General features: G+C 47.3%; 1 protein-coding gene across 1 annotated transcript; it reads left to right on the top strand.

Annotated features, from left to right (window-relative positions):
- Positions 1-51,825: 51,825 nt before the first annotated feature.
- Positions 51,826-110,291, top strand: TPRG1 (tumor protein p63 regulated 1). Its single transcript, XM_054983878.1, has 6 exons — positions 51,826-51,934; positions 61,493-61,709; positions 64,779-64,870; positions 67,112-67,288; positions 95,181-95,334; positions 106,782-110,291. Exons 2-6 carry the CDS (start codon positions 61,509-61,511, stop codon positions 106,974-106,976), a joined length of 819 nt encoding a protein of 272 aa, XP_054839853.1. The 5' UTR covers positions 51,826-51,934; positions 61,493-61,508; the 3' UTR covers positions 106,977-110,291.
- The last annotated feature ends 33,888 nt before the right edge of the window (positions 110,292-144,179 follow it).

Genomic DNA, 144,179 nt, shown 5'->3' with positions numbered 1-144,179 from the left:
GCTCCTCCGGCGCCAGGGGCAGCCGGCCAAGCGAGCGGCAGTGAGGGAGGGCCCGGCTGGGGTCCCGCGGACCTGCGCTGCCCCTCCCCCACCTGGATGAGGTTCCAAGGGCAGCAAGAGGCAAGCTTGTGGGTTGCCACCTCCAGGTGGGGAAATTCTGGGGGATGGGGGGGGTGGCACCTGGATAGGGTGGCCATGGAGTCCACCCTCCAAAGCATCCCTTTACTCCAGGGGAAGGGATCTCTGTCAGCTGGAGACCAGTTGTAATTCCAGGAGATCTCCAGCCACCACCTTGAGGTTGGGAAGTAGGGTGGCCAGCTCCAGGTGGGGAAATTCTGGGGGGGGGCACCTGGATAGGGTGGCCATGGAGTTCACCCTCCAAAGCAGCCCTTTACTCCAGGGGAAGTAACCTCTGTCAGCTGGAGGCCTTCTTTTGGATTTAAGAAGAGGATGGAGAAAGCTTTATTTTTTAAAAAAAACAGTGACTGAGAGAGATCTGCCGTTTTTCTGTTAAAGCAGGCAATAAAATCTTATGAGTTTGGAACTGGGATTTTTAGCGGGGTGTTTTGGAAAGGGTCACGCTGCAAGGCTGGACTCAGGAGCTCGAGAGATTTGGGAGCACGACTTGAGACTCTGGTCTGTACACAAACAGAGGCCACAACATGTTTTTTATAATACTGTATACACAACACTGCCCCTCCAAGGTCACTGTGACCCAGACTCGAGGCAAGAATCCACCGTGTCTTCCTGCCCTGAATGAGCGATGGAAACAAACTTTCCCCCAGCAGCCAAACCGCTCTCCAATCAAGCAAACAAGACCTCTGTAGAGACACCCTGAAAGCTCTTCTTTGACTCGCAGCGCCACTGAAATGGCCGCTGCAGCCCTTGGAAAGAAGCAATTTCAGGCCAATGGGTGGGTCTGGGACACGGTGGAGCCGCTCGGCAGAGCTGACAACCTCTCATTTGAGGCTGAACTCCCAGGATATGTTTCATTAAGGTCATCCTGGACTCCAAAATCTTCCGTTTGCAGCCACAACCCAGCCATTCTCTCTCCAAATATTTCTGCTTTGGGAAGGCTTTGCCCGAGTATTAAACTTTGCTTGTAGAGTAGCATCGGCCAAAGGCTGGCCAGGATTGATATCTGAAATCCAGCACACGTACCACAAACCCCATGGTTTGTTCCCTCACAAATCCACTCCTTGACTTTTGTCCTGATTCTCTGTTTCCCTTGCTTCTCCACTCCCTTGTTATGCTAACATCACAGTGGCCCTGTGAGATATCTGCTTTACTCTCCTCTCTGATCCAACCAACTATTGACTTCATGCAGAGAATCTGTGTTAGTTGTGCATCTGCTTAGCCTGGCAGTTTACCCATGAGCAGTTAGAATATTTGCGAACATTCCATAACACTATGGGCCAAGCTACACATGACGAATGACACTTGAACGGCTAGTGTATTTCTCCCTGTTCACTTGCCCTCCACTCAATCCACTTGCCGTTCAAGTGTCATTCATCATGTGTAGCTTGGCCCTACTAAAGCTTAGGCAATGATTAAGAGGGGCTCACAATGGCCATTTCGGTTATTTGGTACACACATTTAATAACATACTGCATGCAAAACCTCTGTCTACTGAGTATCCCATAGATTGCACTTTTCATATGCAAAATGGGATCGTGTCTGACTGTACTGACTGAACTCCAGGCTTACTCTCTCCACCAATATATTTTTTAAATCCTTAGCCTTCTTACCTCTCACTCGTCTGTCAATACTGACTCTACATACTGGCCCACAAGTGTAACATCGCTCGCTCACAGCACAATGCTTATACTACCATATGGAGCGCCTGCACCACCAATCACAGCCAGCACCCTCAATCATAGTGTGCGACAGTTTTTGTGCCTTTGTGTTTTTCCTTGCTCCATCCAGCAAGCAGATCAGGAAGAGATTAATGGATCCCCCAAATCAAATTGGAAATCAGGGACGGAGGTCGCTTTTGTATTGGGATTTCTAGGCTCATTCCCACATTTTGCATACAAACCCTGCCCTGACCCTCAGGGCTAATTCTCTTTAGTGGGAACTAAATCAGTAGGAAGCAACACTGGCACATCCTCCTGAGGAATTACGTTGCTACAGGTCAGTTTTTGCTTGTTTCTGAGCCACAACGCGGCAGAAAACACTCACGCAAAACCCACTTCAGTACACAGCTTCACCCTAAAGATTTCTGCTGCAGCAGGAAGGAGAACTAAAGAACATACAGGTGTTCTCTTCCAGACGTTGCTGTGCCGAAAGTATGAACAGTGCAGGTACCACATGGCCAGGGCTGCCAGCCAAAGGGTGGAAGTACAGACAGCTCCAATGGGTAGTTTTGCATATCCCACCGTAATCCTGCTGGTTCACTGACTTCCTCAACCTGGGCACTAGGTTGCTGGGGGAGGCTATTTATTGTTGTTGTTGTTGTTGTTAATAATATAATAACATTCTTTTTTGTACTGTCGTTCAGGACAACTTAATGCTACACTTGATAAAAATGTTTGTTATTATTATCCTCACAACAATCACCCTGTGAGGTAGGTTGAGCAGAGAGAGCTCTGAGAGAGTTGTGACTGACCCAAGGTCACCCAGCTGGCTTCAAGCGGAAGAGTAGAGAATCAAACCTGGCTCTCCAGATTAGAGTCCTGCCGCTCTTAACCAGTACATCAAACTGGCTCTCGTTGTTGTTGTTGTTGTGAGTTCACCCTTCTCACTGAGATCCAAGGTGGATTACACAATGTGAGTGAAAATACAATATAATGAATAGCTAGTGTCAGGTCCAGTGTATATCTAAACTGTACTGACTCCATTTTCTAATGCTTCTAGTGTTTAAGTGCTTTCTTCCCAGGTGCACCAGTTCCCAGGCAGCATTCCCACCGGAGGCGACTGTTTTGTCTAACACCGTTCCACCAAGCATTGGCCTTGAAGGAGAGCAGCTTCCCAGGACTGAGAGATGTTGTTTTGAGAACTGTGGGGGGAGGCAAATCCAGATGGGTATTGTTACTTTGTACCTCATGCTTTGCCCTTCATTGGTAACAATGACTGTGTACCATCCTGAGTCTCCTATTCAGGACAGTGGACTATAATGGACCTTTTCTGCAGTAAAGTTTCCTTGTTCAATCAATGGACTCCTGTTTGCTTTTGAAAGGGAACCTGTAGGAAGAGCCTTATCTAGCCACAAGCTGACATTTTGTTACCAATCATGCCTGAGTCGGGCCCAGCGGAATCCAAGGTAGTCCCGGACAGGGATCCTTTGTTTGATCCGTATGCGTCCCCCGACAGTCAAACAGTGCAACCCCAAGAATCTCATGTGCCAGCCGGGGCTGGAGCTTCGACGTCTACACCGCCTCTCATCGACCTCAGCAGTGAAGGGACAAGGCCGACGGCTACCGCTCTCCCCTTGATCTCGCTACCCACCCCGTCGGAGTGGGGAGCCAGACCCCGAGAAACGCGAGAGCGCAGGGCCGGAGGGCTTCATCCAAGAGTTTCGATGGACGGACGCCGAAGCCTAGAGACTGTCCCTGAGCTGGATAGCAGCCAACCGTGGCTGTTTTGGAACAGGACGGCTGAACAGACGGACGGGAACACATCTCGCCGCGGCGCCCTGAGTTGGGATTATTCGGAACTTGCCCCATGGAAAGAGCCAACGGAAGTTCCTGAACATAGTTGGGTGCAAATGCAAAGTCGCACCCATGCTGTAGATTCCGGCATCTCGGCAGTGACGGGCCTAGCCAAAGGAATTCTAGCAGCGAGATCACGAGTCGATCAAGGAGATCCTCCGCCTTGGGGGCCGTTTTCCCCGGTGAGTACAACCGAAGGAGGTTCCGTGATGGGGCAACCGGGTCCTAGCCGAATGCAACAGTTGGAAGCTAGGCTGATTGATATGGAGGAAAGTTTGGCTCATGCCATTCACCTAATCTCAGCGATGGGGGCAGGGGAGAGAATCTCACCTGAAGAAATGGCGGTACAAATCGCCACCCTCCAAAGTGTCATGTCCTATCCAGTGGAGGACGCCCCGCAGCAGCCGCTGCCTTCGGGAGAGGAGGAATACTATCCTGGAGAACCGGGAGAGTCGCCCGCGGAACTCCCTAGAAAAGACGAAACCCCGCCGCACGGGGATACTCCAGCTGAGGTACCTGGAGAGACTCCGACGGAAACCCCTAAATCGGACGGGGATCCATCTCCCAAGGAGACTCCAGCGGAGGAGCCTAGAGAGGAGGAAGAAGGGCCAACCCGTCCAACCGAAACGACGGTGATACCCCCTCCCGCTTCTCCAACGACAGTTCGGCCGGATCAGACGGAAGAGCCTCCGGCCCCTTCTGAGGAGGAATTACCGCAACGACCGCTAGAAGTGGTTCCCATTCAACAAACCCCGAGCGCCCCGACGCCACAAGACCAGCCTTTGCGTCCCAGAGACACGACGCCGAGAGGGGCAAGCCCGCGCGGCCCACCACCCATCAGGCCTTCGCCGCTGCGGCCCCTTCCGCTTCGACCGCAACTAACTCCTTCGCAGCAACCGATACGTTTGCCACTTGAGCAGCCCGTAATACCACCTCCAAACCAACCGGTGGGGCCTATACCACTACGACCCCACCAACCCGTCCCTCAGCGGCCGGTCATTACTCAGCCGCACCGGCCACCTCCACCTCAACCGCTACTGCCAGCACCTCCTGTATTGCCACCACCAGCCCGACCGAGATTGCAGCCGCCTGTCCGACCACGACTGCAGCCACCGGCCCAGCCGAGAGCACCACCGCCAGCCCAGCCGAGGCCGCCACCCCCGGCTCAACCGGCGATGCCGCCGCCAGCGCAACCAGCACCGCTACCACAACCGGGTCCCCCCATACCTCAAGTGCCATTGATGCTTCCGACGGACTTCTACCCAGCACCGGCTCCGAGGCAAGACCTCCCGATGGGTTGGGTGAAACTGGAAGCTACTTTTGATGGGGATCCCTCCAAACTGGGATTTTTCCTAGTGCAAGTCGTGCAATTCTTCAACCGGTGGGGACACCTCTTCGGCAGCGAGGCCAGTCAAATTGAACATCTCGGCTCCCGCTTACAAGGCAAAGCAGCGGACTGGTATGTAGGACTATACAATATCGGGGCCCCGGAACTTAATACTCTCCAGGGGTTGGTGGATGCTATTCGAGCGCAATATGAAGACCCCTTAGAGGAAACCAGGGCCCGAACAGAATTGCAAGCCATTAAACAGGGCAGCATGTCGGCGAGAGACTATATCACGAAATTCCGACAATTGGCCGCCAAATGCCCTAGGTGTGAGGAGTCCACCAAAATCATTCTGTTCAAGCAAGGACTAAACCCGAGACTTTTGGACAGAGCCCTCATGCAGGACAATCCCCCTACGTTGTTAGGTTGGATCCAACTTGCATGCGAAGTTGAGAATCGCATTTTGGAAGTCCGTTTGGTTGAACAACAACAACAAACGGGACAAAGAAGACCCTTGACTTTACAGAAGGGAGGACGGGGAGCTGGGTACGCCACCCGTGGAGCGAGAGATGCTAGATGGCAACAAGGGCTGTGTTTGCAATGCGGACAAGCCGGTCACTTTGCAGCACAATGCCCCTACCGGCCTGTGCAAAGACCTCCGCTTCAACTACGGCGCCCAACCCTTGCTCCATTTCCTACTCTCCAATGCCCAATTCCCGCGCCACGTGCGAACAGAGGCCGCGGCGCTTCCCAAAGGCCCGCCTCAGAGAGAGGACTGGAAGCGGAAGAAGTTATGGAATACGACCCCGCTTCCCCAAACGCAGAAGTCAATCCAGAAAGCCCCCAGTCGGGAAACGAGATGGATCTGTCGTAAGAGGGCCCAAACGACAGATCCGCCCCAAGCCCGTCCCTGCACGGAACCGGCCGCCTGGGTCCATCTTATTCATGCCAGTAACTCTAATCAACCCAGAGAGAAAAATGCACATCCGAGTGCAAGCCCTTATCGACTCGGGCTGTTCGAGAGACATCATCGCCCCAGCTCTAGTCAATGGACTAGTCTTACCAACTCGGGAATTACAAAATCCAGTAATCTTTGAACAAATGGATGGCACCAATATGAACCCTGTTACCACTGAGACCATCCCAGTGATCACAGGCATGGGACAACATTGGGAAAAGAGGTCTTTTGTCATCAGCTCCACTGCCAAATACCCGTTAATTCTAGGCAGCAAGTGGCTATGTGATCACAATCCCTACATAGACTGGGCACAAGGATGTATCACCTTCAGTCATGCCAACTGCAAAAATCACCGTTGGAACCAAAACTGGGGCAATGACCCAACTCATACTGAAAAGGCCCTTCTTACTCAAGAAGAAATCAACCAAATACCCGAACCGTATTGGCCTTTTCTAAACGCTTTTTCCGAGGAGGAAGCTGATACTCTACCCCCGCACCGACGAACGGACTGTGCGGTGGAAATTTTACCCGGAGCCTCACTGCCCAAAGGACGACTCTATCCCATGAGTCTCCATGAACGAGAAGAGCTCCGGAAATTCATCGACACCAACCTCCAACGAGGGTTCATCCGCCCAGCCAACAGCCCCCACGCCGCTCCGGTTCTCTTCGTGAAAAAGAAGGATGGGGGACTACGACTGTGCACGGACTTTCGAGGACTTAATGCAGTGTCCACCAGCAACGCCTATCCTATACCACTCATCCGAGACCTTCTCAACGTCGTGGCCCAAGGTAAGATCTTTACAAAATTAGACTTAAAAGATGCTTACTTCCACGTCCGTATCAAGGCAGGGGATGAGTGGAAAACCGCATTTAATACGCCCCTCGGACAATATGAATACCTAGTTATGCCTTTTGGATTGACGGGAGCCCCGTCTGTATTTATGTCCATGATAAACGAAGTTCTGCACGAATTTCTGTACAAAGGGGTGGTGGTGTACCTTGATGATGTCTTAATTTATTCAGACACAGAGGAAGAACATATTCAAATGGTACAAAAGGTCCTGGCCACCTTGATGAATAATAAATTACCCATCAAGTTGTCCAAATGTGAATTCCATAAAACCGAACTCACTTACCTTGGGTATTGCATCTCCCAAGAGGGTTTAAAAATGGATCCAACCAAAATACAAGCGATTCAAGAATGGCAAACACCCACCACCCGTAAAGAACTACAATCCTTCCTGGGTTTTGCCAACTTCTATAGAGACTTTATAGCAAATTTCGCCCAAATCACGCTCCCCTTAACAGAATTGTTGAAAACAAAAGATAAAGGGGACCAAGCTAAAAAACCCTCCTCCAAACTACAATGGACCTCCGATTGCCAAACTGCTTTCGAATGCCTGAAAAAGCAATTTGTAACGGAACCCATCCTCTCCCACCCCAACGAACAGTCCCCTTTCGTAGTGCAAGTCGACGCCAGCGATACGGCAATAGGGGGAGTTTTACTGCAGAAGGGGGAGGATGGAAAGTTGCGGCCTTGTGCGTTCTTGTCTAGAAAATTTTCGGAGGCGGAAAGGAATTGGAATGTGTGGGAGAAGGAGGCTTTTGCAGTAAAAGCAGCCCTTACTAATTGGAGACATTGGCTGGAGGGGGCGCGATACCCCTTCGAGGTTTGGACAGATCATAAAAATCTGGAGGCCCTCCGAAGCCCACGCAGACTGAATGCCAAGCAATTGCGATGGGCGGAATTCTTTTCCAAATTCAACTTCACTCTAAATTATCTCCCGGGCAAGACTAACTTTTTGGCGGATGCCCTATCGCGCATGCCCCAACACAGGAGCAAACGGGAGGAGACTGTCGACACGGTCTTCTCGCCTACGCAACTTGGGGGCGTGGTGACTACTCGCAGTCGAGCCAAACAGCCCCTCCCGGCCAACCAGGAGTGGAAATCGAAACTTAAAACTGAGGTGGAAAAGGAGGGGAATAAGGCTCCGCGAAACAAACTGGTCCAATCCCCACAGGGGGATTGGCTAGCTGGGAGCAAGTTTTATGTCCCAGACAGCCTCCGGCTGGAGGTTTTGCAGCGCTGTCATGATGCTCCCACTGCTGGTCATTATGGGTATCTGAAAACATTGCATCTAATCCAAAGGCAGTTCTGGTGGCCGGGCATGCGCAAAGACATTTCCCAATATGTTAGTTCCTGCCCCGTTTGCCTCAGCGCCAAAACCAGAAAAGGAAAACCTCCGGGTCTCCTGCAACCATTGGAAACACCCAACAGACCTTGGGAAATAATATCTATGGACTTTATCACTGATCTACCTGTTTCAAAAGGACATAATTGCATTTTAGTCGTGGTAGATCTGTTCTCCAAACAAGCTCATTTTATTCCCTGTACTGCTATACCCACCGCTCGAAAACTAGCAGATTTATTTTTAAAACACATCGTAAAATTACATTCTTTTCCGTCCAAGGTGATTTCGGATCGCGGCGGACAGTTCGTTGCCAACTTCTGGCGGGAGCTTTTGAGAATGTTGAATATTGAGCAAGGCATCAGCTCAAGCCACCACCCACAAACCGACGGACAATCCGAAAAAACAAACCAGATACTAGAACAGTTTCTTCGTTGCTACATTAATTTCCAACAAGATAATTGGGTAGACCTTCTCCCTCTGGCCGAATTCTCATATAACAACAGTGTACACGCTTCAACTGGAGAGGCCCCTTTCAAAATTGTCTATGGAGCTCACTTCAATCCCTTCCCGTTGGACGCTCCCCCTCTCCATTCCTCTAATTTGCCAGATGTATCTTCGTGGTGGGGGGAGGCGGCGCAACAATGGACTCTTATTAAGAAACATCTTGAAAAAGCCAAACTGGATTACAAAAAATACGCAGATCGCCATCGTGTGGCCGAATGGGATTTACAACCTGGAGATCATGTGTATATTTCCACAAAGAACCTGAAACTAGCTCAGACAAGCCGCAAACTCGCTCTGAAATTCCTGGGACCTTTCCCTGTGCGCAAAATAATAAATAAAGTGACTGTTGCTGTAACTTTGCCCAAGAACTTACGCCACGTACACGATACGTTCCATGTCAGTCTTTTAAAAAGAGCTCCTACCGATAACAAGTGGCACATCAAAGCTCCACCCATTCCAACTTTGATTGACGACCAAATACACTATGAGGTGCAACAAATTTTGGACTCTAAACTCAAACGAAATCAGCTTTTTTACCTCATTAGATGGAAGGACTTTGATTCTGGGTACGATGAGTGGGTGAACTCTGTACATGTTCATGCTCCTAGATTAACCAAAGCTTTTCATACTCGCTACCCATATAAACCAGGGGGGGATCTGTTTTAAGGGGGGCAGAATGTCAGGTCCAGTGTATATCTAAACTGTACTGACTCCATTTTCTAATGCTTCTAGTGTTTAAGTGCTTTCTTCCCAGGTGCACCAGTTCCCAGGCAGCATTCCCACCGGAGGCGACTGTTTTGTCTAACACCGTTCCACCAAGCATTGGCCTTGAAGGAGAGCAGCTTCCCAGGACTGAGAGATGTTGTTTTGAGAACTGTGGGGGGAGGCAAATCCAGATGGGTATTGTTACTTTGTACCTCATGCTTTGCCCTTCATTGGTAACAATGACTGTGTACCATCCTGAGTCTCCTATTCAGGACAGTGGACTATAATGGACCTTTTCTGCAGTAAAGTTTCCTTGTTCAATCAATGGACTCCTGTTTGCTTTTGAAAGGGAACCTGTAGGAAGAGCCTTATCTAGCCACAAGCTGACAGCTAGGACATTCACTGAGCCGAGCGCAGAGATGAAATCTTTTGGAAACAAAGCGTAACTCATTTACATTGCATGTTTAGCTGCGTGGAAACTCCATAGAAGGTGTGTCTGCATCTCAGATACTGGGCTTTCAGGTAGCCTAATCTTGGCCCACCTGTGACCCAAGGGCCTTATAGATGGCGATGCCTGCTGGTGGTGGAGCCTTTCCTCTCCCTGTCTGAGCTGCTGATTCAAGGAATTTTAGAACATTTCAGCTGCACACCTCTGGTTAAGCGCTTTGGGACTAGACATGGGCACGAACAGCATTACGAATGGGGGGAAAACCCACGAACAGCCCGTTCGTCTATTCACAAACAAGCCATTTGTGAGGCTCCATTCTAAACGAACAAGTGGTCATTGCAAGCTTCGTTCATTGTCTTCGTCAGCCATGCGTCAAGCCAGACAGTCTGGGGCCTTTCAATCCATAGGAACTCCTTCTGGCTTGCCTTCTGGCTTTAACCCTTCAAAGTATTTCCAGCAGAGAGTCCCGTTTTTGCCACTGTGAAGAGAAAATGACAACAAAGGGGGAGACCCATGCATCATGCCTTTCCCAGGGTGCAATCTCTCTGAAACTTGGGGGGGCGGTCTTTGGAGGACAGTGAGGACTATGTCCACTGCAAATTTGGTGGGTATTGGACATTGGGAAGGTCAGTTTGTAACCCCTCAAAGTAGCTGCTTTCCAACAGGCAGTTCCGTTTTTGCCACTGTGAAAAGAAAATGAAAGCAAAGGGAGGGCCCATGGATCATGCCTTTCCCAGGGTGCAATCTCTCTGAAACTTGGGGAGTCTTTGGAGGACAGTGCAGACTATGTCCCCTACAAATTTGGTGGGTATTGGACATTGCGAAGGTCAGTTTGTGGGGTTTTTAAAGGGCCCTACCCCTTGCACGTGGCAGGAAAGGGCCCTTTAAACTGTCAGCTGGCAGGCGCCAGGGGAGAATTCCCCCTGCCGCCTGCCAGCTGATAGTTTAAAGAGATCTTTAACGGGCCACGAACAATGAACAACGAACATGTTCGTGAACAGGGTCATGTTCAATGGTTGCTGTGGATTTTCCGGGCTGTCATGTTCATTACTGTTCGTTGGTCATGGATGGCAATGAACAACGAACAGCTTGTTCGGGTTTTTTCCCCATTTGTGCCCATGTCTATTTGGGACACTCCAAGCACCACCACCATCTCCACCACCACCAGTGTTCTCCTGGTATCTGTGAGCTTTTTCCACCAGATCCTGTACAGCATCCGCCTAGAGGGTCGTCGTGACCCACAAATGTGTCACAGCTCCATCCCAGGCAGGCTGCAACAGTGGTGCTGTGGCTATTTTCTTCTTCTTCTTCAGAAATACTTTTTGAAAAGTAAAGCCACCAAGGGAGAGGAGCAACAAGAGAGAAGATTTAGGCAGGAAGTCGTGCTACGGCTTATAAAAAGCGACAAGTGGGAAGGGGTTGGCACTGCGTTTAGAAAGGTGACACACACTTTTATGTTGAATTCCCAGGCAGTTTTAAGAGTCATTGATTTCAATGGATGAATTACATGTGAGCTAAACACCATGCCATTCGACAAGGTGCTTAATTTGAGATGGAAGATGCCCAACTTATTTTATGCGGTCTGGGCAAAGAGAACAGAAGCAAGAACTGCTGAACTTGCACACGGGCTTTGGTCTCGGGTCACCCTGTCCTTCATCCTGTTGCCGAATGGCCCCTGTCTTCTTTTCAAGAGCTTCTTTAGAGCAAATCTTTCTGCCCAGGTCCAAACAAGAGAAACTCCTTTGGCCCTTTCAGGTTGGCATGGGTAAAGCCAAGCTGAGGCTGAAGCGACTTCAGGGATGGCATTCTCAGAACAGCAGATGGCAGACAGAAATGGGCTCCATGGAAGAGTTCTATGGCACCGTTCCCACCAGCCTTGCCCAGGTGAAACAATATGGGAATTTCTAAGAGGTTGAATGCCTCTTCTCCTGTAAAGGTTCATATCTAATAGGACTGCAAGGGCTACCTTCATGTTTCTGGGTGCAATTCAAGGCCTTGCATGGAGTCCTTCAAGGATTTTCATTGGCAAAGCCACCTCTCCCAATATAGGTATGTCTGTTGCACAACTCCTGTGTTCCTCAGAGGAGGGTCTGCTGAAGACATATATATATATATATATATATATATATATATATATATATATATATATATATATATATATATATATATATATATAGGTCTGATCATTGTCTGCTTGGCCCAGAGCTTATTCTACAGCAACACCCATACTGTGGTTCCTGGGAAGGCCTTTCGCCACCACTGTAAGCCAAAATTATTTACTTAATTGTCAAATGAGTTGTTGTTCCGATGGCTCTGCTGCATCAGTGGTCTTCATCTCATGGGACCCTCAGGTGTCTTGCAAAGCTATATCTGCTGGGAATCTCCTGGAAATATGACTGATCTCCAGTCTACAGAGATCAGTTCCCCTGGAAGAAATGGCAGCTCTGTAGGGTGAACTATATGGCATTAAACTCCACTGAGGTCCTCCTTAAACCCTGCTCTCCCCAGGACCCATCCCCATGGAAGCAGTCAGCCCGCCTCCACCATTTTAACAGCAGTTTTTATATGGCTGCTTGTGATATTAACAGTGTACAGGCCTCTGGAGTTTAAAATGGCTACTGTATTGCCACCAGAGAGCCTCTAACAGTTGTTACATCCCACCCGGGAGAACACAGCATGAATGGAATGCCGCATTGGAATGCGGAGTGATTGAGAAGCGATTGGCTTTACTATCCATCCCAGCCCCCAAGGAGTCCAGTGCAACAAAGGTCTCGCAGAGTCATCCCCACTTAACACATTCCTTTCCCTTCTTCCGTGATGAGATCTCCTGTCCATGACTGAAGAGCTAATCAAATGACATTCATAAGTATAGACAGTCGTTCCTGGGAGAGAACAGTCCCTCGCTAAAAGTACTTAACTTAGCTCCGGTGGACTTCATCAAACTGTACTTTTTGTGCAGCGCTAGAACTAGTTTTACATTGGTATTCACACACCTCGGCAGCTGCCGATCAAGGTACTCAAGCCTTTTATCTAACCCAGGAACTAACTGTTGGACCCTTTGTTTTGACTGCTAGGTGGGTTCTCCCACCTCAGGGCACATTTTACCTATAAAGGTAGGCCCTGGCCCCATTCAAATCATGCAAGCCTTCTGGCTTCTCTCTTAGGGTCACTTCCCTAAGCCTCTTGCTCTCTTGGCCGAGGATGCTGGCGTCCGAAGCTACTCTCTTCCTCCATGGACTGGACCCCCTTCTCCAGGATAGGCAGATATATTTACTCCCTCTCTCTATTCCCAGTTTCTGGCTACATTTCCTAGGACTCTGTGTGTGTGTAATTATTTTCCCCAGTAATTTGTGTGTATGTGCATGCCATCTTGTTCTTTAATAAAAGTTATTGTTTGACTTTAAGAACCAGCCTAGTTTGCTATTTCAGAAGGGACCTGGTATACACCGGTGATTGACCCCAGTTACCAGCCTCTCGTATAGCTATCCTCCTTGCGTGCTTATTCCCCTACAAATCATTTATTGCAAGGAGACCACTTCCGGTAACACCCAAATCTCCAGGAATTTTCCAACCTGGAGTTGGCAATCTTATTACAAACCCCTATAGAGGTGCCATTCTTTCACTGCCCTTAGGGAACTGGTTGGTACTACACACGTTCAGAGCAGAAGGGCACCCCTTCTCCTAACTCCCTTCATACAGATACTACTAGCAGAAGTAAGAGAGACGACTATGTGGAGAGACGATGCCTCCGCATATCTGTAGCTCTGTGGGTCCCATGTATGGAAGAGATGAAAACTATTGTAATACAGGATCTCTGACTGAAGTCTTAGAAGTGTGTCATTCAATTGTTTCGTTTGATGGTCTTGTTTCATTTGGTCGCTTGATGATTCTCTTCCTGGTGTGATTATTGTTTTATTATGTCACAATTGTAACTTGCCTGCAACCCCCTGAGGAGAAAGGCTGCCTGAAAGTGCCGTACATAAAAAATACCAAAGACTCTTTCCTGCCTTCAGTCCACTGGATTAATTTACTTGTCAACAGCTTATCAGCATAGACTTCAGGAGGGTCTGTGATTAAACAAATTATGAATCCCCACAAACAACATTGATTATTGATGTTGTTCTTGTTATTTATGTCATTTATAGTCCTCCTTTCTCACTGAGACTCAAGGCGGATTACATAGTATGAGATTAGAACAGTCAATATCAAAGACACTTCAATAAACAATGCTATAGGGTAAATAAATGCAAGTTTACAAAGACATAACTTTAGCAAAAATCCAATACAGAGTTGAAGAAATGGTGAAATAGAGCACAAGCAATTCTAGGACTGACATTAGACAACATAGAACTATCCACTAGTGTCACACTCAGGGCCGGCAGGCCTATTGAGGCCAGGTAGGCGGTGGCCGCAGGTGCGGGGTGCCGGAGGGAGCGCCAGAGGAGGCGCGGCGGGCAGGAGCGCGCGCCACAAAGCACCAGCCTCCTATCCCTCCCACCCCACGCCACTGCCACCGCCAGCACAAGCCCCCAGCCAGGCACAGCCACCGCGGGCAGGCATCTGCAGCGGCACAGGCAACCGAGCGGAAGAGCTCAGAGGCCGCCCGCCGCAGCAATCAGGCCGGCAGCGGCGCGTGCGCTCCCGTGATAACGTCACGTGTGACGTCATCACGCAGGCCGGTGCGCGCGCGTGCTCGTGCGCGCATGGAGGTGCCCGGCCAGCCAGCCACGAGCGAGGTAAACCCTTGCGCCGCCCCTGGTCACACTTAAAAGCACAGGTAGAACATAGGAGCACATACTTAAGGCAACAGATAGGATGCAAGGCAACGTAGTGGTGAAATCAATGGTCCGTAACTCATCACTGAAGTATTTCTTTTAGATCATCTCCCTACAATACAGCCCTCCAATCTCGGTAAAAAGCCAATTTAAATAATTCAGTTTTGCATCATTTGCAGAAGGCCAGGAGAGTGGGGGCAATTGTAAAAATGGCGCAAGGGATGCAGTGCACATTTGGTGCATATATTAAGAGGCACGTGCGTTAGAGCCCAGGTGCACCCACCCTCTGCTCAGATTTGCAGGCCCAGGCAGGACAGCTGAAGCTGGAAGCGTTCTGGTACATCCGTACCCTCTCCAGGAACCTCTAGATTCTCCCCTAGAGTTAAAATAGAGGCTGCATTGCTTGAGTCTGAGAGACGGAAGGGGCCTCACGAACCATTTAATCCAGCCCCAAGCCAGAGCAGGTCCAACAGACAGCTGCCCAACCAGTGCATGAAGACCACCCGAGAGCGACAATCAATCCACAGAGAACTGCTGGCATCGTCAAACAGCTCTTATCATTAGGAAGTTTCTCGTAATCACTGAACTCCGCCTTCATAGCTTAAGCCCATTGGCTGTAGCCCTCTGGAACAACGGAGGACAAATCAGTGCCCTCTTTCAGGTGAGTCTGACCTTAAGAACATCAGAAGAGGTCTGCTGGGTCAGACCAGGTGGTGGCTGGAGATGTCCCAGAAGGACCTCCCTCCCTGTGTTCCTCTGCAGCAACTTCGCTCATCTGAACAGGGTCTCCTGCAGGTGCCAGCCAGCACATGGGTGACATCAACAACAGACCATACACAGGCTTTCTTTGTGGTGGCCCCTACCCTGTGGAATGGCCTACCTGATGAGGTCAGGAGAGCCCCCACTCTCCTTGTCTTTCTGCAAACGATGCAAAACCAAATTAATCAAAAAGGCAGGGAGAGGGTCTCAGATGCTTCGATAATGGGTCAGGGACCATAGACTTCACCACTATGTTGTCTTACGTACTATCTGTTGCTTTAAATACGTGCTCCTATGTCAGCCCTAGAATTGCTTATGTTCTATTCCAGCATTTCTCCAACTCTGTATTGGATTCTTGCTAAAGATGTGTCTTTGTAAACTTGTATTTATTTACCCTATGGCATTGTTTATGAAATTGTCCTTGATACTGACTGTACTAATCTCACACTGTGTCATCTGTCTTGAGTCTCAGTGAGAAAGGCGGACTACAAATGACAGAAATAAATAAAAAATAAATAAATTGATCTCCAGACAACAGAGATCAGTTCCCCTGGAGAAAATGGCTCCTCTGGAAAGTGAACTCTATAGTATCATACCCTGCTAAGGTCTCTCCCCTCCCCTCCCTGAACCCCACCTTCTCCACGTTCCACCCCCCAAATCTCCAGGAATTTCACAACCTGGAGCTGGCAATCCTAGACCAAGGGATTTGCAGTCTCTGAACGTGGAGGTTCCCTTTAGCCGTCATGGCTAGCTGTTGACGGACTTCTCTGTTATGAATCTGTCGAAATCTCTCTGCTCATGGCCGTCACCGCCTGGAAGCAGGGGCAGTCGGAGGATGTGTGAAATGAATCTTCATTTTACGGCGTTGTTCCAGCCTCTCAAAATGGAGACAGCCTGCTGGCTTGCTTGGGCCACACTTTTGATTCCTGGCAAGCCACACGCCTGTTTATTCCCTCCGCGAGCGCCTTCGCTTTTCGTAGGACACAAGGCCCAATTTTTTTTTCTTCCCCTTTTCCTTCTCCCCTCTCCTTGCTGAGATTTTTTGGCGGCCCACAGTACCAGCGTTACCTCAAGTAACCTCTTGCAAAGAGCCATGAATTTTTGAAGAGGGCCCTATTACAACATGCCAGGGCTTTTAAACTAAAAAAAAAAAAAAAAAAACGTTGCCGGAAAGCTGCGCCGAAGCTGTGTGCTTTGCTGCCACTGCAACGTTCTGGGAGAAGAGAAAAGTAGGTCATGGTGTCACTTGAGGCAGCCGCATATGAACGCAGTCCCAGCAAGTGGAGCGCAAAATATGCCAGGTTTGAGATGATCGATGGCTGGCTCTGTGGGATAAACAGACAACGAGAGAGACCGGGTCGGGAGCAAAGCAAGAACGTCTCTGGCCAAATGCACCGAGTCCAACTCAGCCCTGGGCCAGCAAAACTTTTCATCAAGCTATTAGCCACATTCTCAGTCCTGGCTGAGAATTATTTTTTATTTTTTAAGAGTTGCATAAGCTTCATAATTGTGGCGCCCTCTGCTGGCTCAAAGCTGAGCTGAACAAAGGTTACAAGAATTATTCAGATTAAACTAGAGTTGCCATCAACATGTTGTGTAAAATGCCAACTTTGAAGCGAAAACAGGACTTCCTTGCAGACGAAATATCTGAAGAATATCTGAGCAAAGCTAAAGCAGTCTCAATGAGTTGCAAAATTTCTCAAGGGGGAGCAAGGAACACGCTTTACACCTGCAAGGTTATTCCGTATTTTGCCGAACATGAAATTTGGAGTGAAAATTGGTAGGGAAGGCTCTCACAGGAGACATTTGAGGAGCTTCTGGGGAATCCATTTTCCATAAAGTTGGCATCGTTTTTGAGGCAGGCATGTGAGGTGTGTGCGTGTCACGGTCCAACATTATCACCAGATGTTGGATGAAGTGAAATTTAGTACAAGTTTGATTTCATTCACTGGCAAAAGATCTGATAAATTCCGAGCATAGCAAAAATAATTTTGTCGTTGGGAGGGGGCGCTACTTGTTCTTTGGTTCACTTTCAAAAATCCCTTTTTCCTTTCTTGAAGGGAAATAATTTGGGAATTGCAAACATTTCAGCAAACAGGCTCAGTAGGCGAACGTACCGTGTTCGACAGCCATGTCCGACTCATGAACTGTTGTGCCGATGACCTCGCCTCCCTGCTGTCCGTCTTGAACAGCTGCTGTAGTGGAAACACAACGGCTGTGGTGTTTTTTCCACTGCATTTCCTTTGGTGGTGACTCTGGTGAGCCATTTTTGCAACTGTGCAGCAGGTGAAACCAGTTCTCCCCCAGGGTCATCATGAACGGTCAAGTCCAGGACTTAAATGACACAGGGCTGACTACGACACCTAGAAAGGTCTATGAAAATGTGTGGGTAGATCGACGGAAAAGATAGAATAAAGATGTTTAAAGAGAAGTGGACAATTAAGAACATATATAAGCAAGTTCTATACAGATATATGATGTGATTAGTGACTATATGATTTAAAATATAGTAATTTATTTTTTTGGAGGTCTTTCGTTTATAGGTCGCCATAAATTGGAGGTGACTTGATGGCCCATAACATGCACACAGTTTATTTTTATGGGGTGGGGTGTGTGGGGGGGTATGATTTAGAAGATTGTGTTTCTGGAAAATGTATGACTTAGATGGTTGTAGAAGTTGTGTGGTTTAGATGATTGTACGATTGTAACTTATGTCTTATGCTTGTGAGTTTATTAACTGAAATAAAGTTTTTAAAACAAGTTTAATAAGTCTTTATTTCAGAAAAAGAAAATGTGTGGGTGTGCCATAACCTAGACAATAGTGCCAACGCTAAACAAACAAAACAAACTCTACCGTTTTAATTTATAATCACTGGCTGACTGATTAACAGTACTTGTAATTTCCCCAAACCGGAGAAGTGGGAAGAAGAGAGTGACTGACCCAAAGTCATGTAGGGGTTGCCAAACTTCAACCAGGGCTTGGCGAGCTCCTAAAATTCCAACTGATCTCCAGAAAGGGTTGCAAAGTCCCCTGGGGGCCAAACTGTAGGGTGCGGTGGTGTTGGGGGTCTGGGGTGTGACAGATACTTACCCAGCACACATGCTCCTGTGCACTCCTGCAACGCTGGAAAATATTTTCGGCATACTGTGGAAGCAATCGGTTGCACTGTGGACCGTCTCTGTAAAAACCAGCCCCAAACTATGTTCAGTGATATCGTTTTCCAGCAACTCCTCGGACCTGCCTTTTCCTACCATCCAGGAGAGCGGTGGTGGAGAGGGGTAGAGGCTAGCAGTGGCTGGTGATCCCCCATTATGGCACGGTATCTGGCAAGCCTGTCTTCAGACCACAATGGTAAACTCCCCAGGAGGACATGCCAGTGTTAGTGGGTATGTAAGTAGTTGTCCTCGGCCTGTGCCATATTTAGTAACTGTTTGATAGCTGCTTGTGATATAAAAATCACAGGTTCCCTGGATTAATACAGCCTGACCTGCATCAGGGGGAATTCCAGCCGTCTGGGCAGCGAGTGTTGCTGAGTCTCGCCTGGAAGATCAAGCATGAATAGGACATTCATGCAAATACCAAGTGACTGCGGTGATTGCATTTACCACCTTCCCAGCTACGGCCATGACCTGTGATAAGACAGGGTCTCACTGAGTCACCCCTCTTAGCACATTCCGATACCCTCCTTTTGTGATGAAATCCCCACCCCAAGATCAAGGAGCAATCAATTAGCATTGATAAGTTTATAATTTGTTCCTAGGAAGATGCCGTCCTTATCTAAATTCATCAACTCAGCTCCAGAAAGATTCATTAGCAATCTGCCCCTTTGTGAGGCAGCAGGAGAGACTGCATTTCCTTTCACACACCCTGGCAGGAAGGAATCAAAGTAATCAAATCTTTGTAATTCCCAGGAACTGACCTTTAGGGTCTTTGTTCCAATGGCTGGGGAGGCTCCCCAGCCCCAGGACATGTTTTCCCCTATAAGAACCAGGGTTCTTGCCCCATTCAAACTGTGCACACCTTCTGGATCCAGGTGCTGCTCCCTTAGGGTCACTTTCCCTAAGACTCTCTCCCTCTCCTGGCCGAAAATGCTGGAAGTTTGAAGTTCTTCCTCCGTGGACTACTCTGCTCTTTGGATAGGTAATTATTGCCCTGAAATCCCTCAAATCTGTTCCACTTTCACCATTGTTTTTCCTAGGCATCTTGTGTGTTTGCAAACAATCTCTTGTGTGTGTGTGGGGGGGGGGGGCTTTTCCTCTTCAATAAAGATACTGTTTCATTCAAGATCACTGGTCTTGTTTGCCTCCTTGAGGAAGAGACCTTGTAAACAGTGGTGGAGTTATCCCGTTCTTGCCCCTCTCACACAGCCTTCCTCCTTGCTGCTAATTCCGCTACTTACTCACAAGGAGGACCATTCTCAGTAACAGACTGTAGTGAACCTCATCTCTGTTGAGTTCCATCCTGTCCCCAAATTCCACCCTCTCCAGTCTCCATCCTCATATCTCCAGAGATTTCCCAACCCAGAATTGGAAACCCTAATTCCAGAGGCCACATTGCCATTGCAACCTGGTGTTTATCCCTGGGGCCTAAAGCACTGTTGCCCTTAGGTTGTGAACTCTGTTACAGAGTTTAGGTGAAAGAGGAAAGAAAGGGGGAGTTGGCCCTTAGGAGGAATGTTCTGCAAAACTTGCAGCAAGAACTGGGATTTGCAGTAGGATAAGAGCACTACTGTAAACTGAACTCAATTGCTGTTGGCTCTCCTTTGCCTTTGTTGGGAACTTTGGTTCTTTCTTGCTGCACCTTAAGGCAAGCCAGTGGTAGTGATCAGTAGGGTGGGCAAAGGCAAGAGACTTTTGCTTTTTGGGGAGGGTGGGCAGAGGAACCTGGCCAGAGTAGCGACAAGAGTACTGGAATCCATTTGTTCAGGCTAGAGTTATATCAGTCCTCTGGTGGGAGCAGAGGATCCCCTGCTCCCAGCCTCCAGTTCCCACCACCTCTCACCTGGCTGGCAGGGGGAAAGGTGTGGGAATGGGCTTAGAAACCCCGCAGCTGGCTCTCGTGTGCTCTGGAGCTCTTGCTTGCCATGCTGGGCATCATATAATTCCCAGCGTGATGTGGAAGCGACAGGTTGTGCGCAGGGCTGATTTGATAAAAATCAGCCCTCAGTCTAGTGTTTGGGGTTAACTTTACCAAATCAGCCTCACGTGCAACCCATCGCTTCTGCATCGTGCTGGGAATGGCATCATTCCTACTGCGACAAGGAAGTGCTCCGGAGCACACACTTGCTGCACATGCAAGGTAAGTCCCCCCAGTGTGCCCCCCAGAACCCCCCCCTCCATCCTCCACTCACTTTTAAGCCCAGGGGACCTGGCAAGCCTAGTTGAGGCCAAATTGGTTTACATTAAGATGAACCAAGTTGTGGGGTTTTTATTACACAAGTGAGGTTAGAAGAGAAAGACGAACGCTGTCCCTTCCTCAGCTTTCCGAGGAGGACAAACCAGAACATTAAAATTACAGCGAGGTCAGGAATCTGTTAATTCTTTGCTCTTTACTGCCCTGGTACCATCCTTTGATGCATAGATTGCTAATCTCAGGACTTCCTCTTTGTGACACCATCTTCTTCCTCTCTTTGTCACAGCCTCACCATCTTGCACCAAGGATGCTGGACTCATCCTGCAATCCAGTACAACCCTTAGACTAGACTAGACTAGATGACTAGACTAGACTAGATGGGCGGGTGGGCGGACAGACGGACAGACAGATGTCCTGAACTGGATGGCTCAGGTGAATCTCATCTCATCAGATCTCAGAAGCTAAGCAGGGTCAGCCTTGGTTGGTACATGGATGGGAGATCTCCAATGAAGACCAGGGTTGCAGAGGCAGCCAATGGCAAACCACCTCTGTTAGTCTCTTGCCATGAAAACCCCACCAGGGGTCATCATAAGTCAACTCTGAGTGTAAGTTTATTATTTTCTCTCTCACACACACTATCCTGCAAACAGTGCAGCTCTGATAATACATGACTCTGCTAAGACGAGGTTGGTGTAGTGGTTAAGAGCGCAAGACTCTAATCTGGAGAGCCGGGTTTGATTCCCCACTCCTCCACTTGAAGCCAGCTGGGTGACCTTGGGTCAGTCACAGCTCTCTCAGAGCTCTCTCAGCCCCACCCACCTCACAGGGTGATTATTGTTGTGGGGATAATAATGACATACTTTGTAAACCACTCTGAGTGGGCGTTAAGTTGTCCTGAAGGGCAGTATATAAATTGAATGTTGTTGTTGTTGTTGTTGTTGTTGTTGTTGTTGTTGTTGTTGTTGTTGTTGTTGTTGTTAAAGCCTACAATCTAAAATCTGAGACAAGGAAGATGAGAGGGGAGAGAAGAGGGAGGTGGGGAAACAAGAGGAAGAGTGCATTTTCATTCTAATGACATGTACATGGGCTTAATTCCTGTAGAGGGGAGGAACTAAGGGGTTGTCCAAAATTTTCAAGCTTTTTCTGGGTTCTGCCTCTTCAGGAAAACAGCCTAACATGCAGGAAACGCTTTGCACCCCATCTGAAAGAAGATGAGGAAGAAACAACTCCTTATTCAGGAAGGCATTGCAGAGCCTTGGGCCCACTGCGGTAAAGGCCCTGCTCTTCACAAGTTCTTACCTCTTCAAACAGGACTTGACCGGCTGAATTTCCCATTAGCAACTGGTATGGCGAAAAGTGTCCTGTCCCTTTAATAGAGGCTGAATGTGTGGAAATGGACCATTGAAGCTTTTTGTGGCGTGGAGGTAAGCATGATGCATAGTTGTTAGAGCATAGTTGTTAGAGTGTCAGACCCAGGTTCGAATCCCCTCTCTGCCATAGAAGCTAGCTGGGTGACATTGGGACAGTCACACATTCAGCTTAACCTCACAGCGTTGGTCTGAGGGTATAATGGAAGAGAGAGGAGAAAGACGTAAGCTGCTTTGGGTCTCCCTGTTGGGGAGAGAGGTGGGGTATATGGCCTATGGGTGAGGTGAGTGGCCTCTTATTTTTGGTCTCCTTGCTTTGCCTCTGCTGTGTGGACTCTCTGGCAGTTTCCCCTCCTACCTATAAGTGAGTTTTTATTTACAGTTGCTGCATTAATTGATTTGACACCATCTTTGGGGTTTTAATTGATTTGTTTTTTAGATTGTTTTCATTCTGTTTTATATGATACTAGCTTGATACCCGTGCTTCGCTACCATATTTAACTACTTTAAATCCAGTTATAATACTTGTGGGTATGTAACATTTTTTGTTTGTTTGTTTGTTTGTTTGTTTGTTTGTTTGTTTGTTTGTTTGTTTGTTTGTTTGTTTGTTTGTTTGTTTGTTTGTTTGTTTGTTTGTTTGTTTGTTTGTTTGTTTGTTTGTTTGTTTGTTTGTTTGTTTGTTTGTTTGTTTGTTTGTTTGTTTGTTTGTTGTTGGGAGTTGGTTTTGTAGTATAATAGTATAGTACCTGAGCTTCACAAAAGTGTTTGAATAAAGCAACCCTAGTGAAGTTTTAGGGGAAGACTGGAAGGTGCATTTGACCCCAGACACATTCAAGGACTCCCAATAGCAACTGCAGACTGTTTAGAATGTGGGAGGTGAGGATGAGTCTGGGCTCTTTAATTTTGGGGCTGGCTCCTAGGTGCAAAGAAAATTTGTCAAGGCCTCTACGATCTCACTACATAAAAATGTAAGCGCGTTCCAGACGACTCACCATTTATCCCTGCACAGGTGCGCTCACAGGGATAAAAAGTGAGTCGGCCAACATGGACCTCCGGAGGTTCCACGGCTGCTGCAGGTGGAGGCAATGGGAGAGCAGCTAGAAAGAGCCTTTTGTTGAGGTGGGCAAGGTGGAGCTCCCTCAGGAGCTGCAGCCATCCCTGCCCCGTGCAGTTTGCTGCCCCTCCCACTGGAGGCCGCACTGAGCCCGCCTGGCTCTGGCCAGCCGCTACAGGTCAGCCCCCTGGGCGGGGTGCAAACTCGACTCACCGCTTGGGAGGAAGGTGGCAGCAACCCCAGGGCCGCCCCATCAGGAGAGAGCCAGACTCTGATGCTGCAAGAGCAATGGGGACGAGGAGGGCAGAGCTGGGATTGACTTTGCCGGGGATATTCAACCAATGGGAGTAAAGAGTGCCAATTGCATCAGCCGTTGCTAGGCAGATCTCACCTGGGCTGAAGAGGGAAAATCAGGGACAGGACAACATTCACAGCAGAGTTACACAACCCACTTCCGCACCTGCCTGCTCCCCGCCCCAAACTTTTGCAACCACCCTGCAGATGAATCAGTACCCTTGCTTTCAACTATTCAAGGTCAGTGAGGGAGCATGCAAGCTCCCAGGCGGCACAGAGCTCTTCTGCAGACAACGCTGAGCTCAGGCAGGTAGGGTTGCCAATCTCGAGGTGGGGGGCATAGATTTCCCAGATGTACAACTGTTATTGCCAGAAAACTGAGATCAAACTGCCCCCCCCCAATAAATTGGCCTGTTTATGAGGTTGCCAGTCTCCAGGTGGAGCCTGGAGAACTCCCAGAATTGCAACTGATCTCCAGATGACAGAGATCAGTTCCCCTGGGGAGGAAATGGCTGCTTTGGAGGGTGGGCTCTGTGGCATTATAACCACTGAGGTCCCTCCCCTCCCCAAATTGCACTCTCCCTAGGATCAATCCCCAAATCTCCAGGAATTCCTCAAGCTGGAGCTGGCAACCTTATCAGAGTCGGAGGAAGGCGAGTGGGAGCTCGAGGAGCAGCAGCCTTCCCGCTGGCTTCTGCTAGAGGCCGACGGGCATTGCCAGCGCCGGCGAAGAGGCCGCAAGAGCCGGGGGGAGCTCTCCCGCACCCTCGGCTGCCATGCTTCAGTGCAGCATCTGGGGCTGCGGCTTAGCCTTTCAAAGCCGCCTCACCCTTGGCACATGAGGAACTAGAGGTGGAACTGTGCTCCAATGGTGCTCCGACCACTAAAGAGATGAGGTGCGGCGCAGCCCGTCTTGCCAGCAAAAGCTTGCGTAATGCTCAGTGGACACGCAGGCTGAGGGGTGAGCACAGGGGCAGCGCCCAAGCATGAGCTGTCATGCAGGGCCTGATCGAGGAGGGGGCAGGGGGGTAGTCTGTCCCCGGCGCCACCAGAGAGGGGGTGCCGGGAGCAGCTGCCAGCTGCCAGAGGGCGCAGGCAGCAGTGTGGGCAGCCTCGCAGCCCCCCCGCGCTGCCTTTCGCCTGTCCCGCAGGACAGGGGGCGGCCGGCTTGCCACGCACCCCGTGTCCTGCAGGGCAGGCAAAAGGCAGCGTGGGGGGCTGTGGGGCCGCCTGCGCCATTCGTCTGCCCCGCAGGACAGGGGGTGGCTGGCAAGCCGTCTGCCCCCTGTCCTGTGGGGCAGGCGAAAGCAGCGCGGGGGGCTGCAAGGCCGCCCGTGCCATTCGCCTGTGGGGAGGCGAATGATGCAGGCGGCTTCCCAGCCCCGCACGCTGCCTCCATTCCGCCCTGTGTGATGACATCACCGAAGTGACATCATCATGCAGCGCAGGGAGTGTGCGCGTGCTACACGCGCGCGCGAGGTGGCCTGCCAAGGGTTGCCCCGGGCATGGGCAACCCTAGATCCGGTGCTGCTGTCATGGCAGCCAAGCACAACCAAGCTGTGCACAGAGCATGTACGGAAAGTTAAGTGGTGAAATAATAATATGAAACGTGTTTGGAGGGTAGTTGTCTTGGTGCAAGAGGACGGCCGGATTCGAGTCTGGTGGCACTTTGGAGACCAGCAAGATTTTCAGGGTTTGATCTTGGCGCCCTGGTATGAAACGTGCCTCTCGGATGACGTGAGCTTTGACTCAGGAAAACCTGTACCCTAAAAAGTTTTGTTAGTCTTTAAGGTGCTACTGGACTCAAATTTTGTTCACTAATATGAAAGTAATAGGAAGTAGGATTTAAAACAAAATTCCCTACATTTCCAGTACACATTGAACACAAGATGTTTTCTAGCAAGTCAAGCCATTACAGTCCATCAAAGCCCGTCCTTATACCATTGTGGGGTTCTGTCAGAGCAGACCAATGTCCAACTTCACGGGCTTTACACGGGGGTGACTGGCCCCTCTGGAGGTAGTCAGACCCGGTGCAGAATTAGGGGGCAGCAGGGGCGTCTCATGGCAGGGTGTGGTTTCGCTCTCCCAGCTCCTTCAGCCCTAGACACATTGTGAGTAGCTGTATAATCCTACCATATAAAAGCCAAGCCGTATTGGTGACAACTCAGTTCTTGTCCTAGTGCACCTGCGCGCGTGCACCAGGATAAAAACTGAGTCATCAGCAACATGTCCTCCAGAGGCCATGGTGGCGGGAAGGCTAGGCGAGGTGGGGCATCCCTTCATAGGCCACGGTGGTGGGAAGGCCAGGCACGGCAGCGTGTCCCTCCAGAGGCCACAGTGGCAGCAGGGAGGCCCAGCACGGTGCACCCCTTCCAACCGTTTGCTAGACTCAGTTGCATTTTTTTCATGCAACGGGCTTTGTTGCTACAACTTGCTAGTGAGATAAGTTATCGGTGTATATTTAATCATTTGTAAGTCATCTCAAGAGCCAGATGGCAGAAAGGCAGTGAAGGCATTCTAAAAATAGCAGAACAAAATCTATGCCTGTGTATGTTGCCTTGCGTTGTAAATGATCCCGTACTCCTCCCCCAATTCTTTGTGCTTTTTGAAAGGTCTCTGTCTGCCTTCATTTACTTATTTTGCAGGGGAGAAAAGAGGGGTCTTGGAAGCAGGGACCTGCCCAAAAGGGGGCAGCCCTGAGATTCCTGGCAGAGTTTCCAGCCCCTTTCTTGCCCTCCGTCTTATTTATTTTATTTATATTTATTTATATCATTTATAGTCCACCTTACTCACTGAGACTCAAGGCGGATTACATAGCATGAGATTAGTACAATCAGTAGCAAGGACATTTCCATACAGTGTCAAGGACATTTCCATAAACGATACCATAAGATAAATAAATACAAGTTTACAAAGACATTGCATTAGGAAGGATCCAAGACAGAGTTCAAGAATTGCTGAAACAGAACATAATCAACTCTAGGACTGACATTAGACAACATGAAGCGCAGGTCCCTACGACACTGCCCTCCTATGTGAGTAAAAAGCCTTTTTGAATAATTCGGTTTTGCACTGTTTGTGGAAAGCCAGGAGAGTAGCCCCGATTTATGAATGAAAACCACATTGTTACTAGTAGACAGCGCTCACCTCTATCAGACCACAGGTGCATGACATTTCCTGCTTCCCTTAAGCCTGAGCTCTTAAAAACAATTTGTCGAAACATGCATAGAGAGAGAGAGAGAGAGAGAAAGTAAGAGAGCCAAGCTAGAAGTGACGAATGACACTTGAATGGCAAGTGAACAGACTCACGTGTATTCTTTACCGTTCACTTGCGCTCCACTTGTGCTCCACTTGAACATGTAGTGAACAGGGAGGAATACACGCGAGTCTGTTCACTTGCCATTCCAATGTCATTCGTAGCTTGGCTCTCATTTGGCATCTGAGAGGAAAGGCCAGCAGTGGGCTTGATGGGCAAATTCCTGGAAAGTCACCCCATCCCCCCCAACTCCCGCCAGTTGCCAGAGGGGATCTGCCATGTGGGAGGGGTAGAAGCAGGGTTTGGGGTTGGGCTAGATGGTCTGTATGGCCCCTTCCAACTCTATGATTCTATGATAAGCACACCCTGGCCATTTCCACACACGTTGAATAATGCACTTTCAATGCACGTTCGCAATCCTTTGGACGTGGATTTTTTGTTCCACACATGGAAAATCAGTTTAAAATGTTCACTAAAGAGTATTGAAAGTGGATTATCCAATGTGTGTGGAAGCAGCCCCTGTGTATCTGTTAGAAGGATTCAGCGCTGTCCCTTTCCTTAGGTTTCAGAGGGGGACAAACCAAAGTGTTAGAAAGATAGAGGGGTCAGGGCGCTCTGTTTACTGTTTACTGCTCTGACTGTCCTTTGATATGTAGATTGCTATTCCCAGGATTTCCTCCTGACTTCCTCCCTCTCACTTCTTCTCTTTCTGGCATTGTTCCAGGCAACACCTCTCTCCTTCTCCTCCCTCCATCGTGGCAGCATGGATGCAGGGCTTGTCCTGCCATCCATGCCCATCCTTAGACTAGATAGGTAGTTAGGCTCTATCTCTCCTCCTTTCCTATCAGAGTATGGAGTTCCTACAATAAAGAACTCTCATTTCTTTTCTAAATATAAAGCAAGTGTATGATTTATTATTTTCTCACCTGCACATACCCCAGACAGCAAAACGAGCTCACAACCACCTATAATCACGTTTCCTATGCCACATGATAGAGTCTGCTAACGGCCCAAACATAGAATCCTTTAATTAGGTTTCTGGGGCCTACATAATGATTTATTTGTCAGTACTTGCAAGATGTAGCCTCCCTAGGGAATGCTGTCAACACTTGCAATGTGTATGAATCCTGGTGTTGAGTACTCCTTAGCAAGCGGCTGCTGACCTGTTTGAATTGACAGTGTTTTCCCACATGCACAATTTTGAAAAACCCTGATCCATACATGTTAAGCAGGTATTCATGTTGTTGAGTGCTTGCCCAAACCTGCCTGGTGACTGGCCAGCATCTAATCATTGCTATGGAACATGGTAATTTTCACGGGTGTGAAATTTTCAGCATCCCTACTGGGAAATGTAGGAAAATGTGTGAGGGTCTTTGGTCTGTCTAATGGCAGAGTATTTGAGCTGTGCTCCGTTGGAAAAAACACTCCTCAGTGCTTGAAATTTGGTGGCTGATGGCCGCAGAGCAGTGGCAACTTTGTGGAACACGCATTTCTGTATTTATGCTAATTTATTCCAGAGATTTATTGCCATCCTTTCTATTTCTGGGAATTCCAAAGACCGGCAATTTAAACCAATGTAAAATCAAAACAACGTGGACAGGAAGCAACCAAGCAAGCAATGTAACAAACACATCTTTAGTTTGCGCAAGATGGAAAATAAAGTTGGTACCCAGCTTACCTCTGGGAGGAGAGGCGTTTCACAGCCTAGGGTTACAACAAAGAAATGTGGCAACAAAGAAATGTAGCAGGGCTGAATGTCACTGTGCAGGTGTGATGGTCGCAGGGGGATTTTTAATTTACTTCATTTGCACCCCACTTTTCTTTCCAACGGGGACTCAAAGTGTCTTCAATATTCTGCCCTTCATCCTTACAACAACCTTGTGAGGTAGGGTTAGGCTGAGAGTGTGTGATTGGCCGAAGGTCACCCAGCAAGCGTCCATGGCAGAGAAGGATTCGAACTTGGGTCTCCCAGATCCTAGTCCGATGCTCTAACCACTACACCACATTGTGGTTTCTTTGCTGGCTTCAGGGAGGTGGATCAGCCTGGAAGGGAAACGGGGTGGGGATATGGGTGTGGACTTGGAGGTCAGGGGGGGGGCTACAGCTGGGCATCTTGTTCTCCTCCCCCAAAGAAGCCCTCCCCACAGACAAGTTAACACTCCCTAATGGCAGAAGCCATCTCCCCCCCCCACCCCGGCATTTCCACCCCCTGAATTCATTGGTTGCTTACAGGAACCACAATGAGGGCTGCCTGGCTGGAAGCATGAATGGGCTCAGATTTTCCGTGCTGCCTCTTGCTCTTTCTAAACGCTGAATGAAATGCCAGCCCTCTGGTGAGCTGAGCTCGCTAAATTAGGTAGTGGCAGCAGAGAGACTAATTTATGACATTGTCCCCGAGGCAGCAACCCAGAACACACACAAAGTAATAAGATCTCCAGAGAAACAGCCACTTATTCCCCCCCCCTCCCTCCCTGCCCGTGGAGCTGCCAGGAATCAAAGGCTTTGACAATAGGATCGACACCAAATATACAAAACTGCAGGACAGACCCACACACACACACACCGAAGATCCCAAAAACATGAAAGGGAAGAAGGCTTGCTTTTGCACTGGTACTTTCCTGCTAGGCTAGATTCTGGGATTTGGAAGGAGGGAAAGAAAGCACCGAATAACAGCTAAAAATAAAGAGGACTTTTTTGTAAGCACGCTATAGAAAAGAAGTCGTCCCTTCAGCTGAGCCTGCACAGTTCGTGTCTGGGGATGATTTAATTCGGCTCACCCAAATGGATTTAGAAGTTCGACATTCGCCTTTCTTGTTTGCAAAGTGGCACCAGGGGCCTGGGGAGGGGCCGTGACTCAGTGGCAGAGAGTCTGTTTAGCATGCAGAAGGGCCCAGGTTCAGACCCCCGGCATCTCCTGTTAAGAATCAGGTGACGAAAGACACACACACACCGAAATCCTGGAGAGATGCTGCTAGACTGAGTAGACCATGCTGACTTCAATGGACCGAGGGTCTAACTCAGTATTGGAGGGGGGAAAGAGGAAATGATTTGTAGAAGTGGATACAGGGGGAAGTGTTGGAAGATAAAGTTGCAGAGTGGCAATTGCACAGTAGAATCAAAAGACAGACTGCTGTGGGTTTAAAGGTAAAGGTAGTCCCCTGTGCAAGCACCGAGTCATTACTGAACCATGGAGGGATGACGCAGATTTGTTACAGGGTGGTTTGCCATTGTCTTCCCCAGTCATCTACACTTTACCCCCACGAAACTAGGTACTCATTTTACCGATCTTGGAAGGATGGAAGGCTGAGTCAACCTCGAGCTGGCTACCTGAACCTGGCTTCCACCGGGATCGAACTCAGGTCGTGAGCAGAGCTTTGGCTGCAGTACTGCCGCTTACCCCTCTGTGCCACGGGGCTATTCTGCGGGTTTAGCGCTAGAAAAATACTTCTACTACATATCAGGGGAAAGGGTACATTTGGTGAAAAAATAAAGAATAGTTGTCTCTCCACATCTTGATGGTTGCTACGTCTCAAAACTTCCAAGACACTGACCAAAGACTGGCTGAAGACTCCATTCGTTCGGTTTGCCATGAGCTTGCCTCTGAATCCGAGGCCTTCCCTCAACGGGCTGACCAGGAAGCCCGTGATGGTGAAGCTGAAGTGGGAAATGGACTACAAGGGCGACCTCGTCTCCGTCGACGGCTACATGAACATGCAGCTTGCAAATAGAGAAGAATATATTGATGGCGCATTATCTTGACACCTTGGTGAAGTTCTGATAAGGTGTATTAATGTCCTTTACATAAAGAGTGTGGAAGAGGAGGAAGAGAGCCAGTTTGGTGTAGTGGTTAAGAGCATGGGACTCAAATCTGGAGAGCCAGGTTTGATTCCCCACTCCTCCGCTTGAAGCCAGCTGGGTGACCTTGGGCTAGTCACAGCTCCTTCAGAACTCTCTCAGCCCCACCCACCTCACAGGGTGTTTTGTTGTGGGGATAATAATGACATACTTTGTAAACCACTCTGAGTGGGCATTAAGTTGTCCTGAAGGGCGGTATATAAATCGAATGTTGTTGTTGTTGTTGTTGTTGTTCTTCTTCTTCTTCTTCTTCTTCTTATTATTATTATTATTATTAAGATGGAGAAATGATAGAATAAAGTTTTTTTGAAAAATAAAAGAGCAATAAAATCTTAGTATATGTTGCTAGCTAATTGCCCCCCAATAAACTGGCCCATCTAATAGACAATCCTGGATTCCTTCATTAAGACGAAAGACTCCCCTTTCTATGGCAGGAACGTTTACTCAAGGCCTGTCCTATGCTAACTAGCTATCTAACTAAACAAACAGAATAACAATTTAACTCTTTCATGACTGAAACTTGCAAAAATCCCAACAGAAAGTGAGCCCCCCCCCCTCACACACGCAAGGCCTTGCGGGTTCCTTCCCCTGAAACTGAGCCTGGCCTAACAATGCCCAACTGTGTCATACATTTTCCAGACAGACGTTGGGGAGGGTGAGGCGAGAAGCTGGAGACGGAAGCAGATAAAGTCGGATGGCTGCTCGGGGTTGGGTGGGATCCCTCTAAAGAGTCATACTCCAGAGAGACTGCCGGTTTTTCCTCTGCACTCAAAACCCAAAAGCCCATTTAAATGTATAGACATTTCTTTCCCAGAGATCCAACTTTGCAGACCTCCTGAATTTTTAACTCCACCTAACCAGTCTCTGCACGATCCATTAGCAGTGCCAAAGAGTCCCCACATCCTTCGGAGCACCGTGGCGTTCATGTCTGCAGCCATCAGAAAGAGAGTCTGGCATTATGAAAAGCCTGCTATCATGACAGCAGGACCCGTGATCCCTGGATTATGGCTTTTCCAGGTCGATTTCTTCCATGCTCATGGAACATTCATCCCTGGCTTGCTCTGTTCCTTGCTGACGAAACCACCCGTGTGGATTCTCCAAAAAGGCGGCATTCCTTTGATCGCCACTTGGAATAACCCCTGAACTGTGTCTGCACAGCAGCAGAGTTAATCTCATCAAATATAGATGAGGAAGGGCTGGAGAAGCACGGGGCAGACCCAATTGTGGTCTTAGCCTGTGCTGGGGGGGGGGGCTGGGAGGGGATCTATGACCGTCCAGCTGTCCCATGCAATGCCTACCACTCTCTGCCTTAGAGAGGAGGGCAGGTGTTAATAAGTCACTGGAAGAGGACAGCAACGTGGTCCACGGGGAGAGGGAGAGGGACTGAGGCTTCTCTTCCTCCTGACGCATGGAAAGCGTTGAGACCCAGTGGGCCAGAAGGGGCAGAGTGAGTGTGGCAAAGCAATGCCTCACCCTGGCACAATAATCGTCAAAGAGGAACCTACTCGAAAGAGTAACTCAGCAAGGTGTGAAACACACGAGTAGGAAAAAACAGTCTCAGAATATATCAAAAATAATATAATGGAGCACCAACTCTCTATAACAGTCAAGAAAACCAACCACAATCAAATATGAATTATTTGCACAATCAATCCCCATTGGAAAACGTGCACCTATACAGACAGTATACCGAGTTCGGAAAGGAAGACATCCCACAGGTAAGTCCATCCAACAGGTAAGTCCTAAATTGTCCGAAGGACTGAGGTGAGTCAATGAAGTCAAATGGTAAAGTATTCTTTCCGGTGGAGCTGTACCCAAAGGGCTAATCAAAAAGTAGCCCAAAATGCCCGACAGGCAGTGCTGGCTGAATTCTGCTGTTTCGTGAAAGCCACGTCATCGGGGCGACATAAATCCACCTTATACTTTGAAAGAACCAACACTAATGTATAATAACTGTATCTGTATTTATGTAGTTTATGTAGATCTGTGTTGTTTGGAAACCAGTTGCAATTCTGGGAAATCTCCAGGCCCCATGTGGAGGTTAGCAACTCTACTACCTATCTAAAGGACGGTGAGTTTGGGGCTAGGGAATTGTACCAGTATTTATATGTCTGGCAGCAAAATGTCGCAGTGGATTTCTGGGAAACTGAAAGAACGAACGCCCAATTGGCAACTGCAGACTCAGGGCCAAGCTACAAGTGACGAATGACACTTGAACGGCAAGTGTATTTCTCCCTGTTCACTTGCCCTCCACTCAATCCACTTGCCGTTCAAGTGTCATTTGTCACTTGTAGCTTGGCCCTAACTCAGCGAACTCTTCTGGATATTTGAGTAACGGGAGCGGGGGGACCAGAGCTGGGAATCCTCACGTATGTATTTACTTGAAATCTTTTTCATCTTCCTCTCTATGGCTCAAGGTCACCTGTGACTTATTAAAATGCACAATTAAGCCATTAAATGAAATCAATGTACTTGCTCAAAAACTTATCAATACAATTTCTCCTCGCAGCAGCGTGTTCCCAAAATCGAATTATGCACCAGCACTTTCCCAGATGTCTTCTCACGCAGCGGGCTTTCCTTGCAGTCCTGTGGGTGACTTTGTCCTTGCGGAAATTCTCCCGTGTACTTGCAGAACACCGGCGGATTCCTTCAGCGGCCCCACCTGTGCAATAAAGAAAGCCTCCCCCATTTGTCTTGATGATGGCTTCTCTCCTTATGAATCACTTGGCAAGCAGTCCGCAGCTCCTTTGTTGCCTGGCGTCACATCTGTCTTATGTCACCTCTATTGATTGTGGCAGCTCCGACCAACGGTACATGCCGTGTTTGGGCTGCCGATGCGCTTCTATCCCTCTGTTACTTTAGATGCCCTGGCAATTTGCCCTGTGGAGGTGGTGTAGACAGATCAAGTTGATTTTCAGTGTTTCTGAGAACATGACAACAGCTAGCTCAGTTTGGTGCAAACAGCTACCTGGGGATGGTCCTGCATGTCGAGGGAAGTCCTGCTCTAGAGTAAACAGCATGCATTGGTTTATTTATGTGTGGGCTGCTTTACGCATTATGCTTCTTTAGCTGTGCATCAAAACCAGGACTCGTTTTGAGGAGGAATGCAGTTCTCCCAAGAGGTCATGTGTCAGGTGGCCCCGCCCACCTGATTTTTGGCCATTTTGGGCCCGTTTCAGCCCAGATCAGGCCTCTGACGGGTGGTGGGTCACTCTCCTGCTCAGCAGCGGCCCGATCCTGACCATTTGGGGGCCCTTTGGGGCCATTTTCAGCCTCTTTTTACCATTTTGGGCCTGAATGGCCAGGATTGGGTCCAAAACAGCCAGGATAGGTGATGTCAGGGGGTGGGGCATATGTAAACCAGTTATGCTAATGACACACTTCTGAGGATGCCATATGCTAATGAGCTGTGCTAATGAGTTCTGCGAATGAGTTCCTGCAGCTCTTTTTCCATGAAACGACCCCTGATCGAAACCGTCACGTGCCCTCCTTTGCAATCCCATCAGCTGCCTGTAAGGTGAGCACCTGGTGGCCAACTTGGGTTTGCTGCTGGATAATGTGTGAAGCAGCCCAACGTTCAACTTCACCTCTGTTTTGTCTATTCCTTTTATTTTTAAAATAAGAAATGTAACAGCTAAAGATCGTTCTCTAATGGGTGCTGCCATTTTAAAATGTGGGGCCAATCTGTTGCACAGGCATGCCGCTTTATGGCTGCTTTGGCCCCAAACTGTTTTATTTATTTTATTTAAAACATGTTTGCTCTACTTATTCTCCCAAATAGGGCCCCCCAGGCAGACCATTGTACAGTAGGAATGATTTGAACACAAATTCACCAGAATACAAATGCTGAGAACTCAGGTAACGTGCTAAGTCTAGGGTTGCGAGATGGAAGACCTCCTGGCCAGCAGTCTTTGTTGCCCACCACTGCTCTCAGCGGCATGAGCATGATGGCACTTCCCAGGAAAACCCAGATGCGATGTCACATCACTCTAGGAGTCACTGAAAACTCTATGGTTTTACCATAGAGTTTCCAACAATTCCTAGAGCTAAGGGACATTGCTTCCATTTTCCCCCAGAAGTGATGTCACAGCACGCATGATGCCAGCACCCCTCCATGTCCCAACTCCTAAAGCTCCTGCTGTTTTTCAGGCACAGCCCGGCAACTCTAAGTCCCTTCTCACATACGTAAAATATTGTATCTGCCTTCCCATTAAGGGTTTCTGTGAGGCCTAGTTGGAAATGTGACCTTATTCAAGAACCTGTGCATAATAAAGTTGTCCAGCAATCTCTGCAAAGCAAATTTAACTTGGGAAGGAAACACGGCATTACAGCACCTGGCTTCCGGCCAAGGACTCGGGGTTAACAACCTTCATCTTGGGCAAAAAAAGAAAGAGAAAGAAAGAAGCCCTGGCAGCCTCTTTAATGTCCAAAATGGGTCAGGACCTTCATTTTATGTCTGCTCTGAAAAACAGCATGTCTCATTCCACACGGTCACCTCGCACCATCATCCCAGCTTCAGCTTGGCAGAGGCACAAAGAGAAGATGTCAGCTCCTGAATCAGAGAGTCCTTGCGGGCCCGGGAGCGGCCTGTCTGTTTGGATATCCGTCATGACAGTAGGGCTATGCTGTCCTGGCGCCAGCTCAGAGAGGTGAAGGGCAAATGCTGCAGCCCACAAAGTACCATGCCGGCCTATTCTGCCTTTTTCTGCCTTCCCTAGTTGTATTTTACTGGTATTTGTGGTGCAGGGCAAGTTCGCCTGAGATGTTAGTGGCCTTGCTCAGGAGTAGATGGGGAGGAGCACTTCGGTGCCTTCCGCACAGCGTTGACGCCACCATCCTTTCTCAACTGCAGCAAGTTTTTTTTAGTCCAAGCATGATGTGTGTGACTCCTGGGGATCTAGTCTAAACCTGACTGCGCCTCCCCGCCCCCTTCCGTACACCAGAGAGCGTGTCATTTCCAGACCTCTTTGCCTTGGATCCTACAGAGAGTGGATTGGGAACCTCTCGGGGTGGATAACACTCAAATCAGATGTGGCTCAACAAAGCAAAGAAGTTTATTCAGATGGTAAAGTGATTGTAACTTCTTCCCAGTTCAGCTAGCTAGACAACAGTGCTGGAGATGAGAGGAGCTTTGTACTTCAGAGTTACATTAGGGGGGCCACCTCCAAGCTGGGAAATTCCTGGAAATTTCGGAGATGAAGCCTGGAGAAAGCAGGGTTTGGGGACGGAAAGGACCTCAACAGGATATAATGCCCTAGAGTCTACCCTCCAAGGCAGCCATTTTCTCCAGGGGTACTGATCTCTGTGGCTTGGAGGTCAGTTGTAATTCTGGGAGATCTCCAGCCACCACCTGGAGGCTGGCAACCCTAAGTTACATATGGTTGTTGTGGATTTTCCAGGCTGTATAGCCGTGGTCTTGGCATTGTAGTTCCTGACGTTTCGCCAGCAGCTGTGACTGGCATCTTCAGAGGTGTAGCACCAAAAGACAGAGATCTCTCAGTGTCACAGTGTGAAGAAGATGTTGGCAGGTAATTTATATCTACTCAGGAAGGTGGGGTTGAGCTGAGTCATCCTGTAAGAGTTTCCTAGGGTGTGGAATGCTAATGGAGGGAGGCTTCACTGTATCCTGAGGAGGTTCTTTTGCATATGGATTGGTGCTTGATATGCTAATCTTCTCTTCAGGGCTATTGTAGGGTATAGAGTCTTTTGTTAGCCTGGTGTTTTTCAGGACATATCCAATCTCTAATTGAAAATATATATATTCAAGAATCATCCAAAGAGAGCCGTGTAGTCTAATATACAATATATTAACAAATCACCTAAAATGAATTCATACATTGACATACATATTCCCATGTAGACAAACAAGATGCGGTTTACATAATAACCAGGAACTCTCAAAGTGATTTGTTCTGGCAATTCATAGTAAAGTGGCATGTACATAAGCAAAGTTAAATTACTTCTGAAAGGGGCACTATATATATTACAATAAATACATTAAGTGCAAGTTCTCCTGATTGTTTCACAGGTGATATTTACAATTAATAAAGGGTATACTGCTCCATTTCACTTGGATCACCCAAACCCACTCTGAAGTGCTGAAACAATCATAATAAAGAACTTCCAAAGTCCACACACTCTTTTCTTTATCAAGGTAGTCATTCCACGGTGCAAAGAGAAGACTTTAGCTGTTCAGTTTATTTCCAAGTGGACATGCCTGGAGGTCTCCTGGATTTATTACTGATCTCCAGACTACAGAGACCAGATTCCTGGAGAAAATGACTGCTTTGGAGGGTGGACTCTATGGCATTATATCCCTGCTGAGGGTTTTCCCTTCCCCAATTCCCATCTTTCCCAGACTTCATTCCCAAATCTCCAGGATTTTGCCCATATAGAGTTGGCAATCCTAACATTCAGGGCCCACAGATGGCTGAAAGAGCCACATGGGAAGGAGAAGTGAAAGAGAATAATCTGTTACACTTTTAGCTCTTGTCAGAAAGGCTTTGTGCCTCCAGGGTAGGGTTGCCAGCTCCAAGTTGGGAAATTCCTGGAGATCTGGGGGGTGAAACCTGGAGAAACCTGCAGAAAGTGGGGTTTGGGGAGGAAAGGGACCTTGGTATGGCATAATTCCATAGAGTCTACCCCAAAAGTAGCCATTTTCTCCAGGTGAACTGATCTCTGTGGCCTGGAGACCAGTTGTAATTCTGGGAGATCTCCAGCCACTACCTGGAGGCTGGCAACTCTACTCCAGGGGTGTAGGCCGGCAGAAGTTCTTTCTCAGGAGACCATGCATGTCTCAGAGTCTGGTTGGAGAGTAAGCTGGCTAAAACAGTGACACTGTCAGATAAGGTGTATCTGTCCAGAGGCGTAAGCTGGAAGAAACCCTTTCTTAGGAGGGGTCATAGGTCTCAGAGCCTGGCTTTTGGGATAAAGCAGGTTAATTTCATAGAATGCGTAAAAAAGGAAACTGAGAATTCTCCGAGTCTGGTTTTGAAGGGCAGCAGGCAAAGTTACTGAAATATCCAGAAAGAGCTCACACAGTGAGATTCCTAAGGTCAAGGAAGGCCAAAGATTCCCCTCTGAAACCCAAGCTTGGCTACTAAATTGCTTTCTAGGCTCCTACCTTGTTAATTGAAACATTAAAACTGACAGCCCAGAAAACGGTGTGAATTATACTTGTGCATATTTTCAAGCCTCTTTACTAAACAACCTTATTCAAGAAGCTTAATAAAAGATTAGTATTTTTTTTTCTCTGTTAACCTCATGCCTCATCCGGAACCACACTTTCAGAAGCCACTTCGGTTCTGTCTAGACTACGAGCCAGGACTGTATTAACCTATGGCCGGGCCTCTAGGCTTTCAGGTATGTGGGGCCCACTCCAGCATTTCAATCTTTCACCTCGCTACAGCTGACAGCCTGACCCTGGTACGGGAGGTACTCGACCACAGTACATAGCCCTGTATCCATTTTGAGGGTCTCCTGAAGAATTCTATTCACAATTTTTAAAACATTTTTATTGTGCAAGTAGAACTCTTCAGGAAAGCACATTTTGGGGATATAACTGTTCAATACTGTAATATTTTGAAGTGAATAAAAATTTATTATTTATTTAAAATATATACTTAATGGATAATTGTTTTAATATAAGACAATTTGTTTCACTTTAATAAGGAAGCAGTTAAATTATCTTATTAACAGAGGTTATAGACGAGAATTAATTAATTTTAATTTATGTGGGGATGTGCTTGAGCAAAATATTTGATGGGCCCCTAGTCCCTGTGGTGCCTCTAGGCTTCGGCCTAGTCAGCTTTATGAATAATACGGCCCTGACCTAGGCTTCGGCCTAGTCAGCCTTTTGAATAATATGGCCCTGACCTAGGCTTCGGCCTAGTCAGCCTTATGAATAATACGGCCCTGAGTCCAGCAAAGTATAGAGCAATCTTCTTCCGTTTTAAATGGCATTGAAAACCCTGATCGTCACAGGATGCTCAGCCCACAACCAAATCAGGGAGAGGGGAAGAACTAATCTCTGGATTTCTCCCATCCCTTTCAGCACAGCTGTTAGGAGGGAAAGGGATATTGCAGGAATGGGCAGGTGGGTTAAGATTTTCATCACATTAGTGCTTCTGAGACACTGCGCCATGGAGAAAGGGGGGCAGCAGCTGGGGCAGGGGGGCAGGGGGGGCAGATGCCATCCTTGATTCCACAGCATGTCTCTGCCCAGGGCTTTTTTTTTCTGGGGAAAGAGGTGGCGGAACTGTCAAGCAGCAAGCAGCAAGCCACTTCGGGTTTCGGGTATTTAAATGCTTCGGTATGCTCCTTCATGATTCGGTGTGCTGAAAATTCTCTGAAGAACCCTTAGAGCCCTTCAAGGAGTGTTTCCTGGGAGAAGGGAACGGGGCTATGTTCCTAAGCTTGTTAAATTGTTTCCATTGATCACTGGTAGAGTCATATAGAGATGGATGTCGGGGGCTAGCACGAAAGGAAAACCCCTTGTGCCAATAGCCCAGGTGAATGTCCAAGCACATGATACACCAGAAAGCTGGTTTTCATGTTGTGGCTCAAGAACAAAAGTGTTGGGGGTGGGAAGGCATGAAATGTAGTTCCTTAGGAGATTCTGGAACGCATGCCCCCTCCCACCGAGGGCTCCTGCCAATGAGAGATCGCTTTGTGGTTTGGGGCAGGTTTTGGATGGCAAATGTGAGAACGGGCACTCAGACACAGAAATATGAGAGCAACACATACCCCTCAGAGCAAAGCTACAAGTGACTTTCTTCACGTGGAGAACACTGGATTTTTCTCGCAAGGTCACCTGGGATGTGAAGTCCGAGTGATCCTTCCGCTGTCACTGCAGCTGAAGCTTCACCAACACTGCTGCTTTCTCCAGAGCAGCTCCCTGGGAGCAGGCAGCCTGCAGGACACCCTGGGAGAAAGTAGCAGCTGCCCGCCCCCAAACAAAGCCCTCTTGTGGCTCTTCAGGCAGCAATTCTAACAGAGAAGAATCTTCCTGCCTCCTTCCACTTTTCCTAGCATTATTGACTTTCCCAGAGAATCTTGTCTTCTCATGATATGACCAAAGTACGATAGCCTTAGTCTTGTCATTTAAGCTCCGAGGGAGAATTCAGGCTTGATTTGATCTAGAACCCACTTATTTGTCTTTTTAGCTGTCCACAGTCTCCGCAAAACTCTCCTCCAGCACCACATTTCAAATGAATCCATTTTCTTCCTGTCAGCTTTCTTCACTGTCCAACTTTCACATCCATCCATTGTAATGGGGCATACCATAGTTTGGATTATCTGGATCTTGGTTCCCAGAGAGACATCTTTATCTTTAAGGATCTTCTCTAGCTCCCTCACAGCTGCTCTTCCGAGTCTCAATCTTCTTCTGATTTCTTCATTGCAGTCTCCCTTTTGGTTGATGATTGAGCCAAGGAATAGAAACTCTTGAACCATTGCAATTTCCTCATTGTCAACTTTAAAATCGTGTAATTCCTCAGTAGTCATCATTACTAGGGGGTGCATACTGTAAGTTGGTCAGCACCAGGGCAGTGGCACGAGCAATGTTTCTGCTTGGCCCTGTTCCCTCGCACTGAGAGTTTACTCCTTGTCCTAGAGACCTGGATAGGAGGAGGAGATAAGTAAACCCACAGCACTTCAGGTCAAACCACGACACTGGCAATTCCCCCACACCCTCCGTTAGCCAGTGCTCTGGGTTCTATTTGCAAATTGAGGGCTTCCTGGGGAGGGGGTGTCCATGGTTCAGCAGGTTCAGGAGGACTCCCGATAATTGCCCAGAATAAGGAGATCACATGTGACGGTCCAATAAATGACATCACTTACTTTTGATTTCATTTGTGGGGCTGACCTGACAGCAACGTCAGAAGCCTGAAGAGCGGACACGAAATGCATGTTTTGCTAGATTTAATGGCCTCTGTTGCTTGCAGCCTGTTGCAAAAGAGATCCCTTCACATCCCACCTGTTTGGGCAACCCATTTCTCCTGGAAAAGCCATTTCTCTTCCTCAGCGCTTGGCAAGAGCAGCTTCCTCCGAGTCCCTTACTCTGACAGTAGCAATCTTGGAATGGATTGATCACCTGCAGTTTTCCAGGTTGGGTAAGAATGTAAGGCCCAATTCACACAATCCAACAACCAGATAATTGGAAGTAGATTTAGGACATGCCAGAGGAAATACTTTTGCATGCTATACGTAATTGTAGAATGTATTACCTCTACTTTGGGTGCTGGCTGCTAGCTTAGGCAGTTATATTAAAAAAAGGTTAGATAAATTCTTGGCAGGAGGGACTTTTGTGGCTATTAGCCAAGGGCAGCCTCCCTAGGCAAGCAACCAGTGATGTTTTCCATCTTCCAGTGCACAGCAGGGGGAAATTGGGGGTGGGGGGGTGTTGCTTGATGCAGCAATATCATTTCCAGATGAACCCCAAGATGTGTCATGCCTGCATCTAGCAACACACTAGGAATTCCCCAAATGCTCCAGGGGAACTGCTCTCTGTCGTAGGGAGATCAGTTGTAATTCTGGGAGACCTCCAGGCACTGCCTGGGGGGTGGCAACCCTAGCTCTACCGGCAGTAAGGCTTTGGCCCTTTTGCAGAGACAGAACTGGGTATCTACTGAATGGACGCAAGCAGCCAAACCTTTGCAGGTTCCAAGTTATTTTTTGATCTATGTTAAAAATACCTGCTAATGTACCTTCAACAAGCAGGTAGGATATGTCTTCTCCTTGGTGGCCACAAAGACAGTGATTATAGTAGACCAACCAGATGCGAGCCGGAAATTGCCTTCTTGATTCACAGACCAGCCTCTCGGGCCCATTTGCGATGGCTTTATTATCTATAATCTCTCTTCTGCGCAGCGGTACGTTTCGTGAGTTTCCTCCCCAGAGATATGTTTTGAAATTGTTCTAATTTTTTCAAAGTGGGAAGAAAAGGTCAAGTTAGTGTTCGCTGGAAATGGCACGCATCTGTCAGGCAAGTTTTTCACCGAAGAAAATTCCTGGGTTTTTTTTATAAAATAATGCAGGGGAAATATTATCAAAAATGAATTGTGACACCATTCCGGCTCCAAGCTCTTTAAAACCCTTTCCAGCACACTGGAGCCATTGGACGTTTAAATAAGAGAACAGCCGTAATGAAAACCAGCCTCCCAAACCTTGATTTGATCGACGTGGGCAATGCAGGTCTCTGAACCATCACAGACACAAAAAAGGGAAGAGAGCAAGAGTCCAGTAGTACCTATAAGACTAACAAAATTTGTGGTAGGCTATGAGCTTTCATGAGTCACCTCGTACCGGGACCACCCATCAGAAATTAAAAATGCTGGGCTTCTCATTTAAATCCCTACAGATGATGGCCCTGGACCAGGCAAGGGCTGTGGTCAAGCAGCGTATACTGGATGTCGAAAGACAGAGGGATCTTGCGAAGGTCTCCAATTTCCTAGCCCCCCCGCAAACAAGATATGTGGTTTCTCCAGCCTCTTATCTATCAAGCCTGGAGTTCCCGTCCCACCGTAGGGCTTTCTCATTAGCCCGATGTAATACATTTCCATCTGCAGTACTTGAAGGCCGTTACGAGAAGGTCCCGATGGCTGAGCGAGTTTGTCCCTGCAAGGCAGGGAAGTAGAAACAATTGAGCACATCATGCTTGCCTGTAAATTCTACCATGAAATACGTATAAAACATATCCAACCTGCATTGAAGAAGCTTTCGAGCCTCCCTGGCACTGAGCAAACGGATAAGCTCCTGTTAGGTGCTGCTGACCCCCAGATCACGTTGGCTAGTGCCAGATTTTTAGCCGCGGCTTGTAGAATCCACAGGGAATGTGCAAAGTAACATCTGCTTGTATTTCTAACCCTGAAAGCCCACACTTTTGTACGTATATTGCCAAGTTTTTATATAATTATATATTTATATAATTATTTTTATAAAGTGGTGTATTTTGTGTATGATACTCACTTATGTTTTTTACAAGTCTGTACTGGTTTTTAACTGTAAATAAATCTGACTGAGTCACAGCGTACTGGTATGGTATCCAAAGAAGTGAGCTGTGACTCATGAAATGTGATAACCCTATCAAAAATTTTGTTAGTCTTCTAGGTGCTACTGGACTCTTGCTCTTTTCTACTGCTACTGACTCACCAGCAAGAAATTTTAGTCTGCCTGTAGTCTAAGAAATGGAGGCCACCAGAAGGAATGGAGACTGACAAGAAATGGAGGTCACCAGAAGGAATGGAGACTGACAAGAAATGGAGGCCACCAGAAGGAATGGAGACTGACAAGAAATGGAGGCCACTTGAAATGGATTCCTAAGCAATGGAACCAGGCAAGGGGAGACTGAAAGCTCTCTTCTAATCCCACCCCCTTCCTGCCTAGGAGTAAAGCAATACAATTGCTTTGCGTCTGTCTCTTGACCAGCAGTTGGGTAGGACATTCCAGTTGCTCTGGGGCCTTCCATCTCAACTCTTGAGATATGATACCCTTGGAGGAAAGTGTAGCGGCGCATTATCTTGACAGCAGGTGCCGGGAAGAAAAGTCTCGGAGAGAAAGACATCAGCCATGCCAAGTACCGGCTTTTCATTTTCTGTTCTTTCTATTCTCTAAAGTGACGGTCTTTGCTATTTGTGGAACAGCGTTATTATTTAAGAATGGGACTATCTACAAAGCAATCAGCTAAAATGTCCAGGATCCTTGCCAAGGCAAACACATGAGTAAACAGGCTGGCTACAATCCAGAACTTGTTCAATGCCCGGTCACGTTGCCCGTTGCAACCAATGAGACTCTGCTAGAATTAACATGGAGAGATTGGGGTCTCGTTTAAGTAACTCTGGGCAGGCTCTGGTGGTTGAGAGGCATCTCTTGATTCTCTTCCAAAGTTAGTTCAAGATCTTACCTTGAAAGGCCTTTATATCCTGGGATGCCCATATCTTGAAGATGGGACCCTCTACCCCATACCCTCCTGCCCCTCATTTTTCCAAGCCCCATGTTTGTATTAATAGATTTAGCCTCTCCAATGAGCCGAGTTTGGCAGGGGGGACTTGGGGGGGGTCAGAGAATCCCCGCAGAGGAAGTTACAGAGACATAGAAGTCATAGAACCCCAGAGGCAGAAGGGATCTCTACTCAACACAGGCAATCTAAACATTATTGAAATAAATAGTAGTAGAGCATAGAAAGCGCTTCACAGCCTTGGCCCGGCATACCCACAGGACCGCCTCCCTCCCTCTGTTCCTCCACAGCAGCTTCACTCATCTGAACAGGGTCTCCTGCAGGCGCCACCCTGCACATGGGCAAAATCAGCAGTAGCCCGTGCAGGGGCTTTCTTTGTGGTGGCCCCTACCCTGTGGAACGGCCTGCCTGAGGAGGTCAGGAGAGCCCCCATCTTCCTGGCTTCCCACAAACGATGCAAAACAGAATTATTCAAAAAGGCTTTTTACTCAGATAGGAGGGCAGTATTGTAGGGAAGGGATCTTGGATGATTTGCTAATGAACTAGGGGCCATAGACTTCACCTCTATGTTACTTGATGTATTATCTGTTGCTTTAAATTTGTACTCCTATGGGCTATCTGTGCTTCATGTTGTGTAATGGCAGCCCTAGAATTGCTTATGCTCTGTCTCAGCATTTCTTCCACTCTGTATTGGATCCTTGCTGATGCTACGTCTTTGTAACCTTGTATTTATTTACCCTGTGGCCTTGTTTATGGAAATGTCCTTGATACTGACTGTACTAATCTCTCGCTGTGTAATCCGCCTTGAGTCTCAATGAGAAAGGCGGACTATAAACAAACAAACAAACAACTCTAATGTCACTAACAAATTAGCAACAGTTGAAACCTTCATCACGCCCTTTATGAGACTTTTTGGAGGCATCGTGACGATACGTATCTTTGGATTGTCACGGACGCTGCAGTCTCGCACTCTAATTCACATCGCTGCATGCCCTGCCAGCGTTAGCCAGGGAGACACGAGCCTCAACAAGGAAGCAATCACAGTCAAAAATCAGAATTAAATTTCTCTGCGAGAACTTGAAAAATCAATGTGTCCATTGCATTGTTGCTGGTTTTTAAATGTCGTTGCATTTCAATAGGAAAGGCAGACTACACATGAAAGAAATAAAAATAAATATTCAAAACACTGACTTGCTGAAGATGTTTAATGCAGAGCTCAGTCTTTCTTCCTCTGTTCTCTCCCATTCTACCTCCCAAGTAGCCAGGCCCTGGTTTCAGCTGTTCAAGCTATCACTAACCATTCCCTTGAGGCAGCTATGAGCAGCCACCCGAGATGCCCAGGGGAAAAGTAACTTGCAGTCAAGTGCCTGTCGACACAGAAATGGGAAATCCAGTGAACCTTAGAGAACAGCAACATCTATCCCAGCATGAACTTTCAGGAATCAGAGCTCACTTCCTCAGATGCAAAGAAAGAAAGAAAATCATTTTATGCAGAAAACCACAGACAGGGAAGAGAAGAAGGAAGGAGAGGGGCAAAGAGCGGTGTGATTCTTTATATTAGAGATACGGCTACCAGCTGCCCGCAGGGCACAAGAGCTCTTCTCCAATGGAAGAACCGTTTAAATTGGAGCAAGGCACCTTGGTTTGTAGGAAGGCTTGAGGCAGAAGGAAAGGCAGGGTATAAATATTTCAATAAATAAAAAACTTCTGCTTAGCAGGGTGGTAGGATAGTGGTAGGACCCACCCTGTTATTTAGTTCTGTGTCGTGAAAAGCTTCAGCTTGCAATTTCCACACTTTAAGCTTCCCACGGGGAGGGCAAGCAGCATGGTGTAGCTCGGTCTCATCAGATTGCGGAAGCTAAGTAGAGTCGGTACTCGGATGGGAGACCACCAAGGAAGACCCTGCAGAGGAAGGCACTGGCTACCACCTCCTCTTGTTACCTGCCTAGAAAGCCCCAGCAGGGGTCGCCCTAAGTCAGTTGTGACTTGGTGGTATTTTATGGTCCCTGAAAGGGACAGGACATTTTTCTCTAGTCCTGTTGGCAACCTGGCTTGGAGGCCTTTACATGAACACAGTGCAAAAGAGGTCTTTTGATCCACCAGAAACATCAGCAGGAGAAAAAGGAGAAGGAAGAGAAGAAGGGAGTCAAGGTGGGCTGAGCTGTGCTCCCGTCCTCCTTTCTGTCCCCACCCCTGCCCTCCCTCCGTGCTTCCTGCCCTGTCCCAAGCAGGGATTCAGAGGTATCTAAGCAGACTGGAACCCACAGCCGTTCAACAGCACCAGTCGGACCCTTGTCCTTTCTCCAACAGTGGAGGACCCAAGAGGTTCAGAATCACAGAATTCTGGATTTTTATGCAGTACCTAAGGACACTTTTCATGGATGGGATTGACTTCCAGGCGGTAGCTGCCTGGAGGTCAATCCTTGAATTCGATCCTTGAATTACATTTGATCTCTTATGTGAGATCAGATGTGAGAAAATGGCTGCCTTGGAAGGTGGGCTCTGTGCTGTTATACCCAGCTGAAGTCCCTCCCCCGCTGAAGTCCACCCTCCTCAGGCTCCACCCCCAAACCTCCAGGAATTTCCCAACCTGGAGCTAGCAACACTAGGAGTGACTCAGTCCTACCAGCAACCTGACATGTGCTGACAGCGCATTGACGTGAAGCTATTATGCTGTCTTAGACAGAGCCAAGTCAGACCCCTGGACCATCTAGCTCAAGAGGCACTGGCTCTCTCCAAAGTCCATCCTATCTGCTACCAAAGATTCCTGGCGGTAGTGCCAGAGACTGAGCCTGGAACCATTTGTAAGCACTGCGCTGTAGATCCTCTCCTGATCTGCAATGCATATGTGTAAATAATTCTCTTCCCTTTGTTCCAGGTGGGTAGCCGTGTTGGTCTACAGGAGAAGAGCAAGATTTGAGTCCAGTAGAACCTTAAAGACCAACTAGATTTCCAGGGTATGAGCTTTTGAGAGTCAAAGCTCCCTTGGTCAGTCCTCCTTGTATCTGATGAAGAGAGCTTTGACTCTCAAAAGTTCATACCCTTGAGGTTTAGTTGGTTGCTGAGGTGCAATTAGATTTGAATCTTGTCCTTTCTGTTTAAAAACACACACAATAATAATAATAACATTCAATCTATATATCACCCTTCAGGACAACTTAATGCCCTACTCAGAGCAGTTTACAAAGTGTGTTATTATTATCCCCACAACCAGGCTCATTTTGAGGGGGAACGCAGAGGAACGCAGTTCCCCAAAGAGGTCACATGTCAGGTGGCCCCACCCACCTGATTCTCGGCCATATTGGGCCCATTTCGGCCTGGATTAGGGCCAAAATGGCCTGGATCGGGCCTCTGACGGGTGGTGGATCACTCTCCCGCTCATCAGAGGCCTGATCCTGACCATTTTGAGCCCCTTTTCGGCCCCTTTTTGCCATTTTGGACCCAATTTCGGCCCTGAATGGCCAGGATTGGGTCCAAAACAGTGAGAATACGTGATGTCAGGGGGTGTGGCATATGCAAATCAGTTATACTAATGACACACTTCTGGTGATGGCAAGAGGCATGGCATATGCTAATGAGTTATACTAATGAGTTATGCTAATAAGTTCCTCCAGCTCTTTTTCTACGAAATGACCCCTGCCCACAACAATCACCCTGTGAAGTGGGTGCGGCTGAGAGAGCTCTGAGAAGCTGTGACTGACCCAAGGTCACCCAACTGGCTTCAAGCAGAGGACTGGAGAATCAAACCTGGTCCTCGGGATTAGCAACCTGCCCCTCTTAACTATTAAACCAGACTGGAATGAAAGCAGCTGAATCCTGCCCTGCCTCGTGTCTTTTTGGTACTCCCAGGGGGTGCGAGTCCAAGCTGCGGTTCACATAAGACAGGCGAGCTGGAAACCCTGTCGACTAGCTGGCGTGTTCTTCTTTCATTGACAAGTCAATGAGCACATCTCTCAGAAAGCGCCTTGCCAGAAGCATCCCGGAGACCTTCCTTTTGCCAGCGCTGATCGATAACCATCAAGATTCTGAATGGCTGCCATCTCTTCCTTGGGCTACAAATCTCCCCTTGGGAAGCAGGAACAAGCGTGCAGCAGAGAAGGGGGGCGTCTGAGGTGAACCTGCAGCCCGGGAGCTCTGTGGTTCTAAATGGGAAAGGGCTTAGGAAATGGCTAATATAACTCTGCTAAAACGAAGAGGGAAGGAGAGGGACGCAATGTACCACAGTCCTGGCACATAACTCAGCTGGGCCTCCCTGCAGGCCTCTGCTACCATCTGCTGGGTGAACCGAGGTATGACAGAGTGAAACTGGACTAATGACCCGGGAAAGCGCTATTCAAAGGACAGCAAGACTCAAGTTCAGCTGCACCTTAGAGAGCAACTAGATTTCCAGGATATGAGCTTTTGAAATACTTGAGATGGGAACGTTAACTCACAAAAGCTCAGAGGGTAGATTCTGTAAACCTGGGCAGATCACGAGAGGGAGGGCAGGAAAGGTTACATCTTGTGGCCCTTTCTTGCATGCCCAGGGTAATGCCAATCGCTACCTTGGGGTTGGGTAGCAATTTGGCTAGAGATCCTGATGGTGTTTTGCCATCTTCTGGGCATGGGGCAGAGGGAACTGGGGGTATAGTTGTGAATTTCCTGCATGGTGCAGGGGGTTAGACTAGATGACCCTGGAGGTCCCTTCCAACTTTATGATTCTATTATTCTATACCCTGGAAATCTAATTGGTCTCTAAGATGCAACTGGACTCGAATCTTCCTCTTCTACCGTAGGATAGTTTTAGGTGTGTAGCTGTGTTGGTTTGAAGTGAAACAGCAGGATTTGAGACTAGTGGCACCTTAGAGACCAACAAGATTTTCATAGTGTCAGGCAGCTTTTGAGAGTTACAGCTCTCTTCTTCAAACATGAGTAGAAATGGAGATCCCTGAGCCTTTATATCCCAGCCCCAAAGGTGGATGGGGTGTTACAAGGGAGGGCACCTGGATGCAAAGGTACAATACAGATTGATTAGATGGAAGAGGTATAGGAAAAGAAGATGTCAGGATGTAAAGGTATAATGCAACTTGATTACAGCAGTTACCCACCTGAAACTATACTCCAAGGATAGTTGGCAAGCTGGCATTTTCATGAATGGCAAAGTGAGCCAGCATCACAGAGTTCACAAAAACAGTTATACATTCTGCAAAGAAAGACAGATATGCCTCTGGAAATCCCAACACCGCCCCCCCCACCCCAAAAGCAGCATTCATGGGTGCAAAGGGGCTGCAGTCACCTATGAATGCATTTAAACTTCTGCTCCTCGGCCACCACTGAAAGCCCTCCACCATCCATCCAAGGTGGCTTCCAAAGTGCAAAAGTCTCCCACATCCACCAGTATTAGGGTTACCAGCAGACCTGAAGAAAAACAGCTGGTCCCTATAACGTGAAGCTTAAAGTGTGGAAATGGAGTCCAGTGAAACTTTTCATGGTATGGAGGTAAATAACATTAAGCCTCTATTAAAGGGACAGGACATTTTTCCCTTCAGGACAGTTGGCAACCCTTTCCGGTATTTGCCCAGGCTTGTTCTCTGCTTGCCTTTGATAGGTAAACAATAACCCACAACAGAAGGGTCTACGGACCAACAACTTACAATTAATTATACAACCTCACTTTTAAAGCTAAGAAGTGCCAAGCGCTTTTATATTTTGCAATTCACACACAACAAAAATGCACAGACCAAATGGCATAAACTCCCCCAAGGTTTGCAGTCCCAAGACAGTCTCTCAATTGAAGGAAATTATTTTCTTCTCTTGTCTGCAGTGGTCCCTGACGAACAACGTTCCGGTGACCAGCTCCTGACCGGGAGAATCCGCAGCTGAGACACAGGGCTTGCAGGGAGGAAAGCAGCCACCATGCGCTCAACAGGGCGCAAGCTGAACTCCTGTTCAACTCTTTCTGCAGTACTGGCACCTTTTGGGACCAGCAGGCTAGGGCTCCAAAGGTGAACATAGTGACAGTAGCCAAGGTGATAATGGTGGGATATAAAGAAAGGAAATGTCAGATGGACCACAAAGTTTGAACTTTGCATCTCTTTCAGAGGTAGTTGATGAGCACCAGGGTTGCCAAACTCCAGCTCAGACCTGAAGTGTGTGTGTTAAGTGCCATCAAGTGGCCTCCAACCTCTGGCCACCCTGTGAATGAAAGACCTCCAAACCGTCCTATCATTAACAGACTTGCTCAGATCCTGCAAACTGGAGGACGTGGCTTCCTTCATTGAGTCAATCCAACTTGTTTTAGGTCTTCCTCTTTTCTGCTGCCTTCCACTTTTCCCAGCATTATTGACTTTCCCAGAGAATCTTGTCTTCTCATAATGTGACCAAAATACAATAGCCTCAGTTTGGTTATTTTAGCTTCTAGAGAGAATTCAGGCTTGGTTTGATCTAGAACCTACTTACTTGTCTTTTGGGCTGTCCTGAAGCCTGAAGCCTGAAGACATCTCAGAATTACAAGTGATCTCCAGACACGATGGCAGCTTACACTATTATTGTAAACCACCTTGAATCACATGGAAAGGTGGGGTATAAATATTTAAATGCACACACACATCAATTCCCGTAGAGAAAACAGCAGCTTTGAAGGGTGCCTCTAGCATTATACCCCACTGAGATCCCTCCTCTTTGCAAACTCCACCCTCTATAGGCTCCACCTCCAAATCTCCAGGATGTCCCAACCTGGAGTTGGCAAGCCTACTGAGCACCCAACCAGGAAATGGCTCAGAGAGATGCTTGTAGGGACTGTAGACTAAACTACTGGGTACAGTCTGTTGATGCAGGTATGCTCCTACTTGTTAGTTTCTGTGTCATTTAATATGTCATGTCAAATAGCTTATGTTTCATTTCAGCTCTGTTTCGGTTCTGTATTCAGATTTATGGTTATATTTAGATTTATGTTTTATTTGAATTTCTGCTGTCCCTGTCCTATTGTATTGTTTATTGAGTATCCCAGCTGTTGAACATATTAACCCTACACTGGGTAATCCACTTTGAGTCACAGTAAGAAAAGCAGACTATACATAACAAATAAACCAGTCATTCTCTTCCTGTCACTGAGTCTCTCTACACAAGACGCCTCGACATGTGTTTGTCAAGTGTCAGGAGACACAATGTTAGTCAGGAAGGGTAGTTTAAAATGACAGAGTCGGAGGAGATTGCTCCTCAGAGGGTCTGTCAATTTCACCTCTCCAGCCTAAAACTGTGTGGGATGGCAACCAGAGGGCAGCAAGGAATGGAAATGGGCTGGAGCTGCCTTCCGGAGCTGAGCTTGGACCTGGAGAGGTTCTAATGGGCTGAAGTTCCCCTTCTGATATTTCACAGCGCCTTCACACAGCTCCAGTGTATAGCAAAGCCTTTGCTCTGCCGCCAGCCCTGTCTTTTTAAACTACTCTTCCCAGCTAACATTTTCTTCACATGTCAGATGTCTCATGTAGAGAGACTCATTGTCAGGGGAGGCTAAAGTTTAGCCGCCTTCTGTTTAATCTCGCCTCTGGTCAGGTGGGGGGAAAGCCAGTCCTCTACCTAAGGCCAGTTTGCTCTGCAGAAATCAACAGGTAAGGTTTTTCCTGGCCTGGAGCTCCTCACCTTATCACCTGAGCCTTGCAGCCAAATTTAAGCTAAAGGGACAGTTACAGGGTGGGTTTAGAAGCCGGCAGCCCCCTGTTCCACCCGCCAAGACTTGCAAAGTGCCGGAAGCACACCTTTAAGCCATTTCTTCCTTTTCAGACCCACTTTGCACCATTTTCACAGTTTGACTTCGGTGTGCAGCAGCACCAACTTCCTTGTGCACTTCGGTACAATTTCCTTGTAAACTTTAGTAGGAGGAGAAATGTCTGGCAGGACCTACAGTCTATATTCAGAAGGGTTTTTTTACCCAGAATGGGGAGGGAGTAAAGGTTCTAATTCCTCTAGGATCCTTTCCAAGACACATATTTGCCACGTGGTGATAGGGTGAAGAAAAGGCACTCTGTGCATGCTCGGGCATTTGGTTTCATCTCATCGTTTGGAAGGCTGAGCTCTCGAATTCGAAACAGGTTTTTAGCTTCTACGCAAAGGTGGAGAAATATTTCAGGTAAGTGCTAGCTTAGAAGTGCTGCATAAAACCCAACTCCCAGCCCCCATACGCATGAGATCAAGGTGTTGCCCTCCTCTGTCACTGCGCTCTGTAAAGCAAACATGTGCAATCTGGCTGGGGAGCCACCCTTTCCACACACAGGCTGTTTTGCACCCTGGGTGGTGGCAGCATGAGACTTCGCCCTCAAGAGAGGAAGGCAAACACTTCTCCAGACATCCCACCTGCCCGCCAGAGCCGCGCCCAGTGCCAGCAAACTTCAGCATTTCCTCTTCTGGTCTCCTTTGTGCTGTTGGAGCAGGAAACCCGATCCTTTATGTTCCTGCGTGCAGACTGGGGGCTTGGAACAAACTTCCTGTAGGACACCTGACACAGGTAAGGCTGCCGGGATCCCTGCAGGTGAGATTGCTATGCCAAGGCCGTCCTAAAGAAGGCAACAATTGGGGTGCTATAAGAGGAAAAGGAAGGGGTGTGCATGCACCTTTGTAGGGGGCAAAAGAATGCCTCTCTCCTCTCTGACCAGGGTTGCTAGCTCCAAGTTGCAAAATTCCTGAAGATTTGGGGGTTGGAGCCTGGAGAGGGTGGAGTTTGGGGGGAGAGGGGCCTTAGCAGAGTATAACACCATAGAGTTCACCCTCCCAAACAGCCATTTTCTCCAAGGGAACTGATAATAATTATTATTATTATTCGAATTATCCAAAACACAATCAACAATAAGCAGACGTCACATGTTGTTATTGATTGGCCTTGCTAAGCTGATACAGGTTTCCGCCGGAGACCTAAGTATCAACCAAATATCAGCGTAATATGTACGCTGTTCCAAGTAGCACCGTCTTTTGCAGTTCTGTAGGTGCCTTGTGAGAAAGCTGCAGTATTTCCATATGAATTGCAAAGTTTTCGAGATGGTTCCAAGTGCCCCGATGATAATGAGGACTACTGTTGCATTCTTCTTCCATAGTCAGGTGGTTTCTATCATCATCATCATCATCATCATCATCATCCCCACCATCACCATCATCATCATCATTAATAGCCTTCCCTCCCCACAAGCGGGCTCAGGGTGGGTTACAACAAAAACAAAATACAGGAATAACAATAAAATCACAAATCTTACATACAGCATTTCAGCAATTCACCTGCTCTTCATCTATAAAGAGGGTGAAGGTGTGGGTTAGTATCCTGTGGCTGCTTATATGCAAGGGGGGCAGATGACTATATAGCCCCCCCTCACACATAGGAGACCGGCAGGGAGACTAATTTGGTGGATTTAGTTTGGCCTCAACCAAATGCCTGGCGGAACATCTCTGTCTTGCAGGCCCACCAAAAGGACGGAAGATCCTGGCGGGCCTGAGTGTCTTCCGCCAGAGAGTTCCACCAGGTCGAGGCCAGGATCAAAAACATCCTGGCCCTGGTAGAGGCCAGCCGAGCCTTCCCGGAGACAGGGACCAACAGTAGGTGTTTACCGGCAGATCTCAGCACCTTCTGGGGTATATACGAGGAGAGGCCTGTGTGACCTGGAGATTGTTTGTAATTCCGGGAGATCTCCAACCACCACCTGGATGTTGGCAACCCCAGAACAGCTGGCTGGTGGGGGAAGTTGCTCTTTGATGTTCCTGTTTGGACCCCCAGGCTGTATATTTATTTGCATCCCCTCCTGGGAACTCAGGATGCTGAACTCAATAAGGCAGGATTCTCACCCAGGAAGCAGTTAGCCCCCCCGAGATGATATGAGGCCCCCACTATCAATCTACCATAACCCAGACTAGTACAAAAGGCCACAAGCACATGAATTAAAATATTTTTTTAAAAAATGAAAAAAATATAATGAAATTTTTATTTGCTAAACGTTTCTATTATTTGCTATCAGCTTAATGCAAGTTAAAGGTTAATGAGACCAAAGGAATAATAACGAAGAACTTTAGGACCACCCCTTTAGGATACCAGAAACGGGCCCTCAAATTCCCACTCGCCCCTACAGATCTTCCCCAACCAAATCTCTATCCAGCCCACACTTCTTTTGCTGAAGGGCAGCCAGACAGGTGTGGCAGCCCAACATTGTGTCCGTAACAACCCCCACCCCACACACACAATGTTGCCTGCATGATATGACAGCGCTGTGTCCTCTATTCCCTGCCATCTGTCTCCTGAGCATGCACAGAAGGCTTCGGGTCTGAAGATGCACTTCGGGTTCCTTAGGGTTTACCCCGGAGGATGTGGACTCTGGAAAGCAGGCTTCCAGCTTCAGGGTGCTCAAAGGAGGGGGAAATGGGCAACTTTCAAAGGAGGAAAGACCATTTGGAGAAAGAAGTTCTGGAGAAAGAAGTCCGGGCCAGTTAAAGGCCAGCTTCCAGCCTTCCATTTCTGCGCACAGTGAATGACTGGGGCAGCCGAGCATCTTCGGGCGTGATGCTTCTTTGACGCGTCTCGTCGAAGCTTCAGGCATGGTTTGGAGGCCGAGGCAGCCTTGGTTGCTCTGGAGATGGTCTCCACTTACAAAAGGACGGAAGGGCCTTTCTGCTGTTTTTGAAACTGTCTGGAAAAGTCGCTGGTCTGCAAGGCATCGGTTGGCTTTGTCTGGCCAGACTGAAAGAGTTTTTCCAGTGTTTGTGAGGGGGGATGACTCACCGGTAGGGGATATGAATTTTCTGGCTGGCTCTGTCTGGGGAATGGTTGCAGTTTCCTCTGGGGCGAGCGAGCAGCCTTCTCCGGAGGTGCCAGGCAAACTTAAAGGGGGAACTCGCACCATTAGCAAAAAAAATCCCACACGAACTAGCTCGAGTCCCTCAAGACTTCAACCTCTCACCCATTCAATTCCATGTTTAGCATCAATGTTCTCAACGGAGCACCTGTGCTATGCCACTGTTGTGCCGATTGTGGCAAATCGGGGCCTTTCCTCCCACTGGTAGACCCCACTCTGCCTACCCCTCCCTTTTCACCTAGCCAGGCACCTGGAGGGGCTGACTCACTTTCCTGTCTCCAAGTAGTTGCTGCCACCACTGTCCCTGTAGAGGTTTCCGCTTAGGCGGAACAGCCCCCTAACCTCCCTCTGGTTACGTCCCTTTGTATTCCTTGACCTCTCTCTCTCTCCCCTCCTAGTGGGCCCAAGCGATTGGGGATCTATGGGGAACAGAGGGTCTTCATTCCTTTATTAATCAACAAAATTTATTTACTTAAATTAAACAAAATTTATTTAAGTATGTAGTGAATGCAAGACAATATATAACATAAAGGGAGGAGGGGGACCTAATCTCTCTCCCGCTGCTTCTCTATACTCATGCCCTAGCTGGATGTTGTATAGGGCAGGCACGATACTTGGTTACTGGGGTTTAACTCAAACCGACCACTCCCCTCCGAGCCACCCCTCCCTCTCCTCAGCCACCAACTGTCAACTTCCAACTGCCCTCCACCAACTGAGTCGCTCTCCCACCAATCAAATTCCAGTCCAGAACTGGCCCCTCCCTCCTGCAGCACCTAGAAAGTTAAATTCACCAACAGAATGGCATTTCTCCACACTGATGACGCCCAAATCTGTATCAAAAGTTCCCAGAAGTGGCTGCCTTGATCCTAAAGTGGGACTTGGAGGCAAAGGTCAAGCAGACGAGGAGGGAAAAGCTGAAACTGAGTCCAAGACAGAGGCAATGCTTATTAAGAAAGCTAGCTGTTGGTCCACATGAATTTGATCTGCCAGTGGGAGGGGAGCACCAGTCATTGGCGGAGCAGATGAAGAGTGTGCGGGTATTCCTGGGCCCACCATTACTGTTGAAGAAGCAGTACGGCTTTGTTTCCAGGTGCAATCACTAATACCAAGGTTATGTCCTCTTCTGGGGTCAGCCAATCTGGCCACACTGATCTATGTTATAATAACCTCAAAACTAGACTACTGCGATGCACTCTACGTGGGGCTGCCCTTGAAGACCACTCAGAAAGTGCAATTTGTGCAGAATGTGCCTGTCTGTTTTTGATTTATGGTGCACGGGTGAATGCAGTTCAAGGTGCTGGTTCCGACCTTTAAAGCCCTCCACAACCTGCGGCCCACGTTCCTGCACCATCTGCTCTCCCTATATGAAACTGTGTGCCAGCCGTGCCACCCACAGAAATTAATTACTCCGTGTCTCCTCACACTGTGTGTTATATGAAACTGCAGATCTATTTTCTCTGTCGCTGTACAAACCTCCTGGCCCAGCCTACCTGCAGAGGGGCAACGGGCACCTTCATCGCCAGCTTTAAAGGCCTGGAAACAGCTCGGGGTTGCTGTGATTCATTTGTTTACTCTTTGCCTGATTTGGCCTATCTGAATGACTTCTGCAGCCGTAGATGCCTTCCTATTTTATGACCAGTTTTAATGAACCTGGTGGAAAGGCAGGATATCTATCTTTTAAATAAATAAACAAGCTAGCTGAAACAATTCTCTCTACCAATTTAGAAGTTTGGGGAACTGACAATCAAGAAGCACAGAGGTTTGGAGCCAGGCTACAGTGGCGTTCTTTAGCTTGCTGGGTTCTCCATTCAGACATGATGCTCACTGGGTGACCCAGGTCCTACCCATGCCCTGACCTGGATAGCCCAGGCAAACCCGATCTCATCAGATCTCGAAAGCTAAGCAGAGTCAACTTTGGTTAGTAATTGGATGGGAGCTTCTCAATGAACACCAGGGTTGCAGAGGTAAGCAATAGCAAACCACGTCTGTTAGTCTCTTGCCAAGAAATCTCCACTAGGGGTTGGCCTAAGTCAACTATGACTTGGTGGCACTCTCCACGAACAACCTACTTCACAAGTCTATTTTGAAAATAAAAGTGGAACCATGTACTGAGCTCCTTGCTGAACGGTAAAATGAATAATGTTAGTGACTGGCCGTGGAAGCGGACGCCCTTGGATTGCACTGGAGATAAGTCAAATTAAATAAAAGAGTTTGGTCAAAGAGGGAGTTTCTGTGTGTGCAGCATTTCTGGCCCCCCATGTGACCTGCCCAAAGTCCCTCTCGGACTCAACTATTCAAGGCACAGAAACGGCTGGCTGCCACCCATGCCTCTGGCTACCCTTGGTGGGTCTGGACAGCAGCAACCGAGTCTGGTGTTGTCCCTGAAGATGCGGAGATTTGCACGCTTCATTCCATTTCCTGGGCCATCCAAGAAGTACAGCTACGGCCCGGAGCAGCAGAACTCCCAGTCCCATATGCTGCCATATGGGCCTCCAACATACAGCAGCCCTCATCTCATATCTGTAATGTGGGGTGAGCTGCACTGCATCAGGGGCTGCGTTTCTGGGGCCCGCGTCTTGCGATTTCCTCTTTTCCCTGCCAGACACGGCTTGCCCCCCTCCTCCGTTGGGCTGTTTTGCCAAGCGCTGGGACATCCTGTACATCGAATATTAGCTAATGGGGCACCGTGTTGCTTTATATCCGCTCTCCTTAATATTGTTAAGTGTTCCCCCCCCCACCCAGGATCCCTGCGTCTGCCAGGAGAAGCTGCAGGCAGAGGTCAGCGTGACTTTGCAGCCCGCAACACAGTGCCAAGATGCGCTCTCCTTTTCAGGGAGCGCATAATCTTTTCCTGAAGGTGAAAAAGCCTTCTGCATGCAGGGCAGGGGGCGTGTGCAAGAGAGGTGGGGCGGGACTCGGAGTGAAGGCCATGCTGCACCATATGAAGCCGTGGTCCTCAAGCTGCAGGGTGGGGGGCACAAGGTCAGAGGGCAAGTTCAGAATGAGGCAAAATGCGAGGGGAAAATGAGCAGAGGGCAGCTATTTGGGGGAGACAGCAAAGCTCAGTTCCCGGCCTTGTTTCCATTGCTTAGGCTCTGCTATGGAATCGGTGGAAAAAATAATAATCGTGAAATGGTTGTGCCTAGAGTTGCCAGCTCCAGGTTAGGAAATTCCTGGAGATTTGGGGGTGGAGCTAGGAGTGGGTGGGGTTTGGGAGGGGAGGGGCCTCAGTAGAGTATAATGCCATAGAATTCACTCTCCAAAGCAGCCAATTGCTCCAGGGGAACCAATCTCTGTCTGCTGGAGATCATAGAATCATAGGATCATAGGGTTGGAAGGGACCTGCAGGGTCATCTAGCCCAACCCCCTGCACAATGCAGGAAATTCACAACCAACCAACCCCCCCCCCACACACACACGGTGACCCCTGTTCCATGCTCAGAAGATGACAAAACACTGTCAAGATCCCTAGCTGAACTGGCTTGGGGAAAATTGCTTTCTGACTCCAAAACTGACGATCGGCCTTACCCTGGGCATGTAAGAAGCGGCCATGAGAGCTAAGCCCTGATGCAACCCTTCCTGCCCTCCCTCTCATGACCTGCCCAGATTCACAGAAGCAGCATTGCTGTCAGAGGGCCGTCTAGCTGTGGCAACCCTAGTTGTGCTTCTGAGCAGGCACAGAGTGTTTGCTCACCGTCTGTTGAACTTCTTACTCAAAGGGTTTGACTGTAGCAAATTCAGACAGAGTAGAACTCAGACCGTACTAGGGAGGGCTCAACTGCAGCACTGAAGGTCAAATGATGAAGAACACAAGACCCTCACATTTCCCTCAGCCCCACCTTCTTCCTCTCGTTGCTGGCTACTAAAGGAATAGATCTCCTTGGGCAGTACTGCACAAGGGTCAGATGACTTTCTTAAAAAAAAAAAAACCTTATGATGCTCAAGGTTAGGGTTGCCAACCTCCAGGAGGGATCTGGGCTTCTCCAGATGACTCATCTTCAGACTACAGCGATCAACTTCCTTTGGAGGAAATAGTAAAGAGTCCAGTAGCACCTTTAAGACGAACCAACTTTATTGTAGCATAAGCTTTCGAGAACCACAGGTCTCTTTGTCAGATGCATCATCAGACTAATAATAACATAACATTTGATTTATATACCGCCCTTCAGGACAACTTAATGCCCACTCAGAGCGGTTTACAAAGTGTTATTATTACCCCACAACAATCACCCTGTGAGGTGGGTGGGGCTGAGAGAGCTCCAGAGAACTGTGACTCGCCCAAGGTCACCCAGCTGGCTTCAGGTGGAGGAGTGGGGAATCAAACCCGGCTCTCCAGATTAGAGTCCCGTGCTCTTAACCACTACACCAAACTGGCTCTCCAACTTTATTGTAGCATAAGCTTTCGAGAACCACATCTCTCTTCGTCAGATGCATTGTCACCTTTCGAGAACCACATCTCTCTTCGTCAGATGCATCACCAGCTTTTGAGCACCACAGCTCTCTTCGTCAGATGCATCGTCACCTTTCGAGAACCACATCTCTCTTCGTCAGATGCATCATCAGCTTTCGAGAACCACAGCTCTCTTCGTCAGATGCAGTGTCAGCTTTTGAGAACCACAGCTCTCTTCATCAGATGCATCGTCAGCTTTTGAGAACCACAGTTCTCTTCATCAGATGCATCACCATCTTTTGAGAAACACAGCTCTCTTTGTCAGATGCATCATCAGAGTAACCAACTTTATTGTAGCAGAAGCTTTTGAGAACCCCAGGTCTCTTCGCCAGATGCATCATCAGCTTTCAAGAACCACAGCTCTCTTTTGGAGGAAATGGCAGCTTCAGAGGATGGACTCTGAGTGTCTCTTCACAAGACAGCTTACACGGGGATGCTCAAGGGACTTACTTTCTGTGTGGCCTTATATTCAAGCGTTCCCTGTCTCCCTAGCATGGCATATGTATCCACAATGGGAGAACAAATGTAAGATCTTTCACTTGAGCGTCCCCGTGTAAGATGTCTTGTGTAGAGACTCATTTCCACAGAGCTCCCTCCCCTCCCCAACCTCTGCCCTCCCCTCAGGCACTGGCCCAAATCTTCATGCACTTTGTACATGCAACATGAAGGCAGTGGTAGGAAATTTGCTGCATGTGGGAGCTTTGCAAGTTAAGTAATTGAGTGTGATGAAGCGGCTGCAATCAACTGGCGAGAGCAGCAGGAACGTATGTGTGTGAGATTTTGCAATTGATTCAATCTGTTTGACCAGTGGAGTGAAAGCTCTAGAAAGGAGTCTTTACATAGTGAAAACTGAATCAGGAGGCAGAAGTTTAAGTTCACCTTTGGCTCTAATTGCTCACCCCCCTCCAGAGGGGGAGCAAGTCTTCTTGCTGAGGGTTGGATGTGAGAGCCTGCATGGGAGAGCTCTGAGTTGGACAGCCTCAGGGCCAAGCTACAAGTGAGGAATGACACTTGCCTGGCAAGTGAACGGACTCCTGTGTATTCCTCCCTGTTCACTTGCACTCCACTTAAGTGATCAAGTGGAACGCAAGTGGAGGGCAAGTGAACAGGGAGGAATACACGTGAGTCTGTTCACTTGCCAGGCAAGTGTCATTCCTCACTTGTAGCTTGGCTCTCAGATGACAACAGGAGGCGTCGGCGTCCAAGACGGATCCCTCCCAAGCAGATGGAGTTGCAAAGGGGGCTGTCCGGTGCTCTTCACGGCCCTCAGCCTTCGAGCATCTTAACAATTTTTTGAGAGCTGCTAGTCGGCGATGCAGTCTGGCCGGTTGATGCCCCTGAAAAGCTCTTAAGCAGCTTGAGTCTGGAGGACGGAATGCAAAGCTGGTTTGCAAAGATGGTTTTAACTGGTAACAATTATTTAATGTGTTTTAATTGTATATGGTTGTAATCCGCCCTAAGCCTCCTGGTGTGGGGAGAGCGGAATATAAATCAAATAAATAAATAAATAAATAAGCAAGCTGCCACGGGCGTGACCTGGACGTGGCTCTTAAGCCATAATTTCCCTGTCTAGAATATCAGGAAGGCAGCCTTTCCAAATGATATACAGCAAGCACTTGTGTGGTTGTAGGTACACATGGTAGAGCTTCTGGTGTGCATACCTAAACTTTGTTTTATCATTCACACAGTAAATTTGAGATACATTCTGTTAAAGGCAATGGGTAAATTAGCCTTTACACTCGGGTTACCAGGTCTCCTTGACCTCCCAGCGGGAGGCAGGGGAACCTCGCTCTTACCTTACTGCCAGGCCCATGTGCGTGCCCCCGCTCCTGTGCGATGACGTCACTTCCGGGGAAGTGACGTCATCATGCAGGTGTGTGGACATACATGTGCTTCACAGTGGGCCAATTTTGGCCTCGACAGGCCCATTAGGGGCCAAAATTGGCCCACAGGAGTGTTCTCAGGGCAGTGCGATGAGTGACATTGTCGCAGTGCCCTGGAAGCACGCCCAAGAGGCCTGTTCCCTTCCTTCCCTGCCGGCCAGGTAAGTGGAGGTGGGGGGCAGAGGGTGAAAGCAAGGGATCCCCGCCCCCACCTTACGCTAATATGTGGTGAGGGACAGTACTGACTTATGGTGACCCCTGGCAGGGTTTTCCTGGCAAGAGACTAACAGAGATGGTTTACCATTGCCTGCCTCTGCAACCCTGGTCTTCTTTGGAGGTCTCCCATCGAATTACTAACCAAGGCTGACTCTGCTTAGCTTCTGAGATCTGACGAGATCAGGCTCACCTGGGCTATCCCTGTCAGGGCTTACACTTTTACAGGCATCCAAAAGAGATTCATGAATATTTCTCACCACTCCTGCCTCGGCATCATCCAGGTATTTAGGGGAAATGGAGCCAGTAACTAAAACCAAAGCACATTTAAGGGGGAAAGCAAACATTCTTACGGTTTGTGAAACTTTGAATGCGTATTTGACCCCCCCCTTTCTCCCCCATGTAAGATTTAGAGATTTTAAAAAGAGCAAAGTTAGAATACTGTATTTGGCACTAGACTTTTTAATATTGCCTTAAGATTTTGTTTTAAATGTGGCTGGAATGAAAAGGCAAAAGAAAAGTAAACATTGAGTTTGCAAGTAAAAAATATATATATATATATATATATTTACCTAAATTTCTAAATGGGAAATTCAATGTTGACTCCGCTAATAACCCCAACAACTGAGAATGCTAGACTGGCCCCATTCGAAGCAATTGTGCTGACGCTTTGTGCTGCTTTTGCTCAGCTTCTGGGCTCTCAAAATGTCATACGGCAGAAGCGATCCAGAGTTCCAAACAGTGGAAATGCAAAAGGAGCAGGAAGATACCAGCAAAGGCAATGCCAGCACTGGGAATGCCGCAGAAACACAGCCAGACGCGGCTGCATCCTCAGCTTCCAGGGGCTTTCGCTACCCAGGGCCTCATCGTGACCAATATGAAGCAAGGAAATATTTTGTCACCAGGGTAAGTTAATAAAATGGAGCAGAGGGTCTAGTTGAGTTTGCAAAGCAAGGCATAGGGCAGAGAATGCAGTTTTCTGTTTGCAAAGTGTCTCTGGTAGCCTCCAGTTCAGAGTACTGATTCTGTTGTCTACACTGGAAAGCCAAGCAATAGGAAATTGGGATATTTATATAGGATGTCATCAAAGAAGTTGATGACATTATTGACTTTCTGTGTGAAATGGAAAAAAATGACCTGTTGATCTGTGGATTTGACTTTTAAGAGGATAATTTGGGGAAATTAAATAAAAGGGGGTATGTAACATTTTTCGGTTTGCCAGCCACACCGGAAAGCCATTCCCCAAAGGGAGATTGGCAACCCTAGTGAACTTTTAGGGGGGAAAGATTGGGAGGTGTATTTGACCTTCAATGATTCCCAATAGCAATTGCATACTGTTTAGAATGTGAGGGGTGAGGACCAATCAGGCCACATATGCAAATGACCTCTGTGTTTCAACTGTGGGGCGGGGGGAGGAATGAGGTGTGGAATGTTGTGAGCACCAATCAGTCCGCATATGCAAATGACCTTGAAAGGCTGGCCCAATCAGGGAAAAGTGGCTGAGCAGGCAGTGGGCGGGGGCACAAGCAGACAGCAGTCTGGCAGCCACACAGAGAAGCTGTGGAAAAACACATTTTAGCCCTTTTACCTGCTTAGGGGGCAAGTTTCTTAAAATCCCTCCTTAGTGTGTGTTTACATCATGAAAGGAATGTTCTCCCCAAATTTCATGTTTCTAGGTCCAGGGGTTTGGGCTGGGCGTTGATGAGTCAGTCAGGACACTTGTCTTCTCTCACTCACTCACTCACTCACTCACTCACTCACACACACACACACACACACACACACACACACACACACAGACATTTTTTCTTTTCCCTTTAATGGGATTTTAATCTTTTTATTGAAATAAAAAAATTAACAATGAAAAGAAGTTTGGTTCCTGGATTCTGGACCTGAGCAAGAGCCGATGCCCAGTCTGTCCTCAAACTGAAGGACCTCCTCAAGGGCATCTGCTTGGCTGCGGCTGAAGATGGGCTGCTAGAGGGGGGACGTACTCTTGGCTTGGTGGAGCAGAGGCAATTCTCCTGTTCTTTAATCAAATGCTGGCCACTCCGATCATGTTATGCTTCCACCTGCTCTTCTGGAATGCAAGAAAGCCCTTATAAACAGGCGGATCTTATCAGGAAAGCAATTATTCGTGGAGTTGGGGGATCTTGTACAGGTTTCCCCATCTGCCGTCTCCACCACCAATGCCTGATGAGGGGCTTATCCCAATGGAAAGTAAACTAAAACCAGCTGATTGGGATGGGCTGCGGCAGGGTTGAAGTCGGATTGTCAACTCCGGTTTGGAAACTCCTAAAGATGTACAGGTGGAGAGGGTAGGAACCCCAGCAGGGTATAATTCCACAGAGCCCACCCTCCAATGCAACCATTTCTGCAGGAGAACTGACCTCTGTAGACTGGACATGAGTTGCAATTCCAGGGGATCGCCAGGTCCCACCTGCAGGCTGGCAACTCCAGATGGGAGGACACCTGCTCGGCATGCAAAAGGCCTCCACTTCAGCCCCTGGCATCTCCACTTGAAGGGAGTGTGTACCATGGTGATTCGTCTAGGTCAGCAGCCCCAGAGAGCTGTGGGTTGGTGGTCGACCATTTGCGTTGCATGCAGAAGATGCCAGGTTCTGTCCCCGGCTTCTCCATTTAATGGACCTCAGGCTCAGACTCAACAAGACAGTCCACAAGTTGGGTCCAGGTTCTCCTGAGACTGGCCATGATAGGCAAGCAGTCAAACTCAGTAGAAGGCACTTTCATGTACTCATCCACACAACACTTGGTTCCAGATTGGCTGATGGTAGCTGCTGTAGCATAGTGGTTAAGTGGTTGGGTTGCGAATCAGCATTCTGCTAGTACGAATCTCACTCCTGCCATGAGCTCAGCAGGTGGCCTTGGGTAAGCCATTCCTCTCAGCCCAGCTCCCTGGTTCTATAGTGGGGATAAAAATAATATTGACTTTGTTTACTGCTCTGAGTGGGACACTAATCTATCTAGAAGAGCCCTATATAAGCACAGTTGTTATTACAGAGAGCTGCTTTAGCAGAGTGGTTGGGCTGTGAATCAGCACTCTGCTGGTTTGACTCCCCCTCCTGCCATGAGCTCAGCAGGTGGCCTCAAGTAAGCCGCTCCTCTGGGCCCAGCTCCCCAGATGTATTGTGGGGATAATAATAGCACTGACCATGTTCACCTCTCTCAGTGGGGCACTCATTTGTCTAGAAGGGTGTTATATAAGCACACCGTTTGATGATGATAATGATGGGCCAGGCTAGCCGCTATCTGCCCTGCTCGTTTCTCACCAGAGAGGTCCCACTCGAGAAAGGGTTGCATCCATTCTAGCGGAGTGCTGGAGCTGCCTGCGTGTTTGAGAACAAGAGCTCTTCCTTTTTATGAAGGAGGAGAAATAGCAAGGCAACCTTCCCCAGAATTGAAGGACCACAACAGACTCGACAAATGTCACAGATCTCATCCAGCCGGGGAAAGGTGAATTTACACATATGCCCAGCTGCACATTTAATCAGGGCTGCAAGCAAAGGGGAGACGGGACTGAACTCTTTAACCCCCACTTGGTTTCGTACCTCAGATCTGGGCTCCTCACACTGTTATTGGCATTTTAATGGGAATATGAAGATATGTCCTTCAGAAGCCTTTTAAATGCAAGAAAACATGCTGAGAGCTCACTTCAATCCACACCACTGAACAGGGGTTGAAGGTTTAAACGCCCGTTCTTCTTTCTTCATGGCCCCGGTCTCAATTGCAGCCCAATCTCTTTTGCAGTCTGACAGAGATCCATGACCTTGGTCTCCTCTGCTTTGGCAGCCTGTGGGCAAGCCATGGCCCCCTCTGCGTAGAACGCTGGACTGGGGTTGGTGGCCGGCAGCTACGATGGGCAAGAGCCGGCTGCCGAATGAGAACACATCAGGAGGTGGAAGGAAAGAAACAGCCAGGCTGATGTGTCCCCATGTTGCCCTTTCCTTTGTTCAGGCTGGAGCCTTTGACCAAGCGGTGGAGGACTTGAAGGCCCACGTGATCGAGAACATGGGAGAAACAGCCCACGGCTTCTGGCTTCTGACGGAGTAAGCATCACTCTGTTTGTGTGTGTGTGTGTGTGTGTGTGTGTGTGTGTGTGTGTGTGTGTGTGTGTGTGTGTGTGTGTGTGTGAGAGAGAGAGAGAGAGAGAGAGATCCTTACAAGTTTTTATTAAAAACTGGGTCCTCCATAAATTAGTAGAAGGGTAGCAGCATACCATCATTTGCGGTTCTGGGTGTTTGGAAGGTGCTGGCTGGTGTGTTTCAGGCGCATTCTCTGACAGGATACGTATAATAAGCTCCTTGCCATGTTGCAGTAAAGCTCTCTCAGCACTGCCACCCAGTGGGTGCAAAGCAAACTCCTTGGTAGAAATACAAGCCTGAAGATCTCTGCAGATGTCTGGAGTCTGGGTCGGTTGAATGCCTAGGGGCACACGCATTAAGGCTGTGTGCACAAGGCACCATTTGCACACGGAGGTCAAGAGTGTGGTCTGCTTCCATGATCCCATCCCCCCCCCTGCCCACTTCCCAGGATCCCTGTTTCCTGTCTTCTGCACAGGCCCACTGGTTTATAGGCACACAGTAGCAGGCTGAAAGAAGCTCTGATTGCAGGCGGGGTCTGCTGAGACCTTTGATCTTCTGCTCATATAGCTGAAGCTCAGTGCACCAGGGCACATGGTGTTTGTAGACTTGGATGACGAAACAGTCTATGATCCAGAGGAGTTAGCCGTGTTAGTCTGTAGTAGCAAAATCAAAAAGAGTCCAGTAGCACCTTTAAGACTAACCAATTTTATTGTAGCATAAGCTTTCGAGAACCACAGCTCTCTTCATCAGATGTTTGGATCATCAGGTTTGGATCATGCATCTGATGAAGAGAACTTGATTCTCGAAAGCTTATGCTACAATAAAATTGGTTAGTCAAAACAGTCTATGTTTCTGCTCTGAGGAGTTTAGCACTGGAATTCCAATAGAAGTGAAACAACGCCAAGAGGCAAGTGACCGAGGAGGATAACAGGCAGTACCCACATTCACAACCCTTTCTTTCCCATTTGGAATGGAAAGCAATTAGGGATTCTCAGAAGAGATTTTGGATGGCAGCGTGGGACAATGGTTAGCATATTAGATTAGGACATGAAGACATGAGAGACTCCGGTTCAAATTCCCACTCTGGGGAGGGGTTCATTGGCCTGTTTGCTCATGTGTTCTACCTTGGAGGGTTGTTGTAAGGTCACAATGGAAGTGAGGAGAACCACGTATGCCGTCCCAAGGATAAAAATGTACTTGACAGGTAGGTTCTTTGGAGCTGTAGTGGAATTGCAAAAGTGCCCAATGTCTGCAACAGAATGATACTTAAAATGCCCAAAGAACAGAAAAAGCAGTCCACTACAGCTTGACAGAAGAAGCTAGCAATGGTTGACTAGGCTTTAACATTGCTTAGTATCCTCTACTCAGAGAAGAAGCAACTCGGCAGAGTCTCGGGCAGTGGAGTCTTTCTGCTCCCTGAAACCCTTTTGCCTGAAGACACAAAAGGTTAAATCTGTTAGAGCGAGTGTTAAACTACGCTGCGGAATTAAACGCCGAGCTGGTCAGAGAGGCAAAAGCTTTATTTGAGGAAGTTACGTACTTGAGGGAAAGGGGGAGAGATAGATCCTTGCTATCTGACTACATCTTGCAGAGACAGAGAAGAAGTGTGGCAGGAGAGAGAAGAAGCAGGATATTGCCCTGTTTAGCCCAATAGGAGACAAGACAAGGAAATGACCCCCAGGAAACAAGAGAGGTGCTACTCTCACTGTCCTAACTAAGTGATCCTTGCTGCCCCCTGCATGGTAGGCTCTTCTTACTTCTTGCTGCTGCAGTACACCAGACATTGCTATTTCTAACAAAATCTTGGACCTTATCCACACAAGCTGCTTTATTAGATTGCCTTTTGCTGTAGGTTTCAGTCCAGTTTTAGGGATTGTTTGTGCGAATTTACTCGTTGTACGGTTGCCTTGCAGCTGGTTGTTTGTCTCTGCTGTGGTGTTAAATTTTTATGCTCCTGGATTTCTTTATTTGCTTCATTTATGCCCCCCATTTCTCCCCGGTGGGCTAGTCCCCCGACGGCTTTGCTTGGTCCTGCGTTGCTCAGGCTCTGTTTGGCCAGAGAGGCCGGGTCCTTGGGTGGGAATGTTCTGCTGCAAAACAGGCGTTCTCTACCTGCACCGGGCCTTCCGCAGGCCAGCCCCATCCCTCCCGCCTTGCCTTGCAAAAGGTCAGAGGTGAGTTGACTTTTCTCTGGCTCTGTTCTAGGATTGACCACTGGAACAACGAGAAGGAGCGCATCGTGGTGATCACAGACTCGTCCCTCCTGATCTGCAAATATGACTTCATCATGTTAAAGTGCCTCCAGCTACAGAGAATTCCCTTGGGTGACATCAACCGCATTTGCATGGGATCTTTCACCTTTCCCGAGCGGTCTTTGGACAGGTGAGGCACGAGGGCTGGGGGTCAGCATTTCCCGGTGGCAGATGGTGGCGGCGCTTTAACCTGCTTTTGGTGCATGATTACTAAAAGGAGCCTCCATATTCAAGAGCAGTATACCTCTGTGCATTACCTGTGTGCGTTATGTGTCATCAAGTCACTTCCAACCTATGGCGACCCTATGAATAAAAGGCCCCCCAAATGTCCTATCATTTACAGACTTGCTCAGATCCTGCAAACTGGAGGACATGGCTTCTTTTATTGAGTCCAGCCATCTCATTTTGAGTCTTCCTCTTTGCCTGCTGGTTCCCTGGCACCGGCCCTGCTCATACATAATTTGTCTAACCAGGGAAAAGCAGTTTGGTGTAGTGGTTAAGAGCACGGGACTCTAATCTGGAGAGCCAGGTTTGATTCCCCACTCCTCCGCTTGAAGCTAGCTGGGTGACTTTGGGTCAGTCACAGCTCTCTCAGAGCTCTCTCAGCCCCACCCATCTCACAAGGTGATTGTCGTGAGGATAATAATAACACACTTTGTAAACTGCTCTGAGTAGGCGTTAAGTTGCCCTGAAGGGCAGTATATAAATCGAATGTTGTTATATGGTTATTATGATCTTTCTAGCTCTGTGCTTCTTGTTGGGCAAAAGAGAATATTTACTCTCCCCTCTTCCCTGGAGGAAGCTGTGCACTAATATCATGTCTAACTGACACAGGGCCAAGCTACAAGTGACGAATGACACTTGAACGGCAAGTGGATTGAGTGGAGGGCAAGTGAACAGGGAGAAATACACTTGCCGTTCAAGTGTCATTCGTCATGTGTAGCTTGGCCCTTAGAAAAGCAGGATTTTAGAAAATATGGGAGGGTTGCATGGGTCTAGGCAGGGGTCATTTCGTAGAAAAAGAGCTGGAGGGACTCATTAGCATAACTCATTAGCATAACTGATTTGCATACGCCACACCCCTTGACATCACCTATTCTGGCTGTTTTGGACACAATCCTGGCCATTCAGAGCTGAAATTGGGCCCAAAATGGCAAAAGGGGGCTGAAAATGGCTGAAAAGGGGCCCAAAATGGTCAGGATCGGGCCGCTGATGAGCGGGAGAGTGATCCACCACCCGTCAGAGGTCCGATCCAGGCTGAAACGGGCCCAAAATGGCCGAGAGTCAGGTGGGCGGGCCACCTGACGTGTGACCTCTTTGGGGAACTGCCGGAACTGCGTTCCTGTGCGTTCTCCCTCGAAATGAGCCCTGTGTCTAGGAGTCGGGGATTTAATTTTTGTAGGGGTTTCTGCTTTTCTGCCTTGTGGACTGATATCTGCAAAACCTCCTCTGAATGCATCTAGCTATGGTTGCTGGTCTTTGCTTTCATGGAGCGGCACGTCAGAACGTCATCCCCAGCTGGCTCTTACAAATGCTTGTGCACCCAGTGACTGGCAAATTATTTCCTGATGGAAAGTAAATGGGACTGGCTTGGGTGAAAGTAGAGTTGCCAGCCTCCAGGTGAGGCTTGGAGTTCTCCTGGAATTACAGCTGATCTCCAGAGCTCAGAGGTCACTTCCCCTGGAGGATATAGCAACGTTGGAGAGTCTGTGGTGTACCACAAAGATCACAACCCACTGAGCTCCCTCCTGTCCACAAACCCTCCCCTCTCCTGGCACTGCCCCCAAATCTCCAGGAGTTTCCCACTCTGGAGTTGGCAATCCTAGGTGAAAATTGGACACCAGGTGACAACCTCTGCTTCAGAAAGTGAACTCCCATTTCCCCAAATAACTCCATGGACCTGAGGATCATGGAAGGAACCTGGGGCACAAATGTGATGGAGGCATAAATAGGGTTGCTGGCGCCTGGTGCTTAACATACTGCATTGGGTGCCATTCGTCTCTTTCTGGGATAGGTCTTTCCAGTGGAAGAAAATATTTGATGGTAGTTCGAAGGGCTCTCAGAGGAGAGCGCAATTTTTGTGAGTTGGCTCTTAGAAGCTTGGGCAAATGTTGTGTGTTTTGTCAGGACCACCCACCGTGTGATGGGTCCAGTGGATATAAGAATGCTATTCGGCCCCTGGATGGCAGCTCCAGAGGGGGATGAGGAGCCTGAATGAGTTGCCCCACTGACAAACTGGTGTGGCATCTGGCCATTGTATGGAGGGCAGTCAGGGGCATCGGCCCACACAGTTCTTCTTTGTCTAAGGGCCAAGCTACACATGACGAATGACACTTGAACAGCAAGTGGATTGAGTGGAGGACAAGTGAACAGGGAGAAATACACTTACCATTCAAGTGTCATTCGTCACTTGTAGCTTGGCCCTGAATGGCTCTTTGGCGACGCTTGGTTGCTGACCGGAATGATGAATCCTCCACCTCCAGCGCCTGTTTGGTGCAGGCAGGATTGCCAATTCTGGAAAGCACTCTCCTTTTTTTTGAGTTTTTTCAACAGTTAACAAACATAACAAATAGCTACAACAAGCATGATTGCGACGAGTTCTTTACGAATCTTTGGGGTACTGAGATCATAGAATCATAGAATCATAGAGTTGGAAGGGGCCACCCAGACCGTCTAGTCCAACCCCCTGCCCAGTGCAGGATCAGCCTAAAGCATCTTCCCATAAGTTGAGGAGGACAATTTCGGAGCATTGAGGAACATTATAGTTCGTGATTTTGAATATCATCATTCGTATTTTAGACCAAAACTGGGATATTAGAGGGTATGTCCACCAACGGTGATTACAGCCTCACCAACAATGGGGATCATACGATGAATTAATATGATGCAGTTTAAGGGGAGTGAAATACCATCTATATAGATTTTTGCGGAATGTTAATTGCCTTGGTTGTGCAGATATTGGAGGACCAGATCTTGTACTTATGGTACTTATGGTACATTGTTTCTGTACATGACAACAGCAGCGAGACTGCTATATGCTCAGAAATGGAAAACTTCAGCATTTCCTACAGTAGAAGAATGGCTAGAGAAAATGATGCTGTGCTGGCTAAATTAGCACCTTTGATTAGAGAAAAAACTTTGGATATATATTTAATTATATGGAAACCTCTTATTGACTTTATGCTCGAAACAGAACGAGGAGAATTAGCGATATGTGCTTTTGACGATTAGGAAGAAAGGAGAGATAGTTAAGTGTTAAAATCAGTGTAGAATAAGTATCCGCTTTTGATTGCTTCAAATGGAAAATTGGTATATATTCCTATTATTTAGATTTTCCTTCTCTTTTATGTTTCATTTCATTATAGTTTTTTATTAGTTTTTCTGTTTTTTTCCCAATCTCTTTCCTGTTTTCTACTTTGTATTTTTTCCCTTTTCTCTTTCTCCTCCTCCTTCCGTTTATTTTGTTTTTCTTCTTTTTTATTTTTAACTTCTTGTATTTTTACTTAGTCTTTTTTCTTCTCTTCTTAACGGTATGTTTTATAATTATGCTGAAATTTTGAATAAAAGGTATAGTTAAAAAAAAAAGGATTGCCAACTCCAGGCAATGTCTAGTCAGTGCAGATCCTAGGAAGGACACAGTTTGGGAAAGGTACTCAGCAGTGTATAATGCCATAGAGTCCACCCTCCAGTTTTAATTTAATTTAATTTAATTTAATTTAATTTATTATATTTATATTCCGCCCTCCCCGCTTTCGCAGGCTCAGGGCGGATAACAAATACAAACATCATTAAAAACATTTAAAAACATTAAATAATACATTTAAAAACATTACAATTCATGCTGCATAGTGGTTCATACATGCCTCTGTGTTCGCATAGGGGCGATGGTTTAACGCCCCCCTTCACAGGGGGGGCACTGCCCGGCGTCAGCCATATGCCTGGCGGAATAGCTCTGTCTTACAGGCCCGGCAAAATGCAAGCAAATCTTGCCGGGCCCTTGTCTCGCAAGACAGAGTATTCCACCAGGTCGGGGCCAGGACCAAAAAGGCCCTGGCCCTGGTTGATGCCAGGCGGGCCTCCCAAAGCAGCCATTTTCTCCAGAGGAACTGTTATCTGTCATCTGGGGATGAGCTGCAATTCCAGGAGATCTCCAGGCCCCACCTGGAGGTTGGCAAGCTGAGCTGCAGGTCAGGGGAGTGCAGTTTACAAGGAGGAGTGAGCCTTCCATACTACGGGAGAGCCTCTCTCTCTGCTTCCGCTCCAAGAGCGTTCTAGGTTGAGGGTGATCTCCCTTCCATTAATTATATGTTCTTAGAGGTATCACAAGCGTTGCTTTCAAAAATTAAAAAAATCACCATCCTTAAGGAAATAATTATTAAGGAACTCATGAATGGAGGCTGCATGTTTAAACAAATCTCGCATTCCAGTTGTTGAAGAGCTTTCGTTGTGCTTTCTTCCAGCCTCCAGATCATTTGTGCTGCCTTCTGTTTTGTTTCCAAAGGCCAGGCTGTGATTCATTTTCTGCATCCTGCTAGAATCATTTTAGGGGGGCACAAGGGCTTTACTTTTAGAGGTCCTCTTTAGCTAGGGATGCCAACCTCCAGGGGGGTCTGGAGATCTCCCAAAATTACAACTGATTTCCAGATTAGATCAGTTCCTTTGGAGAAATTGGCTGCTTCAGATGGTGGACTCTGTGGCCGCGCTGTGTCTGGCTGAGGTCCTCCGTCCTCATATCTCCAGGAATTTTCCAACCTGGAGTTGACAACTCTATCATTAGCCAGTTTTGCAGAAAGGTGGAGCTCTTCTCCTTGAATTGGGCTATACTCTTGACGGAAGAGGGGAAAGAATTTCTACCATTGTTTTTGTAGCAGAGCTGCAGATTTATTGGCAAACGAGTTTGGCAGCGGAACTTACCAAGTTCAACTATGACCATCGTATGTGAGCCAAGGAATGGATGCTGAAGGTGTTGTAATTTGCAATGATGGCAAAACTTAACTTAATTCATTAGAGAAAGGACAATACGTTCGTTATTGTTGACTGGAAACCCCTTATAGATTTCTTGCTTGAAATAGATAATACTGAGGGCCAAGCTACAAGTGACAAATGACACTTGAACGGCAAGTGTATTTCTCCCTGTTCGCTTGCCCTCCACTCAATCCACTTGCCGTTCAAGTGTCATTCGTCACTTTTAGCTTGGCCCTGATTTGATGATCTGTGGGTTTGTGGAATAAGGAACTTGGACAATAGAAAAAAGAGAGTGTTTCTTTGTAACATCGGGTAAGAGAAAACGTGATGATTATACTATATTTGTCACGGAGAAAATCGGAAGCCTTCTTCTGGTTTCTTTTTCGTCTGTTTTGTTATTTTTCTGTTTGTTAGCTGTTAGTCTTGCTTTTGTTATCTTTTTTGTGTAGCTGTGTTTTTTGTTCAGGTTGTTATTTCTTATAATATATACTCTTAATTTTTAAAAAAGACAATCATATGTGAGCCGAGCACCTGGTCTGGATATAGAGTGGTTAATTCCATCTTGGGAAATTCCTGGAGATTTTGAGACAGTGCCTGGGGAGGGCAGAGTTTGTGGAGGGGGGGGGACTTCAGCATGGGATGTGATGTCATTAGAGGCCACCCACCGTAGCTGCCATTTTGTCCAGACCTGATCTATATAGCCTGGGGCCTTGAGATGAGCTGTAATCCTGGGGGCGCTCCCGGCCCCATCTGCAGATTGGCAACCCTATCTCTATGGTTTATCAAGGAACAACCTGAACAACTGCCAAGCAGATTTTTGAAAAACTGTGCATGAACAAAAATCACTTGTGCAGCCCGTCTCCCCAAAGTCTATCTCAAAACTGGCCCTTTAACTTACCAGGAGAGTCCTGGTGGGCTGCTTCCGTGGGTGGGTGAGGGGCACAAGTAAGATGAACCAAGTAGCCCCTGTCAAGTGAGTCTTCACCCGTTACCACCGTCACCACGTCTACAGTCTGAGCCAGCTTGCTAGCTTGCCTTACTTGTCGACTTGCCGCTGATCCTCATGGAATGCATGCACGCCCTGCAAATTCGCCACACCGATGACATGTAACTCTTGTTGCCTTTGGCTGCCGGAAGGGAGGGGCAGCCTTGCAATGACAGATGTCAAGATCATTGGCTGGAGGTCACCATTCCCAGATGCTCTTCTCATGCCAAAGAGCGTCTCTGCTCCTGGTTAACTCTTGTCCGGCATGCCCAGGCTTGGCTCCTAAGGATCAGGGCCAACGTGGTATTATTGTGTTGCGGTGAGAGGGGGGAAAGGCATCCTGTCCACAGAATGCAAAGGAAACATTTTGTTTTGCGTGCCCGCAGAGAGCTGAATGCCTGGGAGATTAGCTTATCTAAACACGTTACCTCATCTGGGAGGTGACCTTAGGGTGATCCACGTTGCCAGTAAGCAGCTTCAAGATAAGGTGGGTTGGCCTAGCTGGGTACCCGGGCAACTGGGAAAACTTTGAGGCTGGGCTCTTTTATTATGTTTTTTTAAAAAATTTATTAAAACTGTATAATGCACAAAATTACAATAAGATAACGATATAAAACAATACACAATACATAACGAAATATAACAATAACACAGTTTGTAACTTTCTAAAGTACAAGTACAAGTAAAGTACTAGAATTCATTTCTGGTTATTTAAGTACGATTACAGGGAAAGTATGTTTAAAATATCTAGCATGACTCAATAAATACATATGCAGCGATAACATGAAGATAATTTACACGTTTATATACATATTAAACATTTTTAGTCCAGGTAAAGAACTGTTATTCTCTATATAATCAAAGAATGGGAACCGTTTCTCTATAAAATTCGTGGTTTTCGGGAAGTGTTCTACTTGATAGATTTTATCGTATAATTTTTCAGAAACAAAATGACCCCAGATTTTGTTATACCAATTATCGATTGAGGGAATGGAATTTGATTTCCAAAACGTAGCTATTGCAATTTTTGCAGCTACTAATAGTGTGACGATAAGATCTTTTTTTATCTGGGGAATAGGAGCCTGATGTTCGTCCCATTGATCTAGAAAAAGAATCTCTGGTAAAAGCAGAATCTCATAGCCCGTTATACTTTTATTATGTTGAAGACCTGGGTTCGAATCCAAGTAGGCTGTGGGGTGACTGAATAGTTCATGGGGAAAGTGTCAGCCATAGGTGTAACTGTACTGTGGGAACAGGATCATCATGGGGGAAAGCATCTACAGGTGAAATGCCACTTGGAAAGGAAATGACAAGATTCCTCACTCCCCCAAATATGTTCCAGACAGGCCATAGGCAATAGTCTGTTGCAGCAAAAACAATCAAGAGAATTATGGTATCTTCGAGATAAATTCAAGTGGGTAGCCATGTTGGTCTGTAGTAGAAGAACAAGATTTGGGTCCAATAGCACATTCAAGACCAACTAGAATTCCAAGGTCTGAATTTTCAAGAGTCAGAACTCCCTTTGTCAGAAAGAAGAAGTGGGGGGAAAGGGAGGAGTCCTTATAATCCAGGCAGAACGTGGGAGGAGTATTGTAAATTAGTGTCAGGAAGCTAGCTAAAATACAACACGAGTCTGCCTAAAACTGAGTTTATTTGCAGATTTGGAACAATAGAGGTCAGTATTGAAGTGGGACATAGAATTTTTCTCACATTATAGGTGCAAATTTTCTGCACTTCACACCCAAGCTCTGTCAGGCTAACTACAACATGTATTATTATAGCTAGCTTCCTGACACTCTAACTTGCAATACCCCTCCCACCCTCTGCCTGGATTATAAAGACTCCTTCCTTTTTCCACTCCTCATATCTGACGGAGCTCTGACTCTCAAAAACCCTGGAGACCTAGTTGGTCTTTAAGGTGCTATTGAATCTGAACCTTGTGAATCTGAACCTTGCCCTTCCAGATAAACACATTTTTATGCTAGAATAAGCTTGTAGACAAAGCCTGTTTTGTGCATCAGGTGGAGGAGGCCAGTAGCTCAGTTAGTGGGATTTCATTCCCCTCAATCTTACACCAACTTTTGCAACTGTACAATAGAAAATGATTCTCCCCTGGATCAGGCAATTAAATGATGGTGGCAGGGAGACGATGACTCCCATAGGGTGCTGCATAAATGTGCATGCATTCCAAAACACGCACATAGTGTTTGTTTATAATAGTGTATGTTATAATAATAACATACTTTGTAAACCGCTCTGAGTGGGCATTAAGTTGTCCTGAAGGGCGGCATATAAATCAAATGCTGTTGTTTAAAATGGGGGGCATGAGAGGGGGATCCCATTCTTTTCCTTCCTCCTTCTCGATTGCTCTTTAGGATGCCAACTCTCTGGACCTCCCACCTTTTGGCCAGCCTGCCCACCAGCAGCTCCACCACTAAGGGCAACCTGGGTCACGTGGCAGGGGTTGAAGGGCAGTGCCAGCTCTTGGTTGCCTTCCTCCTGCCTGTCTGCTCAATTGCCTCCTCCCCACAGCACTTCCACCGCTGCCTGCATGGTTGGCTCACATGGCTGCAGGGGGGCAGGGGGGAGGCGATGGTGGCAGCTGCCACCCGTCAGTCCCTCCAACCCTGCTACCCACCCTCTATGGCCCTGTGCCGCTCCTGTGATTACATCTGTCCTGGCTAAAGGAGATGCTGAGCAGATGACCAGAGCCTGTGGGGAGTGGGGATGCTCTTTTATGTTGTCCGTACAAGCACAGACAACAATCATCTGCTTATGGGGATTTTTTTTTTAAAAATTAACTAGTCATATTTTTCTGCAAACCTGGGAGTGTTCCCAGCTCTGTAGGAAAATGCTCCCTTTTTGTGCACAGCCCCAACCTCTGGATTTAAGGATCTGCAATTGGGGCAGTGATCAAAATTAAATAGAATGATAACCGGCTGACTGGTTTTCTCAAACTTTTATTTAAACAATTCATTGCAGATTGGCATGCGGTAACAAAAGGTTGGGGGGGCAGGGATCAGGGACTCCAAACAAGACGTGAAAATGCGCATGTGGGAAATGCAGCGTACTCTTTGAATATGCAACACCCCCGCCCAAACCCATCAAATGGGTATGGGGTCCAGATCTGGCAGTATAGTGGAAGGCCCCCTTTCCCCCACTGCCACCCAGTGAATCAGTGGGAGAAAATAAACATTAACAATACTGTTGTGGTGATGCCTTGATGTCACCTCTGGTCAGGTAACCAGAAGTGACATCATGTCATGGTGACGCTCTAGCAACCCCCCCCCCCAAACTCTGTGGTTTTACCATAGAGTTTTAGTGGGGTTGCTAGAGCATCATAGCAATGCATGGCATCACTTCTGGTGATGCAACCATAAGTGATGTTGAGGTGTCACCCCCCCATCCCCCGCCAAAGCTTCCAGCTTACCAGCACTTGGCTGGCAACCCGATAAACAGGTTCAAGCTGCTAATCAACATCTGAGTAGTGAAAAACTGGACACCTCAAAAATCAATGAACAGAATACAAGTTCAACTTCTGAGTGCTTGAGCATCCTTCCGGCAGTTTAATTGCAAAGACTCACCAAAAAGACTAAAGAGCAAGCTTTAGCCAGAAGAGTGGAGCTCCTCTTTGGAGTGGAGCCTATAGAAAGGCCAGGACAGGTTGGGTAGAGTTCACATTCTTCAAAATTAACTTTACTAAACCCTGAAACGGGAGACCTCCCTCTGCCCTTTTGGCAGGAGACAGAGGCGCCAGTTGCTGCATCTGCCGGGTCTAAAAGTCTTCTCTTGTTGATACAACTCTGGATCCAACTGAGCATTTGGAAAGAAGTGGAGAGGGAAGTGGGCACTGTTTACCTGGGAATTAAAAACATCAGTTTATGGAATGTGTTGCCATAGAGATGGGAAAAAACAATAGGAGCAGGAGAATAGCTTTGCCCGTAAGCGGCGGAGGTGTTGGTGCCAGCAGAGATGCCAACTCTGGGTAGGGAAACTCCTCGATAGTTGGGGGTGGAACATGGTGGGGGGGGCAGAGTTCAGGGACAAGAGAGAGCTCAGGAGGGTATAGTGCCATAGAGGCCACCCCGTTTTCTCCAGGGGAGCTGACCTCTGTTGTCTGGAGATCAGCTGTAATTCACAGAGACATACAGGCCCCGCCTGGAGGTTGGCAATCTTAGATGCAAACCTGGGGGCACATTTTTTAAAAACTTGTATGCTGCTCTGACCGTCACTCTACACGTACTTTTGCGTACTCCTTGCAGACACGCATCGCCTCAGGGTCTGGCTTCTATTTTTTTAAAAAGTGTCCAAATGGACTCAGAAAGCTGCTGCCGGGAAGGGAGAGCTCTTGCCTTTCTCCCAAGCTTTTTTTTCTCCATGCAAAAAACATTGCGGAGGGGAGACATTTCCCCGTTTCTGCTCCTCCTCGTGGAGGTATGTTGTGCCCATGTGGCAACAAAAAGGGGGAAACTCTCCTTTCCCACACTCATAGATCCAGAGGAGTTCGCCGTGTTAGTCTGTAGTAGCAAAATAGTAAAGAGTCCAGTAGCGCCTGTAAGACTAACCAACTTTATTGCAGCAGAAGCTTTCGAGAGCCACAGCTCTCTTACTCAGATGCATCACTGACAAAGAGAGCTGTGGCTGTTGAAAGCTTATGCTACAATAAAGTGGGTTCGTCTTAAAGGTGCTACTGGACCCTTTACTACTTTCCCACACTGTTTTTGTATGGAGAAAAAACAAACGTTTTTTAAAATAGAAGCCAGTCTTCAAGGACTGGTTTGCTTCATGGAGAGGGTTGCCGGGACCCTATACCCTCCTGCCGAGAGGGGGAGGGACCTGGCAGTTAATTCATGCCGGCAGTGTGGATGTCTTTTGCACATGCACTCTGGCATCTGTGCAATGACATCACTCCCGGAAGTGATATCATCACGCTGGCCGCAGGAGTGCTCCTGCACTCCCTGCGGAGCCGTTTCTGCCTGTTTCGGGCCCAAATGGGCTCCAAATCAAGTGCCGGAGCGCTCCCACAGCCGGTGTGATGACTTCAATCCTGGGAGTGGCGCCATCGCGTCAGCTGTGGGAGCGCTCCCGCGCTCTGCATGGGGCCAGTTCTGCCCATTTGGGGTCCAGCATGATGATATCACTTCTAGGAGTGATGCCATTGTGCCTGTTGGGAGTGCTCATGTGGCACACTTTCATGCGGTGCCAGCCAGTGGTGGGCAACCTCCCGGAGCTTGCCACCTCCCGCCAATCACTGGGCGATCAGTGGGCATGAGGGCAAACTTCAGGGAGTTTGCCCGCCACTGGTAGGCACCTGGGAATCCTATCCCTGGAGAACTCATAAAAGAAGTAGTGTGTGGAGTGAGCCTGGGTAATGTGGGGAAATGCTGGGGTCTGAACGTCCAGGGGGAACCTGGGCAGCCACAACCAGGGCTGGGATATTCCTTCCTACTTTTCCCAGAGTTCCCCTTTCCAGCAAGTAGGCCTTGACTTCCAACAGCCCAGATCCTGTGCCTGCCCCTGAAGTGGTGAAGGGATCCTTGCCCACACTGGCACAGACTGGCACCCTCACAAGGTGGCATTCCCTCCAGTAGCATTCCAAGGGGAAGCAAGACACCCTTTCCCATCCCTGTCGGAGTGTCTCATCTCTCCTACAGGGCATTTGGGTGGCTCTTTGTCAGTTGGCATCTTTTAGATGCCATGGCAGCACACATCTGAGACTGGGGCTGAGCTCCAGGGGTCCTTATATCATCTCTGTTCTGCCAGCCAAGCAACTGGCTCTCTTCCTAGACAGTGGTTGAGGGGAGGATGTCTGCTCCCTTGGCCAAGGAGGTCTCGCCACAGGCAGGTTTCTAATGAGCTGAAGTCAGAGAGATTTACGTGTTTTTTAAAAAGAAGAATTGGAGAGGTTTGAAAGCCAAGATGTGAGGGGAGATCTGTCCCACCCACTATTGCGCAGATGAGGCAATGATGCCCCGGCAGAGTCATCATGCCCTTAGGCCAGGAGCGCATGTGCTGAGTTTTGGAGAGAGGCTGGCAGCTGAGTCAAACTTCGCGCTGTTCTTCAGCAGGCGGCACTCTGTCCTCTGGGTCCAAGAGGAGGGGTTGCCCCCAAGGGGACACGGCAAGAAGAATGGAAGTGCTCCGAGAAGCCACTTCTTCCCAGGCAACGTGCGATTGCAACAATGTCGGCTCAAGCAGCTTAGTGCAATTTAACCTCCACACATGGTGTGTTGTTAAGCTTAAACAGGTAACTGATGCCTCCCTCAGTAAGTCAACGGCAGCACAGGTGCAGTCTCCTTCCTTCTATCTCCTGTTTCCTATCCTACCATACTCCCGTCTTCCAGCAAGCAGTGCTTCCAATTCTGTCGTTCAGGGTCATGGTGGAAAGTACTGTCAAGCCATAGCTGACTTATGGCGACCCCTGCTGGAGTTTTCAAGGCAAGAGACTCACAGAGGTAGTTTGCCGTTGCCTCCCTCTGCAACCCTGATTGTTTTTGGTCTTGGAAGCTAAGCTGATCCTACGTAGCAGGGCCAGATCTAGGGTTGCCGGCGCCCAGGGCAACCCTAGTCTGACCCTGCACACGTGCGCACTCCCGGCGCTGTGTGATGATGTCACTTCTGTGACATCATCATGCAGGGTGGAGTGTGCTGCCCGCATGGTGCACCAGCGGGGGCAGCATGTGGGGCTGGGAAGCCGCCCGCACCATTTGCCTCCCGGCAGGACAGGGGCAGCCGGTCGCCCCCTGTTCTGTGGGGCAGGCAAAAAGCAGTGCAGGAGGCTGGGAGGCTGCCCGTGCTGCCTCCCGCACCCAGCAGCTGGCAGCTGCTCCTAGCACCCCCTCCCTGGTGGCGTTGGGGGTAGACTACCCCCCCTTCCCCCTCTTGATCCGGCCCTGCTACTTAGCTTCCAAGATCTGACAAGGTTGGGCTTACCTGGGCTATCTAGCTCAGGGCACTGTGGTCCGTAGCCACCACTATCATCGAATCATAGAAACATATGGTTGGAAGGGACCTCCAGGGTCATCTAGTCCAACCCCTTATATCTAAGTACACCACTTTGTCCTTGGAGATTACACACCTAAGAATACATTAGGAGAATGGAGCCTCCAAATCCTAAGTCTGGATAGGATGGGCTGATCCTTTTGCATCTCTGAATGGATGTAAGATTCTGATCCATACCAGAACCAAGTTCCGGTTGCCACCTTCTAGGTGCGCCTGGAGATCTCCTGGAATCGCTGCTGATCTCCAGACTACAGAGCTCAGCTCTCCTGGAGAAAAGGGCAGCTTTGGAAGATGAACTCTATGGCATTACGTCCCTGCTTAGCTCCCCTCTCCAAAGTCCACCCTTCCCAGAATCTGCCTCTGAACTTACAGGAATTTCCCAACCTGGAGTTGGCAACCCTAAACCCATAGCATCCACCTCGAGGATCTACCGTTATGCTTCGCCTCTGTGACATGTCAAGAGATCCTGGACTGCACTTTTTAGATTGCAGACAGTTCATCTGGCATGCCTCAGCGCAGGGAGGGATTGTCAATCAGAACACGTGCAGAAACAAGCAGGTCTCTATGCAGTGCAGGGTAGTGGTTAGATACACCCTGGAAGACATGGGCTCAGATCCCTGGTCTACCATGAAGGTAGTCCAGTAGCACCTTAGAGGCCCCCCAAAATTTCTAGGGTAGATGTTTCCATGAGTCAATGCTTTCTTTGTCAGATACCATCATGGACTTTGACGCACAACATTGATTTAATTTATTTATATTTGTCTGGCTATGGATGACAGGCTATGGCAGATAGACCCCTGTACCATCACAGCAAGAATCCAGGCTCTTGGTTAGAAGGTTTTATTCAGGAATCAGCTCATTTCCACAGATATGTCCATAGGATTACTCAGAAGCAAAGTAAGCAACTAAGCAGTGAGAACAGGTTGACAGGAATGGCAACACGTGGGAAAACTCTTTCTCTTAACACACACATTTACTCCTTCCCCCTCCCGTCAACAACACAGGACTTTTGGTGCGAACCCGTCCTGAGAACGTCTCACGTATTTGCACGATCAAGTCTAGACACTGAGAAAGCAGGAGATCAAAGTTGAAACATAGAAGCGCATGGGAGTGAGCAGTGTACAAGGTCAAAAGCTCTGAGAGCTTTTGCAGTCCGTTAGATAAGATACCTGCAGCTTCAATAAGCCCGTGAAAGCAAAACAGTTATGGCATTGGCAATATGACATCAAGTTATAGCATGAAACATTGGTTCAGCATCAAGTAATGGCATGGATGGGGCACAGACATGACAATTTTATTCACTTTGCATTTCTATTCCACCCTCCCCACGAGGGCGTGTTAAAAGCACATTAAAATTGAAATTTATACAATATAAAAACAATCAAAATGTAAAAACATTCAGTCATAAATATACACTAATATACAATAAATACAGTAACCAGATGGCAGCAATCAATAAAACAGCAATTCAACTCAGCAGAGCAAGATGGTGGACTTCCTCTCGTAGGGAGGGTTCAGATCTTTCATTTCTCTTCTACCCTGGAACCTTTGGGGACCTCTAAGGTGCAACTGGACTCAGTTTTTGTTCCAATCTACCATGAAGCTCATGCGAGACCTTGGACCGGTTTAAGCCTAGCCTGCTGCCCTGTTGGATCGTTGTGTTGGTGGAAGGAGATACCACTCTGAGGGCCAAGCTACAAGTGACGAACGACACTTGAACGGCAAGTGTATTTCTCCCTGTTCACTTGCCCTCCACTCAATCCACTTGCCGTTCAAGTGTCATTCGTCATGTGTAGCTTGGCCCTGAGTTTGTTGGAAGACGGGCAGGAGAGAATGGACTGAAATGTACCGAGTTCTGTAGCAAGGCTGGGGAAAACCTCTGCCTGAGACCCTAAGGATAGCGTTGCCAACTTTGGCTCAGGAAATGCCAGGAAATTTGGGGCAGTGCCCAGGGAAATGGGGGAGGGGGGGAGAGCTCACTGGGTACGTAATTCCATACAGTCTATCCTCCAAAGCTGCCATTTCCTCCAGGCGAACTGATCTCTGCAGTCTGGAGCTCTAGCCCCAAAGTCCCCATCGTTGGCAGGGAATGGTCCCAGGGGGCTGCTGGGACCACTCCGTTGGGATTGCTTTCGGCCATTTTAACTTCTCAGTCTGCCCCTCATCACCGTCCTGCGGGAATTGTCTTGCTTTCAAGGAATGCTGCTGCCCTTTGATTTGGTCTCCTTTTTTGAGGCATGTTCAAGCCTCAATTATCTGGGGGGTGAGATGTGTGGAGGGACAGGCCCTGACGGTCTTCGGGTTCTTTCCAGTGTCCGTAGAGTCGCCAGCCTCCAGGTGGTGACTGGAGATCTCCTGGAATTACAACTGATCTCCAGGCCACAGAGATCAGGTCCCCTGGAGAAGATGACTACTTTTGAGGAGGGGGAAGGGGACTCTATGGCATTATAGACGTGCTGAGCTCCCTCCCGTCCCTAAACCCTAACCCCACCCCATCCTCAAAATCTCCAGGAACTTTCCCACACGGAGCTGGCAACCCAAGTTAGTGATTCTTCTGCAAGAAGAAGACGGGATGTCCAGGACCGGCTGTGCTGTTCTGAGCATGTTCAGTCTTGATGTCAAATTTAATGCAACTTTTCACCTGGAGGAAAGCCGTTGTCACGTCCAAAGAGAGAATGCGTCTTGGAGCCAGATTTGTGGGTTGGCGCTGGGGCTTTGTTTTTCTTTTCTTTTTTCCAGATTGAATTTTTTAAAAAATATCCAAGATCTAAAATGATGATCTAGCTAAACACCCTTATTACCTGTTCCAGGCACCACCTGAGTCATGTCGATTACCTGGTGTGTGCTTTCTGCCCCTTCAGGGGATGTGAGTGTTCCTACCAGCCCAGGCAAAGATGCCAAATGGTTCCTGCTGGGATGTTTGACTGACTGCAGCTCTCTCTCCTCCTCGCAGAAGCCACGAGCTTCCTCCTCCGCCCCCAATCCCCAATGCAAAACAAGGCCCTTTTACCAGCTTTGACTGCTGAAAAAGTTGCAGGAGTCTTTGCCAGGCAAAGATCTGGCAATCACCGCTGACGCCTGGTCCTCATGCCCTGCCTTTCTTAGAGTTACTCCTGCAAGGCAGCGGCTGAAATCAGAAAACAGCCTGGTACTTCCAAAAGAGGCTCAGGCAGAACTCCAGGAATAGGATGTTCTGTTCTTCTGGGGCATAATTCGCTTTCCTTTCCTAAAACAGACAAGACTGTTAAGCTGTCTGTCTTTGCTGTTACCTGTAAGTTTCCTAGCCATCCAGTCACTGTAGGGGGAATGGCCTGTTTCCAGGTCCCCCGCAGCCCTTAACAGTCTTACTATCCAATCTCCAGCAACAGCTTTGCACAGGAAGGCTGCAGTCGGGACAGTATGAAGATTCTGCATTCTTCATACTGGAATTTGCCCCCAGAACTTGGACTTCCAGGTTTCTTTATATCTTGTTTCTGAATTGGTGTGTTTGGGATTTTCTAGTGTTCCCCTTTTATCCAGTGTTGGCCTGTTATCCATAGCCAGTAGGCAATGTGCTGCACTGTCTCTCATTGCCAGAGCTGGTACTGGGGTAGCCAGCCGATGACTGGTGCCCAGTGGAAGTGGGCTGGAAGTGACGCTGTCAAAGTAAAGCTCTAGCATTAACCGGAAACTCTATAGTTTTACCATAAAGTTTCTGGTGAAACCTAGAGTGTCGGGTTAACAATGTAATGTCTCTTCCAGATTCACCAGGGAAATGATGTCACAATATCAAGGTGACAGTGATTTTTGGCTCATCCCCCCCACCAGCTAACTGAGTAGCAATAGGGGTCAGGGGCTTCCCTCAGGATGTCTCCCACTGTAGTGAAAGACCTGAGAGTACTTACTGGCCCTCTTGCCAAGCCACACAAGCAGGAGTCCAGCTAAGTTGCCAGTTCCCTGTTTTCAGTCTCCAGAAATGCCCAGTCCCCAGTTCCTTTTTCCTGCCACTGCTCTGAGTGGTGGCAGAAGAAAAATAAAATAAAAAGGTCCATCAGGATTATGGTGTGATGCTATTTACAAGGCAAACCAAAAGTGATGGCATGCCTCTCTAGGAATCGGCAAAAACTCTATGGTTTTACCTAGAGAGGACTGGCTTCAGTTCTGGGTTTTCCCTGGACAGGACGTCAGTCATCTCTAGGAATCACCAAAAACTCTATAGTAAAACTGTAGAATTTTTGGAAAATTTTACAGAGAAATGATGTCAGTTCTGGGGTTTTCCTAGAAATGACATCATGTTATCACCACCTGCTGCCCCCATGTCCCTGCCTCAAAACTACATAAGAAACAAAGGTTAACCTGTAAATGGCAGGCCTGATGCAGCAGGAGAGGGTACATCTTCTGACGGTGCTATTAACAAATTCCCCAGGTTAAATTGGAAGGAAAGCAGAGAAGTCGAGAGGAGCAGAGAGAGAGATTTCCTTGCTGGCCCAGACCTATAGATCTCTCCCCATATAGCCCTCTTATTTCCTAGATGTTGGTGTTATCTTGCATCAATTTGCTTAAATCCAATTCTCCCCCCTTTGCTCAAAGGAACACCCTTTTTTTGCTAGCTTGCTTAACATTTATTTTATTTATTTTTTAGATTTTTATACTGCCTCTCTCTCCAACGAGGCCCGAAGTGGTTCACAACCTTAAAAACAACGAAAAGCAACAATAAACATTATATATTAAAACGAAAAACACCACTACAATTAATGCTTTGTCTTAAAATCTAAAGATAACCCCTTAGCATATTGTAGTAGAACAGTATCCTAGCGCAGCAGATTCACAAACGGCACAGGCGGAAATGCTTTTCCTAAGTGATTTGTCTCCTGGAACCATGTGAGTAATTAAAAGGACACAAAGGAGAGATTTGCAAATCCTGATGGGATTATCGCAGCTGAGCTCTGCAGTACACTATCTGTGGCAGCCCTGGCTTTAGTGCTGCTGAGAACAAGAACCTCTCTCGGGTGGCTAGAGGCTGCCTGGAGGGGAGGGGGGATTGGCTCTGAAAGCTTCCCCCTGCCCTTCGACAGGCAGCCGGCAAAGGGATGGAGTCTAGAATCCACTTCGTCCTGGGGCTGAGCAGAGATTCCCATCCAGGGACAAGGCACTGAGGGAGGTGAGTGCTGGCTGCCCGGCTGTGGGGCCTGAGTTGCTGAGCCATCGAGGCTGCAGGTGCTCAAAGAGGTGGAGGTGGGCTGCTCAGATGCACCGGCTCTTTGGTACTGCAAGCTGATTCAGTGGATACAGGGGGCCAAAGAAGTCCCCGTGTGCAACCTCATCCGGAGCATCCTACAGCCAAATTTCTTGCCCTCCCACCCACCTGTCCCCGTCTGCTTGGGCGTCCTTCCTTTGCCCATTCCCAAGCTCTCTCATCACCAGCAGGAAGAGATGCCTGCGCTGCCTGTACACCCTTTTCCCAGTAGTGCTGAGTGGTTGGGCACAGCTAGGAGTGCCACCAGAAATGCTGATGTTTTGTGCACCACCCACGTGCCCTTCGCCAGCAGCGCTAGGCAGCTTGTGCAGCCGGGAGCAGAGGTGACAAAGCATTCACAACCAGGCAATGGACAGGTATGAGTGCAGGCATTGGAGGAGATGCAGAGGAGGGTCAGCAGCAACGGGCCCCACTAGAAGCCACGGGCTGTGGCAGCTGCGCCACCTAGCCACGTGCTGATGCCAGCCCACGGCAGCTGTGCACCTTATACACCATTAGCAGTTATTTGAAGAAAGAATTATGATGCTAATGCAGAAATAAAATTCATGGAAAAATTATATTTCTTACGGACTGGTTGCCGTCCAGCACCTCAAGTGCTAATGGCTTCTGAAATGTCCAGCTACCACACAGTTCACTCATGTGCATTCTCACACAGCCGTATGAGAGGCATTTCCTTCTCCCGTCCCGTGCATTATTGAAATAAATCACTTTAAACTTTTTTGTCTGAAAAGAAGTGCTCGTGACTTTTAGAGCCACATGGGTTGGGTTTTTTTTTTCCATAATCCCTGACACCTCATTGGCACAGTTGCCATGGATAAAGTGCGGTGAGTTTGAACATTCTTGGTTCATTTTCTAATGAAATTGGTTGGATTGTTGCTCAGAAACCTTCCATCTACAAATGTTCATGGCCTGCCCGTGCCCCTGGCGGATGAATCATAGTATTCAAGATAGATGCTTCTATCAACTGCTCAGCTACCAATAGCAGGAATGTATCCGATGCAGTTTACTTATAATAATAGAATAATAACATTTGATTTATATACCACCCTTCAGGATGACTTAGCATTCACTCAGAGTGGTTTACAAAGTATGTTATTATAATTCCCACAACAATAAACACCCTGTGGGTGGGGCTGAGAGAGCTCTGAGAGAGCTGTGACTGGCCCAAGGTCACCCAGCTGGCTTCAGGCGGAGGAGTGGGGAATCCAACCTGGCTCTCCAGATTAGAGTCCTGCCGCTCTTACAGTAATATTATACTTACTATAGCTTGTAGGTGTGATAGGAATTAAACATTCTGAATTTTTGTTTCTACAGTTTAATGGAATATAATGACAGCATTGTCTATTGTCTCAGAATATGTGAGGTGGGTGGGGCAGAGAGAGCTAGAGAGAGCTGTGACTAGCCCAAGGTCACCCAGCTGGCTACAAGCAAAAGAGTGTGGAATCAAACCCAGGTCTCCAGATTAGAGTCCCACCGCTCTTAACCACTACACTAAACTGGCTCTCATTTAAATGATTCCTACTGCACAGGTGGAGTGGTCTACACACTTTGAAGCTGCTTTTGCACACACTGAATAATGCAGTTTCAATCCTCTTTCAACGCAAGTGAATTTTCCCGTTCCGCACAGCAAAATCCAGTTGGAAAGCGCATTGAAAGTACATTACGCAGCGCAGGTGAGACCCACCCTGGGTAGAGTTTCATTTCAATTATGGCACAGACACACAAAATGGTTGTAAGACATGAAGACAGTAAATGTCATGTAACGGAGCTTCTGCACAGCTGCAAAGCTGCCCTGCTCAATGCCAGAGTCAAGCAACGGACAACGCAGCCCAGACAAACCAAAGTAAGGCTCAGCTCAGGTGTAGGTTGCAGTGGCAAAACAAGTGAGGTTTTCTGGGTGGGCATGTTTGTCACAAAGTTCTCAGCAAACCTCAGTTAGATTTGTCAGGTTGCTGCGAACACCCTGCCCCATGGTGAGAACGCCTTCGTAAAAATGGCAGGATTTTCGTCCAGTGGCCCCTTAGAGACCCACAAGATTTTCAGAGTGTGAGCTTTCAAGAGTCAGAGCTCCCTTCTTCAGACCCCTGAGCAATCCCCACAATGCAGAGAATACTTTATATGTTTGAGTTGTTTGAACATGGGCAAATCACCCCATCAAATGTTTGGGTCCAGTGATGGCAACGTACAACTAGGAGACAAGCGAAACCAAGAACAACTAGGTACAACCTATCAGGAAGCCTCAGCTGAAGAGGAGAGCTGTGACTCTTGAAAACTTACATCCTGAAAATCTTGCTGTTCTCTGAGACGCCACTGGACTCAAATCTTGCTGTTCTACTGCAGACCACCTAAATTATTCCTTTGTAAAAATGGCAGAGCCACGGACACAAACTGGGCAGCATTTGGGAACTGAGGCAAGGCCTTTTGCTGAACTGAGTGTGGAGAGGGACCAAGCCCTCCTCCTTACCACATTCTGTGCTGATGGAGATTAGAAAATAGGGTTGCCAACTTTGTGCTGGGAAATTCCTGGAGATTTGAGGGTAGAGCCCGGGCAGGGACCTCAGCAAAATATAACGCCATATAGACCACAGTTCGAAGCAGTCATTTCCTCCCGGAGAAATGATCTCTGTGAGATCTTCAGACCCAACCTGTTTTCGGTGGGTAGCCATGTTGGTCTGCAGTAGAACAGCAGGATTTGAGTCCAGTGGCACCTTAGAGACCAGTGATATTTTCAGAGTGTGAGCTTTTGAGAGTAACCCTAACCTTGACTCTCAAAAGCTTACGTTATGTGCAAAATTTTGCACCTTTGTGGTTCGTTCTCCCTTTTCCGACCAACTACAATAAAAATTAAAATAAGATCCAGGAGTCCTTCTTGAATTGAAGCAAAACAGATGGTTTTATTAACCTGGTGGATGAGCCCTTTTTCTTACACAGAAGTAGACGGTCTCCTTGTGTGTAAAAGCTCATCCCAATTACAATAGGAGCGTAGAGCAATTAATACTTTCAGATAATCATAACAATATTACAATATTCTAATATCTGTTATCTTATTGGCTCGTAAAGTATCTAGGGTCAGTTCTGCTTTGAAGATGCAATTCCGGGTTGGCTCTTCTAGTGGGGGGAATTCCAAATCCTGCAACCCCCTTATCTTGCCCTCAATTTGGAAGGACACCTTCTAACCTCTCACCTACTTTCTTCTGGGCATAATACTTTCAATAGCGCCAATGAGTCTCAATCTGGCAGCCTTAGTACCCTCTGATAACTGAAGTCTGTTGGTAGGAAGGGATTTTTTTTCCCATCTGTGCCCTTTCCCCCAGTTTCTTCTCAGCCTTAAGGAAGATACGGCCACAGGTGGCCAAACCCAGCTTGCTGCATCAAATCAGTTTTCTACAAAAGGCTCTCTGGTACTGATTCCTATTGGAATCTTATAAAATAATATAACATATGCGTAATATTTTATAAGTGCAGCTCTACAAGCAGTACATTATTAGTTCTCAGTCCTTGCAGAATTTCAGCATACTTCTCTTGATCTTCTTGTTTCAAGTGTCATATTCTTACAGGTTGCATTACAAGTACTACATTGGCTCCTGAGCGTAGAAAAAAAGTGCAAGGCATATAAGTGATATATAAAAGTAATATATACCTGGAGGTTGACAACTGTACTAGACAGTGAATCTCCTGGTTTTTGAGCACAGCAAAAATGAGTCAGTGTCCGTTGCCCAGAGCCGAAAGTGATGGCAAAGGGGCAGCAATCTCTGCCTGGGATACTCTGTATTCATAAATCTTTAGGGATTTATAGATTCTATCTTTGCCTCTCTCCGAGGGAAAGGAATACCTTCTTCAAACGCATGAATAACATCTCACTAAGTGGCTAGTAAAGCCCGCTCTGCATTTCCCACTTTGATTTTGCGATGGTTCTTACACTGCCTTGTAAATTCTGCCGCTAAGTACTGTAATTATCATTTTTTTCTGACTGCGTCGCTTGGTGGGCGTAACCTCCGTAGCATCGTTCAGAGCTGGATTGCCCCAGAAAAACCACTGTGGGGAGGGGGGGAGCATTTAAAGAAATTACTCATGGCCAAGAATGACCCAAAGGCTTAGAAGTCTCCTTGAGAGACTAATCGCGTTACGTTTTCTGGTTCTGGAAACCTTTCCTTTCAACATTTTTTACCATTTTCGCCATTTTCATACCTCTTATATGTTCCATGCATTCATGTGCTATTTCTATGCAAAAATTGTGTTAAAATATCATATAACAAATAACATATAATGTCATATAACAAATGGGAAAACCCATCACAAGGATTCAGGAAATACTTTTAAGGTTCAAGTCTCACAACGTAAAAGCCAAAATGGAAGGGGGATTTTCGAATCTGCATCACACGTCAGTAAAGAGTCCAGTAGCAACTTTAAGACTAATCAACTGTATTGTAGCATAAGCTTTTGAGAACCACAGCTCTCTTCATCAGACACATCTGACGAAGAGAGCTGTGGTTCTGACGATGCATTGCGTTCCCCAATCAGTAGAAAAGAGCAAGAGTCCAGTAGCACCTATAAGACTAACAAGATTTGTGGTAGGGTATGAGTTTTCATGAGTCACCCAATCGGATTGTGATTACTTGCTTTCTGATTCTGAATACAGATCTCCAGCTTCAAATTAAGTGAGATAGCATTGCCCAGGGAACTTCTCTCCTATCTGCTGCTGGAAGAGCTGGACAGGTTTTGCAACAGCAAACCACTTTGCAATGCAGCTCAACTCCTTGTCAAGCCAGACTTGGCTCGGCAGCACAGCCAAGCTTCTTAATGGGTTCTACACAGCTACTGTGTGTTCCTCTTCAGAACAGTGGCTCAGGGGAAGAGCCTCTGCTTGGCATGCAGAAGGTACCAGATTCAATCCCTGGCATCTCCAGTTAAAAGGTAGTAGTTGATGTGAAAGACCTCAGCCTGAGACCCTGGAGAGCAGCTGCCAGTTTGAGCTGACAATACTGACCTTGATGGGCCAATGGTTTGATCAGCAAAAGTTCCCTGTGAGTCACATGTGGTGAAACTTGCCCTGCTGCCTTGGTTAAGAGGGCTGACCATGCGTGCCTTGGGGTCCTTTTCCGATCAGCAGTTCTATGAGGTCCCCATTTGTCTTCCGATTAGAGATGGGCATGAACCACAAAAAAAACGAACCATGAGGTTCGTGGTTCGTGGGTTTTAACGAACCAGGAATCCCGAACTGGCACGAATTGGGGCCAGTTTATGAATCAGTTTGTAGTTCATGGTTTGTGGGGTTTAAATGCCCCTTTCCGGCCACTAAGCAGCAGCAGGGAAAGAAGCATTTGACAGTTTAAAGGGCCCTTTCCTGCCTTGCAAGTGGCAGGTCCCTTTAAACTATCAGCTGGCAGGCAGCGGGGGAGATCCCCCCTCGCCATCTGCCAGCAGATAGTTTAAAGGGACCTACCGCTTGCAAGCAGCAGGGCCCTTTAAGCTGCCCAAACCCCAGCCCCAACCCACAAACCCCACCTCCAGCCCCAGCCCCACACTTACCTTGCCCTGTGGGCCTGCGAGGGGCGAGAAGGCCGGTTTTGGCCTTTTCTGCTGCTGTGTGAGCCCGCAGGGCAGCAAAGGAGGCCGAAAACTGCTGTGGCCATTTGAAAGTCAGGGAGGCAGTTTTTGGCCTCCGCCACCGCCTTGCAGGCCCCTCGAGGTGGCGGAGAAGCCCGAAAACGGCCTCCCTGCCCCTCAAATGGTCATCGTCTTTCCACCCCTCATGAGAGGAGGGGGAGGACACCATGGGCCCGCAGGGCAAGGTAAGTGTGGGGATGGGGATGGGGGTGGGGGTGGATTTTGAGCAGTTTAAAGGGACCTGCCGCTTGCAAGCCTCAGGAAAAGTTTATATGGCCATTTCCCTGGGAAAATGGCCATTTAAAGTGCCCCTTTAACCCAAACGAACCAGTAGACCAGTTCGTGGAAGTTCATGGAAATTAGCTTCCACGAGCCACTGGTTCGCAAACCACAAACTGGCCTGGTTCGTGCGGGTTTTTGGGTCGTAATTTGATTCGTGCCCATCTTTACTTCCGAGTGCAGGATCAGCAAATAGTTAAATCTACTTGATTACCCAGACCTCTTGGGAAGGGCTTGGTTGGGAGCCAATGAATCTGGAGCGCATAAAGGCAGCACCTGCTTTGTGGGGTTTGGAACAGCCCGAGGGCATGGATAGAACTGTAAACACGCTCAGGAAAAAATGTCTTCTTTTCTGACTCGCTGCCAGCATCTCTGGGGACTGATTTGTCATTATGGAAAAAAACTTCACCTGATGTCATACAGTCTGCAAAGCCCCTCCAGTGCTCACTTGCCCTCAGAGGTGCCAGTTTTCTGCTTCTTTTGTGTGGGCACATAAACATAGTGTGGAGGGCAGCACTTGGCCCTGCCGAGAAAAGGCTGGCCTTTGTCTTCCAGGGAAAGGGCTTGGACTTTCCGTTCCTCCACCTTTTCAAAGCCGTGCCCTGTGTAAATCTCGGCTCCATCTCTGTGTTTGCACTCCCTTTCTCTTTGGTGTGCTTACCCGCCCATCCTCCAGCGCCAGAACAAGCGTCTGTGTTTTCTCGTAAATCTCGATGTGCCACCTGGGGCTACATTTTTAATTCAATCTCTGAAGTTAGAGGAGAAGGAGGGGATCGAGGAGGCAACCGAGAGCAAGTCACTCTTGCCCTCCTTTGCTCAATTGCGAGCTCTCAACTGGTGGAGGAGAATTGGATTTGCAAGAAGGAATTGCAAAACTTGGGGAATCTCTAAAGACTGGAAGCATCACCAGAGAGGGAGAAAAGGAGGCAGGGGGAGAAAATTGTTCTCCATAAGCTTTTTAAACCGAGGAATCGCCTCTGTTTCATTTTAGACCCTCCCTTCCTTGAAGGAGCTTATGACAGCCTTTATGGTTCTCCCTTCCATTGATAAACCTATGATCCAGGTTAGCTGAGCAAGAATGAGTGGCCCAAGATTACCAGCAGAAAAGAGCAGGAGTCTAGTAGCACCTATAAGACTAACAAAATTCGTGGTGGGGTATGAGCTTTCGTGAGCCAGAGCTCACTTCTTCAGATATAACAAAATTCGTGGTAGGGTATGAGCTTTCATGAGCCACGGCTCACTTCTTCAGATATAACAAAGTTTTGGTAGGGTATGCCTCTCCTAAAGAAAGTCCTTGTTTCATCCTCAGAAGAGCCCTAGGGACTAAGGTTGCCAGGTCCCCGTAGTCTCTCGGTGGGAGGAGGAAATCTAGCACTCGCCTTCTTTTTGCTCTTTGCGCATGCATGCTTCACAGCACCTGCGTGATGACATCACTTCTGGTGACAGCATTTCCAGATGATGTCATCCACGCAGGTGCAGGAGCATGCGCGTACTTCACAGCGCACTGATTTGGGCGTCAAACTGGCCCAATTTGGCCCACTTGGGACCCAAATCAGCCCACTGCGAAGCATGGGCATACTCTTCGGGTGGTGAAATGACGTCACTCCCAGGAAGTGATGTCATCACTCTGCCCCAGAAGCATACCCAGACGGCCCATTCCCATGCCTTTCTTCCCCCCAGCCAGGTGGCAGGGGCGGAGGGTGATTCCCCACTCCCACCGGGGGACTGGTAACCCTAAGGACTGGTTCTCTGGCTAAACTCCCAAGTGGCTGCTTGGGTCAAGACAGTAAGACGGGTGCCAATGATCAACAGGAGCAGAGCTGGCTCTCAAGCATCAGTGGCCTGGAAGCGGTTGGCACACCCACACTGCTGAGCCTGCATTGATGCCAGTCCAGTCCAGTCCAAGCCACAGCCCTGCAACAATGCCATAAGGGCACGGCTTGGATCTAGCTAGTGGCAGACCCAGTCCAAAAAGTGATGGCTGTGCCTTGCCGAGGGCAACCAAATACCTTGCACCAGTCCAAACAGGGCATAATCAGAATGCCAAATCAAAGTGCCAACAGGCCTTCCCTTCCTCCCCCGAAGCCACACTTCTTTTTCCAGGAGAAAGTAAAAGGATTGTAGCAACAAGCCTCTCTGAGGTGTGCGTGAGACATATCTCCCTTCACCTAGGGAGGGGGGGATTTGTCCACCCACTCTCCAACGTCATTGAGTGTTCCCCGTTATTTTCTCGAAAAGAAAAAGACGCCCGTCGTACACGCAGCCACTGGCTCATTACGTGAAAGATGTGAAGGGACAGAAGCTCCGAAGTGTGGGGAAACCAATACAAGGGCAGAAGGAGAAATCTGGGCTTTGTGTTCCCCTCTGTTCTGAGGCAGGTGCGTTCTGAATGGAAAAGCCAGCGCTGAAAACGTTTTGTGACGGCTGAGCCTTTCGCGGTCCCCATCTCAGAATTCGGAACTCACAACAGAGCTGTGTTGTTGTGATCTTAGCAGAGAGGGAAGGACAGGAAGAAAAAAACAAGGCTTTATTTAGTTTTCACAAACAATATAAATCCGCACCAGAGTTTTGGCACCCTCCGCAGATGTGTTTTGGAGGCTTTCACCAATGGTTTTTGAATTTCAGATGGGAAACCTGATCGGTATTTTTTACATGTAATCACCCTCTCTCTTTTTAAAGATTTGAGGTGTTTTGTTTTGTTTTTTTTTAAAAGAAAGGAGCAGCAAAGGTTTTTAAAGTGTTCCGACTAAAGCATTTTTTAAAAAAAACAGGCATCGCACCATCAACCTGAACTCATATGTTTCATTTTCTCCAAGTCATGCCAACTTTACACTCAACTACCACTCTCAAGGGGGTACTGGACACATCGGGGTCCATTCAGAAGATTTAGAACGTGCGTTGTTTTGTTATGAAGTCTCCATGAAATGCTCCAGCATGACTTGATGGAATCCTTGGTGACATTTTGGGGTGCACTGCCCTCCCTGCCCCTCCACTTAGCAGATGTGTCGGGGCAGGACAGGGACACAGGACATGGGGGGAAGGGGCTTAGATGTTCCCACTTATACACAAGGCATTCAAGTTAGTTAGTAGCCGTGTTGGTCTGTAGTAGAACTGAAGAATTTGAGTCCAATGGCACCTTAGAGACCAACAAGATTTTCAGGGTAGGAGCTTTCAAGCGTCACAGCTCTCTTCTTCAGATAAGGGGAGGAGTGAAGATCCTTAAGCCTATAGGTGGCTACTGGAAATGGGGTAGTCAGGTGGGTAGACTTGTTGGTTTGCAGTAGAACAGCAGGATTTGAGTCCAGTGGAACCTGAGAGACCAGCAAGATTTTCAGGATGGAAGCTTTTGAGAGGCACAGCTCTCTTCTTCAGATAGTTTAAGGTGGGCAGCCGTGTTGGTCTGCAGTAGAACAGCAGGATTTGAGCCCAGTGGGACCTTAGAGACCAACACAATTTTCAGAGTGTAAGCTTTCAAGAGTCAGAGCTCTGAAGAAGGAGTCTGAAAAAGGGAGCTATAATATGGCCGAACTAGACAAAATCCAAGGCACCATGCAAAGGAGTAATATGAATCACCCTTGCCAAGGAGCTGCTACTGGCAAATACCTGTATTGCCCCCTCATGGGGTAAAGATCGGGGTGATTACAACCACAAAAACGGTATAAGAGAAAAGGCAAACTCATACCATATCTGCCGCTGCCTCATGCAAATAGGAATCGTGCGTGGCTGCAAAATCTTAAAAATGCAGAGGGATCTATTTATCACCTTTAGGCTAGGAACAACCTCTCTCTTCCATCTATCAAATAGTTCGATGTCACATCAGGCACTCTTTGCTGCTTCTCTAGAGAGTCAACCCTCAGGTCCATGTTAGATCCATCTCAGGCAGCCTTCAGAAATCTCATCTTCTTTAAAAAAAGAAATCTCATCTTTTGAAATGTTCCGTGTTTCTAGGAGGGAAGGAGAAGGCCTAAGGATCTACTGGACAAAGCAGCAAGAACCGGATTTCCTGTCGCGCTGGAATCCATTTTCCACAGAAGTGCCATATGCAACGTTCATGGAACACCCAGTGAAGAACAGCAGCCAGAGGCTTATTGACATCTGTCAGGTGCGAAAGGTGACTTCCATGGGCTGTAGGTCAGGTTGCCACCTGCCCAATGACAGAGGGAAACCTCCCCCCCTGACATCTGCCCGCCTCCATGCAGCTGGGCAGTAGGAGGAAAATGGAGGGCACAAGATCAGAATTCCCCCAGAAGTGGTGTTACCACCACATCGGGTGATGTTAGGGTATTTGCCCAAAACTCTGTTGTTAATAGAGTCCAAGGCAGCCATTTTCTCCAGGGAAACTGATCTGTCTAATTTGGAGATTAGTAGTAATTCTGGGAGACCTCCAGGCCCCATCTGGAGGCTGGCAACCGTAGCTGAAGGGGAATTCTAGTTACCGATGCCTCTTGTCCTGGCCCAGCACATGGAACAAGAAGGCGCTGGAAACGGCAATGCCCATACATTGCAGCAATAACTAGGGGTGTGTGCTTCAGGTTTCTGATTCAGGTTTTTAACCCGAATCAGGCCCAATTTGGAAAGATTCAGGATTCCCAAATCAGCCCCAGAATTGCTGAGCCGTTTTGGGAATCCTGAAGCAAAACTTTCCAAAGTGATTCGTATTGCTTCGGGAAGCTTCGGGCAAAGCGGCAGCAGCTGCAGCACTTTTCTAGCTGTTTGCATCAGGTGAAAAGCGAGCAAGGTGTTGCTTTGAGCTTCGGTGTGCTCCATAAAGATTCCTGAATCTTTACAGAGCATACCGAAGCGGTTTAAACACCCAAATCTCAAAGTGGCTTGCTGCTTCAGGATTCGGGATATCCCAAATAGTTTTCTCGCTTTGGGTAAACCTGAAGTGGGAAACCCGAATCTTTTTGGGGTGCACACTCCTAGAAGTAACAGATATGTCCAGGCTTTATGGGGTATGATTACAAAGCCCCTATTTTCACCAAACAGCCCTCCTTGCTACTAGAGAAGGGCACGAACTGGGAAAAAACCAAACCATGTGGTTCATGGTTCATAAAATTTCACGAACCATGAACCACGAACTTTCATGAACCTTCCCCTAGTTCTTGAACCAGTTTGTTTTGTTCGTGAAAACGTCACATCCAGGTGAGAAAATCATCACTTCCGGGTCAGCAGGTCACTTCCGGGCCAGCAGAAGTTCACTTGAAGGTCTGCAGGAAGTCCATCCCCTGTTGCCTAGGAAACTGATTGATTGGCACCAGGCTGTCTGCAGTGACAAACCAAAAAACAAATCAAATGAACCAGCCTAAAGTTCATGGTGGTTCATCAGAAATGGGACCTGATGAATCACTGGTTCACGAACCACGAACCGGCCTGGTTTGTACTTAATTTTGGTTCGTATTTCGGTTCATGCCCATCTCTACTTGCTACCAGTTTTCTTTGAATTCACCATGCACTTAAGCTGAAATTTTCAATTGCATGTTACTCCTTCCTTCATTTATAAAGATGCTCCTTTACTTAAAAAAGCTAAAAGTGACGTACCAAAATATAAACGCTAGTTATAAGCAAATAACGCAATGCAGCCTCCTCACCCCCATAAAGATTTAGTATTGGCACCACTACGAGTAACTGGTATAGCTACCATGCAAATTTATATTGGTTTGACATCCCTTTGAGTCTCATGGCCTTCCCCAAAGAATATTGAGGATCATATCTTAAGGGGAAGTGTTAGAGCTTCTTAGCCACTTTCTCACACAGAACTCCAGTTCCCATGGTTGACTGGGAAGATGGAATGACTATTAAATTAGAAGTACATGTGGCACTTGGACTCCAAACAAATTCCAAGTCTAATGTACGTGAGACAGCAAGTTGGTTCTATGATGGTTTCACCCAATGGTTAAAAAACAAAAACAAACCAAAGAGCATCCCTAGAAGGCTGAAACTGAGCAGAGATGAGCGATGGTGGTTCCCAACCCCAAGGAGGTTTGCCTTGCTTCAACCAGGGCGAGGGTCTTTTCGACTCTGGCCCCAGCCTGGTGGAACTCTCTGTCTGTGTCAACGAGGGCCCATTCGGATTTGTTATCCTTCCATTGGGCCTGAGAGATGTTCCGCCAGGCATTTGGTGGTTGATGCAGGTGGGTCACCTAAGGTATTATCGACCTCCTACCGGGGCGGGGTGAGTATACCTCCTCGAGTTCTAGCCACCAAACTCTGCAGGTTGTTTAGTCTGATGTGGTGGGGCCAAACGTGTCTGGCTATTTTAAATTGATGAGTTATCAATGTTTATATTGTTGCATATTTTATTCTGTTTATTGTATATTATAATACATTTGTGATCCACTCTGAGACCACTTGCGGACAGGGCAGAATACAAATAAAATAAATAAATAAAAAGGGAAGCAGTAGGAGAGGCAGCATCAGCTGTCTCTCTTGCCATTCTACTGTTCAAAGCTGCTGTCCCTCCCAGCTGCTCTTTGGACGAGGGGAGGTGCTTTCCTAAGAAATTGCAAAATGGGCAAATTCACAGGAGACTGGGAAGGGGTGAGAGCTATGGTAGATGCCAGAAAAGTATCATTGCGTGAAATCCAAATCCTCTTATAATGGACTCTTTGTCCATTACTGTAAACAGGAAGTGAACAGCAAGCGCGTCCCGCAAACTGCATCATGAAACATGAACTCTCCTGCCACATATTCCAAACCCCACACGTTTGGGTCATAAACAATCTTTTTACCCTCCTCAAATTATCTCCCCATCTGAACACCTAGAATGTTAGCAACCTGATCCCCTTTTGGGATCCTTCACGGTGTGAGCGAGGCGAAGGCATTGTCTGTACAAGGGACACGCTGTCGCCTCAAAGGCCTTTAATCCGAGCTTTGGGGAATGTTTGCAGGTCCCCTTTGCAGTTCTTTCGTCTTTCTTCATGCGCTCCCCGCGACAGCGTGAGGTGCATGTGTGGGAGTTCTTTACGCTTTAACGGGAGGAGGTTTCTCACACAAGTGACTTTCAACAAAACATCTGATTCAGCAAGAACAAAATAATTCATGCTTCAAATGATGCAGCGACTGTCAGGAATCCTGCAGGCTTTGACTGTGAAAAAAGTTTACCGAGAGTGCTCTTTACCTCAACTTCCATGAACGTCCCCTTCCCAAAATATTTGTTTTGCATTTTGTCAAAAGGATGTCAAGTGTCAATATTTTTAATAACTAAAAATACTCACTGCGCAAAATTCAGACAAAGTGGAGCTCTAGAATTCAGAGAGGAAAGAGGCACGAACGACTGGGACGTTTCAGAATTTCTCATCCTGCCCTTTCAGTCCGAAAGTCCCTGTTTCGATTTGACACCCAAGAACTGCAATTCTGTTTTCACACCTTTCTCACACCAACTTCTCCCCATCAAAGCGATGTGTTTTTCAAAATATTTGTGCCTCAGCAATACACTAATATATAGTCAAAAGATTCCCCAGGAATGAGAGAGAAAATGATTTTGCAAATTAACCAAAACAAGGATTAAAGCAAAATTAGCCTGTTAAATCCAGGAGTGCTTTGAGAATATGGGAGGGGAGATTTTGAAGCTTGGGTTTCAAAAGTATTCATGGAATAACAGAATCATAGAATCATAAAGTTGGAAGGGATCTCTAGGGTCATCTAGTCCAACCCCCTGCGCAATGCTGGAAATTCACAAATACCACCACCACCACCACCACCCACACACAGTGACCCTTACTTCATACGCAGAAGATGGCAAAACACCATCAGGATCCCTAGCCAAACTGGCCTGGGGGAAATTACTTCCTGACTCCAAAGAGGCAATTGGTATTGCCCTGGGCATGTAAGAAGGGGCCAGGAGAACTAAGCACTGACGTCACCCTTCCTGTCCCCCCCCCCATGATCTGCCCAGGTTCACAGAATCGGCATTGCTGTCAGGTGGCCATCTAGCCTCTGCTTTAAAACCTCCAAAGAAGGAGAGCCCACCACCTCCCGAGGAAGCCTGTTCCACTGAGGGACCGCTCTAACTGTCAGGAAGTTCTTCCTAATGTTTAGCCGAAAACTCTTTTGATTTAATTTCGAGCCGTTGGTTCTGATCATACAACAAATATCAGGTGCTGTAAGATACGGCTACATGGCCATTTGACAGCAATGCTGATTCTGTGAACCTTGGCAGATCATAAGAGGGAGGGCAGGAAGGGCTACATCAGAGCTTAGTTCTCGTGACCCCTTCTTACATGCCTAGGGTAAGGCCAATCATCACTCTGGGGCCAGGAAACAATTTCCCCCAGGCCAGTTTGGCCAGGGATCCTGGCAGTGTATTGCCCTCTTCTAGGCATGGAGCAGGGGTCATTGGGTGTGTGTGTGGGGGAGGGGAGGTAGTTGTGAATTTCCTGTGTTGTGCAGGGGGTTGGACTAGATGACCTTGGAGGTCCCTTCCAACCCTATGTTTCTATGAGTCTATGATTCTATATATTAAAAAATTCTTGTGCAACAGGTAAAAGAGGCTGCTGGCAGGAGTCCTCCCATCATAGTAGGAAACCTAGTAGCCCTGGCATGGACCTCCTTTCTTTTGGAGAACTCGGTCTGTTCTAGGTTCGCCATTCCCCCAGTACTGTCAGGGGGACCTCACCTCCAGCCAGGGATTCCAGCTGCTGCAAGGAAAAAATGGTGGAAAACTGAGGGAGAATGGCCCCCTTCTTGATATGCTGATGTCACTCCCTTTGCATCTAGAAGTGAGGTCACTGCATCACCGGGAATAGTTGGGTTGGTATGCTCTGGTATTTAGGTAAAACTCTACTGTTAAAAACATAGAGTTCTGCGCAAATACTAGAGCATCCCCAGTATCCTTGGCGATGAGCTGACGTCACTTCTGGGTGCACAAGAAGTGATATCAGCATGTTATTGGTCATGAGGTAATGTCATTGGCAACCCACCACCCCCCTATTTAGTCTCCCTCACCCCACCACCAGTGGCCAGGGGGCTCTGCCCCCCTAGTCGGTTCTATTATGTAGAAACGGAGCTCGGTCAAGCTCTTGAACCCCACACCCCAAGCTTCCTCCTTCCTGCTGACCTGGCAGTCTTCCAGGTGGGATGGGAAGGAAACAGTTCTGCAGCTTGTCTCGGGCACCTCATGGCAGCAGCAGTTGCTCAGGAGGGGGTGACAGAAATGCCACTCCTATATTGGCACCCCTCCCCATCCGTCCGTTGTCCCAAGAGGCTGCATGTCTCGCTTGGTCAGAGAACCAGAGGCTGCATGTCTCGCTTGGTCAGAGAACCAAACCTATGCAGAGAACCAAACCTATGGAGAACGTATCTGAAGACCATTTTGGCATCCTTCGGGGTGTTTTAGATGAGCCATTCTAGGTATAGTTTGCAACGAGGCAGGGGAGTGCTGTCCGAGACTGCCAGCTTAGATCTCAAGTAACTTTGCTGCACGAATCCAAGGATGCATGAGTTAAAGGTTTATTGATAACCGAAGCGCTCGGTACAGTAGAGATTTCATTGACAGAAATACCCATTCCCTCCCCCTGCTAAGCATTGAACCCTTCAAGCCCAACCCATTCTACTCCCCCCTTAGTTATACTCTAAGCTAAGTTTTAATTAGTTGAAGGAGGTAAAGTGAAAGTAAACATAGTTGGTGTTTTGACTGGGCCTCCCTGTCTTCTTCGGCCAACTGGCTGCCTCTCCCTGGTAATGCTGATACCGTTCCTTCTCACAGCTTCTCTGACATGTAGCACTCAATAGGACTCTCAAAGCAAAGCAAAGGAGATCAGGACTGCAGCCCAACAGTGAACCTCTCAAACCTCCCAAAGTATGGCAGGGGCCACCCTGACATGTGCATTACAGAGACATTGGGGTGCCTGAGAATGAGGGAAGCAAAGGTCAAGGGAAAGATGGGTGCAGGAGGGAAGGGCTGCCGGGAAGAAGTAGAAGGCTGGAATAATTCTAGTTGCAAAGTTTCTATTACTCAGGTTGGGAAAAGGGGCGTGGGGAGGTAACTTCTGTCGAACACTGTTGCCTCCTCTGCATGCTCAGAAGTGTCTACATCACATCCTGTTGGCTGATGTGGTAAGGAAAAAAGTGGAGCTAATGTACTTTCAGGAGATTGGCTCGATGCCTTGACACCTCCACTGTCTCCAAAGATTTGCATATGTCGAGGAAGCTTTCCATTTATGACAGCTTGCATTAGAATGATGACCTACTTTCTCGTTCATGGAATATCAACAAACCATGTCACGCCTTTCCACAAACTTCTGCTAGGTTTCTGCTAGTAATCTTTGCATTTCCATCGCTGGAGCCAGGGCTTTCCATGTTTAAAGTTATGATCAGTTTCTACGTTGTGGCAGTCCAGCCTTTGAAATTGGTTGGCTGAGCAACATTCCTGCAGGCCAAGTAACAATCCTGCAGAATGTTGGCAGTCCAATTCCTATGAGGGAAGGGAAAGCTGCCTGCTTATCTGGGGACTGAAATGTCACACAGATCTTAGGGAGATCAGTCACCTTGTGAAACAGGATGAAGGCTGGGAAGTGGTCCCAAGAGACAGGTGATCGGAGGGGCAGGTATCTGAAAGCAAGATAGCTAGAGGAAAGTTGCACGATAACGATAACGATAACGATAACGATAACGATAACGATAACGATAATGATAACGATAACGACGATGACAATGACGATGACGATGATAACGATAACGATAACGATAACGATAACGACAATGACAACAACAGCAATAACAATAATAACAATATATTTATATACCACCCTTCAGGACAAATTAATGCTTGCTCAGAGCAGTTTACAAAGTACGTTGTTATTATCCCCACAATAAACACCCTATGAGGCGAGTGGGGCTGAGAGAGCTCCGAGAAGCTGTGACTGACCCAAAGCCACACAGCTGGCTTCAAGTGGAGGAGTGGGGACTCAAACCCAGTTCTCCAGATTAGAGTCCTGCTGCTCTTAACCACTACACCAAACTGGTGTAGGAAACGGAAATAGGAAACGACTGAAAGAAAGAATTGAGGGTAGGGTAAGTCGAGAAGGAGGTGACAGCAATATAATATAGAGGACTCTGAAGAATGTCTCACATTCGTAAAAGTCAACTGAGAAAGAGATAGGAGGCTGGCCCATAAGTCCTCTGGGTCAAAGGCCAGTTCTGCAGACAGCCAGCGGTGGGACCTCTGTCACCCTTTCCTCCATGGTCAAACTCATTCATTCAGCCATACAGTGTGTTGGAAGTTCACTTCCTATGATCATTTCCTATGAGCAGGATGTGCCAAACTGATGGGCACGCCTGCACCGGACCCATTATCCAGTTGATGCTGTTTTGGCATTAGTCGTATGCAAGACTGCAGCTAAAACTCCACACAGTGGTTAAGTGGTTGCTTTGTGGACTGGAACTCCGCTAGTTTGAATGCGGCTACTACCATGAGCTCAGCAGGTGGCCTTGGGTCAGCCACTCTTCTCAGCCCAGCTCCCCAGCTATATCGTGGGGATAATAAGAAAATTGACTTTGTTCATCGCTTTGAGTGGGGCACTAACCTGTCCAGAAAGGTGGTATATAAGCACGTGGTTATTATTATTATTTATTATTATTTGCCCTGATCTGGATAGCCCAAGTGAACCTGATCTCATCAGGCCTCCGAAGCTAAGCAGCATTGGCCTTGGTTAGTAATTGGATGGGAGACCTCCAGCAAAGGCCAGGGCTGCAGAGGCAGGCAATGGCAAACCGCCTTTGTTAGTCTCTTGCCAGGAAAACTTCACTAGAGGTCACCATAAGCCAGCTATGACTTGAGGGCACTTTCCTTCTCCTCTGCCTCCTAGTATTATTATTATTATTCAAATTTCACACAACATAATCAATAATAAATAAAGACCACATGTTATCATTGATCGGCCTTGCTGAGCTGATACAAGTTTCCACCAGAGACCTAAGTATCAGCTAGTTATCCGCGTAATATGTACGCTGTTCCAAGTAACACCATCTTTTGCGGTTCTGTAGGTGTTATATCAGAAAGCTGCAGTTTTTCCATATAAGTTGCAAAGCTTTTCGAAATAGTTCCCAGCGCCCCGATGACAATGAGGACTACTGTTGTGTTCTTCATCCATAGTCGGGTGGTTTCTATTGCCAGACCTCTATATTTAATCATTTTTTTCTTGTTCTTCTTCTTCGACTCTGGCATCCCCCAGAATTGCAACGTCAGTTATCCAGACCTTTCAATTTTTTTCCACAACTGTTGTGTCTGGTGTATTGTGTTCATGGTGTCGATCAGTTTGTATTTGAAAATCCCGTAAGATCTTGACTTGATCATTTCCTAGCACCTTTCCCACCTGATGTTCCCATGAATTCTTTGTTGTTGTTGTTGTTGTTGTTGTTGTTGTTGTTGTTGTTGTTGTTGTTGTTGTTGTTGTTGTTGTTGTTGTTGTTGTTGCACTGCTGAAATCTCTCCTCTGCCAGATTATCCCAGGGAGTAACATGGGCAAAACCGCGCCCCACTCCTCAGCTTTATCCAAATTCCAGGTAACTCTCAGCTTTCCTTTCAAGTTTAAATTTCCCTTTAGAAACTATGCTGAGAACTCATGCTAATTTTTAATAACATTATAGTGACAGTGTTTTTTTAAAAAAATGTCAGGTGCTGCACTTTGACATACAATAGGGCAAGAAGGAGCAATCGGAAGAGCATCCACAGCTCAGAAATTGTACTTTTATTCAACAATGATAGGAAAAAATGACAAGCAGTTGTCCGCTGTGGAACTTGGGAGTGTAACAAGGCAGGAATGTTAGAACTGTAGATTGTCACCAACCGCCACCTGGAATCACCCTTATAATTCTGTGCAAGATTAATTGCAGTTTTTGTCAAAATTAATTGTTGTGGATCCACGCCAAATAAACTGTCAGTTGAAAAACCTGCCCTGAGGATGTACAAAAAGAAGGGAGGAGCCAAGGGGAATGGGGTAGAGCACCTTGCCAAGGAGCAATGTTGGGGGACTGTAGACCCTGTCACAGCTATGGAACTGAGGGCCCAGCTACAAGTGACGAATGACACTTGAACAGCAAGTGGATTGAGTGGAGGGCAAGTGAACAGGGAGAAATACACTTGCCGTTCAAGTGTCATTCGTCACTTGTAGCTTGGCCCTAAGATGGAGGCACACAGAAGGGGATTCTACCAGTCACAGCCTCTTTGCTCAACGGAGCCCCAAAGGAGCAACATAGGCCAAGAAGCAGAGATCAAAACTCAACCGTCCTCCCAGTTTGTCTGTCTCTCTCTGTTTACCCTCCATACCTTGGCAGCTTTCCCTGTGGCCTGTCCCTCTGTCTGGCATGTAACACAACTCCTTTGTGTCTCTGGCGTTCTGAGGATGCTTTGCCATATGAGAAGTCCGTCTCAGGATGCTTTTAATCTTTGATCTCTTGGAGGGGGGCACAATGTACCGGCATCTTTTGCGTGCATAAGAAACGGATCCTCGGCGATGGCAGCTCAAGAGAACTGCATAACTATCCCCCATGCCTGTGTCAGGTTTCCAGTTGGGAGACAATGCTCTGGGGGTCCAGGGGCCAGTTAAGATGCCTGCCCCTATGCGTTTGCAGCAAACAGGCGATTCAGTTGCAAATGTTATGTGCTCTGGATGCTCAAGCCGTCACAGTTTCTCCTTGGCAGGTTGTTTTGATTGCTGTTTCCCGTCTGAATCCTGCTCTCCCTCCAAAGACTTCAGGCTGGCTGTGGGTGCATAAGATGATCTTGCTTTTCCTTCCTCACAGCCATCCTGTAAGGAGAGAGACCGGCCCAAGTAATCTGAAGAAGGGAGCTTTGACTTTTGAAAGCTTATACCCTATAAATCTTCTTGGCCTCTAAGGTCCCCGCTGGACTCAAATGCCGCTGTTCAAATGCAGACACAGATACACCTGAAAATGACTCACCCAAGGTCATTCATATAAAAGTTTGAACTTCGGTGTCCCTGATCTTAATCTTATACTCTAATCTCTAAAATCTAAGCACTATCCTTTAAGCAACCAAAGTACAATGGTCATATCATGAAAAGAAAAGATCCTCTGGAAAAGTCAATAATGCTAGGAAAAGAGGAAGGCAGTAGGAAAAGAGGAAGAGCTAAAACGAGATGGCTTAACTCAGTAAAAGAAGCCACGTCCTCCAGTTTACAAGATCTGAGCAAGTCTGTTAATGATAGGACGTTTTGGAGGTCTTTCATTCATAGGGTCGCCGTAGGTCAGAGGCGACTTGACGGCACATAACACACACACACATTCTTTAAGCACTGGTGAGGACAAATTTTCAAGCAAGGTGGGGGGGAGGTTGGCCACTTCCCAGTTTGTTTCTAATCTCAGGAGCTGGGGGAACAAGACACATAAAAACATGATTCAGGTCCAATAGCACCTTACAGACCAACTAGATTTCCCAAATCCAGGCCAGCATGGCTGCCCACTTGAAACTCTCTTCATATAAGCATGCCATTTCATCCATCCAGTATTCCCTGAGGATTCTAGAGGAGCTCAGAGTAAATGGGTTGTATTGTTTTACCCCTGCTCTGTTAAGCATGGAGCCGTCCTTCCCGAGTGATGTGACAGAATGCAGCCGCATGTGCAAGAGAGTCTCTTACGGAATTGCTAATATTTCTAAATATGTAAGTGGAGTAGCTGGCAAAGGAACAGCCAGACAGGGAGGGCAATGTTACTCCAACAAGCAGCCTCAAACCAGTAGCCTACAATGGTGTAACTGTATCATTGGGGCAAATTATAGCTCTGTTTCTGGCTGGGGAAATGGTGCATCTGAGGGCCAAGCTACACATGACGAATGACACTTGAATGGCAAGTGGATTCAGTGGAGGGCAAGTGAACAGGGAGAAATACACTTGCTGTTCAAGTGTCATTCGTCATGTGTAGCTTGGCCCACAGAAGGCTTAACCCATGCAGCGTGTTCTCACGTGAAATTGTGCGATAACAGCGTGATCTTGCGCGAAATCGTGTGATAGTGTCTTCCTGGCGCGATTTCGTGAACAAAGATGCTGTATCCCGACAAAAGGTAAGCCATGTGGAAACGGCCCTGGTCTGAATCAGGGCCAAGCTACACATGACGAAAGACACTTGCCTGGCAAGTGGATTGAGTGGAGGGCAAGTGAACAGGGAGAAATACACTTGCCGTTCAAGTGTCATTTGTCACTTGTAGCTTGGCCCTCAGTCTCCCAACCCACCTGTTTTAAGAAAAACAGGAATCACCTAACCCTCTCAAGATCACATCCAGTTTAACTCTTTATCCTTTAATCCCTGGAACCAGGTATAATGCTGTTTAAGTCCATGCAACTGCCTCTGCTCAACTTCTCCCCTCGCTATACTTGCACCACACACCATTCTGTCCATCGTTCTGACCAATATTGATTTTAGATTGTAAGCTCCTCGGGGGCAGGGGCCTGTCTTGATAGCAACAATAATAACAGCAACAATAGTACAGGTGCAAGTAGTAATGATAACTTAAAACCAGTAAAGAGGCCTGATCCTTGAGCGCTCGAATTCATGCGACTGCTGTGGCTTAAGCATCTCTTGTTCTTTTGACAGATGTCCCCGTTCGTGGCACAGCTGGTGCAAGCTGTCCAGAATGTTCAGAGACAAGACCCTGCGTCGACCAGAACAGACGGGCTGGGCGTGGTGTACGAGCCCATCCTTATTGAGACCTACACGGGCCTGATGTCTTTCATTGGCAACCGAAACAAGCTGGGGTATTCCCTCGCTCGGGGGAGTGTTGGCTTTTGAAGAGTGCCGCCCCGGGGGGATTTTATTTTGTGCTGGAAGTTTACTAAACAGGATGTGGTCTGATAAATGGCTCAGATGCACCGCTGGGCTTAATTGCAAACCCTCCTTCTTGGAAGCATCATTTCCCTGGGCCAAGAACAACTGAGTCACATGGTTTTCCCCGCCCAAGTCCATCTCATACATGAGTCATGAAAGGGTGCGGGGGGGGGGAGTACAGGATCTAGGGTTGCCAGTCTCTAGGTGCAGGTTGGAGATCTCCTGAAATTATAACTAATCTTCAGACTACATAGATCAGTTCCCCTGGAACTGCCTGCTTTGGAGGGTGGGCTCTATCACGTTAAACCTGCTGAGGCTCCTCCCCTCCCCAAATCCCACCCTCTTCAGGCTCCACCCCTCCAGGAATTTCCCAATCCATAGCTGGCAACTCAACCTGGATACAGTGTGCTAGCACAGCAGTCCCCAACCTTTTTGGCACCAGGGACCAGTTTCGTGGAAGACAATTTTTCCATGGACCGGGGAGGGGGGGCGGGCAGGGGGATGGTTTCAGAATGATACAATTGTGCACTTTATTTCTATTATTACATTATAAATTATAAAATAATTATACAGCTCACCACAATGCAGAATCAGTGGGAGTTTTGAGTTCGTGTTCCTGCAACTAGACGGTCCCATCTGGGGGTGATAGGCGACCACCTACCTTGCCTGCTCCCTGGAGCCGGCTCTGCGCTCGCCCACCACTCACCTCCTGTGCGGCCTGGTTGCTAACAGGCCACGGACTGGGACTGGTCCACGGACTGGGGGTTGGGGACCCCTGTGCTAGCAGATCAGCTCTGAAGGATCCAGCTATATTGTGTTTCTAAAATGTCGTGAATAGACAATATCACCGTCACAGGCTTAGAGCTGGAGGCATCCCCTGCCCTCAGCTTTAGAATGCCAGGAAAACCTAAACCCATTTATCTCCTCCTACACACACACACACACACACACACACACACCTGCCTTATACTTAAAATCTACTCTTTGGTCACATGCAGAAGTTAATCCACTGATCTCAGACGTTTCTCTTGCGCTTGTGGAAGAGTTTGCCCTTAATTTCGGTGAGGCTTCTTTATTCTTTCTACACTCTCTACTTGATTCTGCTTTGTTTCCGGTCCTCAGTAACTTTCCACTACAATGGCTTGCCCGTAAGATTCCCAGTGAGTTAAAGGGCCAGTCTGCTCCTATTGGGGTTGCCAGCCTCCAGGTGGTAGCTGGAGATCTCCCCGAACTACAACTGATCTCCAGACCACAGAGATCAGTTCCCCTGTTCGAAGGGAGGACTCTCTGGCACTATGCCCTAATGAGGTCCCTTCCCTCTCCCACCCCGGCCCTATCCAGGCCCCACCCCCAAAATCTCCAGGAATTTCTCAACCTGGACCTGGCAACCTAGCCATGGGAATGAAAGGTGGGAGGGATATCTACAGTGGGAATTATCTACAGATAGAAGCGATTGTGAAATGTTCGTCCAAAATGCCAAACTAGCTCTCTAGCTTCACTTATCCAAGAAACAGTTGCACGTTTGGCATCTGTCTTAAAGAAAAGAAAATGGAAACACACGTTTCTTGTCTGTTGTTGCAAAGGGAAAAGTGAAGGAGGGAGGAAGCTGCAAAAGCAAAACAAAACACAGGCAATGTTTACTTGGCTTGAGGCACCAAGGTGCGGTTCAGCAAACAGAGCTCAGTGGGCAGGCAGGTGGGCTCACGGGGTTGCCAGCTCCAGGCTGGTAAATTCCTGGAGATTTGGGGTGTGGTACATAGAGAGGGCGGGGTTTGGGGATTGACCTCAGCAGAGTATAATGCCATAGAGTCCACCTTCCAAAACCCCTATTTTCTCCAGGGGAACTGATCTTTGTGGCCTGGAGATCAGTTGTAATTCCAGAGTATCTCCAGCCACCACCTGGAGGCTGGCAACCCTAACCCACAAGGACCTTGTTTCAAGAAGCACAACTACTTGGCCTCTGTTAGTTGTAATTGCAAAAAGGGAGTAAAATCATGTGTTCTTTTTCCGGTGGCCGCCTCTCTATTTCTTTCTTCAGAATGATGGATACACTGGACTGCTTTGCTTTTGCAAAGATAACTATTTGTTTGTTCTAAGGTTGCCTCCCATGTCCCTGCCCCTAAACCTCTGCAGTTAAAAAGACATTAAAATCCATATTAAAAGCTACGTGTGTGTTTGTGTGTGCGTGTGTAAAATCTAGAAAGGAGGATCAATAGAGAAACACTAAGTTAAACAAAAAAAAAAAGCCTTTACCCACTGGCAGAAGAAATAGGGTTCCCAGGTGCCCACCAGGGAGGGCACTAACCCTAACCCAGGGGATTTGCCCCCTCACCCACCAATCTGCCAGTGATTGGAAGGAGGTGGCAAGCCCTCCAGAGGTTGCCCCCCACTGGACCGAATCGGTCCCACACAGAGCGCAGGAATGCTCCTGCAGCTGGCATGATGATGACGTCAATTCCGATTTGGGGCCCAAATCGGCCCTGTGCAAAGCATATGCATGCTCCTGGGCCTGCGCGATGACATCACTCCCAGGGGGTTCCACCTCTAGAAAACTCTTCCCAAGAATTGCCGGTAGGGAGGGGAACTCTAAGGTTGTTGCAAAGGAAGGACAGAAAGGGCTAGCGCAGTGGTCGATAATCTTCTTGAGCCCTGTGGGCACTTTTGAAATTCTGAGACAAGGAAGTGGGTACCGCTACAAAATGGCTGCCATGGGAGGCAGGACCCCGCCTCCCGTGGCACAAAATCATTGCCATCGTTTGGGCAATTACAAAAGACTGGGCGGTCCCAAGGCAAACATTGGCCGTTTTCACACTGCTTACCAGCCACGGAACATCGCGCCGAGCTCCTTGTTCTCGTGCAAAATCGCGCTAGGAAGATGCTGTCGTTCCGGGAGCTCAGCACGATGTTCCGTGGCCAGTAAGCAGTGTGAAAACGGCCCTTCTCTTGTTTCCAAATAGGCATTCCCTGCAGAGATAAAAGTGATACCTCCTGAAGTATTCTAAAGCATCTCCTATTGTAATAAGGTGGAGGGAAACCAAGGTTGCTTTTTTGCTTTAGAGGAGAAGCAAGTAAGTGCCAGGGAATACATTGGTGGGCACCTGGGCACCCCTGGGGGCCACGCCCAGAGTCACTGGGCTGGAGTGAGACAGCATCATGAAGCAGGGTTACCAACAATCTGGAGGAAAATATATCCCTGCCCCCTTGGTGGTGTGGAGTGTCCTCATAGCTGATTTAAGGTGACCCCTTGTGGGATTTTCATGGCAAGAGACTGAGAGCCAAGCTACAAGTGACGCCTTACACAGGTTGGACACTTGTCAGCTTCCCTCAAGTTTTGATGGGAAATGTAGGCATCCTGGTCTTGCAGCTTAGCCCTCCATTACAGCCGCAAGACCAGGACGCCTACATTTCCCATCAAAACTTGAGGGAAGCCGACTAGTGTCCAACCTGTGTAAGGCGTCACTTGTAGCTTGGCTCTAACAGAGACAGTTTTCCATTGCTTGCCTCTGCAACCTGGTCTTCATTGGATCTCTCCCATCCAATTACTAACCAAGGCCGACCCTGGTTAGCTTCTGAGATCGGAAGACATCAGGCTCACCTGGGCTATCCAGGTCAGGGCACTGTGCCCCCTTAAGAGAGGTTTAATGGCGTGACATTTACCATGTGGTGTTCCTTATCTCCATACCATGAAAACACTCCAGCTGCCCATGAACACACGCCTTCTATTAAAGGGGCAGGACATCTTTTCTCCAGATTGTCAGCAATTCTCCAGATTGTTGCAACGGCTCTAGGAGGCAGTTCTAGGCATAAGGGGGAGGAAAGGTGCAGTTGTCAGAGGGAGCCGGAGGAACAGAAGTCTAAGAGTATACACATAGTGCCTAAGTCTAATTTTGTAGTTGGTTATCCAGATTTAATAATTGCATTACCTGGAAAGTCTGTGTATGGTTGAAAAATGGCTTTTCCTCTCTCTGTCTCTGCACAAACATTGCCAAATGCTTAGATGAGAAACTCTCATGTTTCATGCTGATTTCTACCAAGTGCCTTCAGACACTTCTAAGCTCCCCTGTCTTCTCTAAGGAGTGCCTGTCTGTTGGGAAATGTACCTTGTCTCCTAAAAAAATATATGTATATATTCCAAGGCCACAGGCTTTTCATAGCTCCAGAAAGTCCTGTGGGCAGATGGAAGAGGAGATAAGAGCAGGGCAAGCCCCCTGCGTTCCCGGAACCCACAGGGCTGGGCCATAACACCAGGCAAGTGCACAATGCTTGGCTGAGCTTTGATGACTATCGCCTGCTGAAAGCATTTTTGCCACGAGCCTCTAAACATCTAACACAAACCACAGGTGTACAGTTTAGGCAGTCATATCCTGTCTGCTTGGCACCGTGCCGAATGCAGGAATGGGGTGGGGGCCATGAGGTGGTATGAGCTTTATTCACAATGTCTTGTCATAAGCAGAGAGGCAGTGCAGAACTGCAGGCACTGAGAAGAGTGAGACATCTCTGGTTTGAATCTCACTTGTGACATAGCAGATGGCCTTAGGGACCCCGCTCAGCCCATCTTCTGTTTGGGGATAATGCCATTGTCCTACCAGGATCACAGTGTTAATGTACACGCAGCTCTTGACGTGCTCATTATAGGTGATAATTGCCTTAAGTAAAACTGCCATCACAGCTGTTAGCAAAACTCGGATGATTCCCAGTTGCTGCTCTTGTGAACGTTCGCTGTACTTTTTTCGAGCCGTTCTAAATTTTATATAATTCTGTCTCATTCTGTCCTTTATACATGCCACAGCCCATTGGCCCTTCTATTTATAATTTGTTTTCTTGCACAATCCTGTATATAAATATTTGACTCATGGGGCTCAGTGAATGCATTTGATGAAGTGGCCTCTTGTTTGCAAAAGTTTGTGCTAGAATAAAATCGTGTTTAGTCTTCTTAAAGTGCCACAAGGCTCCTGTTTTTTTTGAAATGTTAAATGTCATTATTTGCGCACTTGGCAAAAGGGGACAAAAACGTCTTTTAAAATAGCAAAGAGTCCAGTAGCACCTTTAAGATTAACCAACTTTATTGTAGCATAAGCTTTCAAGAAACACAGCCGTGGTTCTCAAACCACAGACTAACACAGCGAACTCCTCTGGATCTTTTAAAATAGTCACAGGAAAAAAAACAGTGTGTATTTTGACACACACACACACCCTCAATGGTTCTTGGAAGTGTGTGGATTGATGGTAAGCACCTTTGGCAATCGAACTGACCAGTAACCAGGGCCGATTCCAGACGGCCCTCTGCCTCCCGAAACGTTGCGCGTCGTCGCGCGTCATCGCACGGAAAATGCGAAATATCGCTTTTTCTCGCGCGAGTTTTGCGCGACCTTGCGTGAGAAAATGCGATATTTCGCGTTTTCCGCGCGACGACGCACAACGTTTCGGGAGGCAGAGGGCCATCTGGAATCGGCCCAGGATTAAACTGAATCCAGGAACCAGCATTAACCCCCCCCCCCGCCCCGCCCTCAGATGGGTGGAATGTAGGGTTGCCAAGTCCCCTTACTCTCCCAGCAGAAGAGGGAACCCACCACTCACCTTCCTGCCATGCCAGAAGTCCAAGAAGTGATGTATGATTACTTGTTTTATGTCTACGGCTCAGATAACGTTGCAGAAACAAAAATATGAAGTGAGTTTGTTCACCATGCACACTCTTTCTGGAGAACGTTGCATCTCCTGATAAAATGCTGCTGGTCATTGCTGTGTCATGTTCTGACTATGTTTCTTGTATGTGCAAACCAAAGAGACTCCATTTTAATCCTGTCAGTGTTTTAAGTGCTTCTTTTGCAGGTTGTAAGCCGTTCAGTAGAAGATATCTTAGAGAAGAGGAATGTTATGACTACAACCCTTCCAGCCTTGGGAAACTTTCACTTTCTCAGCTCCGAGCCGCTTGTTTTGAGAACTGTGGGGGGAGGATGGGGCCTGCAGGGGTTTGCTATTCTGTACCTTAGTTTTTGCCTGTCATTCGTAACAAAATGTCAGACAGTGGCTTGCTAAAAGTTGCAATCCAGACTACCTCTTGCAATGAGACAAGAATCCATTGATTTCAAAAGATGTACTGAATATAAAGCAACCATTATAGTCCACTATCCAAGATACTAGGATCTTGGCTGATACACTAGTATTGTTACGAATGACAGGCAAAAGCGAAGGTACAGAATAGCAGACCCCTGCAGGCCCCATCCTCCCCCCACAGTTCTCAAAACAAGCGGCTCGGAGCTGAGAAAGTGAAAGTTTCCCAAGGCTGGAAGGGTTGTAGTCATAACATTCCTCTTCTCTAAGATATCTTCTACTGAACTGCTTACCACCTGCAAAAGAAGCACTTAAAACACTGACAGGATTAAAATGGAGTCTCTTTGGTTTGCACATACAAGAAACATAGTCAGAACATGACATGCTGAACTTCATTGGTACAGAATTGTAATTGTTTGCTAGGTAAACAGTTTCACCTTACAGCCAGGGATGACTGGACCATTACATAACTATATCTTTGACCTCATATGGATTTTGAGCTGCCCAAATAATCATCATGCTGCTCCAGGAGAACACCTGGAAGGTCCATTCCCATGCCCTCCCCCCCACACACACACACCAACCAGGCAATTAGTGCCAGGGGGCAGAGGGTCCCTACCAAAGGGCCTGGGATCCCTAGTAGAATAGCATAGATGGTGCCACTCTAGGAATTTCTCCTAGTCTCTATAGTATTTACCCTAGAGATTAGGGAAATCCATACAGCATCATCAGGAAGTGATGACACATCCTTCTGAAAATCCACCCCCATCAGGTAACACCCACCCCCAAAATCTCACAGCATTTGCTGGCACAGGGCTGGGAACTCTAATGGTGCCGGAGGAAAATGAAGTTTAGCAAGAGATGGAGCTCAGCCAGGATGTGATGTCATAGAGTCTGTTCTCTAAAGTTGCCGTTTCCTTTAGGGGAAGTGATCTCTGCAGTATGGACATCAGCTGTAATCCTGGGAGAACCTCCAGGCCCCACCTAAAAGTTAGCAACTGTAATTCCAAAGTGATTCCTGTTGAAATGGCCTGGACCTGGATAGCCCAGGCGAGCCTGATCTCGTCAGATCTCGGAAGCTAAGCAGGGTCGGCCTTGGTTAGTAATTGGATGGGAGACCTCCAAGGAAGACCAGGGTTGCTCTGCAGAGGCAGGCAATGGCAAACCACCTCTGTTGGTCTCTTGCCTTGAAAACCCCACCAGGGATCACTAGTCTGCTGTGACTTGACGGGACTCTTCACTACCACCCACTGAAATCAGTCGCCAGGATCAAAGACTCCTTCACAGGCATTCTCAATTTCCTCTTCCTACTGTAAGTTCCTCTGACGGAATCAGGTAACCAGAGCAGGCCATGATTTTCAGGAATAGCTTTTGTAGGGTTCCCAGGTGTCTGCCAGTGGCAGGCAAGCTCCCGGCGGTTTGCCGTGGTACCATCCAGTCATTCGCTACCTGAATGTACACCACCATTCTGAGCTCCTTGGACAAAAAAACTGAAAGACGGAAAGACATGCTCAGCAATGTCCAAGAAGCTTTATGGCTGAACCACAGTTTCCTCAGCCTGTGTCCAATGCGTCCATCTCACCGGGATCCATTCTAAGTAGCCTCCCTGCCAGTCTCCTACTAGTTGGGGGGGGGGGGCTATATGGTCCATCTGCCCCCCCATGTGCCCGGGGTGTGTTAGAGTTCACCAACCTGCACCTCCCCACTCTTTCCCCGTGTGTATGGTGTGCAGGGAAAGGGGAATGACGCCCCATCTGGGATACTGAAATGTGTACTGCTATGTTGAGATGTGATTTTATTGTTCTACAGTTTTATCTGTTATAATTTATCTATTGCTGTAACCTGCCCAAAGCCCACTCGCGGGGAGGGTGGGCTATAAATGTAATCAATCATTCATTCAATCAATCCATCAATCAAGGCCATTCACTCGATTCATGCTGTAAGAAATCTGTCCTTCAGGCAAGGTGGTTCAGTAACAGGGCTGATGGGGCAAAGGAGGTAATTGGATTAGAGTTGCTAGGAAGGCTGGGACTTACCGGGGATGCAATTGGAATCCCTGGCATAATCCCATCACTTCCAATGCAATCTGGAAGTGACGTCATCATGCCAGGGGAGACATTCTGGCATTTGCCCAAAACTCTACCTTTGGTCGAACCATAGAGTTCTAGCCAAATGCTAGAGCGTTCACCCAACATGATGACATCACATCCAGGTCTTGCTGAAAGTGGCGTCGTTATGCAGGGAACACCAATTGCACACACACCCCATTTCACACCCCCATTTTTCTCTCACCACCCATCTGTGTTAGCAGTCAAACCTTCCCTCATACTAAAGGGCAGTTTATGAATAATGGCAATATCATAAACCCCTTTCTGTTCATGCGCCCTGACCACGAGGCATGCTGCCTAGCTAGGCAGAATGGATCTTGACCTATCTGGTGTCGGAAAATTACTGTAATGTGAGTCATGATGCAAGTCTAATGTTGCGCTCAGGACAGAGGTGCGAGTTCTGGACATCAGCCAGGCAGGTTAGCTCACCAGTTGGCCAGGCAGGTAAACAGCAGGGCAGTCCGTTAGAGAAAGAGTCAGTGGTCCAGGTCAAGTCCAAAGAAGTCAGTCCAAATGAGAGGTCCAAAGCAAAGCCGAGGTCAGAATCCAGGAGGTCAGTTCAACGGGGAGCAGGGTACATGGCGGGCTTCCACGCTTCCAGGCACGAGGCTCCAGTCGCAGGGAGGGGTGAGCTAGGTTGCTTCTACACTGAGCTCTGCTCAGCGTCTTCCCTTTATACTCCTCCCTGGTTGGAAGGGTGAGGGGCAGGTGTTCCCTCTTCCTCGCTCTCCTGGGTCAGTTCCACTTGATGCTGTGCTTGCAGGCATGCGCTCCTGCATCTCTCCCACACAGCTGCCCTTGTCTGGGTCTTCTGTCTTGTGGCTGGCTCGGGAGACTCAGCCCTTCTCGATGCCTGTGTCCCTTTTCCCCTGCACTCATCCTCACCTCTGGTGGCTTCCCAAGGTTCCTGGCTGCGCCTCCAGCTGCTCCGCTCCAAGCTTTCCTGGCATCACAGCTGGCTCTGGCATTGGCTTCTCTGCCCTCAGGGCTGGCTCCCCTGGCTCCTCGGCCTCCGAAGAGGACTCACTGGCAGGTAGCACCGTACCAGACCGACCCTGGCCAGGCTGGCCCACGACATCTAGCCAACTGCCCTACACTCCTGAGATGTGCAAAGACTTAAGACAAAAGAGATCTTACAGGTTCCTGAGTTAATCTCATTCTCACCCTTCTGATCTCCCCCTTCCCACCTTTTCTGTGGGTCATCAATCACCTTTTAACCTATAGTACTGCCCAGATATGCTCAATCAAGCCTTTCCTGATTTATTATCTCACCTCCAGAGACTGCCGTCAAACTATTGTTTTGGGGGCAGAAGATGTGATCCTACCCATGGTTACATCCCCCAGTATAATTGGGCTCACAGTCATAGCTATGTACATGTGTCCTGGGATCCTACGTTCACCCTCCGATGTGTGCCTGAGCCTTCCTTCTCTTGCCGTGAAGCACCAGTCACTCATCGGCTACTCTCTTCAGACATCCTCTGTCTCCTATATCACCCAACACTGAATCTCTCTCCCTCTTCCTCCCTATTTTCTAAGTTAAGCTCCGTGTGTATGCTGTGCATTTTTCCTGTGTGTTTGCCTTTTACTACCCTTTAATAAAAACCATTTTTGTTGAACACCCACCTGTTTATTAGATCCAGAAGAGTTAGCCGTGTTTGTAGTAGCAAAATAGTAAAGAGTCCAGTAGCACCTTTAAGACTAACCAACTTTACTGTAGCATAAGCTTTCAAGAACCACAGCTCTCTTTGTCAGATGCAACTTCATGCTTTGTCAGATGCATCTGATGAAGAAAGCTGTGGTTCTCAAAAGCTTATGCTACAGTAAAGTTGGTTAGTTTTAAAGGTGCTACTGGACTCTTTACTGTTTATTAGAGAGTCCTGTAAGGGAATGATCCTGGTGTACATTGGTGGTGGTCCTGCTATTTACCTCCTCTTGCTGCGTCCCCTTGTATGCTAATTCCCCCAACTTGCAAAGAGACGCCCCCCATCTGGGTAATATCTGAGTGGCAGACAGTAGCAGCAGTTGGGGGGGGGGGTGCTGAGATGTCTCCTGCCCTCAGCACGCAGCTGGCAGTCCGTGACTGGATAAAGACCTAAGACCAGAGTGGAGCAGACCCATTTCTGAAGCCTTTAAGATTAGGGTTCTCAAGTGCCCGCCGGTGGTGGAGAAAATCCCAGAGATTTTCCCTCTTGCTGTCCGATCCACCAGTGATCAGTGGCAGGTGGTGAGCCCCCCCCCCCCTCTGAGGTTTCCAGCCTCCAGAAGGCACCCTGGGAACACACATGGTGCGTGCACTCCGGGGGGACGCAGCAAATTCACTTCTGGAAGGGGCATTGTTGTGCTGGCCTTGGTGCTTCATTTGGGCCTGATTTGGGCATGTTTGAAAAATGACCACGCAAGCAACACGAGTTTTGCCCACTCGCCCTCTGGGAATGTACAGGGACCTGGCAACCCTATTTAAAATTCTGTCCCACAAACTAGAGGAGAGGCTGGCATCTTTGCTCTGAGATCTCATGCACCTTCCCAGTTGGGCTTGTAGAAAGGTCGATTCTTGGTGGTTTCCTGTCTCATCCCAGCAAAGGGTGGGACATTCGGAGCAGCACATCGCCCCAGCCCTGTCGCGCCAGAAAATGGAAGCGTCCAGAGGCCGATCCAAGTCTAACCGCTGAGTATGGCGTAATGTTGCTGCAATCTAGGCCCAGCCCTGTGCTTTGCACCTGCTTTGCAGCCGCCTCCACGGCGAAGACAGTCGGCCCTTCCCTTGAGGAAAAAGATGGAGCCACTCCCTTGCCTCTTCCACTTACGGGAATTGTCTTGGCCTGAGTCACCCCTGGCATGAGGTGGGCCCTGTTGCCTTGGAAACGGGGCCTAGGCAGCAGCTGCAGGGTTCAGCCTCGCTCTGACAAAATGTCGGGCAGAGGGCAGGGCCTGACACCCACTTTCCAAAGCATTTCTCAGTAAAGCTGGGCCTCTCCTGCAGGGTGCCACAAACTCTGTGGAGGAATCCGGATGACTCACTTCTGTTTTGGGGGGGTTGCTCCCACGCAATACCCTCCAGCCATACCTATTTAATAGATTTTGCCATTCTGAGCACCAGCTGTCAGAATGCACCAGCATGTGTACTTCACTGTTTTCACAGTATTATTAGGAATTATTTGCATAGCACTTTGAGTATACTTAGCACTGCACAGAAACCGCAATCCCTGTTCAGCTGGACTGGTGGCTCTAAGGGACTTACCAACAAAATTTTAGGGACTCAGACTTCTTGTCCTTGAGATCTCCGGAGTAAAATACCAGGCGAGAGTCTTGAACCAAGAGGGTCAGGCTGCTAGCTGCTTGGCTTGAGAGCTTTGGCCATCACTGCCGCCACAAAGTTCATTGGGTTCCACCTTGAGTTATAGGCTTCTTAACTGCCTGGTACTGGCTGGTAATTTCCCACTCCCACTGCCAATTCTCCACTCTTTAGAAATTGAATAGTAGGAGAAAAATGGTCTCCATGGTGGTTTCCCCTAGTCTCTATGATCTTTACCATAGACTTGTCAGGAAATTCCTGTAGCATCACCTGGAAGTGACATCAGCTCCATCGCAACCTCGCAACCTCCCAGGTGCTACCACCACAAATTTCCCAGCACAAGCAGTGTGAGATACTCTATAGAGGTATCACATGTACCCAAATATTTCTAGGGTTATCAACCTCCAAGTTGGGTCTGAAGTCTCCAGGAACTACAACTGATGTCCAGATGACAGAGATCAGTTACCTTGGCTAAATTGGCAGCTTCAGAGGGCAGGCTCTAGGGCATCAACTCCCCATTGAGCCGACTCCCCTCCACAAATTTCAACTTTCCCAGACATGACCCACAAATCTCCAGGAATTTCCCAAGTTGGAGCTGGCAACTCTAGATAGTTCCTGTGACTCACCAGGTACTGCCTTCTGACTCCAGCCTTGTATACCGTACAGACTGTGCCCCCATTTCCACACATGTCTTTTCAAACAATCCCAACTTGGCACCATTCACAGACATGACACTTTAGTAACATAAGCAAAATGGAAGGTTTTGGTCCCAATGGGCATACAATCTAAGAGCTAAACTACACAATACGCCTGGCACGTGTCCTTCACGTGTCAGGTTCCTGCAAGTTTCCCTGGGAAGTATAGTCTGACAAAGAACAGCCACTTTTTTTCCCTAGTCCAGTCCAGGGAGATTCACACTCTTCTTCCTCCGGTAGCATGGAGAAGGGAGAAAAGCAGCAAGCAGCCATTTCTTTGTAGCTCTAAGGTTGCATCCACACAGCAACAACATCAAGCTATATGGAAGCAAGTAGAAAAGGTGTGCACGTGTCCTAGCCCCATACCATTAACTCCTGATCCTGCCACTCCCACTCTTTCTCTTTCATGTCTGCATAAAAGCACAGAGATGACAGAGGTCATGCCCTGAAATCCCCCTTTCTTCTCCCATTCCCTTTCCCAGCAGCACAGCTACAGCTCAGCTCAGCGGAAAAGGGGGGAAACCCTTTAAAGGACCAAAAAAGGGAGAAGGTTCCATCTCACCTCCTCATACTGGCTGCAGATGGAATGCCCATGTTATGTGCAGTGCCAGGTTTTGTGGGGCCATGTGCAGAGAGTGCTCAGGGTCCTCCTTTGCCCTCTGCTAGGTTTGCCTTCTTGCCCTCCCATCCACATGTCCCCACCTGCCTGTGTGTCTTTCCTTTGCCACTCATAAGCTCTCCCACCACCTGCAGTCTCAGTTGCCCACACTGCCTGCATGCCCTTTCCCCATTGGTGCTTGGTGGTGGGTGCAGCTAGGACCGCCCCTCCGATGGCCACCAGGAATGCTGATGCTTCGTGCACCACCCACATGCCTTTCTCCAGCAGAGGTAAGTGGCATATGCAGCATGGAGGCGACAAAGCACTCACAAACAGATGGTGGAAGGGTTTGAGTATGCACATCAGAGGAGACCCTGAGTAGGGAGTCAGTACATAGCAAAGGGCTCCACCACAAGCCATAGGCCCTGGCAGCTGCCCCACCTTGCCATGTACTGGCGCCATCCCTGATCCATGTGTATGCGCCACCTGCAGCCGGCCCACAGTTCCCCACAGCATTGCAATGCATTCAAGCACTTCCTGGGATTTCCCCAGTTTATTTCTGACCTTTCCGAAACCTGCTTTGCTCTGAATTTTTGGGAAAGATCACAGCTAAATCTGGATGGCTCTTGTGTGGGTGGGAAAGTTCAGATTTCCCACCCCCCATACTGCATTTTCCAAAGCCTGGTCCCCACAGCAGCCATGCCCTCCCCATGCCACTGGGGGGCTTTTTTGCTTTTTTAAAAAACCAGCTGTTTAATATATCTGTAATGATATCAGGAGAAAAGTGTATCTCTGCAATGAATGGGGAATGTACTTTTTTTTTTAAAAAAAGCCGGGGATTCAGAGAACATACACAGATTATTATAACGATATAATAATATTCAATTCAATCAACCTTTAATGGCATATAGAAAAGAAAACAGGATGGTACAGAGAAAAAAGAACAAAATATAATATGAAAGAGTTGAACCATGTCAAGGGTTATTTCTGAAACTTGTGGCGCAGCTTTATAGCAAGTTGTAAAAATTTGCTACGTTCGCAGTTATATCGGAGGAGAAATCGTTTAAAAGAAGAACCCATCATATTAACTAAAACAGAGCTAAAATGTTTAAAACAAATATCAGCATAAAAAGGACAACAGAAAAGAACGTGGAATTGTCTCGATACAGCAAGTCTTGCAAAGACAGGGCCTGGCCGCATGTGCTCTCTTTTGGAATCTGCCATATAAAATCACAGATGGCAAAACATTAAATCTAGCTAAAGAGAAAACTCTGCATTGCTGTGGAATTTGCAGGGAATAAAAGTATGGAGCCATACAACCCGCTACCAAGGGAATCTCCAAACTCAAAGGAGAACAGGTTTTGTTAACCATACTGTATAGATTTTGGAATTCTATGTCCAAGATTCTACATTTAATCATTTGATATGTCCCCGAAAGCGGGAGCATTATCAGTGAGTCCAGAGATGTACCCATGATGGTGATTTTTCCCTCAGTACCCACTAGCCAACTGGACATTGCAGACTCTTTGAATAATATTCCATTGCCAATTTAAAAAACAAACTGTGAAACTGTAAACAAACTGAAAAAGTCCTGTTGGCATGCGGGAGGGTGCTTGCTTCTGTGGGGCAGGAGCAAGGAAACTGCAGGAAACTCTGCCATGGGGGAGCCCATTGATGTTGTGCTGCAAGGGCAGCTGTAGCAACAACAGGGGAAAATGCAAAACCTTCTCTGTCAGTCCCTGGCAGTTAGGTCCCTTCAAGTTCTCCCCAGTCAACACACAGGTGTTCCAGTTGCAGCAACTTTATTAGAGATCCATACAGTTCAAGGTGTTCACACAAAGGTAGTAATTGGCAGAAGTGACTATTCAAAAAAGGGCACTATTAATTATAGGGAAACTTCCCACCCTTTGGGTCCGTTGACATTCTGGCGCGAAAACCCCAAAGAGTTACATGGGAACTGATTAGACAGAGTACAGAATGAAATCATCGCAGTCTCTGAGAAAAGATACATTGCTCGCTGCCCGCAGCTTGCTTCCAAGGACACTTGCTACAGAAGTGAAAGTAAATACTTTCAATAGATAACAGACAGCCCCCACTGGCTCAGTGCATTGTAAGTTAGCAGTTTACACAGGCTCAGAGGATTTATACAAAATACAACCTTAGCAAACAGTTATGATCAACACAAAATGCATAACACAATATTGGCAGGTATGCTGGCATACATGACATTCTCTCCACCTGGGAAACACTTAAGTCTGTAGCACAGAGGAAATACTGGTACAAGGGACTCACTGCTTCCAGGTGCAGCCGCTGAATATCTGCTCTGAGGCCCCATTGACTCCAATAGCCAATTACCGGTAAATCTCTGTCAGTGCAATTAAAGGGAGAGCGCTTGGCTTGGAAAGAAAATGTCCATAAAATGAAGCTCTTCTAATGGTGTAATCCTGACCACACTTTGGTTTAATTTCCATTGAACTAAATGGAATTTACTTCCAAGGAAATATGCATGAGATCAATCTGTTTTGCAGGGTGTGCCACAGGCCAGGAGGACCTCTCAACTTTTTCATTTGCTTTCCACCCACCTTTGCAGAGTTCCTTTTTCACTAGTTGTAGATTTTCTGGGCTGTATGGCCGTGGTCTTGGCATTGGAGTTCCTGATGTTTCGCCAGCAGCTGTGACTAGAGATGGGAACTAACAGCAATACGAACAAAAAAAAGCCACGAACAACCCAATCTGCTATTCCCGAACAAGCTGTTCGTGAGGCCCCATTCTAAACGAACAGGTGGTTGTTGCAAGCCTCGTTGCTGTTCGCTGCTGTTCGTCAAGCCAAACAGTCTGGCACCAGCAAGCAATTCCCTTGGCAACTTAGGCAGGGATTGTCTGAACTCTGTCTGAACTCCTGCTGTTGCCCAGAAAACCCCAATCTAAGCCCAATTTAGCTTGATAGGCAGGTCTTCCTTTCAAGTGTGGAGCTCCAAATTTGTTACATGGAAACAAAGACCAGGGGGGAGGGGTCTCCCATCTCAAGCTTTGGAGAGGAAGAGACAGCTGCTGCTGGCATTTTGATAGAGAGCGTGCATTGGAGCTTGAATTTTCTTTGTGAGTGGTGGAATAGGAATCTACCCCTTCAAGTTCCAGGACTACTGCCAGGCTCTGGACCAAGCTATTATTTATTATTGGTACCTTTCCGGCTGCCTGCTCAGGTAAGGTTTCTGGGAGTGCTGCAGTAGGTATCTACCCCTTCAAGTTCCAGTGCTGCTGCCAGGCTCTGAGGCCAAGCTATTATTTATTATTGGTATCTTTCCTGCTGCCTGCTCAGGTCAGGTTTCTGGGAGTGGTGGAGAAGGGATCTTGACTTGAATGATGGCTGGAGAAGAGCCTGCTGGCCCCTATGAACAGCCAACCACGAACATGTTCGTGAACAGGGCCATGTTAATGGTTGTTCAGTCATGAGTCCCTGTTTGCAGCTGGCAAAGAACAATGAACATCATGCTCATTTTTTTTTCTGTTTGTGCCCATCTCTAGCTGTGACTGGAAGCTGCCATCTTCAGAGGCGTAGCACCAAAAGACAGAATTCTCTCAGTGTCAATGTGATATAAAATGACCTGCTAAAATTTTCTCAACACATTGACACTGAGAGAATTCTGTCTTTCGGTGCTACACCTCTGAAGATGCCAGTCACAGCTGCTGGCGAAACATCAGGAACTACAATGCCAAGACCACGGCCATACAGCCCAGAAAATCTACAACAACTAACGTCAAAAGGATAGTGTGTAGAGATCACATTTCATGAACCACGAACCAACATAAAATTGACTCAGCCAAACCCACCTTCCTGAGTAGATATAAATTACCTGCCAACATCTCCTCCACACTGTGACACTGAGAGATCTCTGTCTTTTGGTGCTACACCTCTGAAGATGCCAGTCACAGCTGCTGGCAAAACATCAGGAACTACAATGCCAAGACCACGGCAATACAGCCCGGAAAATCTACAACAACTAATGTTTTCCAGCCATGAAAGGCTTCGAAAATATTACTTTTTCACACCATGCAATGCAACAGCATCCTTCTTGAAGAGCAGTTAGAGGCTCTTGCTTAGATGCAGCATCAAAGAAATTTGGAAAGAAGTCGATGGCCTTGGACTGCTTCTCCCCCTTATGTATCATCACAATAGCTTCGCTTGGCTTTCTACAGGTGCCACCCTGAAAATGGACAAGATCAACAATCCCCCCCCCCACACACACACAGGCTGGCAACCCTATTTAACTTATCTCTAACTATTAGTGTAAAATATCTACTTATTTAACACATCATGTTTGCTTTTGCTTCAGAAACCAAATTTCTACTTAGTTTCAGAGTTCTGCAATCCTATTCCAACCTGGCCACCTGGATCCATGCTATGGTAACATCAAAACGTGACTAGTGTAATGCCCTATATATTGGTCTTCCATCTAAGTTAACTAGGAGGCTCCAATTGGTACAAAATGCTGCAGCTCAACTGTTAGCAGGAACATGCAGGAGCATGAACATCACTCCCATCCTGCAGTCACTCCATTGGCTACCTATCAGCTACCATGCTCAATTCAAGGTCTTGGTTATTACATACAAAGCTCTTCTTGGCCTTGGCCCGGAATACCTACGGGACTGCCTTCCTCCCTATGTCCCTCCACGGCAGCTTCGCTCATCTGAACAGGGTCTCTTGCAGGTGCCAGTCTGCACACAGGCAAAATCAACTGCAGCCCATACACGGGCCTTCTCTGTGGTGGCCCCTACCCTATGGAACAGCCTGCCTGAGGAGGTCAGGAGAGCTCCCACGCTCCTGGCTTTCCACAAACAATGCAAAACTGCATTATTCAAAAAGGCTGTTTTACTCAGATAGGAGGTCAGTATTGTAGGGAGGGGGTCTCGGATGTTTCACCAATGAGTTGGGAACCATGGGCTCCACCATTATGTTGCTTTACATATTATCTGTTGCTTTGAATATGTACTCATATATACTGCTTGTGATTCATGTTGTCTAATGTCAGTCCTAGAATTGATTATGTTCTGTTTCAGCAATCCTTCAACCCCAGTATTGGATCCTTGCTAATGTATAAATTCTTAACCCTCCCTATGCAGGCTGTCCACCATTAATGTGTATTAATAGCTGTTTTAATGATGTTTTAATGTCGATGGATTTTTATTGTATTTTAATATGTTGTGATCCGCCCTGAGCCCGCCCGTGGGAAAGGCGGAATAGAAATTTGAAATAAATAAATAAATATGTCTCTGTAAACTTGTATTCATTACCCTATGGCATTGTTTATGGAAATGTCCTTGACACTGTATGGAAATGCCTGCCCTTGTCCTTGCTACTGATTGTACTGATCTCATACTATGTAATCCTCCTTGAGTCTCAGTGAGAAAGGCGGAATATAAATGACATAAACAAACAAATAAATATAGCATGTCAGGAGAGCCCCCACTCTCTTGGCTTTCCACAAATGATGCAAAACCAAATTATTCAAAAAGGCTTTTTACTCAGGGCTGTATTGTAGGGAGGGGGTCTCAGATGCTCCACTAATGAGTTAGGAACCCTAGACCACTATGTTGTATTGGATTCGTGCTAATGCTATGTCTTTGTGAACTTGTATCTCTTTACCCTATGGCATTGTTTATGGAAATGTTCCTGAACTTTGTGAAAGGCAGACTATAAATAACATAAATTAATTAAATTAAACAAAAATGAAATTTGATCTGAGTTATTGTATTTTTGGGGGGGGGGGGAACCTAGCAGCAAACAGATGTGAAAATTATTGTGCATGAAAATGAAAGCAAAGTCTTTGACTCTGTACCTGGTTATACATCAGCATGTGCACCACTGTTCTTAAACCCTTGCTCGTAGAATAATTGTGGTGCACATCTTGTTCGCCTGATATTTCCTAAAACACAAGGATGCTGGACACTTTCAATAGTTTTTTTAAAAAATCCTTGGAGCAGAAAAATCTATACAAATAAACACTTTTCACGTATCTACTAAAAACAGTAGCTACCTTTCAACAATAAAGCTGTTAATTTAAAAAAAAAACTTTTAATCTTTCTTTGCGGGTGGGGTCATCGTTCCATGGCATGCAGAAGTTCCCAGGTTCTAGATTTACCTCTGTAATAGGCAAACTGCAAGAAATCGTAATGGAGGGGAAGGTAGTTGTCGATGGGAGAGAGCCGTCCGGGCCGCGTGGCCAGCTCCCTCACACACTCATGTTGACACGCAAGGACTTGCATGTAGTGATCTGTGGAGGGCAAAGAAACACAAAGCACATTCTTCGAATGGGAGCAAAGAAGGGAACATAAAGTACAAACTCATTTTCATTTGCTACGTGCTGAACTCTGTTAGGGTAATAAAATAACATAGTAAAAGAACTCTGGAAGTATCCTCCTGGATCCCAAGAGCAGCCATGAGCAAACTGGCCTCTGCTCCATCCAGCCATCCTCCAGTGTCCACCAGTGGCCAGTCAGAAGCCACGGGCCGAGAGTCTTCCTACACTTTACTAAGTACTTGGGTACGATCAAGTGCAGGATTGTATGTGTGGTCCTCAATTCACGTGCAGGACCGCCTCCCTCCCTATGTCCCTCCACGGCAGCTTCGCTCATCTGAACAGGGTCTCTTGCAGGTGCCAGGCTGCACACGGGTGAAGTCAGCAGCAGCTCGTACACGGGCTTTCTCTGTGGTGGCCCCTACCCTATGGAACGGCCTGCTTGAGGAGGTCAGGAGAGCCCCCATGCTCCTGGCTTTCCGCAAACAATGCAAAATTGATTCAATAAGGCTTTTTTACTCAGATAGGAGGTCAGTATTGTAGGGAGGGGGTCTCGGATGCTTCGCCAATGAGTTGGGAACCATGGGCTCCACCATTATGTTGCTTTACATATTATCTGTTGCTTTGAATATGTACTCCTATGTACTACCTGTGCTTCATGTTGTCTAATGTCAATCCTAGAATTGATTATGTTCTGTTTCAGCCGTTCTTCAACTTTGTATTGGATCCTTGCTAATGCTATGTCGTTGTAAAATCCTATGACATTGTTTATGGAAATGTCCTTGACATGGTATGGAAATGCCTGCCCTTGTCCTTGCTACTGATTGTACTGATCTCACACTATGTAATCCGCCTTGAGTCTCAGTGAGAAAGGCAGACCATTAATTACATACATACATACATACATACATACATACATACATACATACATACATACATACATACATAATGGATGACCTGTCCTGTTGATTTCATTGACTAACACAGTGTAGTCCACCTTGAATCACAGCAAGAAAGGCAGTCTATAACATAAATAAATTTTTAAAGGGGGCATTGCATAGCTTCCAGACATTTCTGGCCCTCCCTAAATTTTGCCCAATTTTTTTTAAGGCAAATCTGCACATCCAGGGAACTGAAAAGAAAGCTAAAAGTAAAGCTGGGACAATTTATCCGGAGGCAGGGAGAGGTCTTCCGTGCATCTGGTAAGCGATATACGCTCCCTTCTCCTCTTTCCTTGATGCTCTTGTCTCAGATTTATGTTAATTCTCTCGTTTGGCCAAGCAGCAAAACAGCCCGTTAACAAGCCAACCCAACTGTCCCGAAGCATCCCAGCCATGAATGCCTTCTAAAATAGAGAGCATCCAAACGCCTTAATGTTACCAGGCTTGGAATCCGGGGAATGTCGAACCCTTCACGCCTCTCACTAATTAAGCCCCCCAGTCTATAGTTAGCCGTCCGTATGCTCCCTCCCGTCCAGGGCTAGGGGAATTTTGCAAAGCCCCCTTAGAACGCAACGCCTGCCTCTGCACAATGGCGGCTGCCCCTTTCGCACAACACCTCTCAAGTTGAGGCAGTCGTTTCTTCTCTGGGGTCTGGGGAGAAAGACCAATTCCCCATAGATACCAGGGGTGTTGTGTTGAAGGGACAGTTTGTTTGGCTCAGATTGGATTACATCTAATCCTTTGCCAGTCCCTCTTACACCTCCCAGAGTCAATTGACTGGGATAGTTTAAATCTATTTAAAAAGGCGAAGAGAGGAGGCATTTGCTGGCATGTGCTTGGTGAAGACAGAGCATTTCCCAGGGAACATGCGTGGAAGGCCTAGGTCAGAATTAGACTGAATCCTCTAAAAACACATAACTGCAAGAGAAAAGAGCAAGAGCCCACTAGAACCTATAAGACCAACAAAATTTGTGGTAGAGTATGAGCTTTCAGGAGCCACAGCTCACTTCTTGCTCTTGTCTTGTCTCCTGCTTCAGACAAACACAGCTACGATGGTTGTTGTGGGTTTTCCGGGCTGTATTGCCGTGGTCTTGGCACTGTAGTTCCTGACGTTTCGCCAGCAGCTGTGGCTGGCATCTTCAGAGGTGTAGCACCAAAAGACAGAGATTGACACTGAACATAGCCTAACTCAAACAGGGCACAGTATCTTATTCCAGGACACCAAAATACTGGACAACACTTCCAACTACTTTGTCAGACTGCACAGGGAAGCCATTGAAATTCACAAGCATAAGCAAAACTTCAACAGGAAAGAAGAAACCTTAAGAATGAACAGAGCATGGTTTCCAGTTCTGAAAAACACCAGGCTAACAAAACACTCTATACCCGACAATAGCCCTGCAGAGAAGATTGGCACATCAAGCCCCAATCCATATGCAAAAGAACCTCCTCAGGATACAGTGAAGCCTCCCGCCATTAGCATTCCACACCCTGGGAAACTCTTACAGAATGACTCAGCTCAACCCCACCCCTCCTGAGTAGATACAAATGACCTGCCAACACCTTCTCCACACTGTGACACTGAGAGATCTCTGTATTTTGGTGCTACACCTCTGAAGATGCCAGCCACAGCTGCTGGCGAAACGTCAGGAACTACAATGCCAAGACCACGGCAATACAGCCCGGAAAACCCACAACAACCCTCGTTCTCCGGCCGTGAAAGCCTTCGACAATATGTCGTAACAAACCACGGCTACCTTTCTTGATCTAATTGCAAGAGAGAGACTTCTAATCTTGAGCCAGCTGTAGTAGCTTTCTAGAAAAGGTCTGTCAAACCAGTCACCTCCCAGACCTTTAACATGCATAGAGTGCTAACAGTGGCCGTTTCCACACACGTTGAATAATGCACTTTCAATGCACTTTAGTTATCCTTTAGAAGTGGATTTTTTGTTCCACACATGGAAAATCAGTTACAAATGTGCACTAAAGCGTATTGAAAGTGGATTATTCAACGTGTGTGGAAACGGCCAGTGTCTAAGGTGCTGTTAGAAGTGCCACAGCCCCTCCCTACTGCCAGAAAGGGCTCCAGATTTGGAGAGACCTGTTTAGGGAAGTTCTCAGAGGAACTTGGAAGCACATTCCTCCAACATGTTTATTTATTTATTTATTATTTATTTATCTATTTATTTCAAATTTCTATTCCGCCCTCCCCGCGGGCAGGCTCAGGGCAGATAACAACATATTAAAATATAATAAAAATTCATCTGCATTCAAACATCATTAAAACAGCAGTGTAATTCTATTAATACACATTTAAAACAGGATGGTGGACAGCCTTCACAGGGAGGGTTAAGATTTTATACACCCCTTTTTCCAGGCCGGCGGAGGCCCAGCCTCAGCCATATGCCTGGTGGAACAACTCTGTCTTGCAGACCCAGTGGAAGGATAGCAGGTCCTGCCGTGCCCTGATTTCAGCAGACAGAGCGTTCCACCAGGTGGGAGCCAGGACCAAAAAGGCCCTGTCTCTAGTCAAGGCTAGGAGGGCCTCCTTGGGACCAGGGACCACCAACAGCTGTTTGTCCCCTGACCAGAGTGTTCTCTGGGGAATATATGGGGAGAGACGGTCCCATAGATACGCTGGTCCCAGTCTGCACAGGGCCTTATAGGTCAATACCAGAACCTTGAATAAGGGCTGATTCCAGATGACTAACTTTAAGGCGCTTCATGCCACCCTCTTCCGGATCGCGACGGGGAAAATGCGAAATATCGCATTTCCTCGCGCAAGTTTAGCGCGTCGTCGCGCAAAACTCGCGCGAGGAAACGTGATATTTCGCATTTTCCCCATCGCGATCCGGAAGAGGGCGGCATGAAGTGCCTTAAGGTTAGTCATCTGGAATCGGCCCTGATCCGGTACTCCACTGGCAACCAATGCAACCAACGGGCCTTGTCTAGAATGGATGGACAAATCCTGGAGATGTAGGGAGGGTGGGATTTGGGGAGGGGACCTGAGTGGGAACGCACCCTCCAAAGCAGACTTTTCCTTCAGGGGAACTGATCTTTGTAGCCTGGAGATGAGTTGTGATTCCAGGGGGGCCCAGCTGAAGGTTGGGAAACCTACAGGAGAGTCAGGGAATTGTGGGGAGGACTGAGGAAGATGCAGGTGCTGGTGAGTGTGTAGGAGCAGTCAGCCGACAGCGAGGCAAGGGTTGTCTGGGCAAAAGTAATAAAGTTCAGGAGTGTATGGCACCTGCCTCACCACGTGCCAGAAGGGAAGGACTTTGCACTGTCTCTCTGTCTTTTAAAACTCAGCTTCCCAGCTAACGCTGCGTCTCCATTCACTTGAGCATCTTCGTATAATTTGTCTCATGGAGAGAGACTCTTAAGTCTCAGGTTACAGAAGGGGACTCAAGAGTCACAAAGACAGAAAGGGCTTCAGCTGTCTATCTTTGTGATTGTTCTACTGTCCTGATGCTATCTCTTTGAGATGTAGCTGGATAGTCTCAGAACTTCCTGCCTGCCTGCCTTCGCACCTTCCCCACGTGGATCTCTTCTCTCTCTCGCAGCGCCACATGTGTGCCGTCCATCCTGCATCCCTTGGCATCTTAGACTGGGTAGTTAGTTTAGAATGCTCTCTCTACTCCTTTCCAATGTCAAGTGGAATCATATTTCTTTTCTGAAGCTTAAACCAGGCTCAGTGTGGAGGTTTGTTCCTCTGCACATGCTCTGCACTCACATACATGCGTTCTGCTGCAACACCATGACATTCTGATTGTCTTACCAAAGCAATTTTTGCTGATTTTAAAGCTTTGCAAATTTTGCATTTATACACCCTATTGCATTGTCTGTTGAAATGTCTTTGAAATTGACTGTACTGATTCACACTGTGTAATCCGCCTTGAGTCTCAGTGAGAAAGGCGGGCTATAAATAACTTAAATGAATAAAAATCAAGCCGATATTCACAACTTGGTGGAAGAACATCCAGTTTTAACTGAGAAGCTAGAAGATTTAAGAAGGAGAATCCTTGAAACAATGGAGGCCAAAGGCATTTGCCAAGCCTGAAACTAACTCCCCCCTCACACACACACACTAAATAAAGGAAATTATAAACAATGTGAACTCCACTGTTGCTGCAATTCCAACCACCACCACCCATCAAACAAACCAGTTACTGTACAGTTCAGCTGTGGTCATAGTGAGAGAGCTTGGACGTAACACTGGAAAATCAACAAACCTATTGAAAAAGAAGACATCACAATGGAATTTAAACTGTTAACTGGAATAATTGCTGATGCAGTTCAGCAACATCTAATGAAGAACATAAAGGAAATTGCAGAAAGTCTTGTGGAACTAAAGATCAATTACTGATGAATAAAATGGTATTAAAAATTGGAAAAGCAGGAAAACAAATTTGCATATTGTTTGGATCAACTAGAAAAAGGTATTCGACTCCCTGCCACATTCATGGGTTGAAAAAAATGCTAGAAATATTCGAAGTTAGCAGCAATGTTAGAAAGTTCTTGTTGGCAACAATTAGAAAATGGTGCATAGCATTGACAGCTATTGGAATGGAACTAAAATGTGTTAGTACCAAGTGTGGAATATTTCAAAGTGATTCCCTGTCACTTTTATTATTTTATTATTTGTCACTTTGATACCACTAATAATGGTACTGAATAAAACACATTATAGATATGAAATTTTAAAGGGAGCAAGAAAAACATCTCTTATACTATTTATGGATGACCTTAGATTATAGAGAAAATCTGAAGAGGAAATCTAGTCTCTAGTGCATTCAGTGAGAGAATATTAGCCAAGATATAGATGGACTTTGGAACTGAAAAATGTGCAATGCTATCAATAAAAATGAGTAAGATTATGAAACTGGACGGAATACAACTTTTGAATGGAAACAGAATCAAAAGCATAGGCTATGAAGAAATATTTTTAAAAATATTTTATTAGTTTTCAAATAAGTAGCAAATAAAGAGAAGAGAAAAAAAGAGAAGCAAAAGCAGGAAAAAAGGTAGTTAGGAAAAGGAGAAAGGAAGAGTAAATATATCCATAATAGCCTGCTTACAGCAATGTTCAATATATCATTAAACATTCTTAGTAATAAGATATACAATTAATAATACGATATTTGAATCCTTTTACATTCTTGGCAAATTCAAGTCTTTATGTTTATTTGTAATCCAGTTGTAGAACGGTATCCAGGGTCCGGCGAACTCTTCTTCCATTTTCTCTTTAAATATCATTGTCAATTTATCCACCTCCCCTGTTTCCATAGTCTTTCCCACTAGATCTTCTTGAACTATGAAGAAATATTTAGGTATATTGCAAGCTAGTGATATTCAGCATACAATAGAGAAAAAGAAGATAAGTACTAAATTCATAAAATGGGTCCAAAAAAAGTCAAAATTAAAAAAGTGGAAAGATAATTTGTGCTATAAACAGTGGGGCCATCCCAGTGATTCAATATTATAAAGGAACTGTAGACTGGCCAAAAGCTGAATTGGCTGCACTAGAATTGCAAAATGATAAAAATCATAATATCTCACCATACCCTAAATCCTTGAAGAGACATATATTGACTTTGTTTGTCATGAAGTAATGGTGGCTAAGGTTTGTTACAAGCAGGGCTTTTTTTCTAGGAAAAGAGGTAGTGGAAATCAGTGGGTTGCCCTCCAAGAAAATGGTCACATGGCTGGTTGGCCTCACCTCCTGATCTCCAGACAGAGGGGAGTTTAGATTGCCCTCAGCTCCACTCCAGCCACACAGAGGGCAATCTAAACTCCACTCTGCCTGGAGATCAGGGGGCGGGGCCACCAGCCATGTGACCATTTTCAAGAGGTTCCGGTACTCCGTTCCACAGCGTTCCAACTGAAAAAAAGCCCTGGTTACAAGTAAAACAGACAGTAGAAGCAGAAGAAAGGGCACTGAATGATTATATCAAGAGCAAGAAAGAGAAGATGGTAGCTGTTGTTTACAGAGGCATGGCAAAGTAAACCACTAGATGGTCAATACATGAAGAATACTGCGGGTAAAGTCAATAAGAGTAACTACTGGAAATAGCTAACTCAAGGTATATTGAAAAAGAGACAGAAGGGCTTATATTATTATCAACCCCACAAAAACAGGCATTAAGAATGAACTGTATGAAAGCAAAAATTGAAAAGACAAATGAGACCAAGAGTAGCCTATGTAATGAAGCAGATGAAACACTTGACCATCTTATCAGCAGTAATATCACACAACTGACTATTTAAAAAGTAGCTGCAATGCTGCATTGGAATTTATGCAAAAAGCACATGTGACTGTCTGCAAAATATTTAGAGCATAAGCCCAAGAAAGTTGTTGAAAATGAGAAGGTCAAGCTCTTGGGGGATTTCAAAATCCAAACAGATAAGAAGCTAGAGCATAATACTCCAGATATTACTGTGCTTGAAAGTAAGGAGGTCAAATTAATCAATGTGGCAATCCTAGGTGAAGAAAAAGAGATTGAAAAAAATAAACAGAATATCAAGATCTAAAATTTGAAGATCAGCATCTCTAGGAGAACTATACAAGGGTTATTCCAGTAATGACAGGAGCACTGGGTGCGATTCCAAAAGGACTAACTAAACATCTAGGTGATATCGGCATAGACTGGATAACAATTGGACAAGTGCAAACAGCGACTCTACTTGGAGCATGTCACATATCTCCCTGATTCCTAGATTCTTTGATAAAATCCAAGTTGGTGATGGACCAAAAAAATTCCTGCTGAAACAACAACAGCAACAACAATAGTAATGGCTTAGTCCCATTTCTCAACATATTATTCCTATCATTTAGCTATTTCTATGCATGATTGTGACATGTGAACACAAAACAGAGGAGGGGGTATCCTGATCACCTGCTCAGAGAGGAAGGCTGGGAGAAAAATGCATGAAATAAATAACAAAAAAGAGGGTTAACATCACGCCTCGTATGGGTGCCCCCGGTCCACCGTACGGGGCGACCACAGAAAAGCTGCCTAATCTCACCTCGCTGCAGGAGGGGGCATCCCTCATAATGCCTGAATTATTCAGGAAGGCTTTTTACAACATATAGGAGCCCTCCCTCTTATGCCCCCAGGTTCTTACATGTGCATTTAAATTCAATTTAAAATGAATCAAAAAGGGGAGGACAGAACTGGTGGCAGCCATTTTAACTGAACAGCGTCTGTTCCAACTTCCAGCCGTCTTCAGATTACAATCAGAAGTGGCAGGGACTTCATCCAAGTTGCATAACATGGAGACGGGCCAGCTCTGCGGTTTCTGTGAGGGTTTAATTATAAAGGATTTTTTTAAAAAAACAAAAAAAAGTTAGTGTTTACCTGGTATCAGAAAAGGGTGGGTCTGTCTGACATAACCACGCTCTGGGGGCTCTTCGCTTCTCATAAACGTAGAATACAAAGATCTGAAAAAGCCCCAGATTTTGCTTGTCAGCTGGGGTGAGATGTTGGAGATCTGGGATAAAGGGCTGATGGCTTCTTAAGAGCATTTGGGGCGGGAGAGGAAGAGAATGAGAAAGAGGGAGAGAGACGGATCTTTGCAGTCTCTCTCCATAATCCACAGTCAACACTTTTTCTCAAGTTTATGTGCCACAGGATTTCTCTTTAATGGGTTGAAGGATTTGCTGGGAGAGCTTCATGGCTGTAATTATTTTTGCACTTTCAAAACAAAGAGAATGCATGCCAGTTTCAAACAGGGACATCATAAATGGCGAGGAAAATGTGTTTCTCTTGTGCTCATGCTTAGAGCATTATCCTGCCATTTTTATGGGAAGGTGAACTGGGCGTTTCTGATGTTCAGCATGAGAAAGGATCCCCTCAGAAAGTGTTTCTACACAAGTCTTATCAAAATGAGGCTTTTATGTGAGAACTTCCCCAGAAGACTGGGTCCCTCACTGTCCTGGCTTACAAAATTTAATTCCTTACAATTCTGACATTTCTCTGTGCAGTTTCTTCTTTTCAGTGCACCAAAATCCAGTCCTAAATAGAGATGGGCACAAACCAGGAAAAAACCGAACCATGTGGTTCGTCAAATTTCACGAACCATGAACCACAAACTTTCACGAACCTGCCCCTGGTTCGCGAAACTGATCGTTTGGTTCATGAAAACGTCACTTCTGGGTCAGATAATAATCACTTCTGGGTCAGCAGAAGGTCTGCAGGAAGTCCATCCCCTGTTGCCTAGGAAACTGATTGACTGGCACCAGGCTGCCTGCAGTGACGAACCAAAAAATGAACCAAATGAACCAGCCTAAAAGTTCGTGGCAGTTCATCAGAAATGGGATCTGATGAACCGCTGGTTCACGAACCACGAACCAGCCTGGTCCATGCTTAATTTTGGTTTGTATTTCAGTTCGTGCCCATCTGTAGTCCTAAATGGATGGGTTATTAGGCATAGGTTCAGGTACAGATGTGCAATTTGGGTGCAATGTATTCTCTGTTGCAGGGGTTCCCGATATAGCACCATTTCCTGGCATCCACCAAGTGTTTTTCAAAAGTGGGTGTGGCCAGGTGGGGCTTTTATGTTTATGGCATAATGTTGACAGTGGTTTTATGTAACGTGTTTTACCTGTGCAAATAGCAGACAGTTATTCTAAAAACACAGTGGGACTTGATTCTGACTAAACACAATTGGGCTGCAACTTTTAATCAAGTCATTATATTAGTGTATTTTTATAATTCAGGTAGAAGTGAATAATAACATCACTACATCAAATGTTGTTCACTTTATGTTCACTTTATGCATCATCATCTGTATTCTACAGATGGATCTGACGAAGAGAGCTGTGGTTCTCGAAAGCTCATGCTACAATAAAGTTGGTTAGTCTTAAAGGTGCTAACAGACTCTTTACTATTTTGCGACTACAGACTAACATGGCCAACTCCTCTGGATCCTTAGCTAACTCAGTACATATAATTATTTTGTGTGCATGCAAGAAAATATTTTTAAACAATATGCTAAATCTAAAAGGCATCCCATTAAACAGAGCTTCTGCTTGAAATGTTGAAGACCTGCTATTAGAGTTATGCATAATGTTACTCCCTGAATTTTTGTAGTTGGCTCCGCTTCCCGTGGCAGCCATTTCGTGGTTGGCTGTGCCTCACTTGGCAGCCATTTTGTGGTGGCACCCACCACCTTGTGTCAGAATTCCAAAAGGTGCCCACAAGCTGAAAGACGTTAGAGACCCCCTACTCTAATGCATGCAGAAGTTACACAAGAGCAGCAGTGCTAGAGCAGACCAAGAATCCTTCTAGTCCAGCATACCATTTCCCACTAGGGTTGCCAAGTCCCCCTGTCCTCCTGGTATGAGGTGGGGGACCTGGCACTTACCTGCTTTCCTTCGGGTTGCATGCGCGCATTGTGTGCACACTCCCAGGCCTGCACAATGACATCACTCCTGGGAAGTGACATCTTCGCGCAGGCTGCAGCCGCACCAGGAATGCTCCCACACTCCGCAGGGGGTGAATTGGACTCGATTCAGGCCAAATCAGGCCCAAATCAGGCCAGATTCTGGTCCAGTTTGGTGCAGTGGTTAAGAGCACGGGACTCTAATCTGGAGAGCCCGGTTTGATTCCCCACTCTTCCTCCACTTGAAGCCAGCTGGGTGATCCTGGGCTAGTCACAGTTCTCTGGAGCTCTCTCAGCCCTACCCACCTCTCCAGGTGATTATTGTTGTGGGGATAATAATGACATACTTTGTAAACCTCTCTGAGTGGGCATTAAGTTGTCCTGAAGGGCAATATATAAATTGAATGTTATTATTATTATCAAATTGGCCCAGATTTGCCCAATTTGGCTTGGAACAGGCAGCTGCAGAGCATGGGAGCGCTCAGGTGCTCTACAGCAGCTCGATTTGGGTCTGATCAGGGCCAATTCAGGCCTGGATCGGGCCCGCAGGAGCGCACGGGGTCCCCCAGGAGCACACTCCAGGAGGCCCATGCCTCCCCCCTGGCTAGGTAAGCAGGGGCAGAGGGTGGAGGGTGGAGCATCCCCCACCCCCAGCAGGGGACTGGCAACTCTATTTCCCACAGTGGCCAATCAAGGCCTACAAGCAGGCCCCCTGGAGCTCTACCATTGCCCAGGAAGCAAAATGCTGCCCTAGGATAGCCAGGTGCCTGACAATTGGAGGCAAACTCCAGGCAATTTGTGCCTCTGTCCCCCTGTCCCAGCTGATTGGCGGGAGGAGGCAAGTCAGGAGGCAGGCTGGTGAAATGGTTGCAAATGTGCCCACGTCCTCAGCCAGTGACGTCACATACTTAAACAAATCCCCCTTGAATTTTGCATCATTACCTCTCACCTAAGAGTTGCATCAAGGGAAGACCCACACTTGAAGGGAAGGCCCACCATTCCATGAAAGCTTGTGCTAGAATTTTAAAAGGTTAGTCTTGTTAAGGTCTCACAAGATTCTTGCATAATTTTCTCTTGCTAACCTCCCACCCCACTGGCAGTCTCTTTCCCTTTCCTCTGCTATCTCATCTGTGCTGAATTTTATACAATAAGCTCCTCAGCACAAGGACTTACCTTCTTGCACTCTGTGAAGCAACATTGCGATGGATAAATAAATAAAACAGATACAACCGGTGCCTTACTATTTGGGCTCCATGTCTATAGCTAAGCTCAGGGCTTTTTTTCAGCTGGAACGCGGTGGAACGGAGTTCTGGCACCTCTTGAAAATGGTCACATGGCCAGTGGCCCCGCCCCCTGGTCTCCAGACAGAGGGGAGTTTAGATCGCCCTCCGTGCCGCTGGCGCGGAGGGCGATCTAAACTCCCCTCTGTCTGGAGATCAGGGGGTGGGGCCACTGGCCATGTGACCATTTTCATCAAGGGCAATTTAAACTTTAAAAAACTCCCCCCTTGTTCCAGCTGACCCAAAGTGGCGTCACTGCGCGGTCCTGAGCTCCACCACTGAGTTCCACCACCTCTTTCCCCAGAAAAAAAGCCCTGGCTAAGCTGATTGCGTCTCAGAATTCTTTTTCAGAAAGCAGGCCTCAATACCGTCTCTCTCTGTCTTGTGAAAGAGGGAGTTTTCAATCGAGGGGGCAAACCTGAGTGGCGGTTCGGAAGCCTGGTCTTTCCGATGCATATGTCAGGTCAGATCAGTGGTTTGAATCTTGGAAATGAAAAGACTACAGAATCCCAAGAGATGAATTAAATTCTGAAATTCACATCGACCTGCAAGATTACTTTCTTGGCTTTCAATCTTCTTGGCCTGGTGAGCAGATAAAGATTACTCAGCCTTGTGCCATGAAGGAAAAAGTAATCTCAAGGTGTTATTCTTGGCTTGACCCTTTTCCTGCGGGTTACGGTGACCCAGTCACAAAAATATGGAAGAGGTTGAATTATCCCTGTTCCTTGTGTGTGTTTTGGAGATACTGGAGCCAGTACAGACTCAGAGTCGAAATGCCAGCCGTCTCAAATTAGCTGCTCTGAAACCAGGTACACTGTGGGAGATTTTTGGTCATTTCACTAGATGCTCCTGTAATTTTATAAGGCATTTTTCTCCTCCCGCTCCTGCAGTTGCCCATCAGGTGCAAAATGTCCATCTGGGATTTTGCAAAGAGGAATGTTCCAGATACTGAAAGAAGCGTCACCTATAGAACTTTTGGGCTCATTCCAGAATTTGCTTTCAGCGCCATGGGACATGCAGCAGGTTGGCAAAGATAAGCATGTCCCTGAGCAAGTACAGAGTGCATTTTTCATGTTGGTAAATACAGCTCAAGCCTTCCGGGCCATCAGATGGTAATCTCCTTTATCACTGACAAGATGATTTTGTTAAAGGAGAGAATGTGTTGCCTTGTTATCATTTCCCGTGATTTCAGGGGGGCTTTTCCACAAGTAAAACTAATCTCACACCCTGATAACATGTGTGGGGACAGTTGGGGGTCACACCAAGTCATAGCCCTTTTCCAAGGACTGAGATGATTGTATGGTGAAGCTGGACATAGAGACGGTGAGCATGATCCCGACACTCCGACCAAACATGTACTTGTGTGAAAAGAGTTTAGGATTGCAGCTGCACAGTGCAATCCTATGCCTATTTACTCAGAAGTAAGTCCCACCATATGCTATGATATTGGGTACTGTGGTTGTTGGGGGTTTTCCGGGCTGTATTGCCGTGGTCTTGGCATTGTAGTTCCTGACGTTTCGCCAGCAGCTGTGGCTGGCATCTTCAGAGGTGTAGCACCAAAAGACAGAGATCTCTCAGTGAGATCTCTCAGAGAGATCTCTCAGGACACTGAGAGATCTCTGTCTTTTGGTGCTACACCTCTGAAGATGCCAGCCACAGCTGCTGGCGAAACGTCAGGAACTACAATGCCAAGACCACGGCAATACAGCCCGGAAAACCCCCAACAACCATCGTTCTCCGGCCGTGAAAGCCTTTGACAATACATATTGGGTACTGTCTGCTGATGCAGATAAGCACCACTAGAGAGTTTCCACATTGCTGAACGTGTCAGGTGAATTAGTCATGCTTGGTTTCAGAAAGATTTCATCTCTCTGCTTGGCTTTATGCTTGTTTTTTCAAATCTTCTGCTACCTTACCTTATTGTATCTGTTCACTGATACTGTTGTTCGCCATAGTACTTGATCAGTGAATGTCCAGCTGTTGATTATATTGTTCATTTGCACTGTGTAATCTGCCGTGGATCTCAGAAAGAAAGAAAGAAAGAAAGAAAGAAAGAAAGAAAGAAAGAAAGAAAGAAAGAAAGAAAGAAAGAAAGAAAGAAAGAAAGGAAGGAAGGAAGGAAGGAAGGAAGGAAGGAAGGAAGGAAGGAAGGAAGGAAGGAAGGAAGGGGGTTACCTTCCTAGCAAGTATGGGCATGATTGCAACTGTAGCTGAGTGATTAATTTCACCGTACAGAGGCTAAAAAGAACTGGGCAGTCAACACCAGGGCGATGTGAGAATTTGAACCCGGGTCTCCCAGATTCCAGTTTAACATCCTAAGGCTTTGATTTTTTTTCTTGCCTAACCCTAAAATCTAATATATTCTTATCTCAGTTTATTTTTGCAGCATCCCAGTGTTGTAAGACAGGCTGAGCCACAGTCGATTGCCTAATTGCCTACCTTTGGGGGTTCGAAGATAACTGGCCATAGACGCCAGTGTGGTTTGGTGTGGGGAGACGGGTTCAAACCCCCATTTGGCCATGAAGCTCACTGGCTGACTTTCAGTGGAATCCTAAACAGAGTTACTCCAATCTAAGCACGTTGATTGCAATGGCCTTAGACTGGAGAAACTGCTTAGGATTTCACAGTCTGGGCCAGTTTCTTTCTCCCTCCCTCTGGGGATAAGCAGTGTGGCAAATGAAGTTGAGTATAGGTAAGTGAAGTAACCAGGGCTGTGCCATAAGAAGAAGCTCAGAGAAATACATTAGTACGGACAAGGACTATATGCTGCGCTGTTGGGTACTGTCTGCTGATGTAGCCATGCGCCTACGAGGGAGTTACCACATTGCTAAACATGCCAGGTAAATTCGTTATGCTTCGTTTCAGAAAGATTTCAGCTCTGTACTTGTCTTTTTGCTTGTTTTCAAATGTTCTGCTACCATTCCCTGTTGTCTCTCTTTCACTGAAGATCCTATCTGTTGTTCATTATTGCACTTTGCTCAGTGAATGTCCTAGCTGTCGATTATATTGTATTTTCACGCACACTGTGTAATCTGCCATGGATCTCAGTGAGAAAGGTGGCCTATAAATAATAATAACGGCATCATCATCATCCTATCTTAGTGAGCATATATGAAAGCTTTCTGTTTTGTTTCCAAAACAAACCTGTGGGATAGGTGAGGTAGAGAGAGAGAGAAAGAGAATTACATAAGTTCAGCAAGTGAGTTGAATTCAGTGCTTTCGGTCCAAATGCAGAACTCTGGCCACTGTACCACACTGCATCTGGCATCAGATCTGCCGTTCAGAATTGCTGCGCATCGACCTGGCAGAGCAGAATTGCCGTTCTTTGAATGCTGCAAATGCATCTTGGGATCCTCTTGGAGCCTGGCTGTGATATAAATGCCGTTTGGATCCTTGCAGGGGGCAAAATGCTTCCTGCCAAAGAGGCCTGGGAAAAGTGCATTGTGGTTGGCCCTCCAGATTAACTGGTTGGCCACTGTGTGAAATTGCTGGGCCAGCCGAACCACTGGTCTGGTCTGATCTGGCGGAGCTCTCCAGAGGTTCATTTCCTCTGTGCTTCTGGCCCATCATTTCGGCATGCAGCAACCTGTCTCATTACACAAAGTCCTTTGCAGCAGTGGGAGGCACAGATTGGCATTTCAGTGACCTTAGAGAGCCAAGAAAACAAAGAAAGGGAAAAGAAAAGCCTCCGAGCCGCTGGAGACGGAAACGCCAACCAACGAGCAACCCCACCTTTCGAAGAAAGACACTTGCAAAGATGCCCGTTGAAAGGAGTGTCAGGGCTGGAGCACAGTTGCCAAAGCACTGCAGGAATTGGCATACCCATTCTACAAAGACTTTGTTTTCCTCCACAGGGACCAAATTAATTGGAAATTCACTAATTAAGAATAGAATACCTGAAGATCTTCTAGATGGGTAGTCATGTTACTCTGTAGCAGTGGAAAACAGCAAGAGTCCAGTAGCACCTATAAGATTAACAAAATTAGTGGTAGCTCAGCTGTGTCTCATGAAAGCTCCTACCCTACCACTAATTTGGTTAGTCTTATACAGGGCTTTTTTTTCTGGGGAAAGAGGTGGTGGAACTCAGTGGGTTGCCCTCAGAGAAAATGGTCACATGGCTGGTGGCCCCGCCCCCTGATCTCCAGACAGAGGGGAGTTGAGATTGCCCTCTGCGCCGCTCCAGCGGCGCAGAGGGCAATCTCAACTCCCCTTTGTCTGGAGATCAGGGGACGGGGCCACCAGCCATGTGACCATTTTCTCTGAGGTTCCGGAACTCCGTTCCCCTGCGTTCCCCCTGAAAAAAAGCCCTGGTCTTATAGGTGCTACTGGACTCCTGCTTTTCCACTGAAGATCTTCTAAACAGGGTTTAAAATATTCTACCTGTCCCTGGCTTACCTTATATGCATCTTTGCAGAATTATACCAGAACTCACCTACTTCACAAAGTTGCTGGGAAGATTGATTGAGAAATCAGCCGATCATTTCCAAATTGCCACTGCAGTAAGAAGGCCAAGTGCACCAGAGCAATTTTCCCATCCAGCTGCATCCCCAGCTGCTTTGCACCATAGAATTCATCCCAATAATTCAGTAATCAGGGATGCACTCTGTCTATGAACTGGAGCTGGCTACAGGTTCATTGCCTCACAACCAAACTGCAACTGACCAAAGGCGTTATGCAAAGTGCAATCTACAAGCTATCCCAACAACAGCACTTGCAACAATTAATGATGCACAACTTACTCCAAAAGTAATAGAAATTAGTCATCAATTATTTCATCAATTTAAAGTGCTCAGTGCCAAGGCGTACTTTCACAATAATTCACAACCATTGTAATACAAAATTCAAACATGGAATACAAAAGTCAAAAATCAGTCATGTCCCTTTAAGGTAGTCCCTCAGAACTAACTGAGTCCTTTAATTGGCATGTATTCCTAGCCTTAAGAACTGGAGACTCCCTTAAAAGATGATAAAGTATTTGTCCATAACACAGAGGAGTTAGCCGTGTTAGTAGCAAAATCAAAAAGAGTCCAGTAGCACCTTTAAGACTAACCAACTTTATTGTAGCATAAGCTTTCGAGAATCACAGTTCTGTGATTCAGTGCATCTGATGAAGAGAACTGTGATTCTCGAAAGCTTATGCTACAATAAAGTTGGTTAGTCTTAAAGGTGCTACTGGACTCTTTTTGATTTTGTCCATAACGCAGTTTGAGATGAACAGGGAACCCCCGCCAAAGTGATTCCCTTAACAGCAAACTGAAGGTAAGTATGGAGTAGTAGCCAAGTGGAAATTTAACTAATTTTGTTCTGTTCTCCTTTTTCTCTGTTCACAGGTGTATCTCAAGGAAGGAGGGAGAGCCCACTGCGGGGCTCCCCTGGCCCTACAAGCTGCCGGCTTGATTGTTCAGCTTGTTTCACGACACATCCACTTCCTCAGGGGCCATGCTTGTTACTACCAATATAGTCATGACGTTTCACAATGAGACCAAAAGATATTCACGTGCAAGAATTCAGCACACGACGGGACAGTCTTAAAAAGGAAATGTTTGGGGGATGAGTCATTAGATCCCAAGCACAAAGCCCTTGAGGGCTCAGCTATGCAAATGGATTTAGCCCAAGTGGAGTTTACCACCTCACACCTTGCTAGCATGACACCTTGCTAGCATGACACACCTAAAGAACAGAGCCAAAGGCTGGAGTGTTTTATCTTTCTTTTGGGACAGGAAGATCAGGTCTGACTCCACGGGGGGATGGGATTCCAAAGGGAGATTATAAAATCTCGGGAGAGAGATATTCTTTTATCTCTCTTTGTTTCATCTTCCTTGGATGGGCGCAAGCCATGTGGGAGTCTTTCCCTAGGGACTCCATGTTGACCACACGTTGAGTAACAATGGGAGAAGTTCCAACTCTGAGAATTAAGGGTAAAGATGGATTTTTAAAATGTAGCAACTTCAAGAATTACTGTCCTATCCCAATTAAACATGATTGAGGATAAGTATAGTTTTAGTGTACGTGGACAGCATATTTTCACCATTTCTTTTTATCCTTGCTCAAGTCTGATGCTTGAACTGACAATGTGTGCTCTTTTTATTTTTGTTTATTAAACTTCCTTATATTTTGAATGCTCGAATTCGGCTTTCTATAAACATACCACACATATTTGGTCTTGCTTTCCAAGAGAGGTAAAGTCTCTAGCTGAGAACCTGGAGAGCCACTGACAGCCTGAGGGTCAACCTACAAGTGATGAATGACACAGGTTGGACGCTTGTCAGCTTCCCTCAAGTTTTGATAGGAAACGTAGGCATCCTGGTCTTGCAGCTTGGCTCTCCGACTGCTGTCCAATGGACTTTTCAACTGTCATTTCTCCAACATTCCGCCAAGCTGCCTACATTTCCCATCAAAACTTGAGGGAAGCTGACAGGTGTCCAACCTGTGTCATTCATCACTTGTAATTTGGCCCCGAATAGACAATTCTGACCTTGATGGACCAAGGCTATGATTCAGCATAAGGCCATTGCTGTTATC

This window comes from Eublepharis macularius, chromosome 6, assembly GCF_028583425.1.
Source record: "Eublepharis macularius isolate TG4126 chromosome 6, MPM_Emac_v1.0, whole genome shotgun sequence".
NCBI classification, from domain to species: domain Eukaryota; kingdom Metazoa; phylum Chordata; class Lepidosauria; order Squamata; family Eublepharidae; genus Eublepharis; species Eublepharis macularius.
This window is presented reverse-complemented; position numbering and strand designations above follow the sequence as displayed.

Excerpts from the sequence above, each read along its gene's own strand:
- TPRG1 (XM_054983878.1), top strand. The coding sequence starts at position 61,509 with ATGTCATACGGCAGAAGCGATCCAGAGTTCCAAACAGTGGAAATGCAA. Across the intron at positions 61,710-64,778 it reads GGAAATATTTTGTCACCAGG|GCTGGAGCCTTTGACCAAGC; the intron begins GTAAGTTAATAA and ends TCCTTTGTTCAG. Across the intron at positions 95,335-106,781 it reads GGCTTATTGACATCTGTCAG|ATGTCCCCGTTCGTGGCACA; the intron begins GTGCGAAAGGTG and ends TTCTTTTGACAG.